This window comes from Peromyscus eremicus, chromosome 1 (genome assembly GCF_949786415.1).
Source record: "Peromyscus eremicus chromosome 1, PerEre_H2_v1, whole genome shotgun sequence".
Taxonomy (NCBI): Eukaryota; Metazoa; Chordata; class Mammalia; order Rodentia; family Cricetidae; genus Peromyscus; species Peromyscus eremicus.
In genome coordinates, this window is record NC_081416.1 from 8,203,547 (window position 1) to 8,347,725 (window position 144,179).

At 47.4% G+C, this 144,179-nt stretch overlaps 1 protein-coding gene and 1 pseudogene across 1 annotated transcript; one reads left to right on the top strand and one right to left on the bottom strand.

The window, feature by feature from the left end:
- Positions 1–9,430: 9,430 nt before the first annotated feature.
- On the top strand, positions 9,431–9,823 carry LOC131895525 (NADH dehydrogenase [ubiquinone] 1 beta subcomplex subunit 4-like; annotated as a pseudogene).
- Positions 9,824–42,275: 32,452 nt separating this feature from the next.
- On the bottom strand, positions 42,276–56,128 carry Dusp5 (dual specificity phosphatase 5). The gene is made up of 4 exons (XM_059256525.1): positions 55,715–56,128; positions 51,331–51,479; positions 46,683–46,902; positions 42,276–43,777 (listed from the first exon to the last, which is right to left on the bottom strand). The coding sequence occupies exons 1-4, from the start codon at positions 56,091–56,093 to the stop codon at positions 43,371–43,373; spliced, it is 1,155 nt and encodes a 384-aa protein (XP_059112508.1). The 5' UTR covers positions 56,094–56,128; the 3' UTR covers positions 42,276–43,370.
- Positions 56,129–144,179: the final 88,051 nt, after the last annotated feature.

Sequence of the window (144,179 nt, forward strand, 5' to 3'; positions counted from 1 at the left end):
TAAACTCTTTCTCAAACGGAACGGAAACAGTTCTGACACACATGACGCCTTGCAGTGTATCGCTGGAGTCCACTCCTCCTGGACCGGATCATTTAAGCAATCGTAGGGGTTTTTACCCTTGAAAGCCACTGACTGTTGATATGTATAATGCTCACGAAAAGCAGGGAAACGCTATTTTACTCATGATTTTTCATTTAGTTATGAAAGCAGAACACCATGAAATGCAATTCTCTGTATCAATTAAAATACACACATTCAATAGATACATACCAATTTTGAGATTATTTTCCCAGGGTTGTGTTTGTTTTTGTTGGAATGTACTATTATCTGTTGAATCTTATCTTAAATTTTGGGTTTTTATTTTGCATGTTTTTGTGTTTTGATGTGATTTATGCAGTAATTCATTTTGATTATATAAATTGCTTCGCAACCCTTAAAAAAAAAACTGGCTCTTCCCAGTCAATTTGAAAAACACTGCTCCATATATCGTTATCTGTAAAGTGGATGTGAACGTTTACCTTTTTTGTTTTGGGTTGGTTTTTTAGGGTTTTTTTTTTGACACAGGGCTCATTATTTAGTTCCGGCTGGTCTGGAACTCACTATGTACAACCTCAGAGATCTACTTGCCTCTGCCTTGTGCTGGGATTAAAGGCATGAACTCAACTTTTACGTTTTCTGAAACAGGCTCTCCCTAGGTAGCCCAGCCCAGTCTGGAACTTACTATGTTGCTCACGGCAATCCTCTTGCCTACACATCCTAAGTTCTAAGATATCAGAGCCACTACACTTGACTCGACTTTCAACTGATCACTATTTGAGACTTGGTGGAGTCCAGTAAGAAAACCACACAATAAGAATGCAAAAGGACACTTGTCATCGCCCGCTAGAAAGGCAAATAGGTTGTTCTCAAGCATTGATTTTCATTATTTCCACTAGAGGGCACTCTTACACTCATAATTGTGAGGCATTTCAAAGCTAAGGTGCCCTTAAACCAAGAAGGGGGTGAGGGTGGGGACACAAAAATCAATGACCATTTACTGAACACTCATCCCATTTTGTGCCGTACTAAGACTCAATAAAGGCTTTGTGGCTGGAAAGATGGCTCAGTGAATAAAAACGCTTGCCACCAAGCCTGATGACCCGAGTTCAACCCCAAGGACTCACGTGGACCCATGTGGACAGTTGGTAGAAGAAAAGGGCCTATTCCAGCCAGAGTCAGCTGACCTCCACATGCACATCTCATGGGCCTTCCCCCACCCCACAAATATATAAACAAACGAATGAATACTAAAAACTCATTGAAGACTTTAAACCCAGTGACTGTGTACTTGTGGCTAAAATCCAAGATGGCCGTGGAAAATATGGATGCAAGGTGAGAGAGACAGCCTGTAGAATGAGAAAGTCCTGGATATTGATTGCATAACAATAGAAATGTAAACATGTAAACATTGAATATACATTTAAAATAGCATGGTAAGTTTTGTGTTCTTTCCAGTTTATAACTTAAGAGAGAGAGAGAGAATGGGTGGGTGACAGACTTGGTGCCCCGTTCCCAAAGCCTGGAGCAGGCAGGGACTCTTCCACGGGCAGCTATAGCTCACAGGTGTGGAGACCAGAGGCAGAGCGGCATAGGTCAGCATCTCAAGGGTGATCTGAGCTTTTACTTTCTGTATACAGCATGAGTTTGTGTAACACACGCACACACACTTTGATTTCATTTTACTAATGCGTGTAGGCATGCATGTGCCGTGGCACGCATGTGGAGGTCAGAAGACAGACTGCTTGTGTAGAGGATGGAGGGGTCCTGTTCTCGTTCCACCAAGTCATTTCAGGATTGAGTTCAGGTTTGGCGGCAAGAATACCTTTACCGGCTGAGCCATGTCACCCACCTCCTTTCATTGGGGGTCACCACTACTGATCCTTTAATCACATGTACTCTAGAGAGAAGCAGATCTCTGAGTTCAAGGCTAGCCTCATCTACATAGTGAGTTCCTTGCTAGACATGGCTACATAGTGAGACTCCTGTCTCAAAAAAGTTATACTGATTCCTCTCTCTCTCTCTCTCTCTCTCTCTCTCTCTCTCTCTCTCTCTCTCTCTCTCTCTCTCTCTCTCTCCCTCCTCTCCTCTCCCCCTCTCCCTCCCCCCTCTCTGTGTTTGTGTGTGGTGTGTGTGTATTGGGGCCCACATGTGTCACAGCCCAAATGTGGAGGTCACCTTCAGGACGAGCCTAGCTCTCTCCCTCAGTCAGAAGGTCCCAGGTTGTCAGGGTGGCGGCAGCTCAATCTCAGGGACCTTCCACTACAGGCCTTAGCCTATTACTCTGCCTAGGAAATGTGGCAGCCTCCGTTCCATTACTTGCCATTTTTGCATGCATGTATTCACCATTTGGTGAGCTCCCCCTCTGTTCCAGGTGTTTTGTAAGTCCCTGCAGGGCGGCAATGAGTGGACAAATGCTTACAGAATACCTCCTTCTGGCTGAGAGCCTGACAGTCCTAGTCACTGTCTTAATTTTCGCTGTCTTCAATCATTCACCAGTGGGTCTCTGGGAATGGCTGTCTCAAGAAGGCAAGTGGAAGAATCACTTCAGAACCACAGAGTCCTAAGGTTGCCTTGACAACAAGATGAGAGAAAATGGTCAAGGTCAGTGGTGCCAGGGCCAGCTCTGAGCCTCAGCTAATCATCCACTCAGTGACACCTTTTGACTCTAACAGAACCTCACTGGAGTGAACCTTTGAAATCCAAAAGGAGAGGTCCACGCACTGACAGCTCATCCTGCAACCTCCCTGGCCTTGCTCCAGTTCCGCAGGTGTACAGAAGGGGCTCCCTCCAAAGCTGCTGGATACCACGGAAGCTGTGTGGGATCATGAGCAAGAATTTGGTTTAAGAACCTAATAAAAGGGCTGGAGAGATGGCTCAGAGGTTAAGAGCACTGCCTGCTCTTCCAGAGGTCCTGAGTTCAATTTCCAGCAACTATATGGTGGCTCACAACCACCTGTATTGAGATCTAGTGCCCTCTTCTGGCCTTCAGGGACACATGCAGGCAGAACACTATACATAATAAATCTTTTTTAAAAAATAAAAAGAAAAAGAATCCAACAAAAAGCCAAAAAGTAGCTGTGTGGATTTGGATACTACAAATGTGGTTGAACCTCAGTTTCCCCATTTGTAAAGTGGAATAGTAGTAGCACTTCCTAGGGTATTTATTATGAGGATGTAAATTCACAGTAAGTGGCAGACAATTAACACTCACTTGAAAACATAAGCTGAGCTGGAGCCCAGAGATCACCTAACTCCATTCTTTAACTGAGATATCTGAGGCCCAGCAGCCTGGCAAGACTTGAAAGTCAATAAACAGCGAGTTAGACAGACCTAGTTTTAAATCTTGGCTCTACCCATCATCTTCAGGAATTTCTTCTAATCTGTGAAATGTAGCCAGGTTGTTGCCAGGACTAAAGATGATATGTTAAACTCCTTAAAATGTTTCTTTGGGTCATTCCTTTTCCCTCCATCCTTTCAGAGTCAAACTAAGTCCTAACTTGAAAGCACAGGCCCCAGTGACCAGCAGTTGACCTGAGTGGACGCAGGCTAGGGACCCAGGCAGATCCCAACTCACACGGAGTCCCTCCCAACGGGCAGGCTTTCCTGCAGTTTGCTGGTCTGTAAAAGGTGGGATAATAGTGAGCACCTCCAAGTGCTAGTGTGAAACCTGTGCTCTTTTTGGAAATATCTGGTAAGTGTCTCTTACCCTTGAATTTTTGAGACAGGGTCTTGCGATGTAGCTCTGACTGTCCTGGCACTCAGCGAACCTTCCGGCCTCATCCTCTGAAATGCTGGGGTGATAGGCACACACCACTGTGCCTGGCCTAAACATTCGTTGTTTTGTCTTGCAACCACGGCTTTGATCTACGAGACTCTCCAGTAGAGAAGCAGCAATGCTGATATTCATTATCAATTGCTTCATGTTTTCACTTGTGTGCTAGGCTGTTACCACAGCTGGAGTTCACAGGTTCAACAAGACTTTTGCTCTCTCATCCCTTACAGTCCGGAAGAGACACAGTAGCTGAGGCCGTGGATCAATTTGTTAAAGAGCTAGCTTAACCTGGGTCCTGTTCCCAGCATGGCCAAACGACGGGCCATGGTGGCACCTGCCTGCAACCTCAGTATTTGGGAGATAGAGGCAGGAGGATCATAAGTTCAAGGTCATCCTCTGCTGTGTGTTGAATAGGATGTCACCCTGCACTACATGAGACCTCAGTTCAACAAAAACAAGAGCTAGGCTATGGCCACAGGACTGTGGGCTTTAAGGACAACCTAGCTACTCAGCTCTTGAAAGTCTAGATTCTGGAACTGGGAAGAGAATCAATAAAGTACTTGCCATGCAAACATGAAGACCTGAGTTTGGCCCCCCAGAACACAATACACACACACACACACACACACACACACACACACACGCACGCACGCACAAAGATGGACATTGTGGTGTGCATTTATAATCTCAGAGTTAGAGAGAGAGAAAAAGGAAGACCCCTGGGTTCACTGCTCAGCCAGCCCAGTCTACTAGCCAGCTCTAAACCAATAAGAGACCCTGTCTCACAAAACAAGGTGTATAGCAGACAACATCCAGAGCTGACCTCTGGTACACACACACACACACACACACACACACACACACACACACACTCCCCCAAACAGGTGCACACCCACTCACAAAAACATGCATGCATGAGCTTGCATCATGTACACATATGTGTAGACGCGGAGCCAGACAGCTGAAATGGCTGTAGGCCCTGCTGGTTTGTCACCTCGTGTATTCCTGACCCGTCCTGTGTTCCCACACAGTCGTGGCCATAATACTTCACCTCTGGGCTACCCTGAATGCTAAATGATTTTGTTTGGGTAAAGGACTCAGAATGGGGCCAGGCACGTGGGAAGTTCCCTGTGCATGCTTGTTTAATTAATAAAAACATGGTAGCATTCAGATGGGAAAGTGACTTTCAAGCAGAGGAAATAGAGACCATGAGAAATCGAGTGTGGTCCCTGTACTTGGCTCACCCATACTTCACTGAAAATATCCCCAACAGCCACACCTGGGACGGACTGTGGAGAACTTTTTGTTGATGACTCTTAGTTTGCAGGTAAAGAAACTCAAGTCAAGAGGGGAAAAGTAGTGTGCCAAGCTAGGAGGGTAGAATAATAATATCCAAACACAGGGCTGGAGAGGTAGCTCAGTGGTTAAGAGCACTGGCTGCTCTTCCAGAGGACCCGGGTTCAATTCCCAGCACCCACATGACAACTCACAACTGTCTGTAACTACAGTTCCAGGGGATCTGACACCCTCACACAGACAAAACACTAATGCACATAAAACAACAACAATAATAATAAAATAATATCCAAACACACCTATTTCCCAAGCTCTAGAATCTATGAATATCTGACATTTTATGTCAGAGGGACTTTGCTGGTGTGACAGTTAAAGATTTTGAAGTAGGGAGACTATCTTGGCTTATCAGGATGGGTCCAAGGTCATCACGAGTTCTTTATAAGAGAAAAGGAGACAAAGTGTTGGATGTTGGGGTGGTGTGCACCTAGGAACCAAGGCGTGTGTGTGTGTGACTAGGACCTCCGCTCTCTCTACACCCCCTTCCCCAACGGCGCCCTTCTGACCTGAACCCTTATTTTTCTGCTCTTTGTCCCAGGCACAAGTTTGCTACTTTCAGCTTTGATAAAATGCCCTCCTTCCCCTCCTGCCTTTAGTGACAGGTCAGAGGGCCTTGCCTCAGCAGCAGAAGCCAAGTGTAATCAGAAAGCCAATGGGAACCTCTCGCAAGAAGTCACCTTTGAGCAAGGTTCAGAAACAAGGCTGATGAGATCTGGTACAGTAGAGAAGTACAGTGGGGGTCTCCTGGGAGATAAGACCCGGTGAGGGAGCTGGGAAACTGGCAGGATACCACTCCTCCAGAGCTGTGTGCAGAACTAGCCTGGGCAAAGAGGCCTATTTTTTCTAATTTTTTAAAAATTTATTTATTATGTATACAGTGTTCTGCCTGCACGTATGTCTGCATGCCAGAAGAAGGCACCAGATTTCATTACAAATGGTTGTGAGCCACCATGTGGTTGCTGGGAACTGAACTCAGGATCTCTGGAAGAGCTGCCAGCACCATTAACCACTGAGCCATCTCTACAGCCCCATAAAGAGGCCTATTAAGGCTGGATTTTGAAGGGATTGGTTCCAGTCTTCTCTTTTGAACACTCCAAATCTACGAAAGCTTGAGACTCTTATATAAAATGGAATAGTGTTTGCTTTAGAACTATGCTCCTCCTCTTACATACTTTAAATCATCTCTAGATAGTTATGACAATGTAGGTACAATACAGTTCTTCTGTGTTGTTTAGGGACTGTTCAGGACAGACACACGTGGCTCTTCGTTTGTTTACATTTTGGTTGTGGAGTCAGGGTCTTGCCGTGTAGCTTTTGTTGGCCTGGAACTTGCTATGCAGACTAGGCTGGCCTCTAACTAAAGGTGGTTCTCTTGCCTCACCTCCTAGGAGCTGGACTTACAGGAGTATGTCACCATGCCCATCTCAGAAACAGTTGTTGTTTGAGACAGGGTCTCTATGTAGTAGTCCTGCTGTCCTGGAACTCACTCTGTAGACCAGGATGGCCTTGAACTCATAGAGATCCACCTGTCTCTGCCTCCTGAATGCTGGGCTTAAAGGTATGTGCCACCACACCCTGCTTCAGACACAAATTCTAAAAAATATTCTGGAAATATGTATATATATATATATATATATATATATATATATATATATATATATTTTTTTTTTTTTTGAGACAAGGTCTCAGATAGCCCATACTGACCTCCAACCCCCTATGTAAGCGGAGGATGGTGGCCTTGAACTCCTGATTGTCGTGCCTCTCTCTCTTAAGTTCTAGGAATACAGGCATTAACCAACATGCCTAGCTTTCTTTGAGACAAGACCTTACCATGTAGCTCTGGGTAACCAGAAACTCACTATGTAGACCAGGCTGGACCTCCTGCCTCTGCCTCCTGTGTGCTGGGATAACAGGCATTTGCCATAAAACCTGGGGTTAGTTAAACCCAGGAATGTAGAAACTTCAGCAACGGAGGACCAATTATATTTGGACAGGAACATCTGTGTAGCAGAAAAGAGAAAGTAATCAGAGTACTGCTATTGGAAAAATCAACAACAACAACAAAATCCAGGATCGGCCTGGAGTCAGGGTGATGGATGATGATGGGATGGATGGAAATATAAACTTAACTGAAGTTTCTGGAAGGCTGTTTGTCAGTAGGGAGCACCAATTCTTCCGGACGTTTATCATAGTGTAGTGGCTGCCAAGATACTCATTGCAGCATTGTTTTATAATGGGAACTGCTCGACAGCGCAGGTGAGTTAAATACATGGTGTGTGACTGTGTGGGTCACTACACCCCACACTGTTTTAAAAACTGATGCTGTGGAAGGAGATTGAGAGAAGCGAGCCGATGTTAATGAAAACAGCAGGTGGTGTGAAGCGGCACGAGAGTGAGGTCACACTTTCAGAGATTTTAGTTTATTTTTAATTGTTTAACTATGTATTTTATGTGTCTATGTACATGTGCGTGCAGTGCCTGCAGAAGCCAGAAGAGGGCGTCAGATCCCCTGGTCCTGGAGTTACAGGTGGTTGTGAGATGTTTGATGTGAGTGCTGGGAGCCTACCTCAGGTCCTCTGCAAGAGCAGTATGCACTCTTAACCACTAAGCCATCTCTTCAGTCCTGAGACCCCATTTTTAAGAAAAACAATATATTTTAAAAAATTCAAAAAGACATATAATAAAATGCCTCTGATTATTGTCTCTAGCTGATGGGGTTGGAGGAAGCTCCAGTGTTTTTCCTTTGGCTTACCAAATGTTTTCTAGTTTAATAACTAACATGATACATGCAAATTGTCTGTAAAAATAACTAAAAGGAAGCAAACACTAGTGATACCCGCTTTATACCTAGATGTTTCTATTTGTCATCTTGCTTATTCTCAGAAGAGTCCTGTAGGAGGTAGGGAGGTGTTACTAGGTTCACCTTACAATGTGGAAATGGACACCAAGTAACTCACCTACAATCGCACAGTTCCTAAGGGCCATCATTCCCAGCTGTGTTCAACCACTTGCCTCCTTCTGAAGAATTCCCCAGTGTCTCTGGGATTTGTTCTACGCAAATTTTTATGGGGTAGGGGAGAGAGAGGTTGAGGCAGTCTTGCTTTGTAGCCCTGGATGTCTTTGAACTAAATATGTAGTCCAGGCTGGCCTAGAACTCACAGCAATCCTGCCCCAGCTCCCCAGTGTAGGATTACAGGTGTGAATTGGCAGCCTTCTTGTGTATTCAGTATCCCTGACTTGCCTTCCTATCAGGACAGAAGTGGTGCTGCCCCTGAACTTGAGGATTGGTCTTGGAAATCAGCACATCTATTTCCTGTCTCCTTGTTCCCATTCTTGTTGATAAATCAGAACAAACTGGTCTCTTGAAACTTGATTAGGGAGAGGGGAGCTGTGGGGGGCTGGTACTCTCAACCAGGACTAGGCCTGGGGGCCAAACTCACAGGCTCCGACTGGTTTCATGGCTGCTTTCGTACGAGCTCCTTCACCCTGACGCCTAGAAGACAGGTCATTGGAAACAAAGCTTTGCCTTCTGCGAATACCAGTACCCAGGTGACCCTCCCCCGTTATCCAGCCTATACTAACCTAGGACTCTGGGATAAACATTGTTTCCATTGCAAAGTAACCAAAAAGAGAGACATGCCAGCCTGGAGTTGGCACCGTACTGCTCTGTACAGTGTTTGGCATAGAACCATCCAATGTGGAATAGATTCATCCCTGGCCACAGAAACCATGGGTAGTAAGTCCCTTAACTGTGGGGACCTGGGAGAGACTGCTTCTGTTGTCACTCACCTTTGCCTACATGTGCAAATCTGTCAGAACACATGGGCATGCATGTATTACATATGTACACATGCCTAAACAACACATATACAAGGATTATTATGTGGATACTTAGGAATAATATATATATATATATATATATATATATATATTTTTTTTTTTTTTTTTTTTTTGGTTTTTCGAGACAGGGTTTCTCTGTGTAGCTTTGCGCCTCTCCTAGAACTCACTTGGTAGCCCAGGCTGGCCTTGAACTCACAGAGATCCTCCTGGCTCTGCCTCCCAAGTGCTGGGATTAAAGGCATGCGCCACCACCGCCCGGCAGGAATAATATATATTAATACACAATATATAAATATACATTATGAATATACATGCATGGGTGTACATGTATCTTCTGCACTTTAAGTTGGATTCTTGGCTCTAGCAACAAGTAACTGAAGGATTTAAGAAGGGGCTTAAAGGTACAAATGTGTGCCGGGAGCCAAGATGTCAGGTTCTAAGTATAAGCCTGAGCCCCTGGCCACTCTCTCTAGAACCTTTGACCCAGCAGAGTATGATGTGGTAGCTCCGGAGACCGAGAAAGGCACAGGTCAAGCACTTGAGCATAAGGGCCCAGCTTAAACAGGAGTATCTGCTTCAGTACAACAACCCCAAATGCCAAACACACTTTGAAGATCCTGCCTTGATTCATTGGACTTAGGCAAGATCAGCAAATACTTATCCTAATTTCAGAGCCACTTCTGAGAACTCACTTTTAAGAGCTGTGTTGGCATTTGTGCCCCTCATCTTCTGATATTATGTTTTCAAAACAGACAGGGACAGAAAGGGAAGACTTACCCAGGAAGGAAAATAGACTGAACATTTAACCTCTCCTATTAAGTTCAGCAAGGAAGTATTGTTGATTGGCTCCCTCGGGGGAGGGGGTGAGAAGGTACCACGTCAACGACACAGACACTGGGAGTCTGTTGAAGGCAAATAACGAACTCATTTATTCCACAACAAGGAAGGCCTTATATACCCTCCTCCCAGCATCCAGTCTGTGTGGTCATCCCTCATTGGCTGGGCATGATCAGGAGCTCCAACATTGACTGTAGCTAGTTCCTCAGGCAGACTCCAGGTTGGCTCATAAGGAAGTACGTTATGTACATGCCTTGGCAAGTGCTCTGAGCCAATTTCCTTGACCCTATGGGCCTGTCCTACTACAAAGACTCTTATTTATTTCTTGCATAAATAAATCTTCTATTAATCACTGAAAAAAATGAAAAGAAAGGGGCTTAAGCCCTGCCCCTACCCCACCCCCAGGACTCACTTTCCTAATTCATAAAGCAGAAAGAGGTACAATGCCTAGCTTGTCACGTTGCTGCAAGGATCAGATTAAAGTACTAGTCTGAAGTGGTGATGCGCACCTTTAATTCCAGTACACCAGGAAGCAGAGGCAGGTGGATGTCTGTGAGTCTGAGCTTGAGCTTGGTCTACAAAGTGAGTTCTAAGACAGCCAGGGCCACATAGTGAGATCCTGTCTCAGAAAAAAACAAAAAACAAAACAAAACAAAACAAAAAGGAAAGAAAGAAAACAAAAGAAAGAGTAGGCTTTCTTTAGGTCAGAAGTCGCCCGAGTGGTCAGAGAATTGGACAAACTATCAGTGTTTCCTGAAGCCCCAAACTATGTTCTCCTATCTGGAATAACTGAAGGAAAGGTGGCAGAAAGGAATGGCTGTGGGCTGCCTACATGAGTCCAACTCTCGCCTTCCAACATCCATTCAGTGGGATATTCATCTTGTTGAATGTCTACTGTGATTCAGGCCACATCTTTGATGCCACATAAACAGAAGACAATTTTTCAGTGTGTGTGTGTGTGTGTGTGTGTGTGTGTGTGTGTGTGTGTGTGTGTGTGTATGTTTATGTGCATGTATGTATGTGTTTTTGAGACAGGGTCTCCCAGTGTAACCCTGTCTGACTTGGAACCCATATACAGACCAGGTTGGTTTTCTCCCTCCTGAGTGCTGTGGGGTTATAGGTGTATACCATCATACCCAGCTTAAAGAAGAATCTTTTTTGAAATCAGGTTGGCTTCAAACTCATAGAGATCTACTGCATCTGTCTTCCAAGAGCTGGGATTAAAGGCATACGTCACTACCTCCCCAGCTTAAAAAAGAATCTTTAAAGAAAACTTATCATACAGTAAAATGGGCTTTTTTCCTTCTTGTATACAATTCTATGCACTTAGACACACACACAGATAAATTCCAACCAGGATATAGAACAGCCATCAGACTTTTAAGATTTATTTATTTGTTATGTATACAGTGCTCTGTCTGCATGTGTTTCTGTATGCCAGAAGAGGGAACCTGATCTCATTATAGATGGTTGTGAGCCACAATGTGGGTGCTGGGAATTTAACTTAGGACCTCTGGAAGAACAGCTAGTGCTCTTAACCTCTGAGCTATCTCTCCACCTCACCATTGGACTTCTAATTTCTACTTGGATACTGTGGTAGTTTGAATGTAATCAGCCCCCATAAGCTAATAGGAGTGGCAGTATTAGGAGGTGTGGTCTTGTTGAAGGAAGTGTGTCACTGTGGAGGTGGGCTTTGAGGGTTTGTATATGCTCAAGCCACGCCCAGTGAGACTGAGACCACTTTCGGTTGCCTTCTGATCAAGATGTAGCTAGTGCCATGTCTGCCTGCACACTTCCATGCTCCCAGACATGATGATAATGGACTGAACCTCTGAACTGTAAGCCGCCCCTATTAAATGTTTTCTTTATAAGAGTTGCTGTGGTCATGGTGTCTCTTCACAGCAATAGAAACCCTAACTAAAGCCGGGTAGTGGTGGTGCACACCTTTAATCCCAGCACTCGGGAGGCAGAGGCAGGCGGATCTCTGTGAGTTCGAGGCCAGCCTGGTCTACAGAGTGAGTTCCAGGAAAGGCACAAAGCTACAAAGAGAAACCCTAACTAAGACAGATACTAAGGAAATTAAGGAGGAGAGCGTTTGAGTAATGATCCAGGGTCAGCAGGTTCATGTTGACCCAGATGACAGAGGGACTGTGAGTGTGTGTGTGTGTGTGTGTGTGTGTGTGTGTGTGTGTGTGTGTGAGTGTGTGTGTGTGTGTGTGTGTATGTGTGTATGTGTGTGTGTGTGTGTGTGTGTGTGTGTGTGTGTGTGTGTGTGAGGGTGCACACATGATGCAGCAGATGTATGGAGAACAGAACTGGAGCTCCAGGGATGGGACTCAAGCCGCTGGGCCAGTGTGGCAATCACTTTTAACCGCTGAGCCGTCTCCTGACTCCCAGCACCAGGCCTTGAAATGGAGCACTCCTTTTCATCATGGATGCTAAGGCTGTCAGCGCCAGTGCTGACCACTCTGGAGATGCTGGGAAGGCCGGGAGCAAGGAGCAGTGGCTCAAGCCCGCAATCCCTGGACCTCGGCTGCAGAGAGAGCTCCAGAGCAGCCTGGACCACGGAGGATAAGGCAGTGTCCTTCCCTAATAACTCAGGGTCATTTTTGAGACTGTCAACTGATGCCCCCAAAACAAAATCATCTTTCTTCTGATTCTTCTTGAGAAAATTGTTCGTGCATGTGTGTGTGTGTGTGTGTGCATGAATTTGTATGTGTGTGTCTGTCAGAGTATGTGAGTATATGTGTAAGAGAGAGAGATTGTGTCTGTGAGTGTGTGTGCATTGTGGGGGTGCATGTCTGTGTAATGCATGTGTGTGTATGTGGTGTGTGTGGGTGCTTGTGTAGTATGTATGTGCGTATGGTACATATGTGTGGTGGAGTGTGCATGTATAGTGTGTGTGTATGTGTGTATGTGGTGCATGTGTAGTGTGTGTGTGTGGTGCATGTGTAGTGTGTGTGTGTGTATGTTGTGTGTGTATGTGTGTATGTGATGCATGTGTAGTGTGTGTGTGTGGTGCATGTGTAGTGTGTGTGTGTATGTTGTGTGTGTGTGTGTGTGTGTGTGGTGCATGTGTAGTGTGTGTGGGTACATGTGTAGTAGGGAGTGCATGTATGTGTGTGTATGGTGCATGTTTGTGTGTGTGGTCCATGCATGTATGTGGTGGGGGGTGCATGTGTGTGACCATTTCCAGCCATTTTTTAGGATTTAGATAGTTTCACTTTATCTGTGAGGGTGGTCCTGAGGCAAGAAATACCTTAACCTTTAGAATTTTAAGAGTTCTAACCTGGATGTGGTGCTGCAGACCTGTAACCCCAGCACTTAGGAGGTGCAGGCAGGAGAATCAGGAGGAGTTTAACGTCCTCTACACTTTCAGAGTGAGTTTAAGGTTGGCCTGGGCTACAGAAGACCCTGTTTTGAAACAACAAAAGACTTGTAGAGGCTTTAGTGCAGCCTGATGGTCTTGGGTTCTCTCTGGGTCTATCTACCCGGGGGACTACCCGGGGGAAGCCTCCTTCCCATCTGATCCTCAAGGAGCTCATGGCTCCCTTCCCTCTCAGGCACCACTGTCGGGGTGGTTCTCAGCCTCTGGGAAGCCCTTTCTGAGCAAATGGGAGAGAACTGGGGTTTCCCCAAAATACACACACTCCTTTGGCATCTGTCTTCCCACTGTGTCCTGACACATGTGTTAGAGACAAGGGAAGTGGGTGAGTAGGCATCCCATGGGGAACCCACAGCCAGTGACGACCTCCTTTACTTCACGGCTAAGGCTGTCCCACCAGGCCCCCTGTAGACATGGTTGTGGAATAGCACTGAGCTGAAAGTACGTTTCTCAGAATACGCAGGACATTACAGAAGGGCTGTCCAGTTCTCCAGAGCCAGCCAGAGGCCACGATCATTGTGGTACTTACTCCTAAGTGACAAAGTGAGAGTGTTGGAGAACAGGGGACCCTGAGTGGGACAGGAAGTGGTCACTGTGATTCAACCACAAGCTTCTCTTGCAATGTCACTGTCAAGAGTGACACAGGCTTTGGAGAAAGTCACTGTGCAGAAACCGGAGAGTGGGTGGATGAGGGAAACTTGGCAGTGAAACCAGGAAGGAGTACAGCCGCCTGCTATGTGGGTGGGCATCTTCCGGGACCTTGGGGCCAGCCTCAGCCTCAGTCACGGAGAAAATCCTTCTCTAAAAGTCAGGTTCTCACTGCTTTCCTGAATTACAGACCTTTTTGACAGAGTTACGGTTTGCACAGGCCACTTTACTTCTCTAGGCTTCTATTTTTTGTTTGTTTTATTTTTTAAAGGGATACCAAATCTCTAGCTACTAGTAGAGTTGTTGTGAAAATTAAGTAACACTCATAGACACATGCGCACTCACACGCACACCCCGAGATAAAGATTTAAGGTAGGTGGAAGTTGTACACAATGGCAGTTACTGTGTTATTATAGTCAGAGACTCCTGGAAGTGGAAGCCTTAGTCTAAATCATCAGGTGAAAAACAATATGGAAAATAAAAGGCTTATGATGTCTCCAGGTAGTGAAACAGAGGCACAGCTGTACCCAAGGGCAACTCTGGCCCTTTCTGTCTTTCTTTCCTGCCCCCGCCCTCCTCTTTACCGTAGATCATCATCACCTACGTATGTGCTATCAGCTAATTCCCACACAAGGTTTGCAGAGTGGCTCCATCTCTAGGCTTCCATGCCATTCAAAATGCTTCCTTTGCTCCTCTCAGCAATCCTGCTGAGTGCTGTCTCCAGTTGGGCATGGCAGCTCACGCCTGTGGTCCCAGCTGCTCAGGAGGCTGAGGTAGGAGGTCAGCCTGGACAACATGGAAAGACCTCATCTCCAAGACAGCAAGACCCTCCCAACCCCTTGCTTCCAGCCTACCTCTGGGGCAGTCCTCTGAGATGCTGTCTCCTCCCAGGACACTGATCTACCACCCAAACACCATGCCGGCTCAACACATTGCACAGAGCCTTCTCTAGGAAGTTCAACAATCAACAGCCAATACACACTTGCGGAAGAGGACAGTGTCCTAGTGTGGTGGTATTATGTTCCCCAAAATATTGTATACCCTAATAAACTTACCTGGGGTCAGAGAACAGAAAAGCCACTAGATACTTAGGATAGGCAGTGGTAGCACACGCCTTTAATCCTAGCATTCCAGAGGCAGAAATCCATCTGTTCAAGGATACAGCCAAGCATGGTGACTCACGCCTTTAATCCCAGAAAGCGAGCCTTTAATCCCAGGGAGCGGTGGAAGAAAGCAGAAAGGTATATAAGGCATGAGGACCAGAAAGTAGAAAGAAGCTTTTAGCTGGTTAAGCTTCACGCTTTCAAGCAGCAGTTCAGCTGAGAGCCATTGGGATGAGGACACAGAAGCTTCCAGTCTGAGGAAACAAGATCAGCTGAGAAGTTGGCCGGGTGAGGTTAGCTGTGGCTTGTTCTGTCTCTCTGATCTTCCAGTGTTCACCCCAATAACTGGCTCCAGGTTTGATTTTATTAATAAGAACTTTTTAAGATTCATGCTACAGTCCTAGCTTGTAGGAGGATCCTTCATATCATGGCCCTCTCAAAAATTATAAAAAGGAATTTAATTCTAAGCAGCCATCCTTTCCTCTTTGTTTTACATCAGGCCCCCTTCTAAGTGCTGTCTGTGAAACATCTTTATCTTTTTCTCGGGAAGCAAGGAGAATACCTCCTCAGCTACCATTCCCCCTGGATTTCCCCTGACTTCAAGCAGCTCAGCTCAGCCATGGTATTTGTGGCTTGGGACAGGATCCCAGGCACAGGTTAAAGGTCTGGACTTCTCAAACACAGTCGTTATACCTGTAAGCATATTTTTAAAGAGGGATCTGCCACCTGGTTAGGATCTGGTTCCCTCAGTTTCAGGGTCAGCCTGCTAGGAGTTAGCTACATCACCCTGACAGTCTAAACCCTTAGAGGCTGTTCTTGATCCTCCATGCCCTGTGGCCTCTGTCATCAACACTCACCACCTCCTCTCTCGGCTCCTGACTCCAACATCAGCAGCCTCCGGATGGCTGCCCCTGCCCGGTGAACTGGTGTGTCACATGACTGGGCTTCTGAACAGCTCTCTTCTATCCCCCTGCAGCGCTGGCTCCCCAGATTCAAGCTCTTACAGCAGAGAATGGTAATGTGGATTGGAGCCAGGGCCTTGCTGGATCTACGCAAGCACTTTCCCACTATGCTGTTCTCCAGCCAGCTTTTGCTGTCTTGAGACAGGTTCTCACTGTGTAGCCCTGGCTGTCCTTGAACTTGCTATGTAGACCAGGCTGTCCTCAAATTCAGACAGATCTACCTGCCTCTGCCTCCCCGGTGCTGGGATTTAAGCTGTGCATCACCACATGGGGCTTCTAGCCCTCTTTTTTACTTTCCGTTTGAGACAAGGTCTCCTTAAGTTGCCCGGGGTGACCTTGAACTAACTCTCAGCCCTGAACTTTCAGTCTTTGAACTTCAGCTCTTAGGCATCTGGGACTACAGGCCTGTGGCACCAAACCCAGTCTGGAATTTAACCACCTTTTGTTCCAAGATTTGTTTATTTTGATGTGTGTGACTGTTTTGCTTGCATATGTGTGTGATACATGTGTGCCCAGTGCCACAGAGGCCCGAAGAGGACATTGGATCCCTTGGAACTGGAGTTACAGACAAGTGCTTGTAACCATGTGGGTACTAGGAACCAAATTGGGGTTCTCTGCAAGAGCAGCAAGTGCTCTTAACTGATGAGTCACCTCTCAGGATTTAGTTTTTTTTTTTAACTTAAATTTTTGTTTATGTGTATAAGTACCTTGCCTACATGTATTTGTGCAGCACATACATGCAGTCCCTAGAGATGCAGGGTGTCAGATCCCCTGGAACTGAAGTTATAGATGATTGTGAACCACCCTATGAGTGCCAGGAATTGAATCCTGGTCCTCTGGAAGAGAAACCAGTGCTCTTAACTGCTGAGCCGTCTCCTGAGCCCTCCCATGGTTTAGTCTTAATTAAATTCTATTTAGTGAGCTAGCGAGATGGCTCGGTTGATACAGTGCTTGGACACAGGCGTGAGGATCTGTGTTCCATCCCTGGCACCTGTCATCTCAGTGCTGGAGAAGTTGGGGAAGGGAGAACCCTTGGGGGCTTCCTGGCCAGCCAGTCCAGCAGAATCAGTGAGTTCCAAGTACAGTAAGAGACTCTGTCTCAAAAAATAATGTGGAGGTGTTTGAAGAGATGGCTCAGAGGTTAAGAGCACTGGCTGCTCTTCCAGAGGTCCTGAGTTCAATCCCAGCACCCACACAACCATCTGTAATGAGATTTGGTGCCCTCTTCCGGCATGCAGGAGTACATGCAGAAAGAACACAATATGCATAGTAAATAAATAAATAAATCTTTAAAAAAAATAATAATGTGGAAACTAATTGAAGAAGACACCCAATGGTGTTGCTCCAGCCTCCACATGTATACACATAAACACACACTCACAAGTGCCTGCATACAAATGCATACACACATGGATGCACACACACAACTTTATTTTGAAGTTGGGCCTTGTAATGCATGCCTGCAAGTTACTTAGGAAGTGGAGGATCAGACGTTCAGAGCTATCTCCAGCTGCATAGAAAATTTAAGGGCAGCCTGGGTTACATGAGACCCGACCCTAGCCTGCTTTCTGTTACTGTGATAAACACCAAAAGCAGCTCCGAGAGGGAAGAAGGATTGTTTCCTCTTAGAGCTTCCGGTCCAGCCTGAAGGGAAGCCAGGACAGAAGCTCAAGCAGGGCACCTGGAGGCAGGAACTGTCAAGAGGCCATGAGGGGTGCTGCTTACTGGCTTGCTCTCCGTGGCTTGCTCAGCCTGCTCTTGTATACCCAGGTGTGGCACCAGCCACAGTGGGCTGGGCCCGCCCACGTCAATCACTAACAAGAAAATGCACAACAGACTTGCCTTCGGGCCAACCTGAGGGGCGTATTCTCTCAGTCCTCCGTAATATCTCTAGTTTGTATCAAGCTGACAAAACACTAGCAAGCCAAGACCCCCATCTCAAAAAACAAAAACAGGGCTGAAGAGGCAGCGGCACAAATTTTCAGAGAACTGGTTGCTCTTCCAGAGGACCAGGGTTTGATTCCCAACACTCACAGGGTGGCTCACAATCATCTGTAACTCTAGTTCCAGGGGTTCTGATGCCATGTTCTGGCTTCCACAGGCTGTGCACAGACATACAGACAGACAAAACTCCCATACACATAAAATAAACTTTTTAAAAAAATATTTTTAACATTGAAAATAACCAATATAACTTTATAAAAAAAAAAAAAGAACAATAACAACAAAACAGGCTACAAGCTGGTTGTGTGCCACATGCCTGTAACCCCAGCATCTAGGAGACTGAGTTAGGAGAATTAGTGCTACCATCCAGTTGGCAGCATGAACCAGGGAGAGCAGAGCCTAAACATGAGTCGGACTACAGTCTCATGCAATAGCCAACTTGATTCAGAGCATCAAGACAGTTTATACTCTGAGGGTTAATCAAGGTCATGAGCAAAGGTCACCTGAGTTTAGGCTGTATACAGTCACACAGCAACCTGTGCTTAGAGACGTTTTTGAACAAAAGTAAGACAACAGCTAATCTGAAGCAAACCCACTTCTACATACTAATCTACCTGGGCGGGGCGGGGAAGCACATTCTAGAAACAAATCCATATTCTGGAGGAACAGAGGTCACAAGACTCTGGTCTTGTTTACTTGGAGTTTTCTCACAAGCTCTCATGACAGGATTAGGAGTTTGAGGCTAGCCTGGGCTACATAGCAAGACCCTGTCTCAGCAACAAAAATCAAAACCAAGTTGTAGGTGTGTTTGTTATTCATTTATTTATCTTTATAATATTTTGCTTGAAGACATCCGTTACCTTAGGCCAGCAAGATGGCTCAGCAGCCGGTAAAGGCGCTTGCCACTCAGGCCTGATGACTAACGAAGTTTGACCTCTAGAACCAACAGAAAGGCAGAAGGAGAAAATGTCCCCTGACCTTCACAGGTGTGCTGTCACACACATGCCCCACGCCAATGCATCATACAAACGCACAGTGATAATACATTTTAAAAATAACAAAGTAATATCTACTGTGATGACTAGGGTTTTTTGGTCCCCTCCAAGGAGACTTAGTGCCCAAAGCGAATGCTCCACTTGTTCCTCCTTCGTCCTTGACTCTCTTGTTTGCATTGCCAGAGTCCAGCACAGTCCCTCAGTGTGTTAGGTCTGTTTTCATAGTGGGATGAACAGATGGGAAGGACGCCAACCTGGGAACGAGGAACTCTCTAGTCCAGGATCTGCCACTATGTAGTATCCGGTCACTGCTGTTAGCCTCAGTCTTCTGGTGTGAAAAACGCCTTGGTCTGTTCTTGCTGCAAACACTGCAACACCCATAGATACAGCTGTGGATTGAACATGGCGGGATGGACACCGGTTGGTGCCTTGCCCTGGGCGCCGCTCACTGTTGTATAAACCTCCTCCAAGATTAAAACATTCCATCCTGCATGGGAGCTCCTTGAGCAGGGAGGTAAACAAAAAAATAGCTTCAGGAAGTCCCTGAAACTGATGAGATTCACCAGGCCTCTCCTCCAGAGTAAACAAAGCCCGGAGTCCCCGTCAGAGGAAGAAGAGCCGAGCACCACGCAAGACTCTCGGAAGAAAAACTGCAAAGAGGATTGACTCCTGACCGGCTGCCTGGGAGTCCCAGAGACCAGCCCCACTGCCTAGAAGAGATTTAGACACTCTCCAGCCTGTGGAGCTGCCTGTAGGCTGTGCAGTGTGCCCCAGGTTTGGTGGGTCTTGGTGATACAGTTGTCTTTGAGTCATTTCTGTTCCTGTAAGTAACCCCCATAAAACTCACTGGTGATACCCGTACTTTGGTCTCTCATGGGTTCTCTACCTGAGGTGATTAGATAAGTGTGCTTCATCCCCAGGAAAACATGTTGTCACATTTGAGGAAACTTAGGCATTTGTCCCTGACAGATTGTGTGTTTGGGCACTGTTGTGATGTTTGACGAGAAAAGATAAATGTCATACACTGTTTACTCTAAGATCCCTCCACACTCAAAGATGGAATTGCTTTCATATTTCTTATAAATCGGCCACTAAAAGTATGAACACTAACTACACATGGGTGCTGGGCTGTGGGTGCAGCTCCCTGCTAGGATTCCAATTCTATGGGGCACTTACTAGCTGTATGTTCTCTGAAAGTTACTGAACTTCTGCTGGGTAAGACCGATACCAACAGCTCCATGTTGTTGCAGGGTGATAGATTAATATGTAATCTTAAAATCAGCCTTCACGGAGAGCTACTACAGGATCCCTGCCAGCTCTGGCTGTTATGCGTTCACTCCTTCCCTCCCTCCATCATTCCAGAAACACTACTTTTAACTGATGTGGAAAGTGGTCCCTGCCAGGAGACCACCTAAGCTTATGCTTGAACTGGCAGCAAAACCTTGAAGTTTAGCTGGGGGATGGTAGTTTAGCCTGGGTATGACAGGGTACACCATGACTGTAATTTTAGCACTAAGGAGCCTGAGGCAGAAGGATTGTGAGTTCAAGGCTAGCCTGGGCTATACAGGAAACCTTTCCTTGAAGGGGCATGGGGCTTAAAATGAAGGGAGTGAAAAGGAATTTCAGGAACTGGGGGATAACAGAACTTAGGTATGGGTGCTTTCTACTTCACTGAAAATAGCAGCTCTTTCAAAACCTCAGTCAGGGGCCGGAGAGATGACTTAGCAGCTGAACACTTGTTGTTCTTGCAGAGGACCTGGGTTCCATTCCAGGCATCCAGGGACTGGCTCACAGTCATCCATAACTCCAGTTCTAGGCTGGAGAGATGGCTCAGCAGTTAAGAGCACTGACAGCTCTTCCAGAGGTCCTGAGTTCAATTCCCAGCACCTACATGGTGGCTCACAACCACCTGTAATGAGATCTGGTGCCCTCTTCTGGCCTGCAAGGACACATGCAGGCAGAACACTATATACAGAATAAATAAATAAATCTTTTTTTAAAAAAGGGTTGGGGATTTAGCTCAGTGGTAGAGCACTTGCCTAGCCCTGGGTTTGATCCTCAGCTCAAAAAAAAAAAAAAACAAAAACAAAAAAAAAAAAAACAAAAAAAAAAACCAACAATAACAACAAAAAACCAAAACTCCAGTTCCAGAGGATCTGAAGTCCTCTTCTGACTTCCTTCCCCACCAGGAACACAGGCGGTGCACATACACACACATATACTGGCAAAACATTCAAACACATTTTAAAAAGACATTAACAAAGCAACTTCCAGTCACTGTCCTCATTTGGTCATTTCTCATAGAATCCTAAGTAGAACATCCACTTTTGGGGGTGTTGGTGTCCTCCTCTATAAAAGGAGGACAATGGAAAGAGTATGGCCCCTGAGCCTTCCACATGTCTCCAGCTCCAATGTAGCTTTGGAAGGTGTGTGTGATAAAGGGTGAAACCCCACCCCGCCGCCATCTCCCACGACCTCTCTACCATGATCAGCAGGACACCTACCCTGGAGGCTATAGGGACAGGTTCCAGGGGATCAGGAGGGAACTCCCTCAGAGCACCCTCCTGGAGACTGGGGACGCTGGGGGTGGAATGCTCCACCCTGCTGGGCATCTGAACCCCAGGGCAAGGCTAGGGACACCTGCCGGCCTGCAGCCTGGAACCCAGGAGCACGTGGCACAATCACGGGCCAGGGAATGCAGCCCAGGCAGTTCCCACGGCTCCCTTCTCAGGGTGGGACCCCTGGCTTGGCGGGGGCCATTGGAATGTCACCTGACAAAATATTAATTACTGTTGCTTCCAAGGTCCCACCAGTCACAGCGGTGGCGGGCCCTGCCCAGGAAGTCCAAATAATCGGCATCGCTGGTATTTTAGTCACCCCGATGGGGAGCCGGGTCACCTGACTCCACAGCTGCTCCAGGGCAGTCTCAGGCAGAGCCACTTCCCGGAACCGAGGGGACCTAGGCAGGTCAGGGTGGGTGGCGGTTGGGGGGCGTGTTGGGGAGGAGGAGAGGAGAGTATGGAAGACGAGTAGAAAAACTTGCCATCTGAGCAGAGCGTGCTTCTCTTTAATCCTAGCAGAGATACACGACTCTTTATTTTACCAAAACAGGTTGAGAAATCTAAGAAAATTGCCTGAAGTCCCAGCCTGGCAAGAGCCAAGGCTGGGACACTTTCCACTAATGGCAGGTAATTTCACAGGCCGGAAAAACCGCTCCGGCCTAATCAGTGGTTGAGCATATTGAGAACGTGAGAAAGCAGTGGGCAGACTAATCAAGATGACCCTGGGCCTGTGGACACGCCCTCTTTGGTGGCATCAAAAGGACCCCAGGAAGAGGAAGGCGGGTCCCACCTGCACTCTCCTCTTACCCACTCTGGGTTGTGGGAATTGAAGCAAACAGCTTCCCCCAAAACCCCTAGAGATAAAATTTAGCAGAGGTCAAATGTCAATTAAGTATCTGCTAGTATTTCAAACAATAATTCCTGAATCTGAAATGGTTTTTGTTAAAGGATATTTGTAATTTCTACACACACACATCCCACTCCATGACCCCCACCCCTCCCCAATCCAGTTGTTAGGGAATGGTGATTACCAAGAGTTAACACAGGGAAGTGCAAATACTACAGGGTAGGCTGTGTGCACACAGCTAGGTACACAGACCATCACAACTGCTCAAAGGCTTGGTAATGGAGTGCCCAAATCCTCCTGCCCAAGGCCAAGGGCAGATCAGCCCAGGGCAGCAGACCACAGTCAATCAAGCCCGACTTTCCAGCCCAAGGTCTGGCTCCTGGCCCCCAAGGGCCCTTGGCTGCCACTGCCTTCACTGTCTGGCTGTGGTGACAGGTCATCCCCAGCACACTCTTCAAGCAAAATGGCAGTTTTAGGCCCTTGCTGCTCTGGGGCTACAGATGTTTTCATTTATTGCTTATTTTTCGAGACTGGCGATTCTCAGTTCCCTGCCAATTTTATGCAGTGGACCCTCTTGTTTAAGATTGCCAGGCTGTTTCTATGACTTGTCAACTCAAGTCCTGATCCCTATCAGCCACTAACCAGTATTCCAGAGCAGGGCTCCAATCAGACATGCTCATCATGTCCTATGCATTCAAGTACCCTGTGCCTCCCACTCCTGTCCTAAGTGTGATGGAAATTTCTAGAAAATAAACCAGAATCGTTTTCTTGAAAACATTTTCAGAGGCTGAAAATCTACCACCCACTCTACTACCGTGGGAACAGGGAAAGCCATGTTGTGAAGGTCAGGAGGCTAGGGGGGATGATGCAGAGGATGGAGAGGGTGCAGGGGTGGGTCAGCCTCCCTGGCACTTCCTGCCTGGCACCAGAGGCCTGACTCAGTAGAGGCCTCCTCCCCGCCTTCCTTGACCTTTGGAATCTGAGAGAGGAAGCCCTGGTGGGTTGGGCCCCCATGGCCCCTGGCATGCCCCGCTCCTATGCTGGACAGTGGCAGCTTGTTTACATGTCTACCTCCATGCAACTGTTAACTTCTACAGGACAAAGACTGTGCCTTTTTCACCCTGAATTCCTGATGCCTGGCACAAAATGTTATTAGAGTGAATGGGAAGGTAAATGAACGGAGGGCGCTCCCTATCTCCAGCCGAGCAGCTGCGCCACCATTAAACTAGGATTTTCCAAGTCTTGGTTAGGTCGAATAGCCGTGGCCTTTAGCACTGATAAACTGCTTGGAACTCTGGCTTCTAACCCACAAGCAGACTCCTCCTTAACCTCTCCTGTGCCTCCTTCTCCTCATCTGGAGAGTGGGGTAGAACAGATACGACAGTGCCTGTGCCTGGTGGGCCCTCAGGACAGGCTGGTGTGCGCGTCCTTCTCCCACACTTCGTTCTGACTCAATTACTCCTTCCTGTTCCGCACCTGAGGAAAAGTCCAGAAATGGGGCAAAGGTTAAGTACACTAGAGCCTACCAGAAGACAAGAAAAAGATATTAGCAGTTGATAAAAGGTTTGACCAGTGATTTTTTTTTTTAATGGCATAGAAAATGTGTATTCACATGAGATGGAAAAGGAGCTAAAGGATACATATGTTATACTGTGCATACTTACGCTTGTATATGTAAGGATACATATGTTATACTGTGCATACTTACGCTTGTATATATAAGGATACATATGTTATACTGTGCATACTTATGCTTGTATATGTAAGGATACATATGTTATACTGTGCATACTTACGCTTGTATATATAAGGATACATATGTTATACTGTGCATACTTACGCTTGTATATGTAAGAATACATATGTTATACTGTGCACACTTATGCTTGTATATGTAATAGACAACTTCTGGAAGAGTCTACAAGAAACTCTAAGTGATTTCCTTCTATGGAAAGCGAAAGGTAGAATTTGACTTCTCACTGTATAGCCTTCTGTTCTGTTTGTATTTGGGTGTGCATGTATAATTGTGCTTTATGGTATGTGTGTACACACATATGTCTATGTTTTTCTGTGTGTGTGTACACATATGTCTTTGTTTTACTATAAGTGTGGGTGCACACATATATGTCTGTTTTATTACGTGTGTATACACACGTTTGTATGTGGCATATGCACGTATACATGTTTGTGCGGAGTCTAGAGGTCCACTTTGGGTATCTTCTATTATTCTCCGCCTTATTGTTTTTATTTATTTTTATGTGTATGAGTATTTTCCCTGAATGTATGTACGTGCACTGTTATGCATGCCTGGTGTCCACAGAAGTCAGAAGAGGCCATCAGATCCCCAGGACTAGAGTCACAGACAGTTGTGATCTGCTAGGTGGGTGCTGGGACTCAAACCTGCATTCTCTGGAAGAGCAGTCAGTGTTCTCAGTCGCTCTAGCTCCCCACACCTTAGTTTTTGAGACAAGGTTTCTCACTAAACCTGGAGCTCATTGATTTCATCAAGACTAGCTGGCCGGCAATCAGTCTCCAGGATCTCCTGCTTCTGCCTCCCCAAAGCTTCAGTTACAAGACACTACCTTGCCTGGTGAGAGCTGGGGAGCCAAATAGCTGTTCACGCTTGAGGGGCAGAGGCTTTACTCACGGAGACAGCTCTCCAGCTCCACTGTGAGTATATGCTAGTATTTCCACGAACACCCAAAACCAGACCGCTCGGTATGGTAGTGCACGCTGGAATCCAGCACTGCAGAGGCAGAGGGGATGGATCTGTGAGTTTGAGGCCAGCCTGGTCTACACGGTGAGTTCCTTCCAGGACAGCCAGAGCTGCATAGAGAGACCTGTCTTGAACAAAACAAAACAAAAAGACAAAAAAGAGCAACAGCAACAAATAGACAAAAATAAAGTAACAAGATCTCAGTAGTGGTTCTGTTGGCAATAGTGGAATTATTGAAATATTGTTTATATTTTCCTGCCTCAAGTGCTGGGATGAAAGGCATGTACCACCACAACCACCCTAATATTTTTCAGTCTTTTCTAAGCTTTACACAACTAGCTTTTATTTCCTCGATAATGTGCATTAAAGACGAAAATCATTTCAAGTAGCTTCTCCCCTTCAGGGTGGGGGGCAGACAAGTGACTGTGTGCACCGTGTGGACAGGATGGAGGCTGCCATAGTCCTGAGGCCATGAGGTTTCTGCTGAGTCATCTAACATTGCTCAGCCTCAGCTGGCCAGTGGAGGCGAGCAATGCTCCACTCTTGGCTAGGTCATTCTTAGTCACCCTCTGGGTGATCAGGGCAGGGGGCAGGGGCAGGAAGCTAGTTGGAAGGAGCTTCATTCTGGCCCTGGAGCCTTCTAGACTGAAGGAGTCAAAGACCTAGGCCTCCTACCCATGTGGCACTGTCCCCTGAGGGCTGCCGGCCCACCGGTGGTGAGTGGAAGGGTTGGGAAAGGATGCAGGAAAATGCCCCTGGCCTTTGGCTGGCACCATCATCCTATGGAAGCTGTTGTGAAAATTAATTACCATTTGTCTGGAACTTTGAGATTCCCCAGATGAAAGACCCAGTAGAAGGAGACTCATGATGAATACGTGTTTACGGTACTGACTTTCATCCTAAACATCCGACATGACAATCACATGTCCCTCCCCTAGCCTCCCACTGCCCGGACATCCTGCCTCAAAGTGTCAAAGGTCGTGCTTCAGAATTGAATCAGCACCAATGTGGGGAGGAAGGAGGGGAGGAGGGAGGGGAGGCAGGAGGGGAGGAGGGAAGGGAGGCAGGGGGGAGGACATGAGACAGGTGACATCCTGTGTTTCAGATAGCTGAACTCAGGTGCTCCATTCTCCCAGGACTGCAGCAAGGCTAGGGAACTGAGGCTTGCAGAGAGGGATTATGGGATATTCTGAGCTAGTCCTCCTTCCTGCCACTCTCTAGAATTGAGGAATGGGAGGAATTCCAGAATGCTCTAGCCCTGGCCTCGCCACTGCTGGACAGCTTGCTCCCCACATGCTGACGTCAGATGGCGTCCACTGCAATGCCTCTCCTCCAGCAAACCACACTGACTCTTTGTCGATGGCTTCTGAATACCGATGAGACTGAGTCCCGCTGCCCCTGCTTCTTGGAGAACTCTGGTTTTCTCGATTCTTTTTTTGCCTTTCCATCTTCATTTCATACATGATGACAGATGATCTGTAAAACCATAGAAAGTTTTCTCTAGCCAGGTAGACAGGGTGAATCCAATGTGGGGGGAGGTCTTTGGTTTCTTTATTAAGTTAGACAGCTTCTCATTGTCTAGCTCTTGCTTTTGCACCAGGCTGGCTTTGAACTCACAGAGATCTGCCTTCTCCTCCCCAGGACTGGGATTAAAGGTGTTCAACACCATGCCTGACTGTTTTTAAATTTTGTTTTGATTTGGGTTTTTTAAAATATGGTCTCATGAAGCCCCCAGACTATCCTTGAACTTGATAGGTAGCTGACCAACTGGCCTTGAGTCCCTGACCTTGCTTCCACCTCCATGCACTTAGATTATAGGTGTGTACCACCATACTAGCTTTTTATATACTTATTTTTTTAATTAATTTTTTTGCTTCCTTCTTTTTTAGACAGGGTCTTGCATTATAGCCCAAGTTGACATAAACTTTAATCCTTCTGCCTCTGCCTCTGCTGAGTGCTGGACTTATAGGTACAGTCACCATACCTAGTAAGAGAGAATCTTGAAGGCTCCAGCCCCTCCCCCAAGAAGACTGAATTAACCACCTAAGGGAACAGTTAGGCAGAGACTGGCTGTGCTCTGAACTGGAGAAGTCAGGAAACTGTCCCAGGTTCCAGGTGTGGAGGCCCAAAGGCATGCAGCTGAAGTGGATCTTGTCAAGAGAGCCCAACACGGCCAGAGTGGAAGAATCCATTCCCGAGAGGATGGGGCTGGCAGACAGGCAGGCGGGGCAAGACTATGGAGGCCCTGAAGTGCCAAGTCAAAGATCTGGGATTTGCCCAGAAGATTCTAGAGACCCCTGCAAAGTCTCTGAGCCGTAGGGGGATATGATGCAAGTTTGAGAGGAAGATGACATATTCCAGAAGATGAATCTCATCGTCTTCCTTCTCAAACCACCCAACTTCTATTTTAGCCGATGATGACACATCGGCACCGATGTCACCTCCCCCTGCTCTCTGACACACTAGCCAGTTTTATTTTCATGGCACTCAACGCCCTCAGCAACGACCGTATATACACTTGCTTACTTCCTGTGCTGCCGTGTCCCATAAACAAATAGGGTAGGTGGGGGATCATTAGCTTGTTTTGTTCCCGGCTGCCTCTCCAGCACCTGTGACAAGCTAATGGCAGATGCTGTGAGTGTATTTGTGGAATGAATAGATAGATTGATAAATGGAATGATGGCATCACTATTTCTGTCCCAGGGCCCCAAGCCCCATGGTGATGCTTGACTCATTCTCCTGTGCAGAATCCGGCCATCTCTTTGTCTAGATGTGCTGTTTCTGTTTCCCTCCCAGCCCTCCGCCTGTGTGTGCAGCCTCTACCCTCCCTAACAACCGCGAGCTCCTTGGGCAGAGGTTCTGCCTCATGGTTTCCCATGGGGCCCTGGAGCCTTGGCCATGCGACCCAATGACTATGATAAATGAATGACTGCTGTGTACAAGATTGACAACAGGGAAAACTGGAGGTCGGAAGGACAGCTGAGGAGAATGTTGGTCTTCACTGACCCCTAAAGACAAAACCATAGGAAGGCAAATGAATGGAGATGAGGGGAGTGGGTGAGGCTGGAAAGCCCAGGCTGGCTCCCCAGAGAGTAGATCGCTTTGTCCATGTGCTGTGTGTTCCCTCTGCAATCATCTAGTTATTTCAGACAGAAAAAGCACATAGGTAACCTGGGGGAGGGTATCAGAGACAAAGTGGAAGGGGCACCAGGATTCTGGGTCCAAAGGAAATCGTATTTACTGGTTTATGTGAGTTTACTATTTCTAAGAAAAAAACCAGTTCCCCTGAGCAAAAATTAGTATGCAAAGGACAAAAAATATATAAATTAAAAAAAAAAAAAAACCAAAGCTGGGTATGATGGTATACTTTAATCTCAGCTACTCAGGAGGCTGAGGTACGTGGGTCATTTGAGCTCCCAAGTTCAAAGCCAACCCTGGTGGGCTGGAGAGATGGCCCAGCAGTTAGGAGCATGTTCTAATTCTGCAGAGTACCTGAGTTCCATTACCAGAATCCACCCAGGCTTACAACCAGCTATAATGCAAGATGTGAAGCTTCTGGCCTGAGGACACCAACACTAATGTGAACATCTTCATACACATATACATACCTAATAATAAAATAAAATATAAATTTTAAGTCCAACCTTGGCATGATAATAAAACTATTCCAAACAAACATTGACAAAAGAGTTGGGTCTGGTGTCACAGACCCATAATCTCAGCTCCTTGGCAGAGGGGCAAAGACAGGGGCAAAGGCAGGGACAGAGGCAGGGACAGAGGGGTAGAGGCAGAGGCAGAGGATCACAAGTTCAAAACCTTCTTAGGCTATAGGCTACTGAATGGATTCAAGGCCAGCCCGGGCAACTTAGTGAGACACTGTCTCAAAAAACAAACAAACAAACAAATACAGACTAGGGAACATATGTCAGTGACAGACGCTTATCCAGTATGCATGAGGCCCTAGGACCAATCCCCAGTGCTGGGGTGTGAGGGGGATTAAACAGTTACTTCACGGCCATTCGGTGGTGGCGCACGCCTTTAATCCCAGCACTCGGGAGGCAGAGCCAGGCGGATCTCTGTGAGTTTGAGGCCAGCCTGGTCTCCAAAGTGAGTTCCAGGAAAGGCGCAAAGCTACACAGAGAAACCCTGTCTCGAAAAACCAAAAAAACAAAAACAAAAACAAAAAAAACAAAAAAAACCCAGTTACTTCACATTCAGATAAAGAAGCTGGGGGTCTAGCTCTGTTGATAGAATATTTGCCCAGCATGCACAAAGTCCTGGGTTCAGGTCCCAGTACTGCCTACAGCAAGTCAGATTATGTTCACCTGTAATCCAAGTACTCAGGAGGTGGAGGCAAGAGGATCAAGGGTTCAGGGCTGTCCTTGGCTACATAGGAAATGTGAGGCTGCCGATCTGAGCTACATGAGGGAAGTGAGGTGTCTGGAAAGCTGAGGCTGTCTCCACAGGGATCACACTGCTCTGTCCAAGTGCTATGTGTTCTGTAATGAGACTGTCTCAAAGAGAAAGAAAAAGCTATTTTAATGTCTTAAGTTAATGTGTAAAACCTTTCAGATTATATAAACATAATCATGAATATTTGTATTTATAAACTGCATTCACATGAAAATATTTAATATTCACATGAAAATATTATATATATAATTCTATACACTTATATATAATTTAAATTAAAAATATTTACACAAGTGTACATATACACTGTTGGTTAGTAAGATGGGATTCATAGTTTGTGGTGGTTTGAATAAAAATGGTCCCTGTAGGCTCATAGGGAGTAAGTGACACTATTAGGAGGTGTGGCTTTGTTGGAATACCTGTGGCTTTGTTGAAGTGTGTCACTAGGGGGTGGGCTTTGAGGTCTCAGAAGCTCAAGCCAGTTCTCTGCCTGCTGCGTGCAGATCCAGATGTAGGACTCTCAGCTGCCTCTCCAGCATCATGTCTGCCTGCATGTCGCCATGCTTCCCATTATGATGATAATGGACTAAACCCATGAACTGTAAGTCAGTTCCAATTAAATGTTTTCCTTTATACGAGTTCCGTGGTCATGGTCTCTTCACAGCAATAGATACCCTAACTAAGACATAGTTTTATAACCTGCTTTTTGTTCACTTAATTATATGTGTTGAACACAAAGGTGCTTTTATAAGCCCAAAGGGCAGTTTGAAAAGATAACCTTTGGGGTAAACAGGAAGGTAGGAATGATGTATGGATGTGAAGTGAGCTCTGTGGTTTTGATAAATATTATTAAAGTAAATAAATCTTAGCTGTGCTACCAGGGTAGGTACTCATTAGCTCTGTGAGCAAAGCCACCAATGAAGACTCCTGGAACAGTGGTGCTTCAAGGAGCCACTGAGGTCATCGAACTCAATCCCCTTACCTTCCTCCTGAGAAGCTACAAGCCAAAGGCCATTCAATAATACACCAAAGAGATGTCACAGGACTGGTAGCACTGTCAGGCCTGTAACCTGCTGTCCCAGCCACTCAGGAGGCTGTGGTAGGAGAGTCACAACTTCAGGGCCTGCCTAGACTACAGAGTGAGTTCGAGGCCAGTTGGGGCGTTTTGTGAGACTTTGACTCAAAAAGAAGTAAAAAGAGGCTGGGGCTATAGTATAGTGAAAGAGTATTTGCCCAGCAAGCGTGAGGCTGGGGTCAACCCTTAGCACTAAAGACAGGAGGAGGAGGAAGAAGGGGAGGAAGAGGAGGAGGGAGAAGGGGAGGAAGAGAAAGAGAAGGAAGAGGAGGAGGAGGAAAAGAAGAAAGAAAAGACAAGATGAAAAATGAAAGAAGAGATGGTTGATGGATAAATGGGTCAGAGCACACAACACTCTTCCGCATTCTATTCCCATCACCCATGTCAAGAGGCCCACAACTGCATGTAACTCCAGCTCTAGGGTGATCTTATGTCTCTGGCTTCCATAGGCACCTGCACTCGTGTGGACACACACATACACACATACACATAATTAAAAATAAAAAGAAATCAAAAAGAAAGAAAGAAAGAAAGAAAGAAAAAAAGGAAAGAGAATAGGGGAAGTCACTGTAAAAGCTGGTCTGAGAACCCAAGCCCGACTCCCAGTTAGTGTTTTCAACACCGACCGCACTAGTTACAGTCTGTGCTCCAGTCACACCAGACTGGCGTGCGCAACAGAAAGAAAGGAGGCCTGTTCTGTTTGCTTTCATCTCCACATCTGAAGAAGGGGAAAGCAGTCATCTCTCCCTTGAGCACTGCGGTGAGAATTAGGAAAAAACACACACAGAAGATGCAGCCAGGTGTCTGCACGTAGAAAGAGCAGAGTAAGCATGTGTTTACCGTATTTATTCCCATTCCGGCAGGAAGGCTCTGTCCCATAACCTTTCACGAGCTTGAAGTCACAGAGGACATCCATTAGAGAAGACAGAGAGCGCGGTCTGTGTGCTGGGCAGCCCTGTCCACTAGACGGCAGTGACCAGGAGAGCACACTACTGGAGACAGGTGTGGAGAGTGAAGCTCTGGGCTCTGGGGACTCGAGGACCGGGTGACACTTACAACAGAAGGACCCCACCCCAAACAGTAGCGGAGAGGTCACATCCGAATTCCTTGGACCAGCCACTTAACCAATTAATGGTCAAGGGAGGCTGCTTTTTCTGCATTAAATATCTATCTTATCTATAACCAGCTGTTTGTAGCAATGATAATAAGTCACTGTGGGTTTATAACATATCAAAGTGAATTAAAATCAAGTTAATTACAATAGCACTTTTTTTTTTTTTTTTTTGGTTTTTTGATACAGGGTTTCTCTGTGTAGTTTTGGTGCCTGTCCTGGATCTTGCTCTGTAGACCAGGCTGGCCTCGAACTCACAGAGATCTGCCTGCCACTGCCTCTCAAGTGCTGGGATTAAAGGCATGCACCACCGCCGCCGCCTGGCAATAGCATGTATTTTTAAAGAAGGGAGTCACATAGGTAAATCATTATGTCTTTCACTCTACACAGAGTATAAGAATGATGTTGTTTAAAGGTAATGATCAGGGGGTATATCATAAATCTTGGCTAAACTATTAACAACAAAAGAAATATAATCAGTCTGGGTATGATGGTATACATCTTAATCGCAGCACTTGTGAGTTCAAGGCCAGCCTGATCTGCACAAGGATCATCCGGGGCTGTTGCATGAAGTGGAGAAAATATGAAATCATCTAAAAATACTCAATGTATCCAAAAGAAGGTAAGTACAAATAAAGGATAAGCCGAAGAAAAACAGCAAAGGGTAGATTGAAGTTATGTTGATTGTTATATAAAAGCTAATTTAACATAGAAGATCCAAAGAGAAACATGAAGTCATACTGTTTGCTACTTATAAACAACTCTGGGGGCCTGGAACTATCTCAGTGTAAGACCCTTTGCCTGGCATGCATGGGGACCCAGGTTCACTTTTGGTAAACCAATAGCAATATGCAGGAATAACAAACCCTCTGAATATGAATACACAAATTCAAAGTAAAGAGGCTGAGCCCAGCATGATGGCACATGCCTTTTATCCCAGCACTCTGGAGGGAGGCAGGGACACCTGAGTTCTGGGCCAGCCTGGTCAACACAATAAGTTCCATCACAGCCAGGCCTACATAGAGAGACCCTTTCTTAAAAACAAACAAACAAATGAACAAACAAACCCCTTACCCTCCCCCCTCCCACAAAAAAAGAAAACAAAGGAAAAGTAAAGGGGCTGAGGAGATAGCTCAGCAATGGAAGAGCATAGCTCCTCTTCAGAGGACTGGGGTTCAATTCCCAGCACCCACATTGTCTTAGTCAAGGTTTCTCTTACTATAAAGAGAGGTACCATGACCACAGCAACTCTTATAAGGAAAACATTTAATTAGGTAGCTCACTTACAGTGACAGAGATTCAGTCCATTATCATCATGGTGGGGAGCATGGTGGCATGCAGGCAGACATGGTGCTGGAGCTGAGAGTCCTACATCTTGCAGGCAACAGGAAGTGGACTGAAACACTGGGCGGTATCCTGAGCATAGGAAACCTCAAAGCCCATCCCCACAGTGACACATTCCTCCAACAAGGCCACACCTCCTAATAGTGCCACTCCCTATGAGATTATGGGGGCCAATTACATCCAAACTACCACACACGGAGGCTAACAGCTATCTGTAACTCCAGTTCCAGGGTATCTGATGCCCTTGTTTGGCCTCTGCAGGTACCGAATGCATGTGGTGCACACATACATATGTACATACAAAATACAAACAAAATACGTACACACATAAAACGAAAATATCACTAAAAAGAAAAGAAAAAGGAAAAAAAAAAAAAACTAAAGTCAAAGTTAATATCATTCGAGGCATGGTAGGACATGCCTGTAATCTAACTACTCAGGTTGAGACAGGAGGATTACAAGTTTATCCAGTTTGAGCAACATAGCAAGATTCCTCCCCAACACACACACACACACACACACACACACACACACACACACATTTTGTAAGCATACATATATATGATATTTGTGTGTGTGTGTGTGTGTGTGTGTGTGTGTGTACACCATGAAAACACTAACGTAAAAAAGTGAGAGTAACAATATTGAGCACGATATACAATATATTAAGAAACATTACAGGGACATTTCCTAATAATAAATGGATGAATTCATCCAGAGAACACACCAATTCTAAGCAGAACTTCAGTATTCAAACAGTGATAGAACCAAAAAGAGAGGCACTCAGATTCCAATTTTAGTTGAACACATTCATTTCTCAGTAATTGCTAGAACAGCAGACAGAAAGCCAGTGTGTATGAAGAAGAATTAAACAACATTATCAATCAACTAGACCTAATTGACATTTGTCCCTCCAGCCTCAAGCAGCGGGTTGCACATTTTCCATGTGCATGCAATGGCCACCAAGACAGATCACATTTGGGGCCATCAAATAAATCTCAATACATTTACAAGAATTGAGATCATATAAAATGTATACTCTAGCCACTACAGGATTAGACTAGAAACCAGTAACATAACAGCACCGGGAAAACCCTCCAGTTAAAATGCATTGAGTAGGGCTGGAGAGACGGTTGAGTGGGTAAAAACTGTTCGTGCATGAGTGTGAAGTCATGAGTTCAGTCTCCAGAACCTACAACGGAAGGGAAAGAGCAGACTCCCAAAAGTTGTCCTCTGACCTCCACATGCACATATGAGCATACACACACACACATACACACACACACTATATATATAATGCTGTGGGATGTTCTGTATGGCAAATGTGTTGCTAATTAGTCAATAAATAAAACACTGATTGGCCATTGGCTAGGCAGGAAGTGTAGGCGGGACAAGGAGGAGAATAAAGCTGGGAAGTGGAAGGCTGAGTCAGAGAGACACTGCCAGCCGCCACGATGACAAACAGCATGTGAAGATGCCGGTAAGCCACGAGCCACGTGGCAAGGTATAGATTAATGGAAATGAATTAATTTAAGCTGTAAGAACAGTTAGCAAGAAGCCTGCCACGGCCATACAGTTTGTAACCAGTATAAGTCTCTGTGTTTACTTGGTCGGGTCTGAGCGGCTGTGGGACTGGCAGGTGAGAGAGATTTATCCTGACTGTGGGCCAGGCAGGAAAACTCCAGCTACAATATAATATATATATATTAAATACAAAATTAAAAAATATTAATCAAGCTGGGCACAGTGGCACAGGTCTGTAATCGCAACACTCTGGATTATCGTAAATTCAAGGCCAGCCTCAGTGACATAAATGAATTCAAGACCACCTACGGTTCCATGCAACCCTAAGTTGCTAAAATTCCTTCTCAGAGGGAGACGTAAGTAACATCCACCCCTCTTCCTAAGGCCCCAGCTACAAACCAAAGTGCAGCTCCACCAGAGTTCAGTCCAGGTAACCAATGAGATTATCGGGCTTCTTTCCAGAGTATTGGATGAGGCTTACCTACTGGGTGTGAACGCTCCCTCCACCAAAGGCTGCATCAGAAAGTCTTTGCCCGGCAGGCAGAGTTAGAGCTCTCACACCCCAGTCTTCCTAGACCTATACACTCTACTCCTCCCGAAGGCCACATGCATATGACCCTTCCTGACCCCCTATAAGGGTACAAACAGTCAACAAGCCCAGTTGGGATGCAGCGGAATGCCCCAAGACTGCAGTTGTTTGCCTCAAAGGAGAGTCCTATCCAACAGCTGTCTGAAATAGATGAAAACCACAGCAACTCTTAAGAACAAAGGCAACCTCCAAAAAGCCCAGCACAAACTTAATTGCTTCAGTGAAATGAACAAAGTATCTGAAAGATGCCAATCTACTAAAGCTCACCCAACAACTAAGTCCCTGGGACCGCTCTCTCGCTACTAAAGAAATGTCATGCATGTCTCACAAACCTCACAGAAAATGCCAGGCCCCAGTGCCTACCTGGCAAACTCTACCATTTAGAGAAGAAACAATAGTAACTTTATGCAGTTGTTTATAGAAGATAGACAAAAAAAAAAATGCCCGCTAGTTGTTTTACTTATCTATTTAAAAATTAAAATTACATTTATTTGGTCTGGAGAGATGGCTCAGCATTTAGAGCATGTGATACTCTTCTTGAGGACCTAAGTTTGATTTCCAACATGAACATCAAACGGCACCTGTAACTCAATCTCCAGGGAGAACTGAAACCCCTGGCCTGTGTGGACATCTGCTCTGTGTGTGTGTGTGTGTGTGTGTGTGTGTGTGTGTGTGTGTATAGTACAAATAAATTATGTTTATTTTAGTGTATGTGGCAGGCTCATATGTAGGTCAGAGAACAATTGGCAGGACTCTGTTCTCTCCTTCCACCAAGTGGGGTCTGGGGATCAGACTCACACATCAGGCTTGGTCAGTAGATACCTTTACCTGATGAGCCATCTCACCAACCCCTCTCTAAGAATTTTATGAGGGAAGCATTATTTCTGGTACCAAAGCAAGACAAATGCATCTCTAGAAAAGATTAGAGATGAGTATCCTTCATAATGACAAAATCTTTAACAAAATATTAGCAAACCAAAATCAGCAATATGTTTAAAAAAAAACACAGTGGGGTTTCCCCAGAAATAAGATTTGATCAGTATTTAAAAAGCAGTGCAAAGCTGGGTTTGATGTCACACGCCTTTAATTTCAGCATTACCAAGAAAGACAGGCAGATCTATGAGGTCTACACAGTGTCTATATAGTGAGTACCAGACCAGCCAGAGATACATAGTGAGACTCTGTCTCAAAACGATGATGATGATGATAATGATGATGATGATGATGATGATGATGATGATAACCAATCCGTTGTCCAGACATAGTGGCACATGCCTTTAATCCCAGCACTCAGGAGGCAGGGGGCAGGCGGATCTTTCTGAGTTTGAGACCAGCCTAGTCTACACCGAGAGTTCCAGGACATCCAGGGCTACACAGAGAAACCCTGTCTCAAACAAACAAACAAACAAACACCAATTCACATAGGCAAGCTGGTTAGATGAATTCAAAGGAAGAGGAGTTTGTTGCTAGGACTGACGACTTAAATTCAGTCCCTGGAAGCTACTTGGTGGAAGGAGAGAACTGACTCCATGGCCCATGCACACTCCCCACCCCAAAAATAAATAAATAAACGTAATTTCCAGTAAAAAAATATACCCGTATACTAACTCTAAGGAAAATTTCCTCTACAGTATCCTCAAAAGTGCTGGAGGGCTATGGATGTAACTTGATGGCAGAGTGTGCCTGGCATGTAAGGGACCGTGGGTTCGATCCCCACCACTGCAAAAGAAATAAGGAAATAGATAATTCTTAGGAATAGTTTGACAATAGTAGTCCAAGACTCACACAGCAGAAACTGCAGAATGTTGACGGAACAAGTTCCAGAATACCTAAACAGGGGCCAGGAAAGTGGCTCTCGGGGGTGGGGGTGGGGTGGGGGGAGCACTTGCGGGAAGAAGCGATGATCAGAGTTCAATCCCCAAGACTCCCAGGAAGGTGGAAGAGGAGAACCCACTCCATGTGGAGTCCTCTGAACTCCACAAGTGCACTGTGACATGCACACCCTCTCCACTCATAACACACACAGAACACTCCCTCCACACACATAACAGACACACCCAGACACACACAGAACACGCCCTCCACACACATAACAGACACACCCAAAACACCCCTTCACACACAGCACATGCATGCAGACACATACAGAACACCCCCTCCACACATAGCACATGCATGCAGATACACACAGAACACCCCCTCCACACACATAACAGACACACACAGACACACACAGAACACTCCCTCCACACACATAACAGACACACCCAGACATACCCAGAACACCCCCTCCACACACATAACAGACACACCCAGACACACCCAGAACACCCCCTCCACACACATAACAGACACACACAGACACACCCAGAACACCCCCTCCACACACATAACAGACACACACAGAACACCCCCTCCACACACATAACAGACACACACAGAACACCCTCCTCCACACATAACACACACAAACAGACACACACATGGAACACCTAACTAAATGGAAAGGTATTCTATATGCATGGAACAGAATGCAGACTGTTATTAAGATGACGTAATCCCTTCAGTCGATCTATAGACTCAATACAAGCTGTGTTTAAATATTTATTTATTTATTTATTTATTTATTTATTTATTTATTTATTTATTTATTTATTTATTTATTTATTATTTCAGTGGTGGGGATTGAAACCGGGGCCCTGCACATGCTAGGCAAGCTACCACTAAGCAAGCCACATCTCAACTCTCAAAATCCATACTTAATTCCCTTTGTGCCGTTGCTCCGAAGAGAAGGTGCAGACAGGTACCAGGAACGGTGTTTAATATGGAATCCTAGAAATCTAAGAACATTTCTGAGGAAGGAAAACTGTGAGTGAGGTCCAAAGGAAGTCCACGAATGAGCAGGATATGGCAGAGGGGCTGCGTGCTAACGTCTTGGGCTTGGATAACCCTCATTGCAGCTTCTCTAGCAGTGTGCAAGCTTGCCCAAACCCCACTCCATTGTCGTAACTATCGTAATCGATCATCACGACTACGTTTCCAGAGGACCTGTTGTCCTTGACCCCATAACCTCACACGAGGCAATTATTCCTCATCACATTTACCTTTCACAATTGTGTCTACAAAGTACTTGGGCATATTTCTTTTATTTCAAAAGGTTAAAGCCTTTTGGACTAGTCAGGGAGTGGTGGCGGATGCCTTTATCCCAGAACTCCAGAGACAGAGGCAGAGGGATCTCTGAGTTCAATTGAGGCCAGCTTGGTCTATAGGGAGAGTTACAGGACAGCCAGGGCTACACAGAGAAACCCTGTCTCAAAACAAAAACAAAAGAAAACAAAAATAAAAACGAAACCCCTTTTGGACTTAGAGAAATGAAATAATTAGTCCATCTCCATACTGCTGGTGAGTGACAGAGACAGAATTCCAGTAGTAACTGCCATCTCACTAATCAGAACCCATGGTACCACACCACTCACTGGTCAGCCTATGGGTGGGCTGATTTTGAGTCAGGTGTCCATCTTGGGACCAATCCGTTTCTTTCAGTTCAGAGACCTGTCTACTCAGATCCAATGACCAGGGGCCCTCAATAAACCAGTTCCAGCTAGAAGCGGTGAGCAACTTGCCTTCTATGATGTCCAGTTAAATGGTCCATGCTTCCATGTCTCATAAGAGAACCCAGGAAATGTCCATATAAAATCCATCCCTAAACTGGCCACTGTGCTGGCTAGTTTTGTGTCAACTCGACATAAGCTAGAGTTGGAGGTGAGGGGGGAGGACCTCAATTGACAAAATGCCTCCATAAGATCCCGAGGTAAGGCATTTTCTTAATTAGTGATTGATGGAGGAGGGCCCAGTCTGTTGTGGGTGGGCCACCCATGGGCTGGTGTTCCAGGGTTCTATAAGAAAGCATGCTGAGAAAGCCAGTAAGTAGCACCCCTCCATGGCCTCTGCATCAGCTCCTGCCTCAGGTTCCTGCTCTGTTTGAGTTCCTGTCCTGACTACCTTCAATGATGGGCTACACAATGTGAAAGTGTAAGCTGAAATAAACCCTTTCTTCTCCAACTTGCTTTGGGTCATGGTGAAACACCCCAGCAATAGAAACCCTAAGACATCCCCTATTGGACTACTCTGCCCTTATCAATGTAAACTCATCTAATAAGTACCTTTTAGATAATATATTTACATTATTTTGATCCTGCTCTAGAGAACTTGACCAAGTTACCAAGGAAGCCAGTCCCACCAATGAATCCTTCAGAGACAGGAGGACAGAGCATCCATTATTTCTGCATTCTGGAACCAGAATACCTGGCAGACCTTCAGGGAGAAAAGATTTACTTTGCTTCATGGTTTCAGTCCATCACATGGGGAAACCATGGCAAAGGAAGGGATGGTGAATCAACTCAGTTCTTGAGGAGGAAGTAGGGAGGACCAGGAAGTAGAGAACAGACAGGACCCAGAGGACAGTGCACCCAAAAGCCCACCCCGAGGGATCTATTTCAAACAATTAGACTCAATCTCCTAAAGGTTCCACAGACGCCTGAAATATATCCACTGCTTTGGGAATACACACTTGGAACATGAGCCTGGGGGAGAGGGCATTCCAAGTTCAAATGATAGACAGCAGCACACAGGCCATAGGTATGTATGTATTCCTCACTTCTTTCCCTAAATGGTATATTTAGTCTTTAAATGGGGCTTAAAGGGTTTATGGTTGTTTTAAGTCTCTGAGAAAATGGAAGTTAAAAAAAAAAAAAAGAAAATTGGGATTTTTTTTTTTTTTTGGAAATGAGGTTGAGGTTGCGTGGATAACAAGAATACATTCTCTGTGCTAGGCATGGTGGTGTGCTCCCTGATCATCTCTGCACTGGGCATGGTGGTGTGCTCCCTGATCATCTCTGCACTGGGCATGGTGGTGTGCTCCCTGATCATCTCTGCACTGGGCATGGTGGTGTGCTCCCTGATCATCTCTGCACTGGGCATGGTGGTGTGCTCCCTGATCATCTCTGCACTGGGCATGGTGGTGTGCTCCCTGACCTCCACACTCAGAAAATCCAGGCAGATGGACTGAGTCTGAGGCCAGTCTGGGCTGCATAGCACATCCTGTCACAAAACATAAATGAAAGACTGAACTAAAAGCAAAGCATGTCATTGTTTCCTGTAGGTTAAAAGCTTAGTTCTTAACTGCCACATAGCCTAAGAGAGAGACAGGCAGTCATGAGTTTCAGGATGCTCAGAAGATAAATTACTAGGAGTTCAGACGGTACCACTGTTCAGGCTGTTGAAGTTGGGGAGGGTCCTTGCCATGGATGCATAGGGCTCCAGACACACTCTGGGTATTTATGTAACCCCCACCCTCCTGTAACACCCAGCTCAGAAATTAGGGTGAACCTGAGAGGTTTGTGCATACATGTAGTTGGGGAATTAACGTCCTATGCTCTCAGACTCAGATGCGTCTTCACATAAGACAATGCTGGAGACCGACAGAGCGTGGTTTCTCAAACCCTGGAGTTTAACTGACAGTAACACTAGCTTGAATTCTCCACCTGGTGCTGGACACCAGTGTGAAGTTGATCCCAGCAGAAACAGAGGTGTGATTAACAGAGACTAGCAAGCGGAGTGACAGCCCCAGCACCTACCCCAGCTGTGGGGCTTCACTTGGCCTGCCCTCCTCTGCCCCACCATGACTCACGGGGCTTATGAGCAATCCTCATATGCCTGGTTTAGAGGGCTTACTCACCCTTTAGCGGCAGACTTTAATGCAATAAAGCAAGTGACAGCGAGTGGGCTGCACCTTAGCACAGCAGTCCAGCCTGCAGCTGGCTTCCTATTCCCAGCAGTCCCTACAAGGTCCTCTAGCCACTCGGCACCTGGACAAAACTGCACAGTGCTTCCAGGGGATACTCCAGGGCTCAGCAGAGGCTTAAGGGATGTGGGACTTCGAGGGGGTCATGAATCAGGCAAGCCAAGCCTCAGTCTGGTTGCAGATTAGCTTCAAAACAGGAGTTAGTGGGAGGTGAGGACTTCCTCCCTGTCCATTGCTCTACACAGAGGAAGACTTACTTGGATGTGGTAAGGGAGTGACTCAAAGTGATTGGGTCTTCTTGGTCTGGGTGGCCTTCCCATCTGTGGGCTTTCTCAGAAGCCGGTGGACTTTGATTTGGGGAAAGGAAGACAGCAAGGTCTCATGCAGTCTTAGGATGTTGTGTTTGGAGAAAACTCTGCTGCTCTCTTGCGATTTGCCAGCAAAGTGCACATTGGAATAACTGGAGAGCTCTTTGAGCCCTTCTGAAGTGAGAGGTTTGGCTGGAAGCATCAGCTGAGTGGGATGGCATAAAAGCCATTTTCCTGTTGGCCCGAGTTAGGGACCATGCCCTGACTCTGCCACTTAGTCTGTACCAGCCACACAGTTGATTCTGCTTTTTCCTCCCTCCACTTACGCACAGGAAATTACTCAGGAGGCACTTTGAGCTTCCCTTGGATTGAAACCCACTCACTGAGGGATTTACCTAGGAACTCCAGAGGGAGTTATCTGGAAGAATTAGTTATAAGGGTAAAAAGAGGGGGGCAGGCCATTAAGGGGAACCTTTATCCCTCAACTATCTCTAGACAGCCTTTCCTGAGTCTACCATGTGCCAGGCAGGGCAGAGGGAGGCTGGCCACAAGCCTGGCACTTGGGTTTTCTGGAAAAAAGGGCTGTGCATTTCCAGGAACTTGCAGAGCATCTAGCTCCTTTCAGTCCACTTCAGGGCTGAGGAACCAAAAGTTAAAACAGGCTGTTAAGGAGAGAGCCAAGGTGGGAGGTCTGGCTACCTTGAGGGCTTTTCTAGCAACAGTCTATGTCCTTGCTAAAATCAGACTCAAGAGCAAACATAGTGTTTCACATCCACCATATCTCACCCTACCGTTCATTTGGATAAAATGGAGCTGGAGAGATGCTCAAACAGTTAAGTGCACACTGGCTGCTCTTCCCGAGGACCTGGGTTTGATTTCCAGTACCCACATGGCAGTTCACAACTATCTCTACGTCCAGTTCTAGGGAATGTGACACCCTCTTCTGGCCTCTGCAGGTACTAGGTGTGCATGTGGTGTAGAAGCAAAACGTCCACACATATAAAACAAAAATTTAAAAATAAACACAGAAAACAGTAAGGCACGCTTAAGTTCCTGCTCAAAAGTACTCCTTCCTATCCCAAGTTATCACTAACAGGAACAAGTACTTTTTATTTTATGTTATTTTTATTTTGCACTATGTAAAAAAACAACAACTGGCAACATACTGCTTTTCTTCACATTCACATGGAGTTTGGGGGACTTATTGCCTTTCCCCTGGAGAAATAACCTATCAAAGAACATAAGTAGTACCACATTGCAAAAGATGCAAATCCCAGAATCAGTAGCTTGAAGACAACCCCCCTCAGGGGCAGGGAGGGGAACAAGTGTCACAGTGGACAAAGTCGGCACACAGAAGGACGCTAAGCTGAGTAAGGACTGTCACCACCACTGACCCAGAACACAATGCACGCCCCTTTTCTCGGGGTGCTTCCTGACACCTCCTTCAAAGGGGTGATTTTTGGTCTCGGGTCCAAAAACTCTTTGAACGACACCAGAGTTGCCTGAAAGAGAGATACAATGGGACAGGTTCAAGTATGCATAAAGATCATGCCGGAGTCCAAGGTCACGGAGGAACCCTTGGTGAGAAGGAAACCCTGATGGCTCAGCATCTTCTCCTTCAGCCAACAGCTTTCATGGGACCCAAGACAGAATCTCAGAAACACTTCTGGGTTCAGATTGGCAGGTACTTCTGCCTTGACAGATCTAGCAGGGGTAACTTTTCCGACTGGGTGGTGACCAGCTTTACTCCCTGAAGCGACAGAGACAGACAAAGTTTGTCAACGTTCAAAAAATAGAGTGAAAATTGTGCTTCCTTCGAAACGAACTAGCTCGTCTCTGCCTTCTCCCCGGGTCCAGTGGTGTCTCGCTCCCACTTTGCTGCGGGTATTTATTGCCTTATGCTTGAAATGAAAAGGCGAACTTCTTGAGGTGCAGGGATGGGGAGGTCCTGAGTGGGCAGGGTTCTGGAAGTACAGTAGTCAGCACGGGCTGTGCCGGAGTCATGGCTTGGCCTTCCTACGGTCCCGAGACGCTGTCCTCGGGGTCAGTCTGAGGTGCACCTGCTGGTGACCATCACCATCTCACTGGGGCAGCGGGACAGAGAGAGGTCTTCAGTATTGCACGGGTTTGAAATGTCCACGAGTTTAAAAAAACAAAAATCACAGTTGCTCTTGGAGATTCACTGGGAGCCAATCCCAGTCTCAGCAGGATGTGGCTGTGGCCACAGGGCTCCTGTGGAGCTCTGCGACTGTGGAGTGGGTGGGCACTGGTGCCAGCACTGAGGTAGGAAATGTGCAGTAGGCACCCTGCATATCAGGGCTCAGTGTCTGTAAGTGGTCTATAAAGGAGGAGCTGGCTGCCTCCCCTTGGCAGGACGGAGGCTGCGGGGTGGGTGTGGAAGGCAAGATCTCAGACTCATACTGAAGAAGCTGTCCCATGAAGCCAAAGTTGGGAGAGATCACGCTCCTCCTCTGCTTGACATAGTCGAAGGCCTCCTTCAGGCGGAACTGCTTGGTCTTCATGAGGTACGCCATGCAGATGGTGGGCGACCGGGAGACCCCAGCCTCACAGTGGACAAGGACCTTGCCTCCTTCTTCCTTGACACAGTCTGGAATGAAGCATAGAGAAAGGCAGTAGGTCAGAACTCGAATCTAAAGGCAGTACCAAATGCAGGACACACACGGGACAACCTCCGTGACCTAGTGGTCCTCCATTGTGCAAGTTCAAGGGTCATGGTCCTCAAGCTGAGCATGGTTTATATCTATAGTCTATAATCCCAACATCTGAGAGATGAATGGGAGGACCACAAGTTCAAGGCCAGCTTGGGCTATGAAATGAGACTCTGTAATAGAGTTTGAAATTCCAATGGCATATGTCCCCATGTAGGACTTTTATCTGTGAAACTGTTTCCCAGGACAATTGCACAGATCCTTTCTGGAAGTGACAGACCTGGAAACGTCCTGTCTAGAGACAGCATCTTAACCTGTGCTCTAGATCAGATTCAAAGGGGCACTGGAAAATCCTCAAAATCATATGTATTCTTTATGGGGTATATGTAATTTCCTGAGTGTTGGAGGCTCAAAGATTGACCTGGAAAAATAACTTAGCCTCTCCAGTTCTGATACTAATGGGGACGACATAAGCCCCATCCTGGAAGAGGTCTGCTGGATTCCCTGAGCACACTGTCTGGCTGTGACAGGGCGGATGCTTGGTGAGGTTCCAGGGTTCTCATCACCAAACACACAACAAACAGTGCCCGGCCACTAATTACAGTCCTGGCTAAGTGACGCTTACTAGATGGAGGACATAAATGGCTTTTGCAAACTCCATCTTGCTCAACAATGGGAGTCACTGCTGTAAAGTTCCCACCATCAGTTAGCATTCTTCTGCTTACTATGACAGAGCGTGTGTGTGTGTGTGTGTGTGTGTGTGTGTGTGTGTGTGTGTGTGTGTGTGTGTGAAGAGTCCCTCTGTCCCTGCTCTACTCTTTCCAGCAAAACAACTGCTAAAAACAGGAAAGGCAATAGGTGAACACATATCAAATCAAAAATCACCCAAAAGGTCTCCCCAATTCCCTCTTGATAGTGAGGAAGTAATTACCTCACAGGAAGTCAGATGTAGCTATAACTGGTATTGTGTAAGACCATAGTATTTAAAAAAAAAAAAAAAAGTGAAGGGAAAATGTTACTTCTCTTAGCACCTTCCACCAAGTGCTTAAAATTCAAGAAGTCTGAGAACGACTCTATGTTTAAAAGATCAAATTTCTAAGGGGTCAGGGAGGAACCTTTGAGATTTCCAATCTGAACAACAACAAAACTCCAGAGCATGCGCAGAGGAGCTCACTGGAGGTACTGCAACTCATCAATCCAAAAGGAATAATAAAGAGCTGGCCCCCAACAAGAGTCCCTGTAAGTCAGTCCTTGGGATTATGGGGTGGAGGGCAATTACAGAGTTCTCCTTTGCTCCTCCACTGGCTGTGAGCATTTAGTGGGCCACTGGCACATTCAAGCCCTGAAAGGATACGGAATGCACGGTTTCAGGAACTCTTTCTTTCCAAACCTTAGGCTCTTGCCACCCACAGCAGCACCCTCCTCCCTTAGAAAGGGTCAGTGCTTATTAGCAGGGCATGTGTCTGGGTTTAAAAAACATCAGGTGCTTTTGAAACGGGACTGTGGGACTGTGTCCACAAACAGACACAACATACACACAGGATGTGGAGGGAGGTTTCCCAGAACTGGACAGGGGCAGGTTGCATGACCTCATTCTACAGCTATCCAGGTAATTAAGTAACAGGCTGAGAAGGGCAGAGCCCTCCCAAGGGCATGAAAAGTCACGCGTTCCCACCTAGAACCCACCACCTTGGCTGCTTCTCAGCCCAGTGACTCAGGTGACGAGGAAAGCCGCAGTCTGTGCCTCTGGTGAGTTTGTCAAGACTTCTTAGGACAGACACTGTGTGTGGTGAGCAGGCCCTTCCACGTGGCTGAAGGGGGCCTTTAATTGCTGCCTGAGTCAAGTAATCACCCTTGTGCCTAACACCTGCCTTTAACAAGACACAGGAAAATGATGTCTCAATCCCAACAACTATGCATGCTAAAGAGAAAGAAGAGGCCAGGATCACGAGTGTATTTGTACATTCGAAACAGAAAAGTCAGGCTAAACACCATGGGGGAAAGGGATCCAGAATGTGAGGGCAACCAAGGCAGCACGGAGTAACAAGACACCCGAGGGCCCAGGCTCTCTCCGGGCAGAGGGACTAGAGGCCGAGGCTTCCGTCCTCAGGCTTGCACGACGGAACATGACAGCTGCCTCACAAGGCTACAGGGATGCAAAAGAGGCCAAGTTTTCTGTGCACAGGGCGCAGGGCTCGAGTCCAGCGCTATCTTTGTAATCCAGAGTTAGCTGAAAATGCAAAATAAATTGCCTCCAAAGCCGTTTGCCAGAACTGTGCAAAGCTGCCGGGCCCTGGAGGTTGGTGCGTAAGGAGCGCTCCCTCCAGCCTTCTGTTTGCTTTAAAAATAGCCTAACCTACGTAGAAGGAGGCTCGTCCGTCCCCTGCTCTCCTCCTGCGGAACAGCACACACGGACGCACTCTGCTCCCGACTGGTCCAACCAATAACCAGAGCAGCAAAGCACCGCCATACAGTGATATTAATTCATTTATCTCGGAAACTAAAACTCTTACTAATAGTAACTCTGTCCTCCCCTTGCCCTTGTGATGGCTAAAGCTCCTGTTCTTGGTCCCAACTCTTCGGGCTGCATACACAGGACACTTTTCTGGTTCAGTGGTCGGTTCCCGATCCCACCAGTTGGAAGGTGGAAGGAGACCATGGCTTCAAAGTCCCTCTTGATTGTGTAGCAAATGTGAGGCCACCCAGAGCGACAGAAGTTGCCGTTTTCCAAAACAGATTCCTTTCTCTCCAAGAAGGTAACCATACCAAGATATCAAACGATAAGAATATATATTCCACTCCAAGGAGATTCCCAAACAATGGAGGGGGGGTGGCTGAACGTACCGATAAACTCTATTGCTTCTTGAAAGTGGGAGCTAATGTCAGCGGTGTGGCTGTCCTCCACAGGGATCCACTTGTAGTGTAGGTGGGTGGTGCAGGCCTCGGAGGTCCGGCGGGAAACATTCAGCAGGGCTGTGATGTGCAGGTTGGCGAGGAACTCGCACTTGGATGCGTGGTAGGCACTTCCAAGGTAGAGGAAGGGAAGGATTTCAACAGGGCCACCCTAGAAGCAGGAACAAAGGACAACCAGGAAATATTGGATTAGCTTGCTCACTTGGGAGAAGAAAAAAAACCAACCCTGACCTATTTGTTTCTTAAGGTGGGAGGTTCCCTTTCTGGTTCCCAGGTAGAGTTCAGAGCCAGGGCAAGTCAGCCAAGAGTGTGGGTGGCGTCTCCATCCCACCAAACCCTCTACCCTTGTGACTCTGTGACAGCAAAACTCACAGGGACCACAGTTTCATTTGTTGCACGATCGAGAAGGTTAGAAGTCCTAGCAGCCTTCCCAGGTGTGAAGTGGTCAGAACTGAAAGGGCTCTTGTTTAAGTTCGAACTCCCCCGAGACAACCAGGGAAAGGCACTGTCCCTGCTGGGCAGCTTCTTAATCCACAGCTAACTTGGAAAAGAGTTTGACAAAGTCTCCTCCTTTACAGCGTTTTATATCACGTACTATATAAACCCTTGACACACTGTTGCTCTACATTTTAGGGATAGTAAAAGTACCATCCCACCCCCACCCCGCCTCCCATCCCATCCCACCCCCACCCCACCTCCCATCCCATCCCACCCCCACCCCGCCTCCCATCCCATCCCACCCCCGCAAAAAAAGTATGTTTCTTAGAATCTACCTACTCAGAATCTAGACTCAGAAAAGCTGTTAGACCACAGCAGAGGGGCTTCCCCACCCCGACCTTCACATGGAGTGTAGGAGTGGGAGGCTGAGGTCATCACCCACACCGCAGGCTTCTATCAGAAGCTCCCTACAAAGGCGGGGCCGAAGAGCACCTACCCGCTAAGTGAAACTGAAATTTTAGTAATCTGCGCATTTACAGGGTTCTAAGGTGTCAAGCGAAGGCCAGTGACTGTTGGAGCCCCCCATTTCCTGCCCCAGAAAAGGGGTAGAAAGGAAATTCTTAGCCAGACCCATAGTAAGGAAAAAGGTAAGGGGCCAAGAGATGGGGGGGGGGGGGCGGTCAGCGGCAGGCACGTCTCAACCCACCCAGCACTCAAAGTGTTTAACCAAAAGCCAATTTAACTACATAGAAGAAAGTAACAGAGAATTTATGTAAGGTTAAGAGTAACCAGCATGGGAACACACACACACACACACACACACACACACACACTTTTTGAAATGGGATCCCACGTAGCTCAGGCTGGCTCAAACTATACATAGCTGGGCTGGGCACGCGGTATAGTTTGATATTCCTGCCTCTGTCTCCCAAATGCTGGCATTAAAGGCATGTACCGCCATACCCAGTTTATGTGGTACTAGAGACTGAACCCAGGGGTTCAGTGTTTGGTAGCAAGCACTCTACCAACTGAGTTACATAACTACAACCAGCATTTTTATTAGCACCTACAATTTCCAGGGCTTGAGATACCTACATTCTAATCTTCAAACAGACCTGTAAGATAGTAACAATGCCACTTTACAGACAGTTACTTGAGGCTCCGATGGGATGAACGAGTGTCAGAGACAGTCAGAGGGAGAGCTGGACTAAAGCCTAACTACTGCTCAGCATGAGTGGCAGGTCTCCCCGAGTCTTGTTTTGCAGCTCAGGATGAGAAAACAGGGCTAATTCTGTTTTACTCCTCCCTGACACATGGTCTCTGTATGTGCCAGGCTGGCCTGGATGGTACTCACTGTGTAGCTCAGGCTGTCTTCGAACGTACGGCAATCCTGGTGCCTTATCCTGATAGAGTGCTGGTATTATGGGTGTGTACCCGGCTTAGATTTCAGTATTTCAGGTAAAAATGGGCAGAAAATACTTTCCTTCTTACTTGCATTTCTCTAGAAACTCTCTGGTAATAAGAGCTCTGGGCAGAGTCCCGGCTTCTCCCTGGGAGGAGTTCGGGCAGCTTCTCTAAGTCCTGAATGAAAACTGGTGCTAGTTTCTATCCTCTGGGGACAACTGGTAAGACATGCAGGAATGCTGGCTGCATTATCAACTTGTATATATGCAGCTGCCATCTTCATCCAGCTGAAAACGAGTAAAGAGAACCCAGCTTCTCTCCCTGGGGAAGACACAGGGTGGATCCTGACAGCAATCCCAACAGGTCTGGTCTTGGCCGGAGGGCAGATTGTCCCCTGTACCCAGCCGAGCCAAGTCCAAGTTCCTCACTGGTTAGAAACTAGAAAAACCGGTAGAGATGGGAGACCCTTCTTGAGACAGAGGTCAGAGGCTCAAGTCTAATTCCATCCTACCTTTGATCGGCTACAGCCCCACCCCAGCCCCCCTTGCCCCATGGCACCAATAGCCACCCCCTCAGAGAAGCAGGCTGGACACTGCCTAAATCCTCTGAGTGCCTGGAAAATGCTGATACACCAGCCTGGGATACCATCCAACTTCCCCTGCAGCTTGGCCCACCACACCTCTGAAATTCCATTTCTCTCCTTTTCCGAATCTTCTGTTCAACTCCAGAGGAAGACACCAAAGCTGTCAGAAAACTCAGAGGCTTTGACAGCTGCACTCAGCCTCTCTCAGTGTACGGGGATCCCCAGGTGCGTGCTGAAGACACAGCAGAGCACCCCACCCTCAGTGTATCAGTGTAGAGCTTTCACAACCTGCTGCCAATTCCTACTTCTCTTTCACTTTCTGAGAAAGGGGCCGGACACAATCCCAACACACACACACACACACACACACACACACACACACACACACACACACACACACACACGTGTCCAGCTTAGACACAGGCTGTGGCTGTAGGCTCATCCCACATGCTGGCTGTTTTTGAAAGAAAACAAATAGAACCCATGACTCTGGCATCTGGCCAGGTTAAGAGGCTTCCAATGCCCATGAACTCCATTGGCAGCAAGGCCACCTGTTTGTATTTAGAACTCTGTCTCCAGGGGCTGAGTTTTGCCCAGGGCAGGGGGCTTGCATTTCTAGCTATATCTAGAAGGCTCTTTATTAGGCTTTGCTATGTTCCTTGTTTTGAGGGAGAGACTGAAAAACTGCTTCCAAGTCAGATGTGTAGGCCAAAGGGCAGATGGAAAACAGAAGGTTCGCCGGGCGGTGGCGCACGCCTTTAATCCCAGCACTCGGGAGGCAGAGGCAGGCGGATCTCTGTGAGTTCAAGGCCAGCCTGGTCTACAGAGCGAGATCCAGAAAAGGCGCAAAAGCTACACAGAGAAACCCTGTCTCGAAAAAAAAAAAAAACAAAACAAACAACAACAACAAAAAACCCAGAAGGTTCTAGGAGGACCCAGAGCTGGGAATTGAAGAGTGGCTGCCTAAGCCCAGGGCTGCTGTGGACCAGCGGCTGGAGTGACGTGATCAGACATCCATCCCACTGGCCAATGAGAAGTACCTTGCCCTCTGTGAGACGGCAAGGCTTTCTGTCAGGCCTGGACTTTTGCCTGCTTTTTCCCCATATTCCCTCATCATTTTATAGGTACCCAGCCTCCTAACTGTCAGTGAGTTGTGCAAAGTATACCTTTTTTTTAAAGGAACAACAACAACCACCACCAAACAAACAAACAAAAAACCCATATGCTTACAGAAACATCTAGCCTTCTCGTATCTCCATGCCCTCTGTCACCAGAATCTATGAAAATAATACCAGAAACCTTCAGGAGACAGCCAAGGACGGCGGCACAAGCCTACAACCACAGCCTTTGGGAGGTTCAGGGAGGAGAATCCTAAATCAAGACTACCCTGGGCTACATAGCAAGCCTATCCCAAAAAAACAAGAGAGAATGGGGCTGGAGAGATGGCTCGGCAGCTAAGAGCATTTGTTCTCGATTCCCAGCACCACGTGGCAGCTCCTAACCCTCTGGATGTCTAGTTTCTGACCTCTGCAGGCATGCACGTGGTGCACATACATACATGCTGGATGTCTAGTTCCTGACCTCTGCAGGCATGCACGTGGTGCACATACATATATGCTGGATATCTAGTTTCCGACCTCTGCAGGCATGCACATGCACATGGTGCACATACATACATGCTGCATGTCTAGTTTCCGACCTCTGCAGGCATGCACATGGTGCACATACATACATGCTGCATGTCTAGTTTCCGACCTCTGCAGGCATGCACGTGGTGCACATACATACATGCAGGCAAAAGAGTCACATACATCAAATAAAACAACAGCCACAAACAAACAACACAGGAAGCCTGAAAGTCAGCTCTGAAAGTCTTCAGGGAAATCTAAACCAGTATGTGCAAGCTTCCCTGAACTGCCCACGGCAGCTAATAACAATGTTCCCCTCTCACTTCCTCTTTTCTCCAGAAGCTGCCCAGCATCCTGTGGCCCCCGGACCCTAGTTAGCTGTGTGTGTTCTGGAAGACTGCCCATTTAACTCTGCGGTGGGACCTGCGGGCAAGCCACAGCAGCGCTCTGAAGAATAGTGTCACAAAGAAGCAAGCTGAGTCAGGGTGCTGAGGAGGCACAAAGGCAGGAGCAGGGACTCACATACCTGGTCATAGGCTGGTCTGTAGGTGACACTAAGAACGGGCTTTCCACACTGGCTGAGGAGGCCTCTCTCACTTTCGATCTTCTCTTGGGAAATGGGCTTCACATCCACACAGCACTCAGGATATTGTGAGTAGAAAGTCTCATATCCCCCTTCAAAAAGAAATGAATAAACACGAGGTGAGACAGGAAACGGCATTGGGCTCTCGGCCTGTCAGAAAACGTCCACCCCGACTGTGTGACAGTTAACGCAACACAAGCCCTGCTGAAGTAACAACTTCTGAGAACTGAAAAACTAACAAGAGCAAGTGAGCTGGCCCAGTGGGCAAAGCCACCTGCCACTAGACCTGACAACCCAATTCTACCCGAGGACCATGTAACACAGGGAAAGAATCAATTCCTGCAAGTCATCCTCTGGCCTCTACATGTGCACTCCGACACATGCATGCTCAATAAAAAGTAAATAAGTGTGATTTCAAGAAAACTGAACAAAACCACCAGTTTTAAAATAAAAAAAAAACAACAACGGACTTTACTCACATACCCCCCCCAACACACAAACACACACACACACACCCCTAAAATTCTGTCATTTGGGGCTAGAGAGATGGATAGCTCAGCAGTTAAGAGCACTTATTGCTCTTGCAGAGAACCTGGGGTTCAGTTCACAGCACCTACATGGCATCTCATAACATCTGTAATTCAAGTTCTGGGGGGGTCTAGTACCTTATTCTGACCTCCTTGGGTTCCTGTACATACATGGTACACATACACCCACACATACACACATAAAGAAATAATAAAGTTTTTAGAGGTCTCTCAATGAGGGACAATGACTAACTTTTTGTGTCTATCAGACACAAAAGCAGCTTATCTGGCATCTGGTAAATATTAACCATATCCCCTCAGAAAACAAAAGCAATTTTTCTCCTGTTTACCTAAAACAAAGGTGTGAGTATGTAAAATTTCATTACTTTCTAAGAAGACTCCTTAACTGTTTTTTTCCCTGACCCATTTGCTCTAGGCAAAATTATAGCTGTATCCTCTCCCATTCACAGAAGCATGCCCTTTCTCACTCCTAAGGTCCTAAGGTCACGGACAACCCCTTCTATAGGTCCAACTTAGTCATAAATCAAGTTAATACATTCTAAACCAAATGGAAGAATGCAGACTTCTGGGCATGTAAGGATGCTGGTATTACATTTCAGTTCCTCCAGAAGGTTCACTTTAGGTTAAAGGGGATCCTCTAAAGCTGAGAATGGTAGCACATGCCTATAATCTTAGCAGTTGGAGACTGAACTAGGAGGGTCATGAGTTGAAGGCCAGCCTGGGCTATATAGCAAGACTCCTCCTCCTAAAAACAAACAAACAAACAAAAAAAAAAAACGTAAAATGACCAGGTAACAGAAGTGCACCCACATCAATGGTCTCAGGATCAGTGAGGAAGAACCGGTAAATCTGGCCTGGAGGCCCAGAGAAAGCCAAGACATTGTAGGTAGATACGTTCTTGCTTAGGAACCTTCTGTTTCACAACCGGCAACCTGAGGTGCGTCTGAGAGGCTCCAGAAAACCCAACTGTCTTTCATTAGCCTCAAGGACTCACTTGGTGTCAATCATCAGCTACGTAAGCATCCCGGGACAAGGGCCTTCCATAGAAGCTTCCTTTGGCTTCTGTCTTTTGGTACTAGATAGCCCAACAATGGAGGGCTCACTCCTGCAGCCAGCAAACGGTTAATGGATTACATGGCAGTCTCCAACTCCCTCCCAGGAGCTGCAGCCAATTCCTAGAATGAGTCATCTTGTCATTCTGGCTTCCTCACAGCTTCTGCCACTGCCTCTGCCCCCATTTAGTACTCCCAAATCTCCCCTGTGGTCACTAGACAAAGAGCCCACTGGCTCCCCGGAGAAACTTCTGGTCCTCCACAAATGGTCATGTTCTCCGTCGCGAAGAAGGGGAAGGGAGGCTTAGCTTCCCTCGGCAGCCCCCTTCCTTGAAGGAGGCAGAGGGAATGTTACAGATTTACACCAACCCACATCGCCTTGGGGGCGGGGTGGGGGTGGAGGTGGGTTGCATTTCCTAGTCAATAAATCACAAGGCTAGGTCTGGGTTCAACAGTTTGGGTTCCAAGAAACAAAATGACAGGTTTGTGGGCATCTGGAGAAAGACTAGCCCAGGCACTCCCAAACCTGAGGACGAGAAGCCTTCAGGCCACTTCATCTCTAGGCCTTAAATAGACCATTTAAGAGCTGGCAGGCAGGAAGGCAGAGAGAGGTGCTGGCTAGGGCTGGAGACTGCTTGCCAGTTAACAAAACGAAACAGGCAAAGTGTCTCAGTGTAGCTGAAGGACAGATAAACAGGGCTTGTCTCTTCAAACTGGGGTCAGGAGATTAGGTCTCTGCCCTCCACCCACTCCCATCGGAGGTGTGGAGACAGAACATTCTTCTCTGATGTCTCACTTGTGTCTCACTCAAATTGCAGGAGTGCGAGCAATTCCTAAGGCCGCTCCAGCCTTTTTCAGTGTGAGTCTACTTTCAATCATCACTGTACCGCCAGAGGAAGAGCAGCACACGGCACTGTATATAAATAAGCACCAGCTACCTGACTGGTCTTCATCGCCTCATTTCCGTGGGAGAGGAGGCTGTAGGAAGTGCAAAAGGCCTGGTACCAACATGCCACCAGGTCAAACCCCGAATGCCCATCTGGACATGTGCTATTTGCTAAGATAAAGGAATTCTCCTCTGCAACAGTGTGAACTTCAGCAGTGTTATAAAGGTAGCAGTTTCTACTGAAATCCCAAATGCACATCACTTTTGATCTTGGAGTTTACATGGTTTGAATGAAAAGACGAGGCTGCACATGCCAGAGCACCTTACAAGGACATCTACCCTCTCCTTCACACAGCCATGCTGGGAGCAACCTAGGGTTCATCACCAAGCACTATCATGAAGCAACATGGATGTCTCCAAGATCCAGTTGGGTGAAAGAGGCAGAACTGAGAAAGAGATGGATTCCATTTGTTTAAAATCTATCCGTAAGAGGAATTATCTAAAGGCTGACAAGAAATCACTGGTACTGTTTCTGGGGAGAGGAACTAGGTTTTAGGGTGTGAGTAAGACATTTCCTTATACACACTTTGTGCTATTCATTTTCACCTGGATATATGTTACTTCGTTTTTAAAAAGTGAGAGACCTCTGCAGAGCTTAGAGAAGGCCATCTCCACACCTTGCAGCTGTCATCCACTCCTGTTATCTCCCAATGGGATCAACAAGGGACAGTTAGCAAGAGGCGTTAATAGATAGGGAGCTACTCACAAGCCTCTGGAATCTTCCTGGCCTGCAGTATGTGAAATTCCAAGTTGCATGGCTTTGAAACAGGGTCTCAGCTCACTGCACTTGAATTCTGAACCACATCGTGTTTTTGTACAAGCTGTTCGTTCAGTCAAAAGAATTCTGGGGCCCTATCCGAGTTCACCTCTGCACCCAGGCCAGGGTTCCCACACATTTGTTGAGGTTAGACAGCAAGAGCAGTCACAGGAAATGACCCAGAAATCAATGATGTGGGGTTTGAGAGTAATTCACCCACCCACAACCGGAAGCCAAAGTTATCTCCGCAGCAGGTGAAATGGTCGGGCCTGAAGGCAGCCCTTGAAGGCCTAAAATCAAAGGCCACAGAATCTCCTCCGTATCTCACAGCCCCTGCAGCACCTCTCCTAACCCGGCTGGCCTCTTGGCAGTCTCTAACTGAGGCTGCAGTCCCAGGGATAATCCCCTGCTGGGGAAGAGAGGACGAAAAAGGGGTGGGAAAGCTGTCAGCTCCAAATTAAGCTTGAGAAAGGCCCAGGATGGGAGAAGGAGGCTGGAGGAAAACAATAAAAAGCAATAAAGGGAGAGGAAGGGGAGGGACTTGCCAGGGTCAAAAAGGCAAGAGGCCCACCAAGACACTGCCTAACGCACTGTAATTGTCTAGGCGGGAAGAAAGGGGACACCGCGGCGCCACTCTCCCGGGGGAGGAGGGTCTCGACTTGTTTGATCGCGCCAGATCTGTTAAGAAAGATTCCGACCCCTGAGGGTCTGCCAACGGCGCCAGACCAGCACGAGCCCTCCGCGGCACCTTCCCAGCCCACCCAGCCCAGAGTCCAGACAGGTTGCCAGACGCTTTCGAGGAAAGGCGGGTGGGGAGAAGCTTGAAGCCCCGGACGCTGACGTTTGCAAGGGCCTCCCAAGCGCACGTGAAACCCCGGGGTGCACACTCCCTCAAGTTGTGACTTTCTCCGGTCCAGAGTTCCTACGCAGCGAGGGATCCCTGGAGGCCCCGGTGTCCCGGCACAGGATGCAGGGGAAGGAGGGCGGGTGGCAAGGGACCCCTCTGCTCCCGGACGAGCCTCACCTTTAAGGAAGTAGACCCGCGGGCCGGCCGGCAGGCAGGCCAGCAGCGAGGTGAGCACAACGCGCGCGGCGCTCTCCTCCCGCAGCTTCTGCCAGTGGCGGCTGCCCTGGTCCAGCACGACTACCGCCGCCACGCCGCCGCCGCCCTCCTGCAGCAGCCGGGCGCGCGCCGCCTCGTCGGGCAGCACGTAGCGCGCAGACACCGCGCCGCCCCGGGCCCGCCGCAGCACCACCGAGTTGAGGTTGACGTTGAGCGAGCCGCGCACGCTCGACGCGGCGAAGGCCAGGTAGGGCCGGCAGTCGAGCACCACGCAGCGCGCCTCTGCCTCCTTGCGGAGCATCTTGCGCAGCTGGCGCCCGTCGAGCGACGTGACCTTCATGCCGCTGCCACCCAGCGGCCCGGCGCTGCGCGCCCCACAGCTGCCCAAGGCCAGCGTGCGGGCGGCCGAGGACGGGCGGGCCACCCCGCAGGGCTAGGGCCTTGCAAACGGTGCCCGGCGCGAGGGGCCGCGCGACGCTCTTCACGCCCCGCGATCTCAGCACCAGGCCCCGCCACTCGCTGCCCCCGAAAGCCGGGGATTCCGCCGGCAGCGCAGCGTTTTATGTGAATGAGTGCGCGTCCTGTGACGTGACTGCCCATATAAGGCCAAATATGGGTGTTTCCCCGCCCCTCGGCGTCGGCCACGCCTCCTGGGCGGGGCGTGCGGGCACCCGCCTCCACCCCTGGAGCGGGATGGAGGGAGGGTGTCTTAGTCAGAGCGAGAAAGAGGAAGTGGCGGGCGCCTGCTACCTCTCTCGGGGGCCCAGCGCGGAGAGACTCACTCACACATCACCCCGGACTGCCGGTGGGTTGTCAGGAACGCTACCAGGCCGAGGTGACCCACGCTGTGCGGGAAGAAGAGGAAGCAAATTCGGTTAGCACCCGACCCGGGGCCGCGCTCTGGTACCCTGGGGCCTCCGGGTGAATCCCGAACGGATTCCAGTCCTAATCAGATAGCATCTGAAACGAGCCGAGGTGGGGCATGGCTTCGTCATCTTAAACGCTGGAGGCTTCTAACACGTTTTCTCCACTTTTGTCATGTTTTAATTTTCCTTAATAAAAAGTTCCTGAAAGTAAACAGACAACAGAATCCCAAGGGGAAATTGTGAATGGGTGAGACAGGAAAGGCAGGAGAATCAAATGGGTTCTGTCTCAGAATTGACAGCCCTCTTCTGTCTCTCTCCATAGATAAGAATAAACCACCAGAGCTAATGAGACCATATTTCAAAAAACAAACAAACAAGAACAATACACCAATTTAGGAGCTGTTCTCGGAAGCCTGGCTTGAACCCAGTAGCAGCACTATCCACATGGATCCAACAGAGGGGCTCAGTCCAGTAAACTTGTCCAGGTGGCTTCTGGATTTGGGGGGATTATGGTGGATCAGTGTAATCCCAGGCTGTCTACCCCGGCCAGTCTCTCTAGAGCGTCATGCGGCCCGCCCCCATTCCCGGAAAGCTAGGTGTGATTCGTTCCTTCTGCAAGTATTTATTGAGCGCTCTGTCAGCTACCAGGACACGTGGGGCTGCAAATGCATCTCTGCCTCCAAGCCCCTTTGCCAACCATTTTACTGTTATTTTTTGATGAAAAAACGTCTGTCCATTAGAGAGGGTTTTATTTACAACTGACATAAGGGGATGGGATTTTTAAGAGAAAGCAGAAATCAATTTCCAAGATCAAATCAATCAATCCCAACAATAGTAATAGCTGGCATTGCTTCCGGGTCATAGCTGTATTCAGTCAAAAGCCCTGTCCTGAGTATACAGTGGCTGGTCTGTGATGCCAGCATTTGGAGGGGCTGAGAAAAAAAGTATCACAAAATCAAGGCCAGTCTAAGTGACATAGACCATGTCTAAAAACAAAACAAGCAAACAAAACATGCTGGCCTGACCCTGACGGTTTAAGATAGGTTTTGTTGTCTGGGGTTATCTGCTATCTGCTGCAGCCACCCTGCTCTTCTTCCAGAGGGTTCTGCCTCTGTAATTCGGCAGTCTCCACCCACAAGCATTTCATTCCAGGGGCTCCCAGATCATGTGGAGCACCACAGGGGCCAGACTCTGTGAGGTGCTTGGTAACGTCACTGTCTGCAGGATTCTCTCCAGCAGCCCCAGTGATGAGGCCTGTCCCAGTCACAGGCCTCTAGGTGTCTGTGTCTTTTCACCCATGGTGGGTGGGCTAGGGTGGAGGCTAGAGAAAGTTTCTCAAGAGATGAGAGCTAAGACAAACTTCTGAGAATGAATAGAAAGAAATCACTTGATGTTAAGGAAACAACAAAACAACCAAACACACAAAATACCAAGCAACCCATCAGCTATGCGCTGGAGGTGTTCAAATGACTGCTACAAAAACTCAAAAGAGAGAAATTAAGGAAGTGGCCTTCTGCACTTGTCGTCCTGCACATGGAAAACTCCCTGCCTGTCCTTGCCTCCCCAGTGGTGGATGAACCCTATTTTTTTCTTCTCTTTGATTCATTTCCTTTCCTTGATTTTTGTTTATGTTGTTTACTTTATGATTTGTTAATTGTATTTATTATTATCATTTTTGTTGTTGAGGCAGGGTCTCATTTATCATTTGATTGGTCAGTTCTGTCCACCCTCCCACCCCACCCCCCACACTTCCTGACCGGGATGGAAGATCAAGCTGTCATTTCCAGCTTCCCAGGATTTTAGGATCCTCCAAGCCCCACCCAACACTGACTTCCGTAAATACATGGTTTTGTTTGTATTTTATTGCATTTCTATTTCTTCACTTCGTTGGTTTGTATGTGTGTCAGGGTGCATGTGTAGAGGTCAGAGGTCAACTTAGAAGGGAACCTTTCTTTCCTTCACCATGTGGGACCAAACTCCAGCTCTGAGCCTTTACCCACCATCTCCTCAGCCCATGAAAATGTATTTTGGGTGGTGCTTTCTCCCTACAAAGCTGCAGGCTGCCCTGGAGGTCTTGATGAAGGCCAGGCCGGGTTGGAAGGGCACCACAGAGCTGCAGCCTAGAGCCCCGAGACCCTCACTCACTTAGGCCCGGTGCTGCCCTGATTTGCCCAGCAGAGATTGCTCGACCGGAAGTTAAATTCACAGTGGCTCACACTAAGGTCCTAGGATTCACACCAGCCAATTTGGACTGCCCTCCTTCAAGTGGCGTGGATTACATGTCCCAAAGCTACACATCCTAATGCAAGAAGGCGTCCTGTTACCCTGCCCTACGGGGCCATTGCCCTAAGCCGCAGGTCCTGCTCTTCATACTGCCCATTTACCTTCTTCCACTGTACTCAGTGAAAACTCATCCTATTCTTAAAAATTAGGAAGAATTAAGACATTTGGATCAGCTGGGCGGTGGTGGCGCACGCCTTTAATCCCAGCACTCGGGAGGCAGAGGCAGGTGGATCTCTGTGAGTTCGAGGCCAGCCTAGTCTACACAGCAAGATCCAGGAAAGGCACAAAGCTATACAGAGAAACCCTGTCTCAGGGGGGAAAAAAAAGGGCATTTGGATCTTATCTGCTGGGCCATAGTGACTTGAGTGGATTAGCATTTGGGGTCATCAGTGAAGCTGTTGGGAGAATTCACCCTTGAGCTGCCTCTGTCTCTTGATTCAGAAGCAGCCCCGGAGGGTGGAGGATTTAATTGAGAGTGGAAGTGGGATCCCGACTGAGGTTAGAGAGAGGGACAGGGGGTTGCTCTAGGTAGTTGACTTGAGCTGCTAAGGACTTGCTTGAACTTGGCAGTGATCACAGCTGTGAAGAAGCCACATGATGAGAGATTTAGAAAGGAAATGGCCCAAAGGGATGTGATGAAGACCAGAGGGGTGGGTGACGCCCAGGGGAGGGAACTTCGGATTTTTCAGTATGACTGGATGGCTGGTAGTACCGTTAGATAGAGACCCTACGGCACCAGCTTAGGGATTGGAGGGAAAGAGGGGATGCTGTGTAGACACACTAACAAGTTAGAGCTTACCATGGCTACTCTAGGGCTGTCCGGTAAGCAGCAGGATAGCCTAGGAAGTAGGGCACAAAGGTCTGTCATCTGCCTTGCTGTGTTGTCTCTTCTCTCCCCAGGTCCTGGGACTGCTGTGCAGGTCTGTCTTTTGACTGCCCTCTTCTGTCATGCCACCGGGGCTGGCTTCACCGCCCAGCTTGTTGCCCCATACAGTCTTGTATCTAAAAGCTCGCCCCAGAGGTTTAATCCTATGCTGTCATCTTGAAATGTTGAAGACTTGTACAAGGAACCCCACATTTGTCTTTTGCAGTTGAATCCCATAAATTACAGAGCTGCTGCCGCTCACAGGAGCTGGAGCACCCCCTCCTCAGACCCCTCAGGAGCTGGAGCACCCCCCCTCAGACCCCACAGGAGCTGGAGCACCCCTCCTCAGACCCCACAGGAGCTGGAGCACCCCCTCCTCAGACCCCACAGGAGCTGGAGCACCCCTCCTCAGACCCCACAGGAGCTGGAGCACCCCCCCCTCAGACCCCACAGGAGCTGGAGCACCCCCCCCTCAGACCCCACAGGAGCTGGAGCACCCCCCCCTCAGACCCCACAGGAGCTGGAGCACCCCCTCCTCAGACCCCTCAGGAGCTGGAGCACCCCCCCTCAGACCCCACAGGAGCTGGAGCACCCCCTCCTCAGACCCCACAGGAGCTGGAGCACCCCCTCCTCAGACCCCACAGGAGCTGGAGCACCCCCTCCTCAGACCCCACAGGAGCTGGAGCACCCCCTCCTCAGACCCCACAGGAGCTGGAGCACCCCCTCCTCAGACCCCACAGGAGCTGGAGCACCCCCTCCTCAGACCCCACAGGAGCTGGAGCACCCCCTCCTCAGACCCCTCAGGAGCTGGAGCACCCCCCCTCAGACCCCACAGGAGCTGGAGCACCCCCTCCTCAGACCCCACAGGAGCTGGAGCACCCCCTCCTCAGACCCCACAGGAGCTGGAGCACCCCCTCCTCAGACTCCTCAGGACCAGCATTCTGTGTCCTGCTTCCTAAGCCTTTTGGATCTCTTACCCTCTGGCTTGGTTTTAAGAATGAACTTGAACAGAGAGCCCACCTGCTCTGTCTCAAAACCGTTGATGACATGCAGATAAAAACCCAAATTCCACTGGGCATGATGGTGTACTTGGGAGGCAGAGGCAGTCAAGTGTCTATGAGTTTGAGATGAGGCTGCTCTACATATTGAGAGCCTGTCTCGAATAAAAACAAATCCAGATGCCATCCAGCCTTCTTTTCTCCCCCTGTCCCTGTACGAGGATCTTTCCCCTCCACACAGCTGTAGCCACAGCTCAGTTCTCCCCTCCCCCAGCCTGACACAGAGTGTTATCACTCTTGCCACACTCAGGGACTATCTGATGTCTGCGTGTCCCTCACATGGTGTGGGCCAGACAGTGCTGGTGGAATGGAATTCATTGCTTGCTGAGAGACATGGAGCAGCTGGCCCTTGGGGCGGCACCCAGACAGCAAGTTGGCAGCAACAAGATCAGAGCCCCAGACACTGGGAAAGAGGCAAGAGGAAGATCTATAGTCCACAGCCCCGGGTCTCAGGGGAAGGGGAAGAGGTGTCTTAGACAGGAGAGACTTAGTGACATACTAGTCATGCCTGCCCCGCTCCTGATTTGGAAGGGGATGAGGGTAGACTGAAGGCAGAAGCAGAATGCTCCGATGGAGCCACAAGGCAGAGTCTCGTCCCGTTTGTTATTTTCTCCCCTCTGCCAGTTGTCTTCAGAGTGAGCCCCCCATGTTTTCTGAGGGTTTCCGACCTTTGTTTGAGCCACATGCTTTGTCCATCAGTGCCTTGGGCTTGGAAGGCCTTTGTCAACATTGGGTCTCTCTTTGGAAAACAGCACACACCATATTCAGCTAACACTTTCAGGGAGCTCCTGGACTTACGGTTGAGCATATATGGGCTCATTGCATCCTCAGTCGGAGCCCCTGGGCCTCTTGCCTATCCCTATGTGGGCCAGACAGATAAAGGGAATGGATTAACGAGTGTCCACAGTGCAGAGCTCAGAGCAATCCCATGATGAGCCCAAGGTCTCCACAAGCCCCAGTCCTCCTGGAAGGGTGCATTCCCCCCCCCCCCCACACACACACCACCACACCACACTCCCTGTAATTCACTTGTTTGCTGCTCATTGTCAGAGTAGTGTGTGCTTGCCAATGAAGTAGAAAATTCAAAGAAGGGAAAAATGAGTGGAATTTTATTTTTATTTACCAGTGGGGATGGACACAAGCATGTCACAGCACGCATGTGGAGTTCTTAGGGGTTGAACTCAGGCTGTCAGGGTTGGTAGCAAGCGCCCTTACTGGCTGTGCCATCTCTCCGGCCTTTGTTTTGTTTTTTAGGGCGCAGCTTCTTCAAGCTAACAGATCCAGATCTGACACTTGCTTTGACCTTAGAGGAAGGAAAGGGACTGCGTTAGGAATCCAAGATCTGGATTGCTATCAAGTCTCTGCTGCCCCGTGTTTAATCGCTGCTCTGCTATTTATAGTGTGTACGCCTTTCCCTCCCTGTGGCATCCCCACCTCTTGTCCCCTGGATCTTAGAACTGAACAAAGACAGGAGTGTGTCACTGCTGTGAAATGACTCCTTTTCTTAGAACCGGTGGGACTTGCTCACCGTCACACAAAACATTCGACAAGTACAACCCCGAAAACTAACACCAGGAGCTGAGTGACCTCTCTCCTGTCAGGAAACTGTGCCAAAGGCCCTGTCCTTCACAGTCAGTTCCGCTTCACTCTCTCCTACTGCCCAAGGAGTCAGCTAATGAGCTTCTTAGTCATATCTAGTGTAGTCTCTATCGGCCCTAGGAAGACAGTTTACCCAAGAAAAGCGCAGCATGAGGACTAAGTCTTAGCACCCTGTGCTGAGTGACCAGAGACCGGAAGACTTCGGTCCTGACCTGGGAAGGCTGGGAGCAGGGTTGGACCGGGGAGAATTTGCTCATGCAGAAAGGGGGAAAGGCTGTAACTGAAGGAGACGCTATCCCACGGGGAGTGGGAGGAAGGAAGCAGTCCTGTGTCATTTCCTGGGAGGATGAAACCTCCTTGGTGGGGGGCAGGGAGGTTCTAGAAAGCTGAGGAGGTGGGGGAGGTGCGGTAGACGAGATGACACCTGCTGTGTGCCACCCAGTGTCACGCACACAAGGCCTAAAAATGTATATTGCCTTTTCACCTAGTAATTTCACTTCTGGGAAGTAATCTTAAAATCTAAATACGAGGGAGGTAAAAGTATATCCACAGGAGTGTTTATCGCAGAGCTATTTATAAAAAGGTAAAATTGGAAGCAGCCGACACATCTACCAGAAAACAGTGTGTTCAGCAGCCATTGAACGTGACACCCTCAGAAACCGCAGAGCACTCCCAATCAATCATGCTAACCCGCTGGGGGGCTGACAGTCTAGGACAACAGTAGCGGTCCTTTATTGTTGATGTTGTCGACTGCACTGACAGGGTGTTTCCATAGCGTCCCGTTCACGTCACATCACATCACATCACAGGGTGGGGTCATTTGCATGTAACAGATTTAGAGACTGTGGCTCACCCATCACGGGGTGGCTTGCGCCTGACCTTCCAGCAGTGTGCTCCCATCATTACCTTCTGCAGTGGGACCGGAGGCAGGGAGGCCACTCCACGCCGGGAGAAAAGCATTAACTACAACAATGGCTCTTTCTTAGGAATAGGAGGTACAAGGAGGGGTAATTTCCCACCCACCCCCATTTTTCTTCATTTTCTAAATTATTTTTTTTAAACTTTTATTCTTATTATTCTGAGAGGAGGGTACATGGTGCAGTGTGTGTAGAGGTCAGAGGGCAACTTAGTGAATTGGGTCTCCCACCTTTATCTAGGTTCAAGGGACTGGAACTCATGAGCTCAGACTTGCACTGTAACTGCCTTTAACCCCCTCAGCCATCTCGCTGGCCCAATTTTCTAAAATTTTCCTCATGAAATGGTGATATATTTTGTGTCCCTTTCCAATTTCCAGTTATCGATTATGCTTCTCAGTCTGCTGCTAGCTTTACCTGTCCCTTACCTATAGGCCTTGGTGACATCATCATCCTCTGATGCCTTTAATCTTCTCGTGGAAGGAGTTTAAGGAAAACACAGAGTATATCGAGTACGGATTTGGCAGAATTTATTTACCTTGAAGGGCATTTAGAAGATTTCTGAATTTTAATTGATTTATTTTGGGTTTTTTAAACAAGATCTCAAGTAGTCCAGGCTAGCTTTGAATTCCCTATGTAGCCAAGGATGACCTTCAGCTCCTGATCCGTCTGTCTCCACTTCCCAAATGCGGGAGCTACAGCATGTAGCACACCTAGCTTAGAAGGTTTCTAATCTTTCATTGATACAGACAACCCAGCAAGGAGCATGTTTGAACCCGTTTGGGTAGAAGGTATTGTTTGCTTTTCACAGAAAAGACAGGCTCTCACAGATTGAGGGTGCAGAAATTTAATTGCTGGATCTGCATGGGAAAAACAGTCACCATCGTTAAAAAATGGTGGTCTAGGGTGCACCAGTGATATAGTAAACACCCTGGATTCTATCACCAGGATCCAGTGAAAGTGAGGATGTGGTCAGGGGAGATGTTTCTCTATCAGTATCCCCCTCACCCCATCCCCCACACACTCCCCTTACATTTCCCCTCAGAGCATTCCTACAGGAGAACTTACCAGGGCATGTCTAGAGCTTTTCTCTTTAAGGGAAGTTATAGATCAGATTCCCCATTCCATCTAACCCTGCCAGCTACCCCTTGACAGATACTAGCATGGGGTTCTGGGGTGTGTGTGTGTGTGTGTGTGTGTGTGTGTGTGTGTGTGTAATGGTAACACCAGGCACCAAACAAACCGGGGTATGGCAGATAAACTACCCCCGAACTACATCCCCAATCCTTTTTTCTTGCAGAGTCTTGCTGTTCAGCCCTCAAAGACCTGATACTCCATACACAGCCCAGGCTGGTTGAAACTCCTGGCAATCCTCCTCAGCCTCCCTAGTGCTGGGATTACTGATGTACCTCCATGCCCAGCGAAGCAGCTTGATTCTGTTTAGCTTTGGGCTAATCCTCTTCAGAAAGACAGTTACTCTGCTGCCCACGGGGCACCAGGATGCAAACGTGTTTCCACTTCATTCACGTCCACTCTTCCCCTGGAGGTGTTTCAAAAGCAAATGTCATTTGAAAATCCGGGAACCTCAGCCAATTCCTTACACCTGCCGTGTGGCCGGCAGCCAGTTTCGTTGGGGGCCCTGCACTGCTGTTTGAATTATGTGAAGGAAAAGGCTGGAGTTAGAGGTCTTAGACAACTCAGGCCTTTGGCTATGATTCCTTAGACCCTATAAGAAAGTCACAGCTCCACCCCCTGACAGGCTGTGTGATCTTGGGCAAGTCAGTTTCTCTTCTATAAGTAGGGGTCTCGGAAGCTACCTGATAAGGTTGTATGGAGTAAATGAGCTGCCACGGTACACTTCAGGCAACATTCTGTCTACACCTAGAGAATAAATGATGAGTCATGAGTTCGATCCACCAGGATCCTAGGAAGGAAGTTCCCTTATCTTTATGAGAGCTCTGCTGGAGAACCTCTAATCCAGGTTGGAAAGTCTACTCATTTCTCAGGCAATGAGATGGTAGCTTGAAGCCACGTAAGCAAAAGGACAAAATGGGCCATAAGCAAACACTGTTTTGAAGGCAGTTCCTAAACAAACAGGAGTCCAAACCCGCCCTGCCGCTGCACTGGCCAGCACGCTGTGTACCATCTCCTTTCCCCTTTTATCTTCATCCGATCTCTTCCGCTTAGCATCAGCAGCTGGAACGCCAATCTATACCTAAGAGGAAAAGCATCAGCTCAGTGAACTTTAAAGACTGTGTTCAAGATGTGTTATTAGAACCAAAGGCTGAGTGTCAGGGTAGTGGCACACACCTGTATTCCCTTGGGAGGCCGAGGCAGGAGGATTACCTGGAGTTCAAGGCCAGCTGAGTTTCATATTGAAAACAAGGGTCTGGAGTGATGGCTCATTGGATAAGAGCACTGGCTATTCTTCCAGAGGACTGAGGTTTAATTCCTAGCACCCACCTGACAGCTCACAATTACCTTTAACTCCAGTTCCAGGGAATCTGATGCCTCTGACCTCCGAGGGCCACACACCACCACCCACATATATATGCATGATTAGAAAATCAAGGTAAATCTTTAACAGCAACAAAAAAGGAATTAAAAAATACATTGCATTCTTGAAAACATCTAGAAGGTAAACCATTTGCAGCAGATATAACTGTTGTTTATCCCGTGATATAAAAGTGCCTGTAGCAAGAAATTGAAGCTAGAAGTTCAGCCATAGGAAGCTGAGCTGTGGAGAGCAAGCTCAAGTGGGAAGTCCAGTAGACTAGACTGCCTCAACTTCCCCAGTCAGTGTCTGCTGGATATTGTGAGTACCTGATTTGATGATGTCATCTCTATCTGCCCCTTTTTGTTCTTGTACGTGGAGACCTCACCAGATGGGACAGTTCCCTCTGCCCTGGGTTCTCTCTATTGGGAACTCCAGCTTTCTTGCTCACTTTCTGCTGGATGCTTTGAGTGCCTGATTCGGTGATGTTTTGCTATCTCTCCATCCATCCATCTGTCCCTTGTTATTTATTCTCTTACTTTGGCTTGTTGTATACTTAATGAACTTGCTCATTTGCAACCTAAAGTATAGCTGTCGTGGACCATTCTCTGGACTGTGCAGCACAACGTAAGAAGACAGCAATAATAAAACTGACCTCGCCGGGCGGTGGTGGCACACGCCTTTAATCCCAGCATTCGGAAGGCAGAGGCAGGCGGATCTTTGTGAGTTCAAGGCCAGCCTGGTCTCCAAAGCGAGTTCCAGGAAAGGCGCAAAGCTACACAGAGAAACCCTGTCTCGAAAAACCAAAAAACAAACAAAAAAAAAAAACCAAAAAAAACTGACCTCATAAGGCTGTTCGTCAGGCTAAAGAAGCGGATCTGTACACCTAGCAACATTTGCCACTCAGTCAACACGCAAAAATGGACTGAATATTACTTGTATCACCAAAGAGAAAATGTAAGTTTGTGTGTAGTGTGTGTGTGTGTGTGTGTGTGTGTGTGTGTGTGTGTGTTTGTATAGCTGGATTATGTAGCATGGGAGCATATGCCTGTAATGCTAGCATGCGGGAGATGGAGGCAGGAGGATCAATAGTTAGAGGCCAACTTAGACTACCCAGTGAGAACAGATTACAAAACTACAGGAGTAGGGAGGTGGCTTAACGGACAACGTGCTTGCCGTGCAAACTCAAGGGCTGCTGTATGGATCCCCAGCACCCAGGTAAATGCTGGGCAGGTAGAGTGCCTGCCGTAGTCCTGGCTCTCAGGAAGCAGACACAGGGATCCCCAGGGCAGGCTGGCTAGCTAATCAGCTAGCTATGGGTTCAATGAGACTCTACCTCAGTACATAAAGTAGAAAGCAATTGAAGAAGACCCCCAGGCATCGACTTCTGGCCCCTGAAAACATGTGTCCATTCATGTGGTAACATGAATACATGCTTGCACATGCATACAGATGCAAATATATATAAATATATGTGTGAGTAGTGGTTTGAATGAGAATGGCCCCCATTGGCCTATATATTTGAATGCTTGGTCCTCAGATAGTGGAACTGTTGGGAAAGGATTAGGAGATGTGGCCTTGTTGGAGGAGGTGTGTCATTGGGGGTGGGCTTGAGGTTTCAAAAGCCCATGCCAGGCCCAGTGTCTCTCTCTCTGCCCAAGTATCTGGATGTAAAACTCTCAGCAACTGCTCCAGCACCGTGCCTATTGATTGGCTTTCTGTGGTGATAGCATAGGTTAGTCCTCTAAAACTCTAAGCAAGCCCCCAATTAAATGCTTTCTTTTTTAAAAAATGTATTTTGTTTTCCTTATTTATTTTTAAAATTTCTTTATTTATGTATTTTATGTATGTAAGTACTTTGTGTGCATGTACATCTGCACACCAAAAGACAGCATCAGACAGGTGTGAGCTGCCGTGTGGGTGCTGAGAATTGAACTCAGGACCTGTGGAAGAGCAGTGAGAACTTTTAACCACTGAGTCATCTCTCCAGCCCCAGATGCTTTCTCTTTTAAGAGCTGCCTTGGTTATGGTGTTTCTTCACAGCAGTAGACCAGTAACTAAGCCGGGCAGTGGTGGTGCACACCTTTAATTCCAGCACTTGGGAGGCATAGACAGGCGGATCTGTGTGAATTCAAGGCCAGCCTGGGCTACAGAGTGAGTTCCAGGACAGCCAGAGCTATACAGAGAAACCCTGTTTTGAAACACCAAAAAAAAAAAAAAAAAAAAAAAAGGACCAGTAACTAAAACAGGAGCACCCAGCCAGCTTATACAAAACAATGATCTCTAGGTTCAATGAGAGAATCTGTCTCAAAAAATAAGGTGGAGAGCAACTGAGGAAAACAACCTTCATCGACCTCTGACCTCCACTTGCACTCATGCACAAGTGTGTGTGCTCGCACCCTCATACACGCACACACAAAAAAACAAGCAGACAAGGGGCTGTGATGCAGCCCGGTGGTCTGGTGTGCCCAAAGCCATCGCTTCGACCCCTAGCACTACACTTAAGAGAGGGAAAGAGAGTTAGAAAGAAGGAAAAGGAGGAACGAATGGGCGCTCCAGAAAACCAGCTGTGAAAACCACCATACCCTCCAGAAAGACGATTAAGGAAAACACTGACGGGGGCGATAAAGGCCCAGCGGATAGTCTTGTCTCCCACTGTGGGTTAGCCTTTGGGAAGACTGAAGAAGGACAGGAGTCTGTCTTCTCTCTTGCCTGGAAGCATCAGAAGCAGGCAAGGGGAAGAGTTGTCACATTCATCTGCCCATCCAGGGACTGTGTATTGGGTGCCTGTAGAGTATTAGCACCGTAATATCTGAGTGTACATGCCTGTAATCCCAAGGCTTGGGAGGTCTCTGGAGGCAGAAGGATGAGAAATTCAAGGTCATCCTTGGCTATATAAAAATTTCCGAGTCATCTTGAACTACATAAGACCTTGCCTCAAACAAATAAACAAACCTGTTTTCTTAGCAAATTGTCACACTTATTTGGAAGGCGTGTTACACACAGCCTCAGGACTTCCAAAGCAGATCTGGTCACACATTGCAAAGCCCAGGGAGATTGCAGGTGGTGTCATGCACCCAGGTTTGCATGGTGCTTCCAAGAGAAAGAAATCCCAGTGCTGAAAGGCAAACCCCAGAAGAAGCTGCCTTGCTGAGCACGACCACATCACACACGTATGACTCAGGTATGACTGGAAGAGCCTCTTAACATACTTGTCTGAATCCCACCACTCCCCTTCAATTCACAGCCTCCTGGATCCAGGGCTGGGCTGTGGACTGCGCTGGCCTTTGGGTAGTCTGTGATGGAGACACCCTTGGCCACCTTGAACCAGCCTTTGACCCCCTAGATTTTCAAAAATACTAGGTGTTCAGCCTAGTGTCACATCTATGTATTTTAACTATAATGTGTCTTTATGCTGGAATGTTCCAGGTTGATAAGTTTACTTTTATTGTTTTTCTTTAAGCTTCAAAACAAGTTGATAAAGGAATTAAAGTTCTTATGAGGAAATCAGGCCTGTGGAGTGAGGATAGATGGTTTATCTGACCCCAAACCCAAGCTCTCTGGCACCCTGAATTGCTTTGATCCTAATGACCTATTGGACTTTTTGTTGCCTGTCCTCACCATTATATTCAAACTACTTGAGCAAAAGTTGAGTTCATGGCTGTGACTACAGATCAAAGCTTCTTTCTGGGATTGTCTCCCAGGTCCTAAGTCCCCAGGTCCTAAGCCCCTGTGGAGCTTCTGTGGAACTTTCCAGAAGGTCCTTGCGTGTGAACACTCAGTTCTCCCTTCCTTTTGACAAGTCCTTCCCTTCAAGGCTGGGAGTTTCTACAAGGAATGAGGCCCACCTCCCCAGGGCTGTCTCCCCCAGAGCAACACACAGTAGGCTCCCGGGGAGCTGACTCCTGAGCATTACGGCTCTAGGAGCCGGAGAGATGGCGCAGTAAGTAAAGCCCTTTCTGAACAAGCACGAGGACCTGAGTTCAGATCCCAAACAGAAAATCAAGTGTGGTGACACATGACTGTGACCCCAGCCCTGAGGAGGTGGAGGCAGGAAGATTCTTGGAGCACACTGGCCAGGCTAGTCAAATTGGTGAGCCCTGGGTTCAGAAGGAGACAAAAATTCAGGTGGAGAGCAGTTGAGGAAGACGTCTGAATTGACCTCTGACCTCCACACTTGCATGCATATGACCACACTTTTGCATACACATACACCACCCCTCAAAAAAGATTCCAGACTTCTTTAAATATAAATCAAGAACTCTATCTATTTTTTTCCTCTGACTCACGTTTATTTGTATTTAATTTATTGAGTACTAAGAGTCAGGTTCAAGTGCTAGGAACTCAATAGTAAACAAGGCAACTGAGTTTCCTAATGTCTTGGAGCTTCTGTGTGGTGGGAAACACAGAAGGAACATATGCAGCAGAACTGGTTTCTGGGTCTGTGTCTGCGGAGGCCCATTAAAACTGGAGGCCACAGAGACTTTCTGAGGAGTCAGCTTCTGAAATGACCATAGATTGACCAAGATGAGCTAGCAGGTCCTTGGGCCTGGACCATATTTAGGATTTATGGATGCTGATATGGCTACAGCTCAGTGGGAGCTAAGGGATGGGGAGGATGAACCAGGAGATGCTAGCCAGGCCTGATTGTATAGAACACTTGCCTGGCATGCCTGAAGGCCAGGGATCAACCTCAGCATGGCCCAGGACTGGCATGGTGGCACAGGTCAGTCGGTAATTCCAGCACTTGGGAAGTAGGGGCAGGAAGGATGATGAGCCCAAGGTAATTTTTTGGCCATATAGAGAGTTTGAAGTCAGCTTGGGCTACATGAAAACAAACCAACCAAACCAAACCAAAGCCAAGAACAGAAGCCCACGAGCTGCTTGGGATAGCCACAGTGGAGAGGACAGTGTGGAAGCAGAGACCAGTTAGGAGCCACGGTCATGGTCTCGATGAGGCCTGATGGCGACTTGGAAAGAAGGAGGAAGAATTTGAGAGAGGGGGACGGCAAGCCTTTCCTACAGCAGTGACAGGCAGGGGCCCCAGGGAAGCGAGAATCAAGCAGATCTCCAAGATTCAAGGGATTCATGGGAGAAAAACCGTCTGAGGCTGAAAATAAGGCAAGAGCAGAATGAGTGGAGAAAAACCAAGAGTTCCAGTGTGCTCCTGTTGACAGTGACAGGCTGCGTGATGGCCCCAACGATGGCGCTCCTGAACGCGTGACTTTACCTGGAGAAAGGGACTTTGCAGATATGATTAAGCCAGGAATTTGGAGAGCAGGAAAGTATTTTGGATTATCTCAGTGAGTCACTGTAAACACAAGGGACTTTAAAAACCAAAGAGGAGGGACAGAGTGGTTTGATGAGAGGATTGCACTTGGCTTGGCTCTGTGTTTACCTAAGATAGAGGGAGGAAATCCAGGTGTGGCAGAGCACGGCTGTAATCTCAGCACTGGTTGACTTAGGTGGGGGGAGCCATAGTTTGAGGCCTGCCAGCCAGCCTGCTTGGTGAGTCCATGTCTAAAAACAAGAATAAATGGAAGGAACCATAAGGTAGGGAATGCAGACATCTAGGAGCTGGCAAGAGAACTCTTTTCTTCACTGGAACCTGCAGAGGGGTACTCCTTATGGCCCCTTGCATTTTAGCCCAATAAACCCCATTTTGGACTTAGGACTTCCAGAACTGTAAGATAACGTGTTTGTGTTGTTTTCAGCCTTGTCACAACAGTGGGAGGAAACAGGCGTCCATGTGGAGAGGTGTTGACCTGAACCCAATGGACACAGTGAGGCTGGAACTGTAACTCTCCACCACACAGTGGGAATTTGCTGGAGATGGGTTGCCAATCACTCGCAGGATTCTGTATTCTCCAGGTGGAAAGCGGCAGGCTTCTAAGGAGAGAACCTTTGGCCCAGGAGACTAGAGTGGGCTTCTACAGGATCAGGCATTGTGGCAAAGGGTGAGAGTGAAATGTCAGGTTGGCTCCAGCCTTGGTACACAGGAGACCTCACCACTGATCCTAGCTGTCCCATTGGGGAAAGTGAAACCCAGATGGAAATGTTTGTCTAGGATCTGCTCAATGCCGAGATTCTGATCTGGCAAGTCAGGACTGATTAAGAATCAGAAGTTTTACAAGTGTCTTCAGGTTACTTGCAGAAGGTCCACAGAGCACACATTGAAAAACAGTGGCCAGCAGGCAGAGGAGGCCGTGCTGACCAGCAAACTGGACTGTCACACTGCATGTGAAATCAGAAGTTGTTACTGAAGGTGTCTTAGTTACTTTTCTACTGCTGTGACAAAACACTATGACCAAGGCAACTTATACAAGAAAGTATTTAATTTGGGGCTCGTGGTTCCAGACGGTAGGAGAGTCCACGGCAGAGAGCACGGCAGCAGGCAGGCAGGCATGTTGAGACAACCATGATGCATAGAGAAAGAGAGAGAGCTAGCTGGGAATAGCATGAGCTTTCGAAACCTCCAAGCCTGCCCCAATGACACACCTCCTCCAACAAGGCCACACCCCTAATTCTGCCCAAAAAGTTCTACCAACTGGGGACCAAGCCTTCAAATATATGAACCTATATGGGCCATTCTCCTTCTAACCACCACAGGAGGTTAGACATTAAGCCACTCTGTAAGTGCCATGGAGAAGACTTAGCATCACCAAAGAGGCCATCCATCCTACAGGCCATGTCTCCACCAGGTCATACCAGATATTCTCCAATGACAGACGCCATTCATCTTTAGGCCTGGGGTGAACCTGCAGGAGGCTCCCTATAATAAATGTACCGATATATGGGGAATGCACAGGGATTTTTTCTAGCCACCCCCCAGCTGGCTAGCTTCAACCCCATAGAAAGGATCTAAATGGTCCACATGAACCCAGAGGAATGAGGTAGAATAGGAGTCTAGGAGATGGTTTCCCAGCTCTGATTTCTCTGTGGCTTGACTGGAAAAAGGACTCCATAACCAGGAGCCTAGAGAATTCAGATGCAAATGAAGCTATGGGAAATGTGAGTGTGTGTGTGGTGATGGGAGTCCTGGGAGATGGGGGGGGGGGTTCTACAGCCTGAACAGACTTCCCCTCTGATCCTGGCTTGAAATGCAAGGCCTGCATGTTACAGGCCATTGTGGTTTACTCAGTAAGTATTTACATACGCCCTGACAGCCAAAAGTTTCAGCTTTGTGGCCACAAGATCATAGTTTGTAGCTAGAGTTTTCCTGCCTGGCCCACGGTCAGGGCAAATCTCTCTCACCCGCCAGTCCCACAGCCACTCAGACCCGATCAAATAAACACAGAGACTTATATTAGTTACAAACTGTATGGCCGTGGCAGGCTTCTTGCTAACTGTTCTTATATCTTAAATTAATCCATTTCCATTAATCTATACCTTGCCACATGGCTCGTGGCTTACCGGGATCTTCCCATGCGGCTTGTCATGGTGGCGGCTGGCAGTGTCTCTCTCTCAGCCTTCCACTTCCCAGAATTCTTCTCCTTGTCCCGCCTATACTTCCTGCCTAGCCAATGGCCAATCAGTGATTTATTTACTGACCAATCAGCAACACACTTGACATACAGACCATCCCACAGCAATAGTTACTTGAATTTCTGCTGTGTACTAATAAAACTTTATGTAGGGACAAATAAAAAGAGTACTTAAGCAACTACCATGGGTCCAGCCAGGCAAGGGGTACGAAGATGTCTGTACTTGGAGAGGTCAGACAGTAACGCAAAATACAGAATTAATTTTAGAGATGATAAAAGAAATATAACCGAGTAACAGGGCAGGGGGCAGGGAGGTTCCTTTTCAGCGAGGATCACTGAGAAAAGATGTCTTTTTTTTTTTAATTTTCTCTTTAAAATTTTATTACTATTAATTAATTAATTAATTGGTTTTTCGAGACAGGGTTTCTCTGTGTAGCTTTGCACCTTTCCTGGAACTCACTTGGTAGCCCAGGCTGGCCTCGAACTCACAGAGATCCACCTGGCTCTGCCTCCCAAGTGCTGGAATTAAAGGCGTGCACCACCACCACCTGGCTATTTATTTATTTTTGAGACAAGGTCTCTCTACATAGTTCTGGCTGTGCTGAAACTCATTATGTAGACACAGAGATCTACCTGCCTCTGCCTCCCAAGTGATAGGACTAAAGGCGTGCGCCACCACACCTGGCTCAAGATTTTTTATTCTCAAACAATGCTGATTTGAACTTATTTTGTTAATAGCATATATATGTGGGTAGTTTTCTTTTCTTTTGAGACAATGTCTTGCACATCCCAGACGTAGCTGAAGATAATCTCTGACCTTCTGATCTTCCCTTTTTGCCCCCTGGGTACACACCACTATGCCCCAGGATATTTTTAGCATAATTATGCACATGAAATTATGGTTTTATCGTATTATCACACGTGTATAAAATGTACTTTGATCATGCCACCCCTCCCCTCTCTCATTTCCATCCTCCCCCCGCCCCCCGGGGAGTACTTTCTTGTCTCTCTTTTTTAATCTCTTTAAGCTAAGCCTGAGTTTGAGGATCCAGCAGCCCCAGAGGTGCTGAAGTAGGAAGATGCTCCTAAGCAAGAGGTAATTATGTCCCTGGGTATTTGCCTGTATCATCTGAGGACTCATAGTTCTAATCTCAGGGACTCTGTAATCATGAAATAGTGGTTGTGACTGTGGCACACTTCAATGGAACCACAGGCCCACATGCCAACTCTGTCTCCCTTGAGTATCACAGTGGTTGTTTTCTCTTCTTTTTTTTTTTTTTTTTTTGAGATGTAGCCTAGGCTAGCCCCACACTTGCTATGACTTTGTGGCCAAGGGTAACCTGAACATCTGAGCCTCTTGCCTGTGCCTACCTCTCAAGTGCTGGTATTGCCGATGTGTGCAGTTCAATGTGCTGCTGGGGATGCAGCCCAAGGCCATGTGCACACTGGTGATACTGACTGAGCCCCATGTCCAGTCCTCTACTTACTCTCCTTTTTATCCAGTCCTGGAACCCCAGGTGGTACTGTTCTCATTGAGGCCAGTTCTCCCCACCTCAGTTAAATCTCTCTGGAAACACTCTTACAGACACCCCATACTCCTCAGCATTCTAAATCTATTTGGATTGACAGTAAAGATTAACCCTCACAGAATTTTACTGGCTGGGAGGTTGACTCTGAGTAAAGCAAATTGCCCAGGACACCTGCTTATCAAGTGACAGAACACAGATTTGAGTTCAGGGCAAATTGTCACCTCCCAAATAATCAGTCGATACAAGATGCACTTGGTTTGATATAATGTGCCATGCCTTACCCATCCTCCATGCTACTTTTCTCTTCAGCAAAAACTATTGGGTCTGAAGGTCACATCCTACCCTTCGGCCATGAGAATGACAGCGAGACCTTGTGGCTGCTGGTTCCCACTGGGAGCCTTAGACACACACACACATACACACACACACACACACACACACACACACACACATCTGCTGAGCGTGGACTGCTGAGGGCTATGGCTTGGGGGTGGTGAGCCACTGAAGCTCAGCTGGGCAATTTGTGCTAGAAGGAAGAGTTCCTGGCCCAGAGCTGTGTTCTGTTCCCATCCTGCCTCCAGTCTGCCCCCTCCACAGCCCCAGACTTCCGCTTGAGTCAGCCCAAGGCCTGCGTGGGGGCGTCCTCTGGTCTTCGGCAACATCCTGTGCTGTGCCTTCTGCATACCTAGTTTCCATTCCCAGGGAATTCCTCCCATCAGGGTTTTTTTTTTTTTTTTTCTTCACCCAGGAGCCAAACAGCCCACAGAACAATTAAAATGGCTCCCCAGAGGCACGCCAGAGCCATCCCGGCATTACACATTCTCCTGCCTCCAGGGTCTGACAAGGACCTCCTTCCTTCATCCCCAAAGGAGCCAGCCTCTCCTTCAGCTTCACTATTAAGATCTTTTTGTCCACAGAGTCTCTGTCCTGACTCCACCGAGCTGTCAGAACTACTAGGGTACACATCCGCCATATTGCCTGCCCAGCATCCCTCCCATCCTCTCTGATGGCAGCATTTAATTGCCCTGAGACACTGCTCAGCCCCAACTCCCTGAGAATAGGTGGGGCCACTAATCATACAATGCATTTTCTTCCAGCCATCATGATTGGCCAAGGAAGAGACATCAGGCCAATCAGAACTGGCCTGGGTTTTGTCCAAGGTCTTTGGCATTCCTTTGGATTTGACTGGCTGCAGGATACAAGCTGCTGGTTCTTTCTCCTACCTTGCCAGGGAGGGACTGCTATCGTTCGCAGGAAAACCTGGGGCTAACACAACAAGAAAGGCAGAAAGAGTAAAAATGTAAGCAGCTCACTTTACAGTTTTTAGCATCTGTGATGCCATTCCCCTTAGTCACTGAGTCAGATTAATGTATTTGCTTACTTGTTACTTTTGCCTGGACTAGTTTTTGGTGTCAGTCACTTGCAATCAAAAGTCCCAACATGCACAGTCATGAGTGGGGATCTTGTGTTATGACATACCAAATGCATTTGATCCAACTGTCTTCTTAAACAGACACAATCTCCTTCAGAGCAGGAGGCAGGAAGCATTTCTTTAAAATCTTTTTTTTGTTGTTTTTATTGCCTGTTTTAAATTTCTTTCATTGTTGTTGTTGTTTGTTTTGAGAGAGGATCTCACTTTGTAACCCCTCCTACCTCTGCCTCCTAAGCATGGGCATTACAGATGTGTGGCACTATGCCCAGAAATTTGTTTGGGGGTATGAAAGATTATAGGTAATTGTCTTGGTGTTTTATTGCTGTGAAGAGACACCATGATCATGGCAACTCTTATAAAGGAAAACATTTAAGTGGGGCTGGCTTACTGTGGTGATTTGAAAGAAAATAGTCCCCAAAGGGAGTGGCACTATTAAGAGGTGTGGCCTTGTTGGAAGAAGTGTGTCACTGTGGAGGTGGCCTTTGAGGTCTCTTTTGTTCAAGCTTCACTCAGTGTGATGGTCGACTTCTTGCTGCCTTCTGGTCAAGATGTAGCCAACACCATGCCTGCCTGCACACTGCCACGCTCCCTGTCATAATCTGAACTGTAAGCCACCACCTCAATTAAACGTTTTCTTTATAAGAGTTGCCATGGTCATGGTGTTTCTTCACAGCAATAGAAACTCTAACGAAGACATTTATCGTTCAGAGGTTTAGTCCCTTATCATCATGGCAGGAAGCATGGTGCATGAAGGCAGACGTGGTGCTGGAGAAGGAACTGAGAGTTCTGCATCTGGATCAGCAGACAGCAGGCAGTATCTGTGAGACACACTAGGTCTGGCTTGAACTCTGAGACCTCAAAGCCCACTCCAAGTGACACACTTCCTCCAACAAGGCCACACCTCCTAATAGTGCCACTTCCTAGTTTATTCAAACCACCACAGTAATTAATAAGAAAAATTTTGGCATGATGGCTCACACCTTTAATCTCAGCAGTTGGACAGAGTGCCAAAATTCTGGGTCAGCCTGGGCTACAAAGTAAGACCCTGTCTGAGGGGCTGGGGGTGGGATTTGTAATACACTATGTAGCCCAAGATCTAGATGTACCAGACCATTATCTAGTGTTATGCACATCATTTCTTGGTGTAAAAAGTTTTAAAACAATTTGTATGATTTTCTTAGAAAACGTCCAGATTAACCTGTCCTCCAACCCTGGAGAGTATCCCTGTTTAGTCCAGGTTGGTCTCAAACTCTTGATCCTCCAGCCTCAGCCTCCTGGGTGCTGAGTATTCGCATGTGAGTACCAAACCCTTCTGGAAGCTGTGTGTTAAAGGAGCGGCTCTTAGTAATGTGGTATGAGTTTCTCACTGTTAACGCTCACGCCTTAGATACACGCACAGACACACACAGACACACACACACACACACACACACACACACGCATGCACACACACATGCATGCACACACACACACACACATGCACACCACACACACACACACACACACACACACACACACACACACACGGAGGGAGAGAGAGAGAGAGAGAGAGAGAGAGAGAGAGAGAGAGAGAGAGAGAACAAGCATATGCCTTCCCTCTCTCGAGCTCTCTCAAGGCTCACATTCTTCCCATCCTTTCACTCCAAGCCTGTAAGAAAAATTTTCTGTGGAAGGTCAGTAGCTTTGATTGAGTTTCTTTATTTAGAACATTCTTTTTGCTGATGCTCATTCCATTACCTTCGAGTGTGCGGAAGTAGAGCCCATTAGAAGAACGGCCAGTCGGGAGGGAGACTTCCAAACGGACTCAGAGTGGCCGAACCAGGACTCACTTAGCCACTGCAGTTGATTTTACCCCCGGGCCTCTCCCCTCCCCGGCCCTCTTAATGACTCCTGCATTCCCCTGCTCTGCAGTTGCCAACCTGCTTATGGGGAAGGAAACTCGGTTTTCAATGCCAACTTCAGCACCCATTCTTGTCTCTGCTCCTGCTCCTCCAGCGCGTGACCTACTTCCCGGGGCCCTCCTCTGACTTTTGTACACTCACATCCAGACCTCTGGCTGGCCCAGACAGAAGTGTGACCAGTGGCTTGTCAGGAGTCCTGGTGCAGTGGTTTGTTTCACAGACCTGCCCTGACCCTTGGCTTGTGACTTGTGTGACCTTGGCTCATCTGGGCAGCCAGGGTCGGAGAGTCTGAGAGACAGCCACTCCTTCCTTCTGCATTGCCTGTTTTTTTCTGTTCCACTTTGTCCTATGGTCTTCCAGCTGTGGCTTCTGTCTTCTCTCTGTCGCTTAAAAGTCCTGCTGGGGTGCTGGTTTTATGTCTCCAGCTTTCTGAGTTGCAGAGTTGAGGTGATGATACTCACAGAATTAATGGGGGTGTGCGTACACTAAAAAGTGCAAGTTTAAGGTTATGGAACGGCACAGACGAAACATCTATTCAGGGCTCCTACTGACACAGTGAAGGCCTCTCTCAGCAAGCTGAGGTTAGGGGAGGGAGAGAACAGACTCCCTGCCCCCCAAGAGAGCAATGGATCAGCACTTATCAAAGCAGAAAATATAATATAATTATCCTGGAACAAGGAATTCTCCTTCTAGGAATTCAGCCAGGAGAGAGAACAAAGATGCACATGTCTTTGTTGCAACAGTGTTAATGACATAGCAGGAACTGGAAACCATGTAAATGCTCTTCTTCTGATAGGGTGAGTGGATTGTGGCAGCAGTGGTGGGTACAGGTCTCTGTCCGCGGGATAGCTATGGGCTGATGGCAAGTGATTTTCAGGGAACTTTTTGGTAAATATTTGTGTGTGTGTGTGTGTGTGTGTGTGTGTGTGTGTGTGTGTGTGTGTGTGCATACCCTGAGATTATTTCTGGAAACAACTGAAAAATAAGCAGGAAGCAGAGAGTGTTTTCCAGGGAGGGGATATGGTTGGAAAGAGTGTTTTAAACTGTGTGCCCTTGTACATTGAAACTTTTATCATGAGGATATATTCGGTGTAAACAAAATTTTGAAATGGAAAAAGAGAGTGAGCGGGCCTGGTGTGCTGATTTATGCTTGTAATCTCAACACCCATGAGGTGGAGGCCAAAAGTCAGAGAGTTCAAGGCCAGCCTGGGCTGCATTTTGGAGAATCTTTCTTATAAACAAACCAATATTTTAAAAAAGGAAAGGAAAGGCGTGTAAGTTATTTCTGTTCTGACTACTCCTGGTTTATTTCTAGAACATTCATGTGATATAGATAGCAGCTCTGACAGTGACCTATGAAGAATGGAAATCCACCACACACTTTTGGAAACCAAAGAAGGATGTGTACTCACAGATGGTGCCCGTGAGTGTGCCTCCAAAAGCTTCACATGGCTTTAAGGCCAGGAAAACCAGTCATCGAAACTCGCTATGGCCACATGTAGCCTGCAGCCTTGCTCCTCCGCCCCCAGCTCTGCTGACTGTCTCCTCAGGCCCGTGCTGTGCACTGTGGCATTTCCACACGCCAGTTTCTGCCTTTGCCTTCCTCCTTCCTCACGGCCGACATGGTAGCCAGGCTACGAGAGCATCCTAACAAATGTTTGTCCCTTTCTGTCCGCTCTTCACACAGCTGCCAGAGTGAGCTATCTAAAGTGTAAGTAGCTCAGGTTCAGTGCTTAATTCCTGACCGAGCTGGGCATAGGAGCACACACCTCTAATCCTAGGTCTGGAGAGATGGAGGCAAGGGGATCTTCAGGTCTAAGGCAAAGGAAACCCTGTCAAAAACAAACAAAAACAAACAAACAACAACGACAAACCCCAAAAAACAAAGACCCACAAAAAAATGGCAATTCAGGTGAGAAATGTGTGTAATGCCAGGACTTGCTTGGAGACAGGAGGATCAAGAAGAGTAGGAGTCATCTTTGATCATTTAGTGAGTTACAAGACAATCTGGGCTACATGAGCAACTATTTGGAAGAAGGGAAAGAAGGGAAGAGAGGGAGGAAAGAAATGAAAAGAAAGTTCCACCTGTAGATCATTGTTATTACAATAAAATCCACACTCAGCACCACGACCAGGATGCGTGGTCTGACCCTGACCTCCTTCAGCCTCCTGCTGCCTGTCACTCATCTGCTGTCTGTCACTCATCTGCTGCAACCATCTTTGCCTTTTTCCTGTCCCAGAGCAGCCAACATTCCTGCCCCAAACTTGCATTCCCTGTTCCTGGAAGCTGAATGCCTCTTCCTGGTCTTCTCATAATTGTACCTCACCATCCGGTTGTCAGCTGAATGTCATCTTTCAGAGAAGCCTCCCTGGCTACCCTGGTACAGAGGATGCCCCTTCCCTAAATCCGGCTGCCTCTCTACCCCCACCCCCACCCCACTACCCAAACCACGTTTTCTTTGTGGTAATTGTCACAGCTACTTGGTTGACTTATTGGAAATGTCATCTCTTTCCGTAGAATGTCAATGCTGGAGGCACAGGGGGATAGTTGATGTTAATCTCTCCTGTTTTTCAGGGCCCTGACCTGTACCTGGAGAGGATGTCACTGGCATGGGTGGTAACCACATGGAGCACTCAGCAGGTGCTCCGTGTCGGCAGAATCTCGGCTGCTCATTGTGTGCCTCTGGGGAAAACTCATGTGTTCTGAAGCTGGGAAACAGGGCAAGCTGCGGGGAGCAGCAGCAGTTCTGCTACAAGTCTGTTATTCTAAAGTTGTGCAGAAGCGCGTCCTCTGGCTTTCCAGCGGGGGCTGTCTCCTGCCCACCTTCCTGTTCTGGGAAGTAACACATGTTCTTGGGAAAGACTCTCCCTGGAGAAAGGGTTGGCCAGGAAAAATAGCCCAGTGCCTGGGAAGGGGGAGAGGGAAGATGGAGAGGAGGGGAAGGGATGCTTTCGGGAGAGGTGACCTGTCTCTAGAAAAAGGTGAAAGATTAGACCAGAGAAGACAGACACAGGAAAGTTGGTTCAGGTGAACCCCTCAATCCTGTGTCCAAACTCACTGTATGCACACAGAGGACTTGAATGACTGATCACCATGATCATACCATAGAAGGTATAAACTGGCTTTGTCCATTTCCAATGGAACAAGCCAGACTACCCCAGACAGCATTCTCTGCCTCATTTACCTTCTATAACAACCCTTTGGGCTAAGTCCATGACACTCCCCCCACCCCCACATTCTCCCTGCCTGTGACAAGGTCTAGCTATGTTATGAAGATGGTCTTGAACTCCTGGGCTTGAGCAATCCTTTCACCTCGCTTCGCAAGTAGCTGAGACTATCGGGACGTGCCAGCTTTCCCAGCCTGGGTAAGTACTCTTGTCATGTCCTTCTTCTGGTTGAGGGGACCTGGGCCCAGGAATGGATCGTGCCAAGGTCTCACTCAGCTACAGAGCTCGGATGCAATCATACTCGGGTTTTTCTGCTACAATTTTGAGGCTTCTAGTACCTTCCCAGGATTCTTTATTTTGGTTAGCCCTGCCTTGTTTCCTGGTGGTTACCAAAAATAAAACAACCACAAAGAAAAGAGAGTATTGAGGGTTGATTTGGGGACAATGGGGCTAGGAAGAAGTAGGGCCACTAATGTCTATGAGGGGATCTAAGATGGACCCCACAAGGGCCACCCAGGAAGGGAGAGAACCAGGACAAGTCTCAAATTGCTCTGAAGCCAGGCAGTGGTGGGATTAGGCCTCTATCCGGCTTGAGAGGCCTCAGCTCTGGAGGAGAACTCAGTAGGAACAGAATGAAGCCATCTTCCTAGGCAGGCTCCTGCAGGGCAGGGACTATTGTAGCTGAAGTTTTCTCTGGTCCTGCCCAGCCCCACAGACCTCACAGCTGTTTATAAAATAATCACTCAGAAGCTTATATTAATTAAAACTGCTCAGCCATTAGCTCAGGCCTACCACTGACTAGCTCTTATATTTAAACTCAGCCCATTTTCGTTAATCTATATGTTGCCACATGTTCTGTGGCTTTACCTGTGTGCCATTACATGCTGCTCCCTGGATGGCAGGCTGGTGTCTCTTGACTCAACCTTCCTCTTCCCAGAATTCTCTCTGCTTGTCCTGCCTATATATCCTGCCTGGCTACTGGCTGATCAGCTTTTTATCTGTCAACCAATCAGAGCAACACATTCACAGCATACAGAACATCCCACAGCACCCACCCTGAGGCCTGGCCTCAATTCCTGATCTTCCAACTACAGGACAAGCCCAGCCTGCAAGGTTTCCTTGGAAAGTCAAATACTCTGAGTGGGAGCCACAGGTACAAGGTGCTTCTAACTCAAGACAGACTTGGAGCCACTTCCTCAGGATGCCAGGTTGGGGGACCAGACTCTAGCCATCACTGGTGGTGACATTCTCTCCTTTCCCTACAGGGGTGCCTGCAGCCTCATCACTTCCTAATCCACTGAAGTGAGCGCTGGGGTGAAGTGTCTCATTAGAGGTGATATGGAATCTGTATGTTCTACTCAAAAAACAAAAAACAAAACAAAAACAAAAACAACAACAACAACAAAAAAAACGTGTGGGTGATCTGGATATTGATGTGCTCAGCCTTAGTCCTGGCAGATCTCTGTAAATTTGAGGCCAATGGGAGCTACACAGTGAGACGGAGGGGGTGGGGGTGAAGGGGTGAATATGCTCCAGGAGCTGAGAACACAGGAAAAAACATGAATTGAAGGATCAGAGAGACACACCATCTAGCCTGGGGTCTGGACCTGCAGAGCAGGTGGTGGAATCTGGCCGAGGCAGGCTGGGGTAGAGGGGTAGAGAGGTGAGAATTGGGTGTACTTCATTGGGCTCTGGCATTTGAGGCGAGGCTACACCTCTGCCTGAGAGTTGGTCTGCTTTAAGACTGGATGAAGCGAGTACTGTCAGGGCCTGGTGGCTCTGGGAAAGGCCAGTGGGGTTTGCACGTGCCTTCTCCCTTTGCCTACTCCTAGCTCATGCCCCTTCCTAACACTCCTCCCCTCCTGTTCAGAGTTCCAGAGTGGCCACCCACAGAGCAGCTCAGGCTGGGTGCTGAGTCATAAGACCGTGGTGCCTGCCGGGGGTGACAGTGACAGATGGCCCTGAGTGGAGTGGGGGGTGAGAGAGGCAGATGGAGGGGGCAGTGGCCTTGGACCCAGCAGGGATTCAAAGAGGTGACCTGGGAGGTAGGCCAAGTCCTGCTACAACCAACTCTTCCTTTCTCCTGTCTCACTCCCATTCCCAAGGAAGCTTGTCACTGCTGCAGCAACCAGCCGTGGCCGGATTGGAGTGGAGAAGGATGGAAAGGACGTGGGGCCTGCAGCCCGAGGCCCAGGGCTTCTGCCCACCAAGCTGGGTTGGCTGTGGGAGGCAGAACCTGGCTCTGTTTATCCAGGCCACGCTCTTCCGGAGCAGATGGGCGCCTGTCAATGCTGCCAGCCAGGAACTGGGCTGACGTCCACTCACTGCCAAGTGGCAGGTGACTTGGGACCTAGGAAGGGACTGTGTTTGGTTTGACTGTTCATGAGGGGAAGTCTCTCCAGCTGGGAGCTGTCTGCACACCTGAGTGAGCACAGCCTCCAAGGAGCAGGGGACACAGGACACAGCACTGGACTCTGACCCAAAGAGGCCCAGCCTTTGCAGAGTGTAGGAGTTGGCGACTCAGGGGACTCCAGGCTCTCAGAAGCACTGTTGACATCTGCCCTTTGCCACCACAAGTGGCATACTACAGTAACAAGCTGCCACAAGCTGGGTGGCTTAACACAATAGAAATGCTCTCCCAATTCTGACGCAGTCATCCTTTCGGAGGTCCAGGAAGAATGCCGTGACACTACACTAGCTTCCGATGGCTGCCAGAAATCCGTGCGTTTTCCTGGTTGGACATCCAGTCAGACCAACCTCTGCTTCCATCTCCCCACAGCCTTCTTCCCTCAGCAACTCCTTTTCTTTTTACTCCCTTTATTTGTTTGTGTGTTTATTTAGGGTGTGTAGGGAGGATGAGCATCCACGGCAGCGTGGGCATGCAGATCAGAGGACAACTTAAGAGAGTCAGTTCTCTCCTTCCACCATGTGGGTATATGGATTGAACTTGGTCCTCAGGCTTGGCGGCCAGCAGCTTTGCTCCCTGAGCCGGCTCAGCATGCCAGCATCTCCTTTTTTAAGATAAAGGATACCAGTCATATGGAGTTGAGGGCAATCACGTCGGCAATGAACCTACTTCCAAAACGAGGCCAGGTTCTGAGGTCTTGGAAGGAGGTGAGTTTGGGGGTGCTGTGAACCAAGATCACTGCATTGCTACTTGCCTCTCTTAACCCTCTTTTTCTTTGACTTCCCCTAGTCTGCTGTCTAGACAGGTGATATTCTGTGCTCAGCATCACTTCCAGGGGAGGGCATGAGTCTGCCATATTTCCAAGAGCGAACATTTATTTATAGCCAGAGCTCTCAACATAGTGAGAAAGGTGAACAGGGGCCTGTTTTAGGGTTTCTATTGCTGTGATAAAACACTGTGGCCAAAAGCAGCTTGGGGAGGAAAAGGTTTATTTGACTTGTAACTCTCAGGTCACGCTCTGTGGTAGTTTGAATGTAAACTGGCCCCCATAATCTCATGGGGAGTGGTGCTATTAGGAGGTGTGGCTTTGTTGGAGTGGGTATGGCCTTGTTGGAGGAAGTGTATTACAGTGCCCGCCCTCAAAATTGAAATGGTGGTTGTAAGTTGAGTGCCTCTTCTTTTCCAATTCTGGGGATTGAATCGAAGGCCTCATGCATGCTGGGCAAGTCTGCCACTGGGCACCCCAATTCTTCTTCTTCTTTTTTTACTTTACTTTAAAATAGGGCTTGATAAGTTGACTGAGTTGGTCTTGAACTTCCCACCTTCCTGGCTCAAGCTCCAAGTAGCTGGCCTTACAAGCAAGCACTACATCCTCAAGGTCTTCTAATGGGTTTTCTCATTTACAATGGAGAATTGGGAGTCAGTTCCCTTCTTCATCAGGATGGAAAGCATCACTGTCATGGTGGGCTGGAGGTGGGAAGGGAGAGAGGGGGCCTTTATATACTTTTCCCTTGAACTCGCTACCCCTGTCTTTGTCTCAGAGCTGCTAGGACTATAGCTCAGCCACCATTGTACCCAGCCTTTTCTGTATTCCTTCATTCAACAAACTGGTGAGTTTGGTAAATTTAACTGGATTCCCGGGAGAGCTAGGGAGATGCATCTTATAAAACGTGTATTCTAGGTGGAGTGGTAAAGCAACAGGGCAACAAGGTAAGAATAAATAGTGTCCTGGTTAGTTTCATGTTAACTTGACACAAGTTAGAGACATCAGAGAGGAAGGAGGGAGCCTCAGTTAAATGCCTCTGTAAGATATGGCTGTAGGTAAGCCTGTAGGACATTTTCTAATTAGTGATTGATGGGGAAGGGCCCAGCCCACTGTGGGTGGTGCCTTCCCTGGCCTAGTGGTCCTGGATTCTAATAAGAAAGCATGCTGAGCAAGCCATGGAGAGCAAGCCAGTAAGCAGCACCCCTCCATGGTTTCTGCATCAGCTCCTGCCTCCAGGATCCTGCCCTGCTTGAGTTCCTGTCCTAACTTCCTTCAGTGAAGAGCTGTGATGTGGAAGCATAAGCTGAATAAACCCTCTCCTCCTGAGGTTTGGTCACGGTGTTTCATCACTGCGTTGGTAATCCTAAATCAAACATCTGAAGGAACAGATAGGTACTTAAAGTGGAAGAACCAGTGTCAGGAGAGGAAGGAAAGCCGCCGCTAGGATAGAGTCAAGAAAGGCCTCAAAGAGAAAGTGACTCCTTCCCAAGGACTAGCGTCTGCCCTGTACCTTGGAACAAAAGCATCCCGAGGCACTAGTGCCTAGGTCGGATGAGGCAGCCAGGGCACCAGCAGCTTCCTGAGGATCAGAGATGGGAGACCAGGAGGTAGAGAGGGCCTTGCTGGTCCTGCCCCAGAAAACCCAAACCCTACCCTAGCTTGTCCCTGCTTGGGGTAACCTCTATCATCAGGCCCTCCAGCTCCCTCTGCCAGTGGCTATTGGGGGGTGGGGGGGTACAGATGAAGGAATTGCAACTGCTGTGTCTTTGGCCTCAGGAAGATAGAGTCTCTCAGGACCACGTGCAGTGTTTGACATCACAGACTAGAGACCCAGCCTTAGGCCAGGGCTTGGGAGTATGTGGAGGGCACAGGGCAGATAAAAGGAATTTAACCTTGACAGAGGCTGGGGATTAGCAGGAGAAAAGGAGTTGGGGGAGGCATTCTCTATGTATGTAACAGAACTCATGAGCTGGAAGGGACCAGAGAACAACCCTAATAAACTTATCTGGGGTCAGAGAACAGAACAGCTGCTAGACAGACATAGAGGCCAGAAAATGGTGGCACACAACCTTTAATCCTAGCATTCTGAAGGCAGAGATCCATCCGGATCTCTGTGAGTTCAAAGCCACATTGGAAACAGCCAGGCATGGTGACTCATGCCTTTAATCCCAGGGAGTGATGGCAGATAGCAGAAAGGTACATAAGGTGTGAGGACCAGGAACTAGAACCTGGTTAAGCTTTTAGGCTTTTAGCATCAATTCAGCTGAGATCCATTTGGATGAGGACTCAGAGGCTTCCAGTTTGAGGAAACAGGATCGGCTGAGAAGTTGGCGAGGTGAGGTTAGCTGTGGCTGGTTCTGTCTCTCTGATCTTTCAGCGTTCACCCCAATACCTGGCTCTGGGTTTGTTTTTATTAATAAAACCTTCTAACAATTCTTGCTACACTAACTTTCGTTTGTTTGTTTAGACAGGGTCTCTTATAGCCCAGGCTGGCCTTAAACTCGCTATGTCGCTGAGGATGACCTTGAAATTCTGATCCTCCTCCCTCTGCCTCCCAAATGTGGAGATCACTGGGGTGTGTTACCATGATTGTAGTATGATTAGCGTTATAGGAGTGGTTGAATTAAGTGAACGCTGGTGAGCAGGTGAAACTCCATCCTAAAGGCACCAGGAAGCTACCAGATGTTTCAGGACCCTGCAGGAAGGAAAGGGCTAATGAGGTGAATGGATCTCAAATAGAGAAATACAGATGACTCAAATAGTTGACAAAGGGTTCAACACCCTTAGCCATTAGAGAAATGCAAATCAAAACTATGTTTAGAGTCTATCTCATCCCAGTCAGAACGGATGTCATCAAGAAATGAGACGACAACAAATGTTGGTGAGGATGTGGAAAGAGGAGCAGCCTCCCCCACCCACCACCACTACAGTTTTCTTTTGTTTTTTTGTTTCTTTGGTTTTCAAGACAGAGTTTCTCTGTGTAGCCCTGGCTGTTCCGGAACTCGCTCTGTAGACCAGGCTGGCCTTGAACTCACAGAGATCCACCTGCCTCTGCCTCCTGAGTCACACACAGTTTTTATTTGTTTTTGTTCGTTTGATTGTTTGAGTCACAGTCTAATTCTGTAGACTAAGCTGGCCTAAAACTCATAGAAATCCTCCTGCCTTAGTCTCCCGAGTGCTAGGATTACTGGCACAAGCCACCATACTGTACTAAGAGGGACTGTTGTACATCACTAACAGGAATGCAAACTGGTGCAGTCACTGTGGGAATCAGCATGGATGTCTTTCTAAAAAAAAAAATAGAACTAGAACTATCATTTGGCCCAGCTATACCACTCCTGGATAACCGGAAGGGTTCTAGGTCAGCATACCCACCCATCCGTGTTCATTGCCAACTGAGATAGGGAGCCAGCTTAGATATGCACCAGCAGATGAATGGATAAAGAAAACATGGAACATAAATACAATGAATTTCTATTCCGTAAAGGAAGAAATGATGACATGTGCAGGAAGATGGATAGAACTGGAGATAATTATGTTCAGCAAATAAACCATTCAGAAAGGCAGATAATGTGTACTTTTCCTCATATGAAAAACCTAGGGATGTGTGTGTGTGTGTGTGTGTGTGTGTGTGTGTGTGTGTGTGCAGAACATGAAAGTAGGACTAAAAGAGAGGAAGAGGCCTAAAGAGATGGGCAAGAGAGGTTAAATGGATTTACATGTCATGAAAGGAGAAGGGGGCTATTGAGGAGGGGATTCACAGAGGGGACAGGAAAGCGGGAATGAGCAAGAGCAGTTATATAGCATATCTATCTATCTATCTATCTATCTATCTATCTATCTATATATATATATATGAGAAAATGTCACAGTGAGTCCCATTTCTTTGTATGATAACCAAACAATTTTAAGAGAGAGAGAGAGAGAGAGAGAGAGAGAGAGAGAGAGAGAGAGAGAGAGAGAGAGAGAGAAACAGGGGCTAGGAGGAGCTGGAAGTCATCTGGTTTATAGGAAAATGTCATGCCCCGTGGAGACAGATCACCTCTGAGTCAAAGAGGCACTTGGAATGTTCTGGGCAGTGTCTCACACCCTAGGTCTGAGGGAAGAAATTCTCTGGGGGTGGATCCTGGCTCCTAAGGAGATGTTGGAAACAGTTTCAACCCTGGCTTGGCTTGCTTCTATACCCAGAGGGCAGGATGCCCAGATGGTGTAGAAAATAGTGAGGCCTGTGCCTGCACCCTCTGCAATCAAGAGAGGAGGCCCCTGCCCATGTTCACCCCTTCCAGACCCTCAGCAGTGGTGGGTTGGTCCTCAGTCACCCTTGCCCTGGTGTGGGGGATGGGAGCCTCAGTCTCACAAAGTGGTCCTGTGCCCATCTCTACTCCCAGCCATGTTCAGGGATAGTGCCATCTGATTACTGATTTCTCTTGCTGAGTGTTGACAGGCACCTGCTTCAGGATCCATGAGAGCAAAACCAAATATCCATTAGCACAGGAACCATTGTGAGCATTTACTGTGGTCAGCTCTCTGTATAAGGCACAGAGCTCAAAGCCAAATTAGATACTCCCTTCCCGAAACCACGCTAACACAGGTTTTTGATTTTCTCTTTTAAATCACTGATAGCAGTGTCTCAATATAGGTATCAGAAGTGTCTCCCACTTCCAGTCATGCAGCTCTCTTGCTGGGGCTCGGCTTCCCAGGAAGATTTCTTAATTACGTAAATAAACGTATTTCTGAAAAGTTATTGGGATTAGCCGACAGTAGTGTGTGTGTGTGTGTGTGTGTGTACGTGTGTGTGTGTGTGTGAACATGTGGGGGCACGTTCAGGTAGGTGGGTGTGTTTGTAGGTGCTTGTGCATGCATGTGCATGGGTGGGTGGGTGGTCAGAAGTCAGCCTCAGACATCATTCCTCAGGCATCCATCGACCCTGTGTTTTGTTTTGAGGCAGTATCTCACTAGGACCTGGTGCTTGCTAGTTAGAGTAGGCTTGGTTGGCCAGAGAATTCCAGAGCTTCTCCTGACTTTACCTCCCCCGACCCATGCTGGGATTACAGACCACCACACATCTTTTATATGGATCCTGGGGATTGAACTCAGGTCCCCAAACTTTGTTTGTTTGTTTGTTTTAAATGTAATTCTTTTAGGTCTGGGGATTTGGCTTGGTTGACGTATTTCTTACCACTCAAGCATGAGGACCTGAGTTTGGATCTCCAGCACCCACACGGAAGCTAGATGTGGTCCCCGATGCCTGCAATCCCAGCCTAGTCAAATGGTTGAGTAGCAGGGTCAGTGAAAGAGCCAGATGTGTGGTCTGTGCCTGTAATCTCAAGAGGAGAATGAAAATGACCCTCCTACCAATCAGATAAGCCCCCATTTTTGTTTTCCAAATGCATCCGGAGAACAATTCAAGTGGTCTGGAGAAAACAGGATGGGAGGTAAATTTTTCTTCCCTCCACTCCCATCCCTCTTCTTCCAGTTCCTGCTGTTAGCGGTTTCCTATACAGTGCCCTCCAGAAAATACTTAATGCATTTATCAACATTATAAATGTATGAGGTACTTTCTACCCTTAAAAGGCTCTTCCAGAACGGCTCTCTCTGCGTTGATAATGTAGCTTTACGCTTTTTTGTCCTGTCATGACTAAAATGTAGGAAGAATCCACTTTCCGGGGCTGCCTGCTGCCTCGGACCAGCTGAGACTCAGCAGTTGGCTTCTTTACCTCCTTCTGGCCTCAGCTTTTCTCACTGTGGAAGTCATCATTTTCAGGGCTCAGTGATGGGGACATGAAAAGGCCTGGCCTCACATCAGCTCTGGGTCTTGGAGCATTGCCCTCACCCCTACATGTGGGGGAGGGGCTGCCAGCTCTAAATAGATGTCACGGAATGGCCTGCCAATCGCTGTCCCTCAGAGTGACACTTGTAGTTTTCCAGCTATAGAAAGGAGAGTATAGAGTCCCCTGACTGGAGATGACAGGGTCACATGAATTCCTCCCCCATGGCTCCCACCCCAGACACTCAAGCAGTCCAGACTCTAAGACTGACTCCATCTGTCCCTGGCTTAGAGAGGTCCCTGATGATAAACGGGCCCAGTTACCCTCCCCTTTTTGTCTCCAGTCTCCGATTTTAACACCCATGTGACCCCAGCATTCGGGCATGGGGTCATAGCAAAGGTCTTCAGCATTTTCTGGGTCCAGAAGGTATCCCGGCTATTGCCAGCAGAGCTATGCCCTGCCCTATGAAGTCAGAGCAAGGAATCAGACCTTGGCTGGAGCAGGCTGGTGCAATGGAGACAGCAGAGATGGCCTGGGGTGGCCAAAGGCCATTTGTAACACGGTGGAAAGCATCAGCTACAATGCTTGACCTTACAGGTAACCATCTACTAGGCTGTTCCAACTTCACTCTCACTTAGCCGATAAGGACAAGTAAGGTTCAGAGAGGTGAGCCAGCTTGCCATGAACAACAGAAGGGATGGCCGGCCTACCCTGGAGGTGGGGATGCGGATGAGCCTCCCTAAACCGTACGTGTCCTCAGGGCTCCGTGGCACAGCATGCTAGACTTTGGAAAGGGCTGCTGGCTCCACTTTATTAATGGCAGACTTCCTAAGAACATCTCCAGCTAGAGTTGAGGCCGGGCCCAGGCCAGCCTCCTCTTGCTGGCTGACCTTGTACCGTCTCTGCATCTCCGGCCTACTGCCTTTCATGCTCTTTCACATGCACTGGAAGATGTGAAGGCCTGAAGGTCACTGGAGCACTGGCTAGCTGTGGCTCAGAGCTGGAGCAGGAAGGAGTCGTGGGCTAAAGGTCATGGTGAGCCTATCCTGACTCCTAAGCACCAAGGCATCAGACAGAGGATCAGACACTCATAGGTTCAGTTTCTGAGGAGCACATTAAGGCTCACATACACTAGACAAATGTTCCACCATTGGCTGATACTCCAGTAGGAGCACAGATCAACAGCAAGAGCATCACTGAGCCCAGTTGCTTTCCAGGTAGTGTTCTCACTGGATGCTCAGAACACACTACTTACAGCAGAGAGAACAAGGTGCCCAAATGTAAGGCCATAAAGAGGATTAGCGCCACGAAGCCTGTTTCCAGAGCCCTTGTGTTTGGGGACAAGTACCCCTCCCATTGTCATAGTTATGCATCCATCCCAATGGGCTACATTTTATGGCCCCTAAGAAAAACCCTGTCAAGTTGGGGCCCTGTCTCCCTGCACCACGCATGCCAATGGCGTGTGTAGAGCTGAGGAACAAGGCAGAGAAAGCCAGCTCTGGGGGAAAGTCAGGAAAATGGAAAATGTTGGCTGGACGAACATCTATAGGAAGGGAATTCTGGGTGAGGGACTGGGCACAGAGGCCCGGGCCGTGCCTGGGAGCCAGTTCAGAGAAGTTAGAAAGTATGGTGGGAAGGAGAGGGCTCCAGAAGCTGAGACTAGGAACCCCTCACACAGCAAAGGGGCTCCCACTCCTGTAGCTGGGCAGCAAGGGCTGGTCTCTCAGATACAGCAGCATGAGGGTTAGTATGTGGTCACAGGGGTGGCTAGATCCTGAGAGACACATCCATGCTATGTGTCCTTCCAAGCGACCTGAGGTTAGCACTGCTACTCTTTCTCTTCAGGTCTCACTGTGAAGGCCTTGCAGCTCGATGCAAGGAGCTGTCCTTGCCCAGCCTGGAGCTTCTGGGTTAGCCATCCAGCCTCTCTGCTGAAAAGAGTCGTATGCAGAACAGGTGGCCTTGATGGAAGGGAACAGAAGCCTATCCATGCCATTTTCCAGCGGAGCTCTGGCCTGAGCTGGCCCTCCAGCCAGCCACATGCAGCCACTTGAGGGTCCCAGAAAATGGAAGCAGGAAGACCACCCAGATAACAGCACACGAAGCAGAGGTGAGCTCACTGTGCAGGTGGCAGAATCGTGAACACATACTTGCTTGAAGCCACAAAGTTTGGGGGTGTTTTAATGAAGCAGTTGATATTGAAACAGGGAAAATGGCCTTAGCGATGCTCAGTAAATGAAAGCATCCATAGAAGGAAGCCCAGTCCAGAATGCTGTGGTAATGTATTGTGTCTCCCAATATATGGTGTCCCCTAATAAAGTTTATCTGAGAGATCAGAGAAATAGGACAAGCCACAGCCAACCTCACCTCATTAACACCTCAGTCTCCAAAGAGACCTACTTCCTATATACCCACACCTATATGCCTTTCTGTTCTGCCATCTCATTTCCTCTCTCTGCCCAGCTACATCACTTCCTGTCTCTCTATACAGACCTCCAGACCTCCATGGTTAACTAGTGTTGGAATTTAAGGCATGTGCCACTATGCCTGGCTCTGTTCCCAGTGTGGCCTTGAACTCACAGAGATCCAGATGGATCTCTGCCTCCCGAATGCTAGGATTAAAGGCGTGTGCTACCGTTGCCTGTCTTCTATGTTTAGTATAGTGGCTGGCTTTTTCCTCTGATCCCCAGATAAACTTTATTGGAGTGTACAAAGGAAATATCACCACAGAATGCTGTTCTCTTTGTCAAGTAAGCCTTCCTGGGTGGTGCCCCTCTCTCACCCTTGCTAATCTTACCACTCTTCTCTGTCCAGTCCTATGCTGTGGAGTAATCCTTCTGTGTGAATAGATGTAGCTATGATTGGTTCAATCAACAAGCTGACTGGCCAATAGCTGAGCAGGACAAAGTTAGGTGGGAAAGCCAAACTGAGAATGACAGGATGAGGAAGGGCAGAGTCAGAGGAGGGAGATGCAGCTCGATGCAGAGGGAGCAGGAGATGAACGTGCCATGCTAATAAAGGTACCGCCACGTGGCAGAGCATAGATAAGGAATATGGATTAACTTAAAATGTAAGAGTTAGTTAGTAATAAGCCTGAGCTATTGGCCAAGCATTTGTAATTAATATTAAGCCTCTGGGTGTTTATTTGAGAGCTGCTATGGGACAAAAACTCTGCCTACAGTCCTATTAAAAAAAAAAATTTGTGTGTATGTGTTATGCATGATGAGGGAGGGGAGCATGTGTCAGAGTGTGTCTGTAGAGGTTAGAGGACAACTTTGTAGAGTAGATTCTCTCCTTCCACTTTTATATGGGTCCAGGGATTGAACTAAGATCACCAAGTGAATGTGGCAAGCACCTTTCCATGCTGAGTCATCCCACAGCCCCTCAGCCACCATTAATAACCACACGTGTCTGTTTCCAGAGCCCTAGTATGGGGTTCCCTGGAGTCAAGGCTGAGGAACCTGAGTCCTCTCTGCTGTTCTGCGGCTTCCACTAGAGTCTGGCAGGTGCTGTAGCTGACTCCTTCTCATCTGAAGGCACTTGGAGGTAGAGAAGCTCATAGCTGAAGAGCCTGGTTCAAACCCTAGTTCTTCCACGTGTTTGCTGTGTGGCTTTGGACACTCAAGCCCCTTCTCTGAGCCTTTTATTTCCTTATCTCTAAAAGGAGAATTACATGCTGGGCAGAGTGGCAAAGCCCTGTGACCCCAGCACTTTGGAAGCTGATGCAGGAGGATTTCAAGTTTGAAGGCAGCTAGGGCTACATAGTGAGTTCAAGGCCAGTCTCCCTCTCTCTCTCTCTCTCTCTCTCTCTCTCTCTCTCTCTCTCTCTCTCTCTCTCAGAAAACAAACTGAGGAATCACCCAACCCTATGAAGGTGAATGAAAACCCATTGGTGAAAAAACAAACACACTGCCTAGTATATATGTATCGGCACATGTCAACATATTGTCCTTTTCTTACCTACAAACAGAGTGAGCAACTCTGGACTCCAATGAATGATTCCACCACTCACCTCTAAAACCTTCCCACAGGTCAAGTGTGGACCTAAAATCCAAGCTTCAGCCATTGCTTTTTGCCGAGAAAAGGATGGTGGCGGTGTGTCAAGGCCAACTTCGGAGTTTCGAGACCTGGGCTGCAGTCTCAGCTCCTCTTCCTGCTGTCTGGGAGGCCTTGGAGGACCTGCCTGTGTGCTGTGCAGTGGGTCCTGTCCTGCTCTGTCCTGGAAGAGCTGCTATGAAGTTCCAGGGACCCATGGACACAAACAGGCTTTGTCACCAGCCGAATGCCAGATAAGTGCCTCTCTATGATGACATCATTGGTGGTCTCTTCAGTGGGACTTGGAGAAACCAAACTCAATTTAAAATCCAGTTCTAGAGTCACCTCAGTCACATTCCATGTATGCAGTCGCTGCATGTGGCTGGTGGCTAGCACACAGACAGAGTGTGTCCGTCCTCACAGAAAGGTCTAGCAGCCGCATTGCACCAGGGTTTTTCCAGTGGGAAATGAAAGGGAGAGATGGAGGCAGAGGGAACCTGAGCAGGGAAGAGGGGTGGTGTGGACTGTATGGCTTGCTTTTTCAGACCTTGCTTAGAAAACTAGACTGGGGGCGGGGGGCTTGCAGTTTGCGGGCATCCCAGGCAGGTTCTTAGAAAACAGCCATTCCTCACCACTAGATCAGGGAGTCTCAGGCTGGCTCCAACAGACAGGACCACTGCAGCTGGTGGACAGGCTGAGCACTGCATACTGCTCCATTGACCTGGCTGCTGGTGGGCAGCGTGGCCCCTAGAGTTGACAGAGCACTCCTGTACACATTGCAACATAAGCTGAGAGGGCATGCCAGGGAACAGTCACCACAGTGCCAAGGTGATGGTGCCCCAGAGTGGTGCCAAGGGATCAATTAGCTAGTCATGAGTTGCCTCCTGCTGAGGCTCCCTGAGTCCCAGGTCCTCTCTAGACTCCAGGCCAAGACACTGAGAAACCAGCTCTCTCGGAGTCCCCAAGACCAGCTAGTATAGCCTGCCCATGAGACTGTGAATCAGGGGTTCACAGAGCAAAGAGAGCCCTCTCCAAGAGGCCACCCTCTCTAAGAGGCCGACTGAGAGGTCACCCCAGATAATCGACTTTTTCTGACTTGTTCCATCAAATGTTCCCCCATGCCTACCCCAACAGACACACAAGCCACATTCATATATGTGAAGATATGTGACTCATATACAGCAGACACACACACAGACATGCCTACCAAGATAGAGACAGATATGCAAGCATTAGAGAGTCAAGGCAGATGACTCTTACCGGGCTGGACCAGAATTTATCCCATACCCTGACCCAAAGACATTGAAAGGTTAAATGTGTGTTCCTGGATATAAACAATCCCCAGGAGACTTCCTGGATCCCAGTGACTAAAACTAAACACCCTGAAGTCAGTACCAGGAGACCCTAAATTTGAACACATTGTGGGAGGGAGGCCCTGCTAGAATATAGCTTCAGCTTATATTCAGGCAGCACCGTTTTTCCACGGGACAATGAGAACATTAGGGGCCAACATTGTATCTTCCAGGCTTCCTGGGATGATACTTGCCCCATTCTCTCTATTTCCTTCAATATCACAACAGCCCCATCTTTCTCATGGGACTTTCAAGTCTCTCCCCATTCCCTGCAGCGGGTAGGCAGCATCACAAATGACAAATGAAAAGTCAGGGTTATGGGTGCAGCAGTTGGTAGAATGCTTTCCTAGGATGCATGACGGCCTGCTTTGAATCCCAGCACACTTGGGCATGGTGGTTCACACCCACAGTCCCAATACCTGAAAGGTAAAGGCAGAAGGATCAAGAGTTCAGGGTCACCCTCAGCTAACATTTGGGGTCAGCCTGGGCTACATGAGAGCTTACCTCCAAACACTAATCTAAAACAGCAAAAGTTATTCTCTCTTGAACTAGTGGGTCCCGTGGCTTGGAACAGCACCAGGAAGCTAAGGCTGGGTGGTTCCTAAAAGGTTCCTGAAAGGACCTTGAGATGTTATGGGTCCACAGCTGGCTGGCTTCCCTTCCTTTTTCGCCCCAGGGTCAGATCTGTACTCTACTTTGCTCTTAGGAACTTCAGCTGGTGACTCAAAGCCAGGCTTTTTCATGGACCAGATTTTTAGAGGAACCTCCAAAAATGACATCTTCTCACGGGGTCTGTAGATGACCCAGACTACAGTCATGCTGTCTTAGTCTGTTTCTGTCATCCCACGTCTGTCATGAGCATCAAAAGCCATCCCCAAACCCAGTGTGAATTTAAAGAAAGTCACTCATCTCTGAAACTACAGGACATATTCGTGGATCAATTCCAAGTGAAATACTCTCTGCTTTGTGCCCCTTTAGATCAAGAAGATGATTTAGTAAGTGATGACTGATCATTTTCAATCATACTGTTTATTTATTTATTTTACTCTGTCGATCAGGCTGGCCAACTGTAATTCTAAAACACTAACAGCTAGCATTACTTATGTAATAATAGTTTCCTTAAAATAATTGCTATCATTACACTATAAGCCACAGCACAAATCATACAAGGGCAGGTATTTTTGTCAATTTTTAAAACCAAAATAATCCCAGTAGCCTGGATCAGTGATTGGCACATCCCTGGCAGTTGCTAAGTATTTGCTAAATAAAATGTTTACTGTGTATGCTTTTCAAGTGTTTTAAGATTGTGAGTGAGTGTGTGTGTGTGTGTGTGTGTGTGTGTGTGTGTGTGTGTGTGATGGTAGGTTTACATGTCTCTCCATGTGATTACAGAAGTTATAGGATAGTCTTACAGAGCAGTTTTCTCTTTCTGTCTTTGCATGGATTCCAGTGATCCTACTCAGGCCGTCAGGTTTACAGTGCCTTTACCTGCTGAACCATCTTGCTACTGTGCTTTTGAAGCATTAATCATTTAATTCTAACAACATTATGAAATGGGTAATAGTCTCACTTTGAAACACGGAGGCATGAAGAAACAAAGCAATGGACCTCAAATCTAACACCTACTACAGGGAGGTTGGGGAACCAGGCGTTTGATCGCCAAGTTCCATTGTCTCAACAGCAATATCATGCCACAGCTGTCACCATGCTTCGGGACAGAGGAGAGGGATTTGTTGGGGATGTAACCCAGAGCCTCGGACATGCAGTTAAGAGTTCTGTCACTGAGTTACATCATCAGTCCTTTGTTGTAGTTCTTTAACAATGATTTACTGAGATCAATTTCTCTCCCCAGGCCATAATATCTCTAAGATCAAGGCTTGGGGAGATATGCATGTGCTACATACAGAAACACTTGATAAAGTTCATGGGACACATGGTGTGTCCTTCTGTCTCTTGAATATATGTCATTCACCAACATGAAATGGTTTGGGGTGAGAGGAAGGAACCAAGAGTTTCCAGCAGAAAGCACAGATTCCAGAGTTTGAATGACTGAGTTTGAATCCTCATCTCTGTCCTTCTCTGGCTGTGTGACCTTAGGCAGCTTGTTCAACCTTCTAGGCCTCAGTTTTGTCATGTGTTAAATGGGGATAATAGTAGCTTCTGCCAGCTGGAATTGTTATAGGGGTTAAATGAGATAATGCTTGCTCAGTGCTTGGTGTACAGCAAGGGCTCCATAAACAGCAGCTATGACACTGTTAATATGATGCTGGTGTGACTTCTGTTTGTCACGTATCTGATGTGGAGCCAAACCACCCTATTAACTCTCCCACAGGCTGCAGCCAGCGGCTTGTTGGCAGGTGCCTGAAGCAGGTGTGGCCTACTCCTGCCCATCTGTCAGGGCGAATCCTCTGCCACTTCCGGTCAGAGCTTACAACCTACTTATTAGATTAATTAGATGCAACACTTTTCCAAAGATTCTATGGCTCCAATGCCAGCACCAATGTCTGATGAGGCTACAGCTTGCCAGGGAATTGGGCAATGGCAGGTTCTCCTCAGCCTCTGGTTGGAGGAGCAAGCAAAGCAGCATGGAGTGGAGGAAACATCTCTGCCTTCTTTTGGGATAGCTAGCTGGATCCTGGGGTCTCTTCCAGGTAAGGTTGCCAGACAAAATACAGAATTCCCTGATACATTTGGATTTCAGACAAATACTGAATAATTATAAGTATGCCCTAAATATTTAAATCCAACTATTAATTTGTTTTCCTCTTTTTTTTTTTTTTTTTTTTTTTTTTTTGAGACAATGTTTCTCTGTGTAACAGCACTGGCTGTCCTGGAACTCCCTTTGTAGACCAGGCTGGCCTAGAACTCACAGAGATCCACCTGCTTATGCCTCTCTAGTGCTGGGATTAAAGGTGTGAGCCACTACCATCCAGCTTGTTTTCCTCTTAAATCTGGTATTCTTGTCTCTGGGGCATGTAAGAAAGAAAGATGGGGTGGGTATGGGAAGGAGAAGGCCCAACCAGGACCAGGAGCCGGTGTTACTGGGGTGGGCCAGCCTTCCCTGGGCCCTGGCACTGGGCTCTCTGAACCTCTTGGGTCTGAAGTGAGGTTGCTCAGGGCCCTGTTGGAACCTGCCTCTCAGAGGGAGGCCCTTCAGGAGGAGCAGGGCACTCCTGCCAACTCCAAGTTGTTTGCACTTCGTGAACCCCTGCGGACCAGGCCCCCTTCCTGGTTAACATCCTGGATGGGAGGCCCAAGAACAACAATGTCTTCCCCGAGGCACTGAGGCACAGTCCCAAGAGCACCCTGGTAGGACTCAGCCTCTGAGGTAAACTGCCCCTGGGACCTAGAAGGACAGCCCTGTGTTCCAGAGGGACTTTGAGAAGGTACAGGGCAGATCCAAGGCCACACAGTGCTGGAGGAAGGACCGAGACCGTGACATCTCATTCCCACTCCTCCCTGCCTGCTCCTGTCGGGTGGGACACAGCTATAGCCCTTGTACTGGCAAACCTCTCAAACTCAACAGGTTTCAAACTCTGCCCATCTTTTTCCTCCTCTAGCACATTTTCATGATGTAATACCTGGCCCCCACCCACCTGGCTGTGCAAACAGACACTCAAGCACCATGCAGAGAATAAGCCTGGTAATGTAGCCTTGAGGAGACCACAGACTGGCTGGAAACAACAATAGAAGCGTGTGTCATCATCTTTGGGAGACTGGAAGTCCCAGGTCCAGGTATTAGCAAGTGGGTTTTCCTAAGTCCTCCAATCTCAGCTTCTTCTTTGTTGCTTCCTCATGGTGTTCTCTCTGCACATGAATATGCCTCATGTCTCTCTGCACCCAAGCTTCTACCTATAAGAATGCCAGTTGGACTGGGCTAGAGCCCAACAGCAGCCTCATTTTAACTGAACTATCTCTTTAAAGCACTGTTCCCAAATACAGTGGTATTTGGGGGTACAGCAGATTAGAACTCCAATTTGTGAATTTGGGAGTGTGTGTTGTGGCTTGGATATGAAATGCTCCTTGAAAAGGCTCGTGTTTTGAAGCTTAGTTCAGGGTTAACGCTTTGGATTGGATTTGGCCTTCAGCAATAGATTCAAAACTTCAATGGACTGTTAGGGTGTGGTAATGGAAGAAGGTCACTGTGAGCACACTGTGGAAAGATATACCCCGTCCTCAGTACATTCCGACATTCCTTTTCCTGCCTGCCAAGCATTCCTCTTACCACCATGATGGTCTGCCTCATCACAGACCCACAGCAACAGACAAATCTCTCAAACTCTGGGCCAGAATAATCCTCCCTTTAAGCTGTTTCTCAGGTATTTGTCATAGCAGTCATTAGCCTGACTAACACAGAGGACATGCCACAGTGATGGACACCCCTGCTCTACTTCTTAGCCTATGAATCACTAAGTCCTGTGCACACCACTTCCTCTGTGTCTCTTGAAGCATCTATGTCCTTCCGTAGTCCCCAAGCTCAGGTGTCCCTCATCTCCCAGAGTCCTGACTAGGTTTTGCCTCCATTCTCATCCCTCTTACTCATCCAGCAGCAGATGAACTTACGGAGTCACTCAAACCAGCCTCTACTCATCCATCTTGTAAATCTACCCCTGGATGCTTCGACGTGTTAAGATCAAAACTGGCCTCCTTAACATGGATTACAAACCCTGCATCTAGCCCTCCCCTCTTCCATCACGAGGGTCTTTCGTGTGAATCCCCCCCTCCTGTGGAAGGTGGCCTTAACCATTTTCACCCCTTCCACAAATCCAACTATTTCTTGTTTGCTTTTCTTTTATTTTTTTTCAAACAATATATTTTGACCATATTCTTTCCCTTCTCCCAAATCTTCCCAGGTCCTCCCTACTTCCCTACCCACCCAACTTCATGTTCTCTCTCTCTCAAACAACAACAGGAAAACAAAACAAAACAAAACAAATAGGCTAAGAAGACAAAACCCACCAAAATCAAAACAAAAAGTGCACATAAGTATGGAGTCCACATTAGTGCTGGCCAGTGGCTCCTGGGGGGCATGGGGCCTGCCCTCGAGTGGGCTTGATACACACAGTGGCACTCACTCCGTTGGAGAAAAGGGATTTTCCCTTTCCTGACAGGGTCAGTTGCAAACAGCTTTTTGGTTAGGGTGGGTCTCTGCACTCATTTCCCCTTCCTTGTGCAAGGACTGCTTACTTTCTTCTGTCTAAAGCCTCCCTCCCCCTCCCCCTCCCCCTCCCTTCCTCCCCCTCCCCCTCTCCCTCCCCCTCCCCCTCCCCCCTCCCCCCCTCCCCCTCCCCCTCCCCCCTCCTGTGTCTCCCCAGGCTCACTCCCACTCTTCTGTCTGTCCATCCACCCTTCATTCAGACTCCATCTCTCCAGAGACCTCTTTCCTTTCCTGCTGACCCCCAGGGTCTGAGGTGGGGGCTGTTCCCAGGCACTCCCATGCCACACATTATAACTGCTTGTTTCCTAGTCTGTCTGCCCCAGTAGCCTGTGGCTTTGGTGAAGTTGGGGGTACTCATTGCCAGATGTGTAGGCCCTCACTAATTATTAGCTGTGATTGTTAAGATTAAATTTCTGGGATCATCAGGCTGCAAGCATTAGGAGGCAAAAGGAGAAGAAAAATGGGGTCAGCCAGGCAATTTCAGCTACACAGGCAACAGAATCACTTGTGTTGTTTTATAGCTGTCACCCTGAACTCTGACCTCTGAACTCCATCGCTCAGAAGGTGGGTGGCCTGAGCGTGGAACCTTTAAAACCTGAGATATTCTTCTATGTGAGTCTGGGGTTGAGATACTGTGGTAGAGCTCAGAAACAGACCATCTGCTCTCAGTTCAGTGAACCCTTGATGCCTGATGTCCAGCTGTGCTGCTGGTAGATTAGGGTAGAGAAAGGGCCTCAGATTTTCACTCCTGTCCCCAGCTTTCTTTCCTCATAACATGGCTCCCTGGGCTGAGGACCAATGTGCTTCTCTGTACATTCTTCCTGCCCCCCCTCCCATGAATAGTCAAGCAATCCCATTGGTCCAGGCCCAGAGGGAAAAGCAGGTGTTGGAATCTAGGGCAGCAGGTTGGGTTCTGGTCTTCTGTCAGGGACTGCCCTTTGGGAGTTCAGTTGGTTCAACAAATATTTACTGAGTGTCAATGACTGGAGAGAGCCGAGAGTGAATCTGGTCACCCGCTCTGGCTGCTGACTGGCTCTCTATCTGCTCTTAGGCCAAGGCTCAAAGAGAAGCAGGGAGATGAGCTGAAGTGGGACTCTTCGCAGACACTGTCATCCTCCAGCTTCACGTCCATCGCACTCAAGGGGAAGGTTGGTTCTTCTGGTCCCATCTCGGTTGCCTTCCGTGTTTCCCACTGCCCAGTGTGGGTAGGGCTGTTGCCTCAGCTCCCTCCTTCCAGACTTGTTTAAAAATGAAAGTTCCCGTGCTGGTCCGGCGATGACAAGCACTTACTTTTGCAAAGGACCAGAATTCAACTACTAGCACCCACATGGTGGCTCACAACCACCTGTAACTCCAGTTCCAGGGGATCCAAAGCCCTTCTCTGACCCCCGAGACACCAGGCATGTACATGGTGCACATATACACATACAGGCAAAATACTCATGCACATAAAATACAATAAATATATCTAATTTTTAAATGCAGCTTCCTTGGCTTCATTGATGGAAATCTGATTCAGAAGGTCCAGGGTGGGGCTCAACAATTTGCATTTCAGCAAGCTGCCCAAGGGGAACTGACGCAACAGGTTACCTATGACTCCAAGGCTTAGCTGCCTTTAAGCTCAACAGCAAGCTGGGCATGGTGGTACACACCTGCCATCTCCACCTCTGAAGGCAGAGGCAGAGCATAAGTTTCAGACCGACAGGGAGGTACACACACACACACACTCCCAACAATCTAATTTCTCTAGGTGGGTGTTAGGCATTTGGGGAGGAGGTGAATGAGGAGCATTGAGTTTCCTGGGCTCAACAGACCCAGCCACACTGGTCCCAACCAGCTCCTCTCACAATCATTACTTCATTATTCTCCCAGTGTGTACCTGAGGCATAGGGTTAGGTGTTTCACTTAATCCTCACCCAGCCCAGTAAAGCAGGTGCCACCCCAGCTTTACAGCCAGGAAAGGTCAACTTGCCCCCCAAGGTCATAGGGAAAAGTGACTGAATTGATATCCCACCTGGTTTGGGTTTCCGAAAGTATTCATAGACCCTGGGGAGACTGACTAGCTTGGGGCAGAATGGACTGGAAGCATCAGGAAAGATAAAAGCAAAGCCCTCAGCAGGTGCAGAGAAAGGTAGCCAGATGCTGGGCCAAAGAAGGGGCAGTGCTTGATCTGGACTCAGATAGGTTAAGTTCCGTTTTGACATTCTGAGAAGGAATAAGTGAAGCATGTGTCTAAATGTCCACCAACAAATAAGAATGCTTACCAGAGGACGAAGCTTGAGGGAAGTCACAGAAGTGGGGAAATGTGGTAGGTACAGCAGGTGGTCTCGTGATCACAGTGTGGGGTGTGCTTGGGGACACAGGAAAGGGTTGCTGTGGCTCCTTTGCTCAGTGGGCATTGGGGAACAGCCAGGGAAATTCAACATGAAAACAAGAAGGCTGATCTGACTTTGGCAGGGGAGGGGACTGGATTGCTTTGGCGGAAGCTGAGTTAGGAGATGACTAGACCTGGGGACAACACAGGGAGTCACTCTACTCTGGGTCAGTTTGTTTGTTTTTAAAATGGTGACTATTGATTCTACCCAATACCTGCCCCAGGTTTCTGTGAAGATAAAACGAAAAGAAAAATGAAAAAAGTGTTGGTGAGCGCCAGACCGGCAGAATCAGAATGGGGGTAGGTGGGTGCTAGGTACCGTGTGACCATAAGGCACACTAGCTGGAGATTCCAGTGACGTGGCTACAAGACACCGAGGCATTACAGAAAATATATGCCCTGGGTATGAAGGGTTTCAGTTCCCCAGAGGTATCTGCATTTGAACTGAGAGGAGAAGCAGGGGATCTTTCCAGGGCTTCAAGACCCACAGATGCGTCTGCTTCTCCCCTGAAAGGGCCCAGTGGGCAGATTCTGGTTCCCATCCATCCTCAGTGCCGATGGTGAATCAGCAGCTTGTGTGTCTTGTCCAACCATCCCAGCCTCTTCTCCAGACCAGAGAGTCACTCTACTACGATTAAGGAAGAAATTATAACCAGCAGAGCTCAGGCTCCCTGGACTCCAGAAACAGGGGCACCTCCAGAGGACCTTGGGGCGTGTACAATCTAAATGTATGCCTTGCCAGGAATTGCTCCTGTACTATCTTCCTAGAGGGTCTCAACACTGGGCGTGCTCCTCCAGGCCTGTGAGGACCAAACACCCGCCTACACATCAGGACGGAGCCCTGGGCCTCCTCTGACTGACTGTCTTGCTATTCAACACCCAGGCATTCTCCTCTCTCCCCGCAAGGCCCACGTTGAATCCAGGGCTCCCAAGGAAGGAATTTGTGTAGGAGGAAGGAACTGGACTCTCTCTCTCACCAGCAAACCCTGAGCCTCTCTAGAAAATCCACCCCTTAGGAATGAGCAACCCTCAGGCCTGGACTGCTTGTCCCTCGGACAGCATGACACTCCTCTGCCAGAGATGTTTCCTGGTGAGCTCACCAGCATACACCTTGCCCTTACATAACCAGTTTCTTAGTGCGCTGAGCTCTGGAAGCTCTGTCTTAGAGGACACTTCAGCCCCTGTCTGAGGAATATGATATAGTGAAGGCAGTGACAGACGTTCGCGCCTCAGGCCTGGATCTAAAGCCCAACTTCTCTACATGCTACTGTCAAAGGACAAGACTACAGCAACTTTGAAGATCCTCACTGACTTGTCGTTGTAATTCTAGAGCCGGGTGACACTTTATTCCACAGACTGCAGTAAGGGTTCTGTTGGCACCGCCAGACTGGTCTCACGGATTGACCGGCTGAAGAAGCAGAAACAAAAAACAAAGACCAGATTGCTCATCTGCAAGATTCCTTCCTTGTAGGGCTGAGACAGGAAGACAGAACAATAGAGAACTGGATGGTTGGCATCTGGCTACATTTTGTCAAGATTAGAGGATGAAAGGTTATAGCAGTGGGGACTCCTGGGCCACACCAGCCAGCCATTGGGAGAATTCGGCTTTCTCATCCTCTTGCTTTCTTGGAAAGCCAGACAACAATTGGGTTTCACAGGACACAGAAGTTTATTCAGCCTGGGTGATTCACCTTTTATTTTAATTCAATCTGTTGGGCCCAGTTCAGGAGTCTAGTATAAAAGAAGGAAGGGCCTACAGACCTAGCAAGACGGCCCAGTGGGTAAAGCGTGCAAGTCTGATGTCCGGAGTTTAATCCTCAGGACGAACAGTGGAAGGAGAAGACTGACTCTTGAGCGTCACTGTGGCGTGTGTGCATGTGTGCACCCTCCTCCAAACACATCGCTCACAAGAACAGACAGATGCCACACTCTTGCCCCACTGCCCCCAGGTATCCAAAGTGTGGGTCTGACCAGCCATTAACCTTGCTCAATGAAAGCACAGTTGTATGATGGAAACTGCCCCTTGGAGAGGAGACCACAGTTTTGTTTTACATCTGTGCGCAAAAGGGCCCACTTAACTATTTGGAACTCAAGGAAACATGTCCTTGGCTCTGGAATAACCAGGCCTTCTCTTCAGCTTTCCAGTTGATTCTTCTTTTAATAGCACCCCCCACACACACACACACTGTTTTAACTCTCCTCATTGGTACTAAGGGAAGCTACTGTGTGTGTGTGTGTGTGTGTGTGTGTGTGTGTGTGTGTGTGTGTGTGTGCAGGTACACATATTCATTCATGGAGGCTAGACATTGATGTTAGGTGTCTCCCTATCATTTTCTATCTTATTTTTTGAGACAGAGTCTCTCACTAGGCTCACTGATTTGCCTGTTTAGTTCCAGAGATCTCTCATTTTTTGCTTCTCAGCTCTGAGAGTCCAGGAGTGTATTGCTGAGCCTGGCTTTTTACATGGGTACTGTGGATCAGAACTCAGGTCCTCACACCTGTGCAACAGGCACTTTGCCTACGGAGCCGTCTCCCCAGATTCCCTTCCTTTATTCTTCTGAATCCATCTTGTGTAGTCCAGGCTGGCCTCAAACTTACTGTGTATCAAGGATGACCTTGTACCCCATCCCTTGCCGCTCCATCCCGAGTGCTGGGGTTGAAGGCATTTGCTGCCGTGTCTAGTTTTCTACCATGTTGAGGACTGATCCCAGGAGGACCTTGAAAATAGGGGGACAATCTATCACTCGAGCTACATTCCCAGCCCAGGACTCACCACTCTAATGTCCTGGCCACCAACGCCAACTCCTGGTTCAGGCCCGGCTAGCTTCCCTTTGTGTGATGAACAAAGAAGCCTTACCTCCTAGGTCTCCATTCTCTTGACCAGGTTGCTTCCCTTCCTCCCTGGCTTTTGATTTTACTTTGGATTTTGTTTAATTTCCAATATAAATCAAAGTTATATATGAGCACAGATCAAAGCCATTCATGAGTGACTGATCCTTCTCCAGAAGTTGCTACTTTCAACTCCTTGGGTTGTTTGTTGTTTTAGAGAAGTCTCCAGAAGTAGCTCAGACTGGCCTTGGCCTTCAGGTCTGACCCTCCTTCCCCAGCCCACCGAAGACCAGGATTACGGCGTGAACCAGCATGCTTGGCTCAGTGCTGACCTTTTAGAATTACACAAACCATGGTGAGTTGAGTTACATGGTAGACTGGGACTTTTTTTTTTCACCTTTCCTTTCTAGTTAGGCAGCTGTCAGGCCTGTGACAGGACTCTGTGAGTAAAGGTACTTGCTTCCAAGCCTGAGTTCAGTATCTGAGACCCACGTGATTGAAGGAGAGGACTGACTCCCACCGTTGTATCTGACCTCCACACGTGTGTTATGACCTGAGAACACACACACACACACATACACACACACACACACACACACACACACACACACACACACACACACGGGTGAATGTTGTTCTGTATGCTGTGAAAATGTGTTGCTCTGACTGGTTGATAAATAAAGCTGTTTGGCCAATAGTGAGGCAGAATAAGGTTAGGTGGAACATTCTAACTAGAGAGAGAGGAAAAAGAAAGACAGAGCAGAGGAGACGCTGGCAGCCACTGCTAGGAGAAGCAAGACATAAAAGTAGGTAAGCCACGAGCTGTGTGGCAAAGTATAGACTTATAGAAATGGGTTAATTTAAGATGTAAGAGCTAGCTATCGAGAAGCCTGCCATGGCCATAGTTTAAAAATAATATAAGCCTGTGTGTGTTTACTTGGGTCTGAGTGGTTGCAGGACCAGGCGGGACACAGGAATTTTATAAGTGGCTGTGGGACTTTGGTGCCAGGCGAGCACAGGAAAGCTTCGGACTATGAGTGGTGCCTCCCCACGTGCACACACTAAATGTTTAAACAATTAAATCTGTTTAGACGGTTGTCACTCAAGGTCAGTATTATCCCCCAAATGGCTCAACTGCCTGCAACCACAGACATCACCAATCCTTACTTCTTTCTCATTCCCCTCCCCCTCTCCTCCTCTTCCGTCTTCTCCTCTCCTCCCACCCTCTCAGTGCCAAGAATGGAACCTAGGGACCTCTCATGCTGCCTGCACTTCCAACTCCTTGGCCTCTTCCAGAGAAGCATTTGTGGTCAGGCTAATGATAACTCAGCAAGAAGTTATGGTCTAAAAACATTGCGCGTACATCCTTGCTGTATGTGTCCCAGGAGACCACTAAATGGTGGCTCTCGGGTGGATTCCAGAATCAGGGGGAGTGGTGTGAACTCAGCTCTGCCCTCTGTGGCTGTGTGACCTTCAGCAAGTTGCACATCCTCTCCCCACCCCAAGCCTCAGCTTCCTTATTTACAAAGCAGAATTAAAGGTCGGAGCCACTTACTTCGCAGTACTGAGGTAAAACAGGACGACACACGTGATATACGATATGGAGAATATGGCAGTCTGGGTATTAGCATAGTATAGGATTCCTTGCTCATAGGAACTTCCCTAGTGAGTATCCCAGAATGCACAAAGAGCATGCTTCAAGATGTTCAGAACTTCCAAAGAAGTCATCTGTTCACGTCTGAGAGTCCGGCGCACCTGGGCCGTCTTCTCCAGTGCAGGAGATGCCGAGGTCTCAGGCAGGCACAGCGGGGTAGATATGTGGATGAACAGAAGCCCTGACCACCAGGGAAAAGGACTGGCCATCCTTGTCACATCTCTATCGTTAGTGTCACTTTCCTCCTGTGGCTCTAAGGAGAACGTCGACAATTTGACTCCTTTAAATACGTGCTAGATCTAAGAAAGTCAAGGAGTGAGGAAATGTAAAAAATAAGATTTCACATGTTTTCCACCTTAGAGAAAATTACTCTTAACAAGGGCTATGTACCTTTCCAAGATTTTCTTTTTCTTCAGTTAAAAATAAAGATTTGCCAGGTGGTGATGGTGCACACCTTTAATCCCAGCATTTGGGAAGCAGAGGCAAGCAGATCTCTGAGCTCGAGGCCAGCCTTGTCTATAGATCGAGTTCCAGGACAGCCAAGGCTACACAGAGGAACCCTGTCTCGAAAATAAACCAAACCCAACAAACAAACAAATAAAAATAAAGACCTTGGGATCAGATACTATGGTGAACACCTTTAATCTCAGCACTTGGGAGGCAGAGGCAGGAGAATGTCTGTGAGTTCAAGGACAGTCAGGTCTTCATAATGAGTTCCAAGTCTGTCAGGTTGTATAATGAGACCTGTCATCAAAAAATGTATTACCATATGTTGATTAGGCCTAATGATGGGTTTTTATAACACTTTCATACATGTACATAGTGTACCTTGATGATATTCACCCTATTTCCCTCTCTTGTTCCTTCCAATCCAACAATTACCTCTTTCCTCCTCTCCCATCTTCTTCCTCATGCATGTGCATGTGTGCATGCATGTATGTATGTGTACATGTGCAGGCCTGAGTGAAGGTCAGAGGCCGCACCACGGTGTCTTCTTCAATTGCTCTCCTTTTATTTTTCCAGTGTTTCTTACTGAATCTAGAGTTCCCTGTTTAGGCTAGACTGTCTGCCCAGAGACCCCTCGGGATCTGCCTGTCTTGTCCCCGGGCAAGGGTGTGGCAGACACGTGGTGCCATGTCTGGTTTTCACATAGGTGCTATCGACCTTGTCCATCAAGCAACTGAGCTGTCGTCCCAGCCCTGCTCTCTCCTACCTTCATGCTCCTTGTCTGTTTTGGTGACCCAGGAAGTTTAACTAGACTCGCTCATGAGCACGGGTAAGGGGTTATTTACACTAGCACAGGCAACTCAGGATTTTCACTTCTATGCTTCAAAATGTGTGTATGGTGCAGATGTCACACTTGCTTGTAGAATGTGTATGTGAGACATGTACAGTGACAAATGCGATCACAGAAGACCTTCATCTCCGTGGCTTGCTTTTCCGCATCCTACCATTCCACAGACAGACTTGTCTCAACACCTCTGCAGACTGCTGTGTTTGTTTCTGCCCCGAGTTTTCCATTTTAACCAGGGGTCCCCGGCTTGGGGTACATACGTTCTGCGGTGTATCTTTGCATGCTTGTGCCAATGTTTTTGAACAGAAACCTGGAAGGATGTCTGCAGCATGAAGATGAGGAGGACAGTTCAGAAGTTACCCCTGACAGAGCTCTCGTGGTGGTTCTCAGCCTGGGGGTCACGACCCCTGGACAAACCTCTATTTCTAGAAATATTTACATTACAATTCACAGCAGCACTGCAGTTATGAAGTAACAACTAAAACAAGGTGGCCCCCTCATAGTTGGGGTCACCACCACATGAAGAATTGGGGTAAAGAGTGAAAGCATTAGGAACGTTGAGAACCGCTGGGGGATGCTTAGCCCTCCAGATGATGATCCGCCATCCGTCCTGGCCCAGGTCTGCGTTATGTCCCATCTCCCATAAGGCCTGGACCGCTGCCTTTGACCTTTGCACAGAGTCTCAGTTTCGGAAAACAAGGAACCTGAAATCCAGAGAGGGAAGTGACCTACTTAGAGACTGTTCCCTGAGCTGAGTCTGATCTCTAGACATAGGAAAGGTGTGGGTGGAGTGGAGAAGAGGCAATAGGTCACAGGGTCGGGGAGGGGAGCGACGCAGCAGGCTGGCCAGTTAACCCATCCGGTCCCAGAAGCCTCGGCGAGAGGCAGAGGCTCTACCACCCCACTTTCCCAAGTGAAGACACTTGGTCTGTGAGATACCCAAGCCTTCCCTGCACTTCTTTCCATAACCTCCGCTATCTGAGATCTCACTGCTCTGCCACTGTCTGCTTGGGGGCCCCAGGAAAACTTAACGCGCCCAATCAATGGCCTAAACCCTGCCCTACTAGAGCGTAGGTTTCGCTGGACTCCTCCCGCTCTTCTGGGTCCCCTGAGCAACACTGGCTTCCTTCCCGGAGAACAATCCATTGCTGGCCATGGGTTCCAGGAAGAGGATACAGGGGGATCCCACTCTACTCCCCCATCAGCCCGGGGTTGCCCTGCAACGCTCCACGCGGTTGGAGGTGGAGGCAGACTCCCTGGCTGTGTGTGCAGGGACATGGAGCACCCTGCTAAAGGGCTCGGGCTAAGGAAAGACTCAACCCTAGGCTCCTCTCCGCACTCCCTCTGAGCCATGGGTCTGGGAACTTCTTTAGCAAGCCCTTCCTCTTGGGGACTCCACTCCAACCTCCCACTGATTCTCAGCCCTGGTTGCTGGCTGAGCACTGTCAACAGAGCACTCCCCATAGTCTCAGCCCTAGGCAGCTACAGAGAGCAAGGCTCCCTGGAGAGAAGCAGCAGCGACCAGGGCAGCTCAGAGGGGGAGGTGGGACTGGCTGGGAGGTGGCTCCTGCTGATACTGGATTGGCTTTTCTCCTTTCATCCCCCCTCTTCTTTTGGACATTTTGGAAGATCAGGTTCTCCAGGCACGGAGAAAACACAGAGACGTACCCTCCCAGGGGACAAAGGCAGTAAGTATATCCTAAATGCAGCTTACCAGCCCCAAAGCCCACTTCTACCCCGCGGGACCTGTCTGAGCACTATTCACACCGACAGTAGCTCCCAGGCTTCTGCACCCATGTGCTAAACTGTTCTTCAGGTTAATCATCCTTAATGGCTTTATAGCCCATATCTGTATTTGTGAGACGGGATTTCATATATCTCAGGTTTGTGTACTCACAATAGAATGCTTTGTGTACTCAAAGATGACCTAGAACTTCTGACTGCTGAGTTCTGGGATTACAGACTGTACCACCATGTTTGGTTTAAGCGGTGGTAGGGATCGAACCCAGGGCTTGGTGTATGCTAAGCAAGCAGCCTACCCACTCAGCTACATCCCCAACACTCATCCTATCAGTTTTCATAACAGCAAAAGCAGAGCAAACTCACTATTTAAAAAATGTCCAGGAGCTGGAGAGATGGCTCAGAGGTTAAGAGCACTGGCTGCTGGTCCAGAAGACCCAGGTTTGATTCCCAGCACCCACAAGGTGGCTCACAACCATCTGTAACTCCAGTTCCAAGGGATCCAACTCCCTCTTCTCACCTCCTTGGGCATTGTGCACATGTGGTGCACAGACATACATGTAGGCAAAACATCCATACACATAAAATAAGAACAAATACATCTAAAAAGCCCACTTTAAAAAAAATGTCAGCAACCTAGGGTGGAAGGCAGCCCCACAGCAGTCACACATCTGTAGTGTTGTTCGAAATGGTTGCAGAATAGACACTGTAGAGAAATGGGCTTTGAAATCAGACAGATCGAGCCCAGGTACGCTCGAACTAGCCCTTCCCTAAAGAGCTCAGAGTCCTTGCTGGGTACGGATGTGAAGGGCTGTGGGTGGTTGGGGTTCTCTAGGGGAATATGAAGCCTAATTTCTGACATAATCGTGTTTAATGAATCATCACTGTCGCCACTGCCACCCCAGGGGTAGGCTGACGGCAACCATTAATCTTAGCAATAGTAAGATATGCTATCCATGGTTTCATTTTCTCATAAAATGATCTCATGGATGCTACTACCACAGTTTTGGGGTTTGGGGTTTTTTTTTTTTGTTTGTTTTTCGAGACAGGGTTTCTCTGTATGTAGCCCTGGCTGTCCTGGAATTCACTCAGTAGACCAGACTGGACTGGAACTCACAGATATCCACCTGCCTCTGCCTCCCAAATGCTGGAATTAAAGCATGTGCCACTACTGCTGGGCCGCTACTACCGTGGTTTTAACAAAGAGAATAGTTTCTCTTGGCCAATAAAAGATGTCTACAGCCAGCTAACCCTCAGTCACAGTGCACGAACCTATCCTTCTACCCTTGAGGGCCCTCCCCTCTCCTCTTACCTTTTGCCTTTGCGATGGAAATGCTGCTCACCTGCGATCCTGCTCTTCCTTCAGGTCTGGGCTCCTGCTTCAGAGAGGTCTCTGAGAGAGCCCAGCCTGGGGGAAAGCGCCTTCTGTTAGCATTGTGGAACTTTCTGTCTACATTTATGTTATGGGCTTGCTTTCCAAGATCATCTAACTCAATCAAACCCAGCTACTAGAGGGGAGCAGGGACCCGGCTTCCTTGCTTTGTCCCCCAGTGTTTGATACATTGTGATGTTCATGGATGGGTGGACATTGAGTATCAAGTCCCTGATTACTCACAAGGCTGGGAGTGGAGAACTAGGTGGAATAGCTAACCAAGGTATGCTAGAGGCTGTGCTGGCTGGTTTGTGTTAACTTGACACAGGCTGGTGTCATTTGGGAAGAGAAAAACTCAATAGAGAAAATGCCCCCACCAGACTGGGCTGTGGACAAGTTTATGGGGCGTTTCCTTGATTGATGACTGATGTGAGAAGGCCCAGCTCTCTGTGTAGTGTTACCCCGGGGGTGGTGGTCCTGGGTCATATAAGAAAGCAGGCTGAAGCTGGTCACGGTGGCGCAAGCCTTTAATCCCAGCACTTGCAAGGCAAAGGCAGGCAGATCCCTGAGTTTGAGGCCAGCTGGGTCTACAGAGTGAATTCTAGGACCACTAGGACTACACAGAGAAACCCTATCTCAACCCCCACCTCCCACCCCCAAAAAAAGAAGAAGAAAAAGAAAATAGGCCGAGCAAGCCATGGAAAACAAGCCAGTAAGCAGCACTCCTCCACGGCCTCTGCATCAGTTCCTGACTCCAGGTTCCGGCCTTGTTTGAACTCCTGCCCCGATTTCTCCTAGTGAGAAATCTCTTAGTGCATATGGCTTTCCGGGTTCTTTTGGGCATGTGTGGTGGTCTGAATGAGAATGGTCCCCATAGGCCCATATGTTTGGATACTTGGGGTTGGTTTGGGAAGAATTAGGAGGTATGGCTTTGTTAGACGAGGGGCGTCTCTAGGGGTGGGTTTTGAGGTTTCAAAAGACTCAGGCCAGCTCAGCCATCCTCAGAGAGGCTTCTCCTGCAGCAGATGGGAACAAATGCAGAGACGCACAACTGGCAATGTGCAGAGTGAGGGACCTTGGAACACAGCCCTTAAAGGGATGTCTCCATCAAATCCCTCCCCTCAGGACTCAGGGAACCCTGAGGAAGAGCAGGTGGAAAGGTTCTAAGAGCCAGGGGGAGGAAAGCCTAAAGAAACAGGGCCTTCTAAACACAGCAGGACTGACCCACAGATGGACTCAGAGACTGTGGCAGCATGCACAGGCCCTGCACAGGTCTAAGCCACACGGGGTCCCAGCACTGCGAAGGGGAAGTGGATTCAAGCCTCATCCCTAATCCAGAAGCTGCCTCCAATGATAACTGCTCTCAATGGAAGAATTCGTTTTCTCCAGTGGAGTCTCACTGGGTATATAAACCACACTCAAGGGCAGGAATGTGTCTGGCAGTACACGGCCACCACAAAAGGAGCTCAAAGATATTTCTGGAGGGTTTTGTTTTTGTTTTTTGTCTCATTATGCTTTGTCTGGTTGTTTTTGTTTTTGTTGTTCTTTCCTTGCAGATCTTTTACTTAAAGATTATGGTTTCCATTTTGTGTCTACGGGATTTCTGTGTGTATGAATCTATGTCTCTGCGCCTGTATGTGTTTCTTGTGCTTTTTCTTTGACTCTTTTATTTTTTATTTATTGGTTTGTTTGTTTTGTCCTATTCTGGATTTTATTTTACTTTTAGATGTCTGCTTGTTTCTTCTGAGAGAGAGAGGGTGTGGATTTGGGTGGATGAGGAAGTGGGGAGGATCTGGAGGTGGAGGGGAAGCCATCAATAGATTATATTGTATAGAAAAAAATCTATTTTCAGTAATAAAAAGGAAAATAAATAAAAATAATAGTTAAAAGACAACAAAAGGCACATGCCTCTCCTGTGTGCTCTCTGCTCCCTGTATGTGGATGTGAGCGCTCAGCTGTGGTTTTAGCTCCATGCCTGCCGGCTGCGGCCCTGCTTCCCGCCCTGATGGTGAGGGAGCCTATTCTGGAACCGTTAGCCCCAAACAAAGCCTCCACTTCTATAAGTGGCTTTGGTCACGGTGATTTGTCACAGCAATAGAAAAGTGCATCAGACAGGCAACAGCTTCAGTGAGTGGGGATTGATTTTGGCTCGTGATTTTAGAGGGCACCATGGCTACAGCATCTGCGGTGGTCACTCTCTGTGACTTGATTACGTGTTGGCAAATCAGGAAACAGGCAGGGAAACTGAAGCAGGGCTGGCCTCTAGTGGCCTCTGTCCACCAGCTAGGTCCTATGTCCCCAAATTTCCACACGCTCCCAAAACAGCGCCATCAGTTTGAGGACCAAATGGTCAAACACATGAGTCCATGGTAGACATTTCATATTCAAACCACAACACTGTGACATTGTTATGTCATTCCTTACATGGTTGTCTTCCTGTTGAACACGGGCCCTGAGGAGGTGTGGGTAGGTTCGACCCTACTCCTCACTTCCTCTTTGCGTTCCCCCAATGCCTTCCTATAAGCAATTAGCCCAGACCCAGAGGTCTAAGGGAATGTGTCATAAAATGAAAGGTGGGCAGATGGGTGAAGACCGTGAAGGAGGGAAAGCTAGGATGTAGAAGTAACCATCTTGTTAAATAAGAAACACAGAGCCAGTGCAGAGATGAAAGCCCAAGAGGTCAGAGCTAAAAACCTTACCCTTCACTGCTGCTGCTGTCTTCTTCAGCCAAGAGACCTACATCTTGTGTATCTGTCTTTATATAGACTTTCTGTTCTGCCTTCTCATTGGTTGTAAACCCAACCACATGACCTCGTCACTGCCCATCTATACAGACCTCCAGGTCTTCTATGGTTGGTATTGAGATTAAAGGCGTGTGTCTCCATGCTGGCTGTATCCTTGAACACACAGAGATCTGCCTAGCTCTGCCTCCCAAGTGCTGGGATTAAAGGTATGCACCACCACTGCCCAGCTTCTATTATGGCTTGCTATTAGCTCTGACCCCCAGGCAACTTTATTTATTAACATACAAATAAAACCACATTTCAGTACAAATAAAATATCACCATATTGGATAGTTTTTCTTGTATTAGTTATAAGCTTTTTTAAATTTTAGACAAAAAAGGGGAAATGTGATGGTATTGTGTTCCCCAAAATATTGTGCACCCTAATAAACTTATCTGGGGTTAGAGACAGAACAGCCACTAGATACAAAAACTGAAAATGGTGGCACTCACACCTTTAATCCTAGCATTCCAGAGGCAGAAATCCCTCTGAATCTCTGTGAGTTCAAGGCCACATTGGAAATGGTCAGGCATGGTGATACATGCCTTTAATTCCAAGAAGTGAGCCTTTAATCCCATGGAGTGATGGCAAAAACAGAAAGATATATAAGGCGTGAGGACCAGAAACTAGAAGCTTTTGACTGGGTAAGCTTTTAGGTTTTGAGCAGCACAGTTCCGCTGAGAACCATTCAGATATGAGGACACAGAGGCTTCCAATCTGAGGAAACAAGATCAGCTGAGAAGTTGGCCAGGTGAGGTTAGCTGTGGCTTGTTCTATCTCTCTGTGAGTTCAAGGCCACACTGCAAACAGCCAAGCATGTGACACATGCCTTTAATCCCAAGATGTGATGGCAGGAAGCATTAAGGTATATAAGGCATTAGGACCAGGAACTTTAGATTTTTAAGCTTTTAGGCTTTTAGCAGCAGTTCAGGTGAGGACTCAGAAACTTTCAGTCTGAAGATTCATGGAAACAGGATCCGATGAGGAGTTATAGAGGTGAGGTTAGCTGTGTGTTAGGATGATGAGGTTCCAGTTGATATGTATTTTAAAGCTAAAGTCTCATGTGGTGGTAGTGCACACCTTTAATCCCAGCACTTGGGAGGGAGAGGCCAGCAGATCTCTGAGTTCGAGGTCAGCTTGGTCTACGTAGTGAGTTCCAGGACAGCTAGGGATACTACACAGAGGAATCCTGTCTCAGAAAAAAAAGATAGGAAGAAAAAAAGAAAGAAAGAAAGAAAGAGAGAGAGAAAGAGAAAGAAAGAAAGAAAGAAAGAAAGAAAGAAAGAAAGAAAGAAAGAAAGAAGGAAAGAAAGAAAGAAAGAAAGAAAGAAAGAAAGAAAGAAAGAAAGAGAGAAAGAGAAAGAAAGAAAGAAAGAAAGAAAGAAAGAAAGAAAGAAAGAAAGAAGGAAGGAAGGAAAGAAAGAAAGAAAGAAAGAAAGAAAGAAAGAAAGAAAGAAAGAAAGAAAAGAAGGAAACTTCCTGAGGTGGACCTAACAGACCCCTCAATGCCACCCCTGCAGGTAGACTTGGACCCACTCTAGCTAGGATGTAGGTCTACTGAGGCTTGTGGTGCAGATTCCCAGCAGGAGTCCTCACCAGCAGTCCCCACTTCTGGCTCTTCACATGTGGTGGGATGGCTGCTCCCTGGAGAAGGTGGACCATCACCTGTTGACATAGGAGACTTGAGACACCTTTACTAGGCACCTCTCTTAGGGTGGGAAGTGCCCATTGACCCAGGTTGACTCAGCCAATTGGTTCTGGCCAGGAAAAGATGATCAGGACAGACTCCAACAAATTTCCATCCCAGGGTAAAATTGGCATGATGATAATTCTTTTCCTTTCCTTGGAAATGATCTCATTTACTATCCAAAAAAAAAAAAAAAATGGTAATACTTTCCCTTTCCTTGGAGTCTTGAGGATGTCAAAGTACTGGAGAATTCAGGTAATTTTCACAAGTAAGACTTTGCCAAGATCTCTCTAAGAGTGTAGAGCTTGATAAGTTGACTACTCTCCAATGCAAACCTACACATGCAAGAATATTGGACAGCACAAAACAATTTTGAAGGATAAAAAAAGAAAGAAAGAGAAGAAAAGAACACAAAGCTGAGTAGGTGTGGTGGAGGTGAATAGGAAGAACTGGGAGATCTTGTTCTTGAATATGATCAAAACACATTGTGTGAAACTCTCAAATAACTAATACAAAAAATAAAAATAATAATTTCCCTGAAATTAAGCAGCTAAAGTAGAGGCAAAACAAACCCAGTATTGCTCCTCCCGCTCCTAGTCAGGACCTGCACACAGTCACCGGGCTGGGCTGCCTGGGAATGTGGGGCTCAGTGGCCTTCCGTTTCCATTGCCCTAGGTATTTAGGACTTACAGAGCCATTCTTCAACCTGACCTCAGACCCACTAAAAGTCCTGGCCACCTGCAAAGGTGTCTCCTGGCTTTTGTCACAACATTTCTGCCATCTCATCCTTGAAACTGCTGGGAACAGATGAGAGCTACAGGTAGGGTATAACAGGAATTGCTAAACTGTCTTATTAATAAAAAAGCAAACAAACAAACAAACAAACAAAAACCCGGAGCCAGATATTGGGGTGAAAGCTGAAAGATCAGAGAAACAGAACAAGCCAGTCATGTTCTTACCTCTATGAAATCCTCAGCCTCAAGAGAGAGACTCTCTGTTTACTCACGCCTTATATACCTTTCTGCCATCTGACTTCCTTCCTAGTGCTGGGATTAAAGGCGTGTGCCACCACACCTGGCTATGTTTCCAGTGTGGCCTTGAACTCACAGAGATCGATGGATCTCTGCCTCCCAAATGCTAGGATTAAAGGCGTGTGCTACCATTGCTTGACCTCTATGTTTAATACAGTGGCTGGCTTTGCCCTCTGATCCCCAGGCAAGCTTTATTGGGGTGTACAACACATCACCACAGTAGGGCCTGGTTTTAGTACCACAGCAAATGAAACCAATCCTTCTAGGAGCTTCCTGGAGCCTTCAGGTAGTCACCAAGGTCTTAGGATAAGAAATAAATACAGCCATTCCTCTGTGTACAGATATCCCCATGTATCTACAAGGGATTGACCAGGGCCAAAGATACCAAAAAATGCAGAGGCTCAAATTCTTTGTATAAAATGGTGTCTCAGTTAAGATTTCTATTGCTGTGAAGAGACACCATGACCACAGCAACTCTTACAAAAGAAAACATTTCATTGAGGCTCATTATATTTCAGAGATTTAGTTCATTATCATCATAGTGAGACATGGTGACATACAGGCAGACATGGTGCTATAGAAGGAGCTGAGAATCCTACATCTTGATCCACAAGTGGTAGGGAGAGACTGTGAGCCACGCTGTGCTGTGGGATGTTCTGTATGTTAAATGTGTTGCTCTGATTGGTTAATAAATAAAACACTGATTGGCCAGTAGCCAGGCAGGAAGTATAGGCGGGACAAGGAGAGAGGAGAATTCTGGGAAGTCAAAGGCTGAGTCAGAGAGACACTGCCAGCCACCGACATGAGAAGTTGTTAAGATACTGGTAAGCCACGAACCATGTGGCAACTTATAGATTAATAGAAATGGGTTAATTTAAGATATAAGAACAGTTAGCAAGAAGCCTGCCATGGCCATACAGTTTGTAAGCAATATAAGTCTCTGTGTTTACTTGGTTGGGTCTGAGCAGCTGTGGGACTGGTGGGTAACAGAGATTTGTCCTGACTGTGGGCCAGGCAGGAAAACTCTAGCTACAACGCTGGGTGTAGCTTGAGCATATAAGACCTCAAACCTGCCTCCACAGTGACACACTTCCTCCAACAAAGCCACACCTACTCCAACAAGGCCACACCTCCCATAGTGCCACTCCGTGTGGGCCAAGCATTCAAACACATGAGACTATGGGGGCCATTCCTATTCAAACCACCACAAATGGACTGATATTTATCTACAGCGGACAGAACCATTCCTGTGTACTTGAGGCTGTTTTTGATGGTTTTTGATGGCTATGAAAACTATACCCTTCAGTTTTGTTGTCATTGTGACCAAAATGCCTGAGGCAACTTGGGGGAGGAAAGGTTGACTTTAGCTCATGGTTCCAGAGGGTTCAGCCTTCACTCAGCCCCATGCACTTGGGCAGAAGCACATGGCAGAGGAGTTCTTTATCTCATGATTGTCAAGAAGCAGAGAACAAGAGTGAAAGTGAGACAAGTATGAGAGATAGCAGTGCCTTGGGACATGATACTGTCCCAAAGACATACTCCTGGTGATCTGCTCCCTTCAGCTAGGCTCCCACTTCCTTCAAAGGTGCCACCAAAGGAGGATACTCGGCACATGAGCCTACAGGGGACATTCACAGTCAAACCATAACATCTGCTTCTGACCATGCCCCACAAAGCTCATATGATTCTAAAAGCATTTAGTCCACCTCCAAAGTCAACAATTCCATTGTTCAAAAGTTAAGTCCAAAGACTCAGAACAAACAAGCACCATCATAATAAATCATTTCTATACTTCCAAAACACAGTGGTATAGAATAAACACTCCCATTCCCAAAATGGAGAATGGGAGCATAGAAGGAGAATGGGACCAAATAAAAACCAAATCTAGCAGGGTAAACATTGAACCCTGAGGTTTCATATGCAACACTGGGGATACACTGTGGTATAATATGAGTTACCAAGGCTTTAGGCAACCCCACCCCAGTAGCCTTTCTGGCTTGCCACCCTCAGGGCCTCTCTCCTGGTCTGGTTTCACTCATTGTCCTTATTCCTCAAAGACAGTTCATGTGTTTGACATCTCCAACATTCTGGGCTGTATGCTGAAACTTTACCTGCTCTGTTACAGCTTCCTGCATAGTCAAGTCATCTCCTTCTGACCATGCATTCCCAGGCCTTCCTTGGAAATCATCCTCCACCTTCTGCATTCTGCAGGTCTGCAAACTAGCACTGCCACCGCCTTAAGCTGGAGCTGGAGCTGCAGTCCCTGAACAGTTGCCTCTGAATGTCTGCACAGCTCAGCTTGGGAAACACTTCCCTAGGCATCCCCTATATGTGGGACCCTGAGAGCTCTCTTGCCAAGTCAAAAATCCTTCTTAAAGTCTTTATATTTTCTTTCTCTCTTTCTTTCTTTCTTTCTTTCTTTCTTTCTTTCTTTCTTTCTTTCTTTCTTTCTTTCTTTCATTCTTTCAGACAGGGTCTGACTGTGCAACACTGGCTGTCCTAGAACTTGCTATACAGACTAGGTTGCCTTTGAACTCAGAGATCTGTGTGATCTAATTGCATTAATCTGGCTACCTTTACCCACTCGATTCTGGGTTGGGTGTGATACAGACAATTCCTGAGATACCCTCCAGCCATTTTTCCTATTACTCCTTTGCCAAAATGTAACATGAATGGCCTCTAGTTCAATTCCCAATGTATTCCTCATTTTCACCTGAATGACGAGTACAAAATCTCCACTGTCCACATTTCCAACAGCACTCTCATCTTCTCGGCTCCCAGTAGAACAGCACTGAGCTCGGCTTATAGCATCCTAGGCCTTTTCCAGCATGTGTCTCCAAATGTTTCTACATTTCTAAAACAAACTAATTCTAAAGGCTTAAGTACTACATGCTTAGGACTAACAGCAGCAACCCCACTCCTGGTCCTGATTTTCCAATAGTATGACCAAATCACTGGGCAACAATTTAAGGGAGGAATATTCTGGCCTATGGCTTCTAAGGGTCCAGTCTGTGGTTTCTTAGTCTCTCACACAAGTAGAATGTCATGATGACAGAAGCATTTGACAGAGGAGTTTCTTTACCTCATGCTGGACAAGAATTAGAAAGCAAGAAAAGAGGACTACCCAAGTGACATACTTCTCCTACTAGACCCCATCTCCTGAAATTTCCATTTCTCAAAACTACTGCCATCTGGAAATGTTTAACAAATGAGCCTATGTTGGGAAGGGGGGTATTCTGTATTCAAATCATAATGTAAGTATTTGTAAAATGTGTTGTTTGGGGAGTAATAGTGAGAAAAAATGTACATTTTTATTGCAGATTTGACCTAGTTCCCCAAGTATGATCAGTTTGAGGCTGTTTGAATACACTGATGCGGAACCTACAGACATGGAGGACTGCCTGTACTAATGACTCATTTCCAACCTGTGGACTCCATGCTTTACATTCACTCATAAATGCATGTGTGCTTCATATCTACACAAGGAATTTTACACTTCAGTTTCTCTCCTTGTATTTGTAAATCTTTGGGGCAATGGGTGCAAATGGTCCCCAAACCATTCTCTTTGGAGTACATCACTGTGTTGTGCTGTCTTTCAGGTACTGAGATACAAAGGTTTAAGTTGTCTTGATCCATAGAGACCTTCTCACTAGAACCCACTTTTTTCATTTTTTTTTAATCAACCAAACATGGCATATCATGTTGTAATAAAACTAGGCACATCCCCTCATATTAAGACTGGATGAAGCAAACCCAGTAGGAGAAAAAGGGTCCCCAAAACAGGTAAAACAGTCAAAGACAGCCCCTACTCCCACTGTTAGGAGTCCCACAAGAACAGCAAGTTGCTAGCACTCGGGAGGCAGAGGCAAGGGAATCTCTGTGAATTCGAGGCCAGCCTGGTCTACAGAGTAAGATCCAGGACAGGCACCAAAACTACACAGAGAAACCCTGTCTTGAAAAACCAAAAAAAAGGAAAGAACACCAAGTTGCACAACCATAATATATATGCAGAAGACCTAGGTCAGACCCATGCAGGCTTCCTGATTGCCAGTTCAGTCTCTGTGAGCCCCTAGGAGCCCAGGTTAGTTGATTCTGTGGGTTTTCTTGTGCTGTCCTTGACTCCTCTGGCTCCTACAATCCTTTCTCCCCATCTTCTGTGGGATCCCCCAAGCTCCACATAATGTTTAGCTGTGGGTCTCTGCATCTGTTTCCATCAGTTTCTGGATGAAGCCTCTCTGATGACAATTGGACTAGGTAACAATCTATGAGTATAGCAGAATGTCATTAGGAATCATTTCATTGACTTCTTCTTCTTCTTCTTTTTTTTTTTTTTTTGGCCAGATATATTCTAGCCTAGGTCTCTGGGCTGTCCAGTCTCTGGGTGCTAGCCCTCCAGGGAGTGTCAAGCATGGGCTCCCTCTCATGGCCTGGGTCTCAGGCTGGACCAGTCATTGGTTGGCCACTCCCACAAGTTCTCTGCCACCTTTACCTCAGCACATCTTGCAGGCAGGACAAATTGTAGATCAAAGGTTTTGTGGCTGGGTTGGTGTCCCAATCCCTCCACTGGAAGCCTTGCCTGGTTACAAAAGATGACCAGTTTAGGCTCTGTATCCCCCATTACTATGAGTTTTCCCTAGAGTCACCCTCATAGATTCTTGGGAATTTCTATTGCACTAGGTTTCTACCGTGCCCCTGAAATGCCCCTCAGTTCGAGTCATCTATCCCAATACTCTCTCCCTCCAAGCCCCCTGCCGCCTATTCCCTCCTGTTCTCATCCCTACCCTGCACCTACTTTTCATCGGTTTTACCTAAGAGGTAGTTCTGGCTGAAAAATTCGCTGGAGGGGTCTTTGGGTACTGGATTCAGGTGAATCCCTGATCCTTCCGCCTTTTCCATTTTCCCATTATTTTCAATAAAGTGTGTGTGTCGTCAGGGGTTAGATTTAAAGACATCTAGCTGTTCCCCTTGCTTTGATATCCTAGGAATCAACTGCCCTGCCTCTGAGACTTGGGTAGAGCCCAGGAGCTAGGAGGCCATGTCTTAGAGGAATTCAGAGTCTGGCCCAAGTTACTCACTATGGTTAAGCTTACCTTTAGCCAGGCTACTTAGCTCCAAGGCCACTATGATCTTAGCTCCCAAACAGTGATCTCATCCAAGAGCAGGACCATCAATGGTCCACCCAGGCATAATAAGAGGGCTTATGGTCTATAGGAAAACTATAAATAATAATAAATTAACTAGAGCAATGTCCCCACAATTAAATCATGAAAGACTCATCTCCAAGGGTTGGGCTGCTCCTACTGTGCCTCCATCTTAGTAGTACACCCATGGTTGTCCTGCCACACTCTCTCCTGTGGTCCTGTGAGAGACTTCCTCGCAAAGAAAGCTACTCTGAGAAAAGAGAAGAGGGGGAGGGGAGCCTCCATGTGCTTCACCCAGTCACACCAGCTATAATGAAAAACCTCAAGGGAATGTGCTCTAGGTGACTGTCCAGTTCATTTACCTCAGGCTGAAAATAGGTGTGTTCCCCCCAGCAAGTGACTCAGCAGGCCCGACTTCTTCTGCTAGGAGGAAGTGGGGTTCTCAAGGGCTCTGGTTTCCCCCCAGGTGCCACAACAACAGGAAGGGACTGATAACAGAAATGTCGCTTCATTTCACAACTTCCTGAGCCAGCTGGCTGGCTTTCTCAAGCTCTCCTCCCCCAGACCAAGAGTTCCAAAACCATGAAATTTCTGCTTTTGCCAACCCAGAGCTGAACGGTCCACCATCTAATTGACAGCTTTCTCTCAGAGGTTAAAGAGAGGACCAGGAGCATGCCTCGGTGTGCACATGTGTACTTATGAAAGTGCCCATGCATCTGTACAGATTGGCGGTGAGGAAATAAGCAGGCCCATCCCGAGGACTGCCTTGGTCTCTGACCTCCCTCCCTGGCTCCCACCCAGGGACTGAGGTGGGTTGCTGCTGCTCTGCTCCTGCTCTGGGCTGTTCTGTGCCCTGGGGAATGAGAAACACTCTCTTCTCTTTTCCCTGGACTCTTTGGAAAGCAGCACTGTCTTGGGTGCCAGGTATTTCTCTGGGGCCTCGACAGAAGCTGAGGAGCAGGGCAACTATTTGGAGAATGGTGCTTCACCTCATCTCAGCAGCTGTCCAGAGCGAGAGGCTGGCACCCTGAGAAGAGGCTATGCTGAGCACCAAGGAACTTGCTATGTGACCTTGAACAAGGCAATTCTTCTCTCTGGTCCCTAGTTTCTCCTCCATTTTCCTACTTATTTATCATTTTCTTTTCTTTTTCTGTAGCTAGGGATCAAATCTAGAATATTACGCAACGATCTGCTACAACTAAATTACATGCCCAGCCCTGTATTATATTTTTGAGACTTGCTCTTGATATGAGTTCACCTTGACCTTGAACTCCAGATTCTCTTACCTCTATCCCTCAAGTGGTAGGATTATATATATCTCTACTTATTTTTTTTCAGTAAAAATGAATTTAATGCATGCTGGGCCAGGTACCTATGTATATATACTAGAAGCAGGAAAACAACAGCTATGGAAGACTAAAGAAACACCCAGGCTGGTGGTGGTGGTGGTGGTGGTGGCGGCGGCGGCGGCGGCGGCGGCGGCGGCGGCGGCGGCGGCGGCGGCGCACGCCTTTAATCCCAGCTCTCGGGAGGCAGAGGCAGGTGGATCTCTGTGAGTTCGAGGCCAGCCTGGGCTACAGAGTGAGTTCTAGAACAGCCAGGGCTACACAGAGAAACCCTGTCTTGAGAAACCAGAAAGAAGAAAGGAAAAGAAGTACCTACGTAAGTTGGAGAGATGGCTCAGTGGGTAAGAGCACTGGCTGCTTTTCCTGAGGGCCCAGGGTTCAATTTTCAGCACCCACATCAGGCAAATCACAGGAAATCTGACACTTTCATCTGGTCTCCCCAGACACCTGCACTGACAAGCACATATCCACATGCATCTACATGTAATTAAAAATAGCTAAGAAAAAAAGAAAGAAAAAATCACACATATATAGAGCCTGAGAAATGGCTGGGTGGGTATAAGCACTTACCACTTACATTTGATGACTTTGCGTTCTATCACTGGATCCTATGATGGATGGACTCTCAAGAGTTGTCCTGTATGCTACCCACACATATACCCACGATATATGTGCCCACATTACTCTCTCACATACACGATGATGGTAATGATGGTGGTGGTGATGGTGGTGGTAATGATGATGATGTCATCCTACAGTCTTGGTACTGTCTTCTTATAAAAGCTGCCACATTTCTTCATGTTTAGTCCCTGGACTGACCTGCTTTGACTAATGCTGTGGAAGTGATACTTGGCTTTCTGGAAGCCCTAGCTAGCCTGCTGGAGAAGGCACGTGGAAAATGGTGGTGTCTCAAATGATAACCTCAACCAGTGACCAGCTGAAAGATTGAGATCATAGTCCCGCAGACGAGCCAATAGACCAAAACTCTGAGTGAGTTCAGCCTCAATTGCTTGAAGCAGAGATGAGCCACCCTGGTGAGCTTTGACCAAGCTATCACCCATAGAACTGTGAAAAATTCAGTGACTACAGTTTGTTTTATGTGTGTGGATAGAGGAGCACACACATGGTGCACACATAAAGAGGTCGGATATTAACCCTAGGTGTGGGTCCTCGGGCACAGGGACTTCCACTGGCCTGGACCTTTGCCAGGCACATCAGGCTAACTAACCTGTGAGCTTCCGGGCCCCTGCCTGTCTCTGTCTCCCATCTTGCCATTGGGATTACAGATGTGCACCACTGCACCTGGCTGTTTATGTGGATTCTAGGAACCAGAACTCAGCTCCTCACCCTTGCGAGGCAAGTGCCTTATTGGCTGAGTCATATCCCCAGCCCTGGTTACACTGAGAGTTTTTGTTTGTTTGCTTATTTCTTGTTTCGTTTTTAGCTACTAAGTTTTGGAGGTAGTTTTCTCTAATATCTATTAACTATTTCCTAGGTGCCAAGGACAATGTCAAGTGTTATGTACAGTCTTCATTTGTTCCTTGTGCCAACCATGTGATGTAGTTATTAATTCTAATCTCTGCTTTTAGAGAGGGAAACAGTGAAGCCAAGGAAAAGGAGTCATGTGCTTAAGGTCAAAGGACATGTGAGTAAGGAGCAGGGAGTGGAGAGAAGGCCGTGTAAGCTTCAAGTCCACAGTTAACTCCCACTGTTCTGCATAGAACCCAAAACATCCGATTCTTGCCTTCATCCAGTTCACAGTTTGTGCAGGGGACTGGAAATAAAGAAACAGAAATAAATACCAATAGATACAGTGCCCTGGGGTAAACAGGTGTTTGGTGCGGTCACAGGGCAGAAGGGTGGGGCACTGAACTGAGAACTATTCCTACAAGGTCTACAGGTCAGGGTCAGGTCGGACTTCAGTCACCATCAGGCTGGACTTGTTCCAAGATCTGGATGCTCCAGAGTCCCCACTAATATCCTGGAGACTCTGCACTGAAGAGCTGAGGCCCTGGGTCAGAGGCTGAGGTATGCTTTTGCTCAGCCACCATCCTCAACCTGAACGGCTTGACTCTAAAAACCTCTTTCTCATGGAGTTCCCTCCCAGAGAACGTTTCCTAGAGTCCCTTCTAGTCTCCCATGTCGCCTTAGTTTTTGTTTATTTTAAAATAGAGTATGCCTCCACATTTGATCCACAACGTCAGAGTAATACTGCTATTACAGTAACAACAGCAATAATAACACATATTCTTTCAAAAGCAGATAGAGAGTGACTATCTTGCATAGGCTTCTGCCCTGCTCCAGGGCAGACAGTCCCTCTATTTTATTCTCTTTCTGATCTCCTTGCTCAGGGGCCTAGGGGTATGGGTGCATCAGGCTCCCTCTTGGTGAGTCAGCACTAGCTGTGTGGCTGGCCTGTAAGCACAGGTAACCATTTCCTATCTGGCTCCCGGCTCTACTTCCAAATATGGCTGGAGGCCCATGGTGGGAGGCTCTTGCTCAGCACAGCTTGATTTAGACCTGAAAGAACCAAAGAATTTATGTTTGGCTGGTGGCCTGGCAGCCTCCAGTTTGAATAAAAGTTTACTGGGTAAAGATAGAGAGAGGGGACTGGACTCTCCGCTGTCGTAGGCAGAGAGTTTGGAAGGGGGATGTAAACAGCCTGGGCTGGGTCACCCTGTCGGCTCTGTTTGGTGGCTAATGGTGACCTTGCTGAAGACTATGGCCAGAACTCTGAGTTCCGGTGGGGCCTGTGGACAGTAGGCACTCTCCAATTTTCATCCTCTTCTTTGGGACAGACAGAAATAAAGCTGACACCCAGGGAAGAACGTGAGGCCCAGGGATGTCCTTTTTGATACATCAGGGACAAAGCCCAGTAGTTATACTCTGAGGCCTTGGCTCTGTCAGGAGGCACTAGGAACTGAGCAGTCTACCTCCCCAACACACCCAGGGACACTGAGTTGGTCGTGGGAACAGCCTAGGCTGTACATAATATGGGCCCATAGGACATGCAGGCCAAGGGAAGGGTTGAACAGCGCAGTGGTCGTGAGGAGAACGCAGGCCTGAATCACCCCCATCTAGACCCTGCTGAGGAAGGAAAGGGGTGAAAGATGAAGTGAGGTCAAAGTGTGCAAGAGGCTTCTTAGCTCAAGGATTAATCATCCTGGGCCAGTGGCCAATTAAAAAAAATAATAATCAATCAACAAACAAACAACAACTTGGTCAGAGGTCTGTCCTCTCTTCCAGGCCACCCTTTCAATTGGCACAAGAAGAGGTTCTGAAAATTAAGTCAGAGTGGAAGCCTTTCCTGGCTGGGCGTGGTGTGGGCACCATCTCTCCAGAGACACAGAATTATATGGGGCTCGGAATAATTTTGCATGGGGATGGGGAGGGCGCCCGTTTACTGTTGGGCCGCGTCCTCTTGTCTCTCTTTCTTGTCTCTCCCCTCTTCTCTCCTCACTAATTCAAATGTGGACTGAATTCAGGACCAGTTTTCTGTACAGTACACATGGCTGTTACCACACAAAGATGCCCATGAGCTCATCCTGGGCAGCCTTGGTGTCTGTTTACCAGTCAGTTTGCATGTGGTAGATGGGCCTCCGAGGAGGAAGTCTAGTGAAAGGGTAGGGATGGTTCGGGAGGGAAGGGAGGGTTCCAAATCCTACGCCTAGATGTTTGATTGCTGCTGAAAGAGCACCTTTTTGTTTGTTGTCTAATGTAACAACGGAAGTTGTCGGCCTTGAAACTGAAGTCCAGGGGGTGTGACTAGTTTTAGCTTCATGGGGAAAAGGAACAATGTCACCAAGACCCTGTGGCCTTTTACTCCGGCTCTTCTCCAGAGACAGCTCTGTCTCGGGCTAGTTCCACCGCACAGGGCCGGATGCACACAGAAGGTGCAGGCTTCCAGTCTTTGCCGGGATGGAGGACTGGCTCACGTCTATAATACAGCACTCCATTCCATTTGGCTGTGACCGACCTGATACTTCTCCACCCCTTCAATCCATGATGTAGGCAGATGAGTGGCATCTCCTAATCTGCCCCAGGAGAGTGCACAGAGGGGTATACAGCAAGAGTTTAATCATGGAGCAGGTCAGAACTGAGTTGAGGCATTTACCCCAAATGTGTAAGCAGGGGCAGGCTGCTTACTGGCCCCTTCCTCCACTCTGCTTAGAGAGGAGGGCGCTAAAAAAAGTTGGGGTGTTAGCATTTAGGCATCTGTACTGGCCTGCCCTTTCTGACAGGATATACCTCAGCGGCAGCCACTAAGAGCACCCCGTGTGCACATTCGCTACATTTCCTTACTAAAGGAGGGCCTTGTCGATATTCTGACCCATCCCTTGAAAACCAATGTTAGTATTCTGACCCGCCCTCGGCGCTGCCCTGCGTCCTGATGTAAAAGCTTCATTTTAAGGAAAAACCCTCCCCTTCCTCTCTCTCTTCTGCTTTTCCTCCCACGAGGTGTGCACCCCTCACCCCTTCTCTCTCTGTCTCTCTTCCTCTCTTTCTTTTCCCTCTCTCCCTATTTCCCATCTTCTCTTTGCCTCTCTATTATAATAAACCATTTCCACGAGGATGCAGCCTCTGGGTTGTGAACGTCCACCCACCGCCCGCCGCCAGGCCCGCATGGAGTGAGTCGCCAGCCAGCCCGCCACTGCATCTGCCCAGCATGCCAGCACGCTTCCCTGCACACGTAGGATACCCTGGTCAGCCAGGGTGTCCTGTCCTCCCCGTCCCCCGCGCCCCCAATATATCATAACAGGCCTTGCCCACCTCCCCATCTCTCTCTCTCTTTCTCTTCCTTTGCTCTTGTCCCCAGGGACTGGCTCTGTCCCCTTCTTCGCCCCTTCATACACACACACACACACACACACACACACACACACACACACACACACACACCACCTCCCCCCCCACCTCCCCCACCCCCCCACCCCACCCACCCCCCGTCCATCGGTAGGCTGGCAGAAGTTGTAAAGGTCCTGTGAAATACCAGGATATGCGGTTCTGGTAAGCGGCCATTGTGATTGGTATCTAAGGAATACCAATCACCTCCCCTCAATAAAACCCCTACGTGGGCCCTGTTGTGTGGTTTGACTCCTTCGAGCCACTTTTAAAACACAACTTTTGGTGGCTTGACTCAGGTAGGCTCTCCCGGCAGTCTGAGACGTGCCGGGACCCTGGTCCGCCTGCAACAGCCCTACTTTTCCACCTATCAGATCGCTGGGACTCTCCATACAGCGCCAACAACTGGTAAGCTCCCCCACTTCCGGCCATTTACCATGAATGACGGTCCACTGAGCAGTCTGCACCTCCTCATTGGTCCTGGCTGTATTTCTGGGATGCCAGAGATTCCAGCCCATGGACCTTCTCTACTCACTCAAGGCTTAACTTACCCACCTCTGCAGTCAGATTTGGTCCCATATTCCTTAGATACCAATCACAGAGGCCGCTTACCAGAACCGCATATCCTGGTATTTCACAGGACCTTTACAACTTCTGCCAGCGAACTGATGGACGGGGGTGGGTGGGGTGGGTGGGGTGGGTGGGGTGGGGGGGAGGTGGTGTGTGTGTGTGTGTGTGTGTGTGTGTGTGTGTGTTGTACCCTACTTTCAAGTTTTCTCTTATCAAGTCCCTGCTCCGACGTAGCTTGGCTTCTCTGGGACCTGCTTGCAAAATGGGAGACAGATAAGGTAGAAAAGCCTGCTGTCTTTCTGTGGAGAGCACAAAACTGTTTCACGGTGGCAAGGACAGGCCACACCAGCCAGCACGAGGTATCAACTCTGAGAAGCAAGGACTTTAGATGTAGACTATCTCAGACATGGGAAGAAAGAGGCAAAAGTCCCTGCCTTAGCAGAGAACATGAATAAAGAGTAGAAGCAAGAACACACTGGCCGTGAGGCGTGCCCGGTGGCCAAGGGGATTCCAGGGTGGCCGGGCAGACTAAGGGCTGAGCTAGCCAAGAAACCTTCTCAGACAGGAGCACCCAGGTGCTGCCACAGGGATATTAATGGACTGCATGGAAAGAACCTTCAGCCTGGGGCTCATTCCAGACATCCCAGACCACTCCCTACTCCAGACCTCAGGCAATCTGACTTCTTCTCCAGGCCTCCACTTCTCTATAAAACTTGAGTGACACCTCCCACCTGCTTGGGAATGAGGCTGAGCCAGAGAGCTTGAAAATAGGGACAAGGCTCAATGTGGGGAGAACCTGGGAGCCTAGCTCCTGCTGTGAGTGGCTCTCTGGAACGTCCTTACACTTGTCACTGAGTCAGAGGAAGGGACCAGGCTGGCAAAGGTTACACAGGCCCTACTAGTCATGGACGGAAAGAAGTTAAAAGGAGACAGAAAGGCTCACATAAACCAGAACACAACCTCCTCCCACAGGCAGGCACAGATCGGAGGACCGTCCTCCCTCTGCTCTGGAGGAGTGCTCTCTCATCTTCCATTGTATACCTCATGGCCTCTTCATGTAGCCCACCCTGCAAGGCACAGTGGGCAAGTACGGCATGTTTATGAGAATGTAGTTAAGTCTCCAAGACCCTGGTCTCCTCCAGCTTCTGTGGGTGGCTTGGATTCATGGCGTTTCAATCCATGGATCCCTCTGCCCCCTACCCAGGGAGGGTACTCTGAATCTTGGAAAGTTGGCTGCTTGGAGAGCCTTTTCTCTGCCATGCTTGGCCTCTTGTTCATTCATGGATGCTCTCCTTTCCATATTTGTGCAGGCCAGGCAGCCTGCCCCTATTCACAGGCATTTGTGCTCAGCTGACAGAGGCCCAAACCTCAGTCCTCGGAATAGCCACAGTGGTAGAAGAAAACATGTATTTGGAACAACCTGGATATAGGTTACAGCGCTGATTGTTGGCTCTGTGATGTTGGACAGGCTACCTCCTCCTCTCTAAATCCCAGTGCCAATGCCCTACATGGTTGTTATGAAGACTGAGAGAAGAGACACAGAGCCCAGGGAAGGGTTCCGACAGACCTTCCCATCTGTTCACCGTACCTTATCTTCCTCGATGAAAGTGACTATGTTTAAGCAATCACGTGTTGGGAGCCACTGTCGCCTGACAGTGAGGACCCATCTTGAGCTTCAAGGCCTGTGAGGTTGACACCGTTTATCTCCCATGATTGAAGAGCCGCTGTGGTGTTAAGAAGCCACTGGGCTGTACAGACAGCACGGAATGGATGGACGCCCAGCCATCACATCCAGATGGGAACCTGGTCGATATGTCCTTTTCCACCTGGAATGTCCTTGTGCCTCCCTCCCGGCTTGCATTCCATCACTTATCATGGGTCTCCTCCTTCACATCTCCTCCAGGACACTTTCTGAACTGGGGATACTTTTCACTTGCAAGTACAAGAAACCTCTGTCCTAAGCAGGTTTAAAGGAAAATATAAACAAACAAACAAATAAATAAATAAATGGACATTTTTGGTTCAAGTGACCTCTACACCCAGATGATCTTGTCTTATGTAAGGCTGGATTTAGAGCTCAAGTAATGATATTACATGATTTTTCTCTAGATCTCGGGTCTACACAAAGAAACCTTTTCAGGCTGGGGCTTTAGGCTCCACAGAGCAGAAGGACACACAGCTTCAGCTCTCAGTGCTCCTCAGTTGCTAAGGCTTACACTTGGAATAGAGTCACGTTGTCTCTGACTGTGCTAACTGGAGCAGGTGCCCATAGCTGACCCAGCCAACAGCACAGGGAGATGAAATCTATGAATTAGTGGTCACCGTGTGTGGTCCTCATGACAACCTCGGCAGCTTTGTTGGATGAGGAAGAGATCGAAGCTGGCACAGCAGCTCTGTCTTACCTGGGAAGGTTTTCTTCAGTGTTGGGGCATCAGCGCTCTCAGGATGGATGCTGAGACATGCTCACACCATTGTCTTAGACACCCAGCCTCCAGAACCACGAGGCAAATCAACTTCTGGTTATAAAATGCCCATCTCCAGATTTTTTTTTTCCTTTTCTCTTTCTCAAAAGAGAGAGAAAACTCTCTCTTTTGCAATTTTAATTTAGTTGGGGTTTTTTGTTGTTTTGTTTTGGTTTTAGACAGGGTCTCTCGATGTAGTCCTGCCTGTCTTAGAGCTTTGATGTAGACCAGGCTAGCCCCAAACTCACAGAGATTCTCCTGCCTCTGCCTCCTGACTGCTGGGACTAACGGCATGCAGCAGTAATGCCCCCTCACCCCATTTTCTTTTCTTCCTTTCTTTTTCTTTAAAGTAACAGAAAATAGACAAAAACAGAAGTCTTCTAGTCCCAGTATTCTGAAGGGAAAACTGAGGCTCAAAGAAATGAACTGACCTGTCTGAGAACCATGACCTGTTGCTGGCTCCCAGACTGGCAGCCCAGGAAGGTGCCATGGGGATAAGGAAGGTGGAGAACTGACATTATACTCTGAAAGAGCCCACGCATCAGGGTGCATTCCCTGAAGCATAAACCAGACTTGATGAATGAAGGAACCCAGAAGCAATTTCTACCTTGAACTTGTTGGACATTGGCCAAGTTGAAAACTGGGACCCTTGGCTTGATGGTAGTGGCTGTGGAACTGGCTGGGACAGGCATCTCTTCTTCCATGGAACCACTCCGCACACCTTTGCCCACACAGCTGGGGAAGCACCGTGATGTCCCATGCTGTGGCCGGGTTTCCTTCCCAGGAACCCTGTAGGGCAATCTCTTTCCTCCATCCTCATGGACACATCATTTCTCAGAAGGAACCCTGGATTACTTATCAGCCCACGTTTTCTCAGTTACAGTAACTCTTCCATCTCTCCATTCAGAGGTGGCACCCAAGTTTGGAGTCTAGGTGTCCCCCATTCACCTCTACCACAGACTTCTGGATGTCTCTTAGATTGAAGTGTTCCAAGAGATTCATGCATTCACGTAGCTAAGTGTTTGGGGGCTGTTTATGATGTGCTAGGTTTCAGAGACATGCAGGGGAACAAAACTTTCGGGGACTTTGACCAGGAAAGTGGTGACATTAAATACCTAGCTCTTACAGAGGACCATGGCTTGGGAAGGATGTGGGGAGGAGCCTGGCTGGACACCGGGGAACAACAGAGGAATTTTGCTGTGATCCAGACAGGAGATGATGTGGCCATAATAGTGTGTTGGGCATAGAATTGGAGAAAAGGGAATGGAACAGATGTGGGGAGGGGTCTTTGTGGGTAGGTAGAGGTGTTAGGTAGCAAGGTCCTTCGTGATCCCTCATCTTTGTGAGCCCCAGCTTCCTTGTCTATAGAACAGTAAATCATAGGATTAAAAATTCTAGAGATCAAGCAAATATAATTTCTAGTTTCTTAGAAACTGGGCTCTACTTCTAAGCTAGGACATGAAGGAAGAACAGGGGGATTTAGGATGCAAGATGCTCCATTGCATTTGAGGTTCTTGACTATGGGACACTGAAGAGCATCTACCTGGAGTTGCTCACTAGGCGCATGAAATGCCTGGAACTCAGGCAAGGGGGATGGGAGGGATCTGTTCTAGAGTTTTCCAGTTCGTCTCATCTTGATTTTTTTTGCTGATTGATTTATTTATTTATTTATTTATTTATTTATTTATTTATTTTTTAAGAAGTAGTGCTGTACAGATTACAGCCTTCAGGCATGCCTCACAGAGAGGGATGGAGTCACTCTCCTTCAGCCCATTCTCTGAGGTCAAGAGATGCTCTTAGCAGGTCTCTCTTTATCCAACACTGCACAGAATGAGCATTCACCTGAGATACATTTTGGATTTAACAAAATAGGATAATGAAATTATCATCTCTGAATTTGTCAAATACAAATGGACTAGACATTGTTTAGACATTTATTATTTGTATATATTATATATAGTTATTGTACTTTTGTATATAGTTTTTCTTTTGTTAGTTATAACCTTTTTCTTTTTTTTCTTTTTATTAAAATAGAAAAGGGGAAATGTGGTGGTATTTTACTTGTACTGAAATGTGATTTTAATTGTATGTTAATAAATAAAGTTGCCTGGGGGTCAGAGTTATAGAGCCATAGCAAGTGCGTGGCGGTGGTGGCACACGCCTTTAAGGACCTGGAGGGCGGTACATACAGGCAATGACAAGGCAGTCACGTGTTTAGTTTACAACCAATGAGAAGGCAGAACATCTAGAGTATTTAAAGACGTACACACAGGAAGTAGGCCTCTTTTTCGGAGAGCTCTCTTGGCTGAAGCAGGATAGCTGAAGCAGGAAGGGTGAGGCTCTTAGTTCTGACCTCTTGGCTTTCTTCTCTGAATCGGCTCTGTGTTTCTTATTTAATAAGACGGTTGGTTACATCTACATTTGGCGCCCAACGTGATAAGAATCCATTAAAACCGGTTAACTTGGCTTGGCGGCAGGTCCGGGTTCCCGCCAGGGCGGCCGGCAGGTCTGGTTTCCCGCCAGGGCGGCCGGCTCCCTAGCCCAGGCCCAGGTCGGCTTGGCCTCAGGCCGGACCAACCTTGAGCTACTTGCTTAAAGCCAGTGTTACAAACAACTCAGGCCTGCCCTGCCGAACAGGGCCCCTGCCTGTAAAACCAACGCACGTGGTTGGAGCTTAAGGTAGCCAGAGCCAAGGCTCTGAAAATAAAAAAAAAAAAAAATGGGGTCCGGCCCGTGGACGGTGTGAGGCCGGTAGCGGCCCCCGGCGCGCCGGCCCGGGTCTTCCCGGAGTCGGGTTGCTTGGGAATGCAGCCCAAAGCGGGTGGTAAACTCCATCTAAGGCTAAATACCGGCACGAGACCGATAGTCAAATAGTCAACAAGTACCGTAAGGGAAAGTTGAAAAGAACTTTGAAGAGAGAGTTCAAGAGGGCGTGAAACCGTTAAGAGGTAAACGGGTGGGGTCCGCGCAGTCCGCCCGGAGGATTCAACCCGGCGGCGTGAAAGGCAATGATGAGATTGATAAGTTATTAATAGGAAATGTGCTGGAGGCCTCAGAATGTCATAAAAAACATCATGTCAATAGTAAAGGTTTAAAAAAGGATTTTTCCATAACCTGGCAACAAGCCAAAGAAATAGTAAAGAAATGTCCTACTTGTTCCTTCTACAATCAAACACCATTACCAGCAGGATGTAACCCAAAGGGTACTCAAAGGAATGAAATCTGGCAAATGGACGTGTTTCACTTTGCAGAATTTGGAAAACTGAAATATGTACACCACACTATCGATACTTATTCAGGATTTCAGTGGGCAACTGCTTTGAGTTCTGAAAAAGCTGATTCTGTAATCACTCATTTGCTAGAAGTTATGGCCATCATGGGTATACCTGCACAAATCAAAACTGATAATGCTCCGTCATATGTCTCTGTTAAAATGAAACAGTTTTTTGCTTATTACAATATAAAGCATATTACAGGCATACCACATAATCCTACAGGTCAAGCAGTTATAGAAAGATCAAACAGAACTCTAAAGGATATGCTAAATAAACAGAAAGGGGCAACAAAAACCCCCAGAAATAGACTGCATAATGCTCTATTAACTTTGAATTTTCTTAATGCCAATGAGAAAGGAACAACAGCTGCAGAGAGACATTGGATAATAGAAAAAACTACAGAATTAAATCAGCCTATATATTTTAAGGATGTGCTGACCTCAGAATGGAAACCAGGGTATGTGTTACATTGGGGACGAGGTTTTGCTTTTGTTTCTACAGGAGAAGATAAGTTGTGGGTACCATCAAAATTGATAAAGGTTCGATTTGAACAAGAGAAACCTCTTAATTAGAGGAGGTGATAGCTCATCAACCAACATGAACATCCAATTTAAACTAACTTATACCAGTAACACATGTCTTTTCATTTAATCAGATAATAACTTGCCAAAAAGGAACATCCCCAAAATTAGTCTTGGGGAAAGGTTTTTGTTTTTGTCTTTTAGGAGAATGAAGGTTAAGGAATCTGAAGAACACTGGACAAATAAGACAACTGAAGAAAAGGGACAAATCATCTATCCCAGGAAGCAGAGTGAAATGGCGTATGGGTATATATTATCTAAAAAAATGTATGTCTTCCTAAATGTTTGTTTCTGCTTTTCTCTAAAGATTTAACACTATTGGTCTTCTAATAGTCCCAGTCCAATTAAAATTTAAAGCTGACTTTGGAGTTGGAGAATGGCTCTCTCCTTCTTTAAACTCAAGCATGTTGTTAAAAGGAAAATGCAAACTCCCTGTATCATGCCAGAATAAAAGAGCCATCTTCTGCTATGAGACAGGGGAAAAGCAAAATTAATTAAGGGACTATTCTATTACTAATCTCAACTCTTTGATTCTATTCTGATTCTTTAAACTTTTCTTAAAGTATAAATTTTATATCAAAACTTACAAGATTAATATATATATATATATATACATTTTAAACTTTGCTAAGATATGAATGGTCATATAGAGTACTGATTAATTCTAAAAAAAAGGCTTCAATTAGCTGCATATATATGTCTTTGTGTTCGAGTCTCTTATCAGTTTTCTGCAGGAATTCACGGCCAGGCCTAACACCAACTGAAGTCTCCAGGAAGAAGTTGGGGCCCCACAACAACAACAATTCCACGTGGACAATAATAACATCACTAAGCTGACAAACATCATCTACAGATCAGCTTTGAACTACAAGGTGCTCAGAGCAATTTTGAGATGACTAGCTGAGATGATCCAGTCTCAAAGACTACTTGAATAAGGACTTGAGATAAACCCTGAACTTTGGCATTATACACAGAATGGATAATGAAGGATATAGTTACCTTTCCTAGAATTTGACAATTAACCTAAAATTTTTCTTTCAGGATAAAGATAACTTCGCCCATACCCAGCAGGAAGCAATTTTAAGAATACGACGCCCACATTCCCAAAGAGGTGGTGTGGGGTGGGTGGTTTTTTTGGTCTTTTTAATGGGTTTTGGGTCTGGGATAATTTTCATTGTTTAGGGGGGTTGGTTACAAGTTGTTGTCAAGGGTTAAGAAAAAGACTAAGCAAATTAGATTTAAGGTTCTTATTTTAAAAAAAAAAGAGAGAGAAAGAAAGAAGAAGAAAAAGACAATTACTAGTTTTAAATACTTTACATTGGATTGGATTGTTTTATATTGTATACAAATTATATATATTGAAATTGATATTGTTAGAAAATGCTATATGTATATTTCTAATTGTACTTATATCGTTCATTTAACAATGCAATTTTCTGATCCTTGAATGTTATTATTACCATTAGGATATAAAGAAATGATAGTTAGTAGTTAGACATTACAATAGAACTTGTAGTCATATTAGATATGTTTTAAAAATTGAGCAGATATATTTTAGATAGGTCATCTTCAAACCCTTCAGAGATCTACAGAATATGGCATTTAAAATGTTTTAATAACTTAGAAAATTTTTCTTTTTTGTTATAACTATGAGACATGTCGGCTCCTGGCAGTACCAATCTTCTTCAGAGAAAATATGGGCATTGAAGAAACTGCGTATGGAGTTAGCTTTCATTGTGGCAAAAGTTAGCCACTGGACAACAAAGTATCCTCGAATCAACTGATGACAAAATGGACAGACAGGACATGAAACAAAGGACTACTGATTCTTGCCTAAACAAACGTGGTTATGGCTTTATCAAAAGGCATCTTCTGAGGCCAGGACAATATGGCACCATCCCTGACGTGGCCTTCGCAACTCGGAAAAGGTACAGTGCCCTTTTCTTCGAAGGCAGCTGAACAGGCAGTGGGCCGATGGCTTCTGATGTGCTATGGAACAGCAACTGAAACAGTTATTCTTGAAGAGTAACTAAGCTCACGCCTCTCAATAGTAGACTGGCATTTGATAGAGAGATGTGGAGAAGAACGGGATGCTGAGATGAAGCCATATGTACACAGCCAAGAAGAATGGAGAGCTGAACTAAAAAACCATCAACATTTTCCAGAATTTAAAATCCTGAATCATGGCATGACATTAGTGGAATTCAGGTGTTTCTGGTGCATGGACTACTCTCACCCAATGTGAGGTTGAACTGTTGACCTTGTGTACATCCTACTTCACAAATGAGTCTGTCAGATATGCTAAGCCTATATAGGCTGAAGATGATGCCCCAGCATTGCGGAGAAACCTCAGGTGACTGTCCAGGCAGTTGGCTGTTTCTGTCGACTCACAAATTTTTTGGAAGTTGCTTGCATGCACTTTCTGTTTTTATTTTTGTTAGCTAATATTATTTCCTTCTTGGGTCTCTGAGGGACTTGAAGATTAGTTAGTTATAGTTGAAGATTAGTTAGTTATAGTTGAAGGTTAGTTAGTTGAAGATTAATTAGGATAGAAAGTGAATTAGATACATTTTGGATTTAACAAAATAGGATAATGAAATTATCATCTCTGAATTTGTCAAATACAAATGGACTAGACATTGTTTAGACATTTATTATTTGTATATATTGTATATAGTTATTGTACTTTTGTATATAGTTTTTCTTTTGTTAGTTATAACCTTTTTCTTTTTTTTCTTTTTATTAAAATAGAAAAGGGGAAATGTGGTGGTATTTTACTTGTACTGAAATGTGATTTTAATTGTATGTTAATAAATAAAGTTGCCTGGGGGTCAGAGTTATAGAGCCATAGCAAGTGCGTGGCGGTGGTGGCACACGCCTTTAAGGACCTGGAGGGCGGTACATACAGGCAATGACAAGGCAGTCACGTGTTTAGTTTACAACCAATGAGAAGGCAGAACATCTAGAGTATTTAAAGACGTACACACAGGAAGTAGGCCTCTTTTTCGGAGAGCTCTCTTGGCTGAAGCAGGATAGCTGAAGCAGGAAGGGTGAGGCTCTTAGTTCTGACCTCTTGGCTTTCTTCTCTGAATCGGCTCTGTGTTTCTTATTTAATAAGACGGTTGGTTACATCTACACACCTGGATCGCCTTCTCTGGACTTCATGACTCACTGAGATAGCTACAGTTACAGACGAGAAACCAGGGAGGCTTCAGGAAATTAAGTGAGTTGCCCAGGGCCACAGACCATCTGTCAGACTTCCAAGCCCATGCTCTTAAAACATATCCTCTAGCAGAGCGCCAGCCATCCAGTAGAACTTTCTGGTAAGAAGATGTTTTATCTGCATTCCCTAGCACGGTTACCATTGGCCACATATATAGCCAAGGAACTGAGATTTTCATTTCATTCAATTTAAATTTAAATTCAGTAACCACACTTAGCTAATGACAACCAAGTCTTTCAGAAGGCCATAGAAAGACCCAGGAGTTGCATCATCTCATTCAAAGTAGTTTGCAATGGGTTCAGGGATCTTCTTGAGTGAAACAGTTTCCCCAGCAGGCTCCTGAGCTCCACCAAAAAGATGTTCTGGCCCTCGAGGGTTAACTAGATATTTCCTGCTGCTCACAATGTTCAAAGACACCAGATGGGAAAGTTGGATGGTACTGGAGGTGTGAAGGCCCCTGGTGGCTTCCGAGATGGGAAAAGGAAATGCCCTTTTGCAGCATCCTGGAATATCAGCTTCCAGGCTGGCATCTCAAGCAGTAGGACTGTTGCCTGGGAGACAAGGAACAGGAAAGAACACCCAGGGTAGGGTGGGGGCTACATCAAGAGCCATTCTTGGAGGGCAGTAGTTACAAACCACAGAAAAAGATAAGCAGGCTGCACTGGACACGGAGCAAAAGGTGAGGGAATGCTGGAATAGTTCCAAAGGGGGAGGGGGATGTGTGCAAACAGGAAGACTGAATTCAGGAGGGGAAGAGGTAACAGCAGCTGCTGGGGTGGGGGCGGGGCAGACAGGACCGGCAAGAGAGCAGAGTGGGGAGGCACTCAGGGTTGGGCAGAAGCGGCACCGTGAAGTCGTCTCACCCGTGAAGTCTCACCCGTGAAGGCCTGGGAAATGACCTGTTACCATGTGACCTCAGCAGTCACCATTGGCCTCTCTACTGTCCCCTCCATGGCTGTGGTAATGACTTAGTTACTCTTCTTACACAGCAGGACGATTTTTCTAATTACTTCAACCCCGGCTCTCCAAGTGTGCTTCCTCCTGAATTTCATTTCCGGGCCTGTTGAATGCCAAATTAATTTTTAATCACCTTTGAGGTGTTGAGTTTAATTACCCAGATTGAAAGTGACAGGGAGAACAGGATGTACAGGGAAAGTTTGGGGGTTCTTCTTGGGAATGGGGAACAATGTATTTCTAGAATGCTGTGTGGGTGGGGATGCCTGGCTCTCCAGCTAGAGTGCTGGTGTATCTGAGAGTCGTGGTATGCCCGGCTATGCAAGGGGAGAGAAAGAAGAGCAAGGATCCCTGGGTAAGTGAGAGCCTCGGATGGAGAGTCTCGCTTAAGAATGAAAAACCGAAGTTGAGAAGAATTTAAGTCCTAAGTCAGGGAATGATGTAGCACGAATCTTAAAAGGTCTTGATAAATAAAAACAAACCTAGAGTCAGGTATTGGGGTGAACACTGAAAGATCAGAGAGACAGAACAAGCCACATCCAACCTCACCTTGCCAACTCCTCAGCTGATCTTGTTTCCTCAGACTGAAAGCCTCTGGATCTCAGCTGAACTGCTGCTAAAAGCCTAAAAGCTTAAAAGTTTCTAGTTCCTGGTCCTCGCACCTTAATATACCTTTCTGCTTCCTGCCATAACTTCCTGAGATTAAAGGCATGTGTCTTTCCCAAGCAAGACATGAGATCTCAAGTGCTGGGATTAAAGGCATGTGTCACCATGCCTGGTTGTTTCCAGTGTGGCTTTGAACTCACAGAGATCCAGATGGATCTCTGCCTCCAGAAGGCTAGGATTAAAGGTGTATGTGCCACCATTTTCTGGCCTCTATGTCTATCTAGTGGCTGTTCTGTTCTCTGACCCTAGATAAGTTTATTAGGGTGCACAATATATTGGAGGACACATTTCCCCTTTTTTGTCTAAATACTAAAAGAAGCTTATAACTAATATAAGATAAAGTATATACAATAAGTATATACAATATATACAGTCAAGTATTACATTAACAGTGTCCAGTCCATTAACAGAATGAAGCCTGATCTGCTCATCCACAGCCCAATGCTCCTTTTGTACACCCCTCTACACCCAAGAAACAGCCTTTTATTATTTATTTATTTATTTATTTATTTATTTATTTATTTATTTAGCTCCAGGTTGGCTTCATATTCCTACGTAGCTGAGGATTACCTGCTGTGCCATCATACCCCATTTATGTTTATGTGATGCTGTGGATGGAACTCAGCTCCTTGTGCATGCTAGACCAGCACGTTACCAACTGAGCCATGCCTCAGACCCTGAAAACAGGTTTTTTTATATTTAGATTTTTTTTTTTACGTGTATGAGTGTTTTGCCAAAATGTATGTTTGTGCACCATGTGTGTTCAGTGCCCTGTGGAGGACATCGGATCTCCTGGAACTGGAGGTACAGAAGGTTATAAACCACCAGATGGGTGGGTGCTGGGGATAAAACTTGGGTCCTCCAGAAGGGAGCCATCTCTCTAGCCATAGGACACAGATTTTCAACATTATTTAAATTTTTGAAGAAAGTTAATATTTTGTGACGCATGGAAACTACCAGACATTCAAATGTGTGTATGTACATAAACACTTACTAAAGCAAGCCACACATGTTTACATATGGCTGTTGCCAACTCACAGAGGCAGAGGGGAGCAGGTGTGGCTTACATTGAGTGGAAAACAATATATTTACTTTTTAGCCATTTCCAGAAAAAAAGTTTTCTGACCTTTGACCTAAGCCAGTTACAAGACACTTCTCTCTTTTTCCCCAGGCTCCCTTGCAGCTAGGAGTGGCCACTTGTTCTACTTCTGTTCCCAAAGCACTAAGCAGAGATCTGCGGGGGAGGCTGGTATGAAGCCCTGCTGTTCCAAAGGAAAGGGTGGGATGTGGCTGGGAGCTCTCCCACCGACTTCCTTTCTGAACTGAGAGTTTGCCCTGGGGAGCCCACCAGCCCTCTAAGAACCCATCTCCTACTGAGACAGGAAACACAGGGTCATGAGCTCAGGTAGAAGGGCTGGGTCCCCGTTGGCTGTGATCCCAGAGAAGAGGGATGTCTGCCTCGAGCACCTGCCCAGAGGCAAGGCTACATGCTACTTAGATCCTAGGAGTCCCATATCATCTAAGTTGGACTGAGAAAGGGCCAGCCCCTGCCAGGAACATGTTCAATCACTTCTGAGTGCTAGACTCACATCAGCACATGGAAGGGTGTAAGGGAAACTGAGGTTTCTTCACTGTTGGATTCTGGGGTCCTAGAGGGGGCATTTCTCAGTGTTCCCTTATCCCCTCAACTCCTTCTATAGTTCCCAAAACATAGTAATCCAAACAATGTTGGATGGTTAGGAGGATATTTGAAGGATAAATCAATGGATGAAAAACAGTTACTAAGAGGCAGCTATAGAATTGAAAGCAGCCTAGAAAGTCTGACCTGGGTATAAAGTTATTTAGCAAAGGAAACTGAGTTTCCATGGGGACAATTGGCTTTCCTATGGTCACAAGAGTTAGGGGAAAAAAAAGTTGGGATCCCAGCTCCAAGGCTGGTCCAACTCCTTGGCACAGGCCTCTCCTACCTCGGCTTCTTGGGCATTTCCTGAGGCAATGCTAGTCCAGTCTAGAGGTAGGTGGAGAATCTGCCATTACCTAGGAAAAAGCTTAAAAGGAAACTTCATGAGTTTGGGCGACTGCCAGTCACTGCTTCTCCTTCACATCCTCCAGTTCTGCTCTAAGAATTGCCAAGAACACGTCACCTCCTTAGCAGGTGCTCAGAACATATTTGGAGAATGAATGAGTCGCCTTGTATCAGTGCAAATTCCTCAGCAAAAAGTCACAGGCTGTGAAATTTCAATAAAGCAGGTAAAACTGATGTCATATCGCCTAGCTTTGCAATAGATTGGAATGTCCATTCCGGTTTGCCAGTGAGCACTCTGCCACTCTATACAAGCCCAGGATATTCATCACTTGCCACCACAGAACAACGGTATGTGTGCTTGAGAGAGCCTCACTGTGCCAAGCATGGCGACATCAGCCGTCTCATGTAAACGCCGTCACAGCAGGATGGGCTGCGTATTTATGTCTGGCCTTCTTTTATAGCTAAGGAATTTGAGGCTCAAAGAGGGTAACTTCTCAAAGGCCACACAACCAGTCAGTGCCAGAGTCAGGTGCAAATCTAGATCTGTACCTGCATGGGAGAAGAGGGCAGGTGGAGCATTGGAGATGTATGTAGCTCAGTTGGTGGAATGCTTGCCTAGCATGCAGAGTCCCAGGCTTATCCCCAGAACTGCATAAACTGGGCACAATGTCCCATGCCGTGTTCCGGAACTCGGTGAGCAGAGGGAGGAAGACCAGAAGTTTAAGGTCATTATCAGCTGTATAGTGAGTTTGGGGCCAGCCTGGGAGACATAGATCAGGGGCAGGGGATTAGTGAGGGGCAGGGAAGGTTTGTGGGTGTGAACCTCAGATCTGCTGTGGGCAACAACTGCTGCCCTCAGACTCTGTGTGGCGCACATCATAGTCAGAGAGCTGATGGGAGGAGAGGCATGCTACCAAAGCAAGAGTGGGCAAGGCTCTGTGTGCCCACAGGACATCTCATTTCTGCAGTCCTCTTCCTGGGCCAGGCTCAGCGGCTTTGATTGTGTGTGCTAAGGGGTGGGGTCCAGGCGTTGGGAGTGGCTGGGCTGGGCTGTGTGATGTATTTCCCATGGAGGTGCTGGTGATTCATTACCCTTCCCAGCCTGCCCAGCCACTATCAGGGTGCAACTTGTAAACAAGTCAGAAAATGTCATCTAGGCAAGAGAGAGACAGAGAGAGGAGGGGGCTTCAGTCTCCTGCCAACCCCAAATCTTACCTTGGGAACTACATATGGACCCATAGTAATCATAACTCAGTACCTTCCTCACCTATGGCTGAAAACCCCTCTTCACCCAATTTCTGAACTTTTATTTTCTTTCTGGAAAGTTCTAGAAACTCTACTCTCCTGAGCTGGTTTTGAAGTACAATTACTTCAGTGTAAGCCGGGGATTCTGCTGCCTGGAGGATACCTCTCAGGGTACTTCTGGGAGGTGTGTGTCAATAAATTAACCTGCGTGTGCCATTAACCAACACTTGCCCGAAGTCTGGCCAAGCCAA

What these genes read in the sequence shown, in the direction of transcription:
- Dusp5 (XM_059256525.1), bottom strand. Translation starts at nt 56,093, where the DNA reads ATGAAGGTCACGTCGCTCGACGGGCGCCAGCTGCGCAAGATGCTCCGC. An exon ending in ACAGACCAGCCTATGACCAG is followed by an intron (nt 46,903 to 51,330) that starts GTATGTGAGTCC and finishes TCCTGCTTCTAG; the next exon opens with GGTGGCCCTGTTGAAATCCT. An exon ending in AGAAGCAATAGAGTTTATCG is followed by an intron (nt 43,778 to 46,682) that starts GTACGTTCAGCC and finishes GCTTCATTCCAG; the next exon opens with ACTGTGTCAAGGAAGAAGGA.